The sequence below is a fragment of the Nycticebus coucang genome, chromosome 6 (assembly GCF_027406575.1).
Source record: "Nycticebus coucang isolate mNycCou1 chromosome 6, mNycCou1.pri, whole genome shotgun sequence".
Taxonomy (NCBI): Eukaryota; Metazoa; Chordata; class Mammalia; order Primates; family Lorisidae; genus Nycticebus; species Nycticebus coucang.
In genome coordinates, this window is record NC_069785.1 from 123,565,639 (window position 1) to 123,695,422 (window position 129,784).

General features: G+C 48.8%; 9 protein-coding genes across 24 annotated transcripts; 5 read left to right on the top strand and 4 right to left on the bottom strand.

Annotated features, from left to right (window-relative positions):
* Positions 1-1,473: 1,473 nt before the first annotated feature.
* Positions 1,474-8,444, bottom strand: SLC37A4 (solute carrier family 37 member 4). Of its 6 annotated transcripts, none has more exons than XM_053595239.1 (10): positions 8,386-8,444; positions 6,818-7,161; positions 5,799-6,031; positions 4,944-5,187; positions 4,287-4,445; positions 3,952-4,037; positions 3,337-3,450; positions 2,778-2,843; positions 2,308-2,446; positions 1,474-2,176 (listed from the first exon to the last, which is right to left on the bottom strand). In XM_053595239.1, the coding sequence occupies exons 2-10, from the start codon at positions 6,963-6,965 to the stop codon at positions 2,010-2,012; spliced, it is 1,356 nt and encodes a 451-aa protein (XP_053451214.1). In that variant the 5' UTR covers positions 6,966-7,161; positions 8,386-8,444; the 3' UTR covers positions 1,474-2,009. The 6 variants fall into 6 exon arrangements, with proteins under 6 accessions (XP_053451214.1, XP_053451216.1, XP_053451215.1 ...); XM_053595241.1 differs by lacking the exon at positions 8,386-8,444 and adding an exon at positions 7,816-8,332; XM_053595240.1 differs by lacking the exon at positions 8,386-8,444 and adding an exon at positions 7,754-8,332.
* An 8,107-nt stretch (positions 8,445-16,551) lies between these two features.
* On the bottom strand, positions 16,552-31,181 carry HYOU1 (hypoxia up-regulated 1). Of its 5 annotated transcripts, none has more exons than XM_053595209.1 (26): positions 31,085-31,181; positions 30,009-30,106; positions 29,582-29,675; positions 29,319-29,397; positions 29,018-29,172; positions 28,829-28,905; positions 28,206-28,387; positions 27,845-27,960; positions 25,547-25,739; positions 25,208-25,342; positions 25,004-25,086; positions 24,750-24,882; positions 24,407-24,594; positions 23,990-24,128; positions 22,503-22,563; positions 22,293-22,372; positions 21,702-21,884; positions 21,095-21,267; positions 20,866-20,953; positions 20,622-20,744; positions 20,353-20,486; positions 20,143-20,227; positions 19,276-19,510; positions 19,133-19,183; positions 18,177-18,227; positions 16,552-18,052 (listed from the first exon to the last, which is right to left on the bottom strand). In XM_053595209.1, the coding sequence occupies exons 1-26, from the start codon at positions 31,135-31,137 to the stop codon at positions 17,979-17,981; spliced, it is 3,063 nt and encodes a 1,020-aa protein (XP_053451184.1). In that variant the 5' UTR covers positions 31,138-31,181; the 3' UTR covers positions 16,552-17,978. The 5 variants fall into 5 exon arrangements, with proteins under 5 accessions (XP_053451184.1, XP_053451183.1, XP_053451185.1 ...); XM_053595208.1 differs by having other exon boundaries at positions 31,004-31,139; XM_053595210.1 differs by having other exon boundaries at positions 30,949-31,087.
* Positions 31,182-38,221: 7,040 nt separating this feature from the next.
* On the top strand, positions 38,222-51,408 carry VPS11 (VPS11 core subunit of CORVET and HOPS complexes). Its single transcript, XM_053595214.1, has 16 exons — positions 38,222-38,483; positions 39,333-39,481; positions 39,579-39,714; positions 40,644-40,807; positions 41,937-42,184; positions 43,029-43,230; positions 43,711-43,862; positions 46,004-46,190; positions 47,507-47,653; positions 47,775-47,963; positions 48,067-48,228; positions 48,461-48,600; positions 48,694-48,896; positions 49,051-49,222; positions 50,356-50,578; positions 50,900-51,408. Exons 1-16 carry the CDS (start codon positions 38,297-38,299, stop codon positions 51,062-51,064), a joined length of 2,826 nt encoding a protein of 941 aa, XP_053451189.1. The 5' UTR covers positions 38,222-38,296; the 3' UTR covers positions 51,065-51,408.
* A 2,981-nt stretch (positions 51,409-54,389) lies between these two features.
* On the top strand, positions 54,390-62,447 carry HMBS (hydroxymethylbilane synthase). Of its 3 annotated transcripts, XM_053595249.1 has the most exons (15): positions 54,390-54,587; positions 56,571-56,676; positions 57,331-57,384; positions 57,714-57,786; positions 58,149-58,198; positions 58,284-58,339; positions 58,710-58,787; positions 58,980-59,057; positions 59,176-59,251; positions 60,323-60,436; positions 61,020-61,058; positions 61,300-61,419; positions 61,670-61,723; positions 61,823-61,909; positions 62,006-62,447. In XM_053595249.1, exons 3-15 carry the CDS (start codon positions 57,349-57,351, stop codon positions 62,177-62,179), a joined length of 1,035 nt encoding a protein of 344 aa, XP_053451224.1. In that variant the 5' UTR covers positions 54,390-54,587; positions 56,571-56,676; positions 57,331-57,348; the 3' UTR covers positions 62,180-62,447. The 3 variants fall into 3 exon arrangements, with proteins under 3 accessions (XP_053451224.1, XP_053451222.1, XP_053451223.1); XM_053595247.1 differs by lacking the exon at positions 56,571-56,676 and having other exon boundaries at positions 54,391-54,587; XM_053595248.1 differs by lacking the exons at positions 54,390-54,587; positions 56,571-56,676 and adding an exon at positions 56,716-56,923.
* A 284-nt stretch (positions 62,448-62,731) lies between these two features.
* Positions 62,732-65,203, top strand: LOC128588442 (uncharacterized). Its single transcript, XM_053595259.1, has 2 exons — positions 62,732-63,552; positions 65,048-65,203. Exons 1-2 carry the CDS (start codon positions 63,227-63,229, stop codon positions 65,160-65,162), a joined length of 441 nt encoding a protein of 146 aa, XP_053451234.1. The 5' UTR covers positions 62,732-63,226; the 3' UTR covers positions 65,163-65,203.
* On the bottom strand, positions 63,621-64,354 carry LOC128588443 (histone H2AX). Its single transcript, XM_053595260.1, has one exon. The coding sequence runs from the start codon at positions 64,171-64,173 to the stop codon at positions 63,742-63,744; it is 432 nt and encodes a 143-aa protein (XP_053451235.1). The 5' UTR covers positions 64,174-64,354; the 3' UTR covers positions 63,621-63,741.
* A 134-nt stretch (positions 65,204-65,337) lies between the features above and the next one.
* Positions 65,338-71,338, bottom strand: DPAGT1 (dolichyl-phosphate N-acetylglucosaminephosphotransferase 1). Its single transcript, XM_053595246.1, has 9 exons — positions 70,765-71,338; positions 70,302-70,422; positions 69,920-70,133; positions 69,537-69,683; positions 67,228-67,312; positions 66,673-66,861; positions 66,272-66,359; positions 65,955-66,110; positions 65,338-65,871 (listed from the first exon to the last, which is right to left on the bottom strand). The coding sequence occupies exons 1-9, from the start codon at positions 70,923-70,925 to the stop codon at positions 65,806-65,808; spliced, it is 1,227 nt and encodes a 408-aa protein (XP_053451221.1). The 5' UTR covers positions 70,926-71,338; the 3' UTR covers positions 65,338-65,805.
* Positions 71,339-76,767: 5,429 nt separating this feature from the next.
* C2CD2L (C2CD2 like) lies at positions 76,768-87,047 on the top strand. 2 transcript variants are annotated; one of them, XM_053595222.1, is made up of 14 exons: positions 76,768-77,901; positions 79,837-79,932; positions 80,443-80,562; positions 80,728-80,838; positions 80,932-81,048; positions 81,142-81,253; positions 81,401-81,509; positions 82,193-82,257; positions 82,349-82,476; positions 82,568-82,742; positions 83,461-83,562; positions 83,699-83,835; positions 83,923-84,208; positions 85,987-87,047. In XM_053595222.1, the coding sequence occupies exons 1-14, from the start codon at positions 77,548-77,550 to the stop codon at positions 86,196-86,198; spliced, it is 2,124 nt and encodes a 707-aa protein (XP_053451197.1). In that variant the 5' UTR covers positions 76,768-77,547; the 3' UTR covers positions 86,199-87,047. The 2 variants fall into 2 exon arrangements, with proteins under 2 accessions (XP_053451197.1, XP_053451198.1); XM_053595223.1 differs by having other exon boundaries at positions 76,771-77,901; positions 83,702-83,835.
* A 6,299-nt stretch (positions 87,048-93,346) lies between these two features.
* On the top strand, positions 93,347-106,776 carry HINFP (histone H4 transcription factor). 4 transcript variants are annotated; one of them, XM_053595233.1, is made up of 11 exons: positions 93,347-93,364; positions 93,540-93,604; positions 99,750-99,940; positions 103,103-103,332; positions 103,589-103,700; positions 103,883-104,035; positions 104,550-104,627; positions 104,716-104,836; positions 104,921-105,059; positions 105,152-105,276; positions 105,816-106,776. In XM_053595233.1, exons 3-11 carry the CDS (start codon positions 99,760-99,762, stop codon positions 106,231-106,233), a joined length of 1,557 nt encoding a protein of 518 aa, XP_053451208.1. In that variant the 5' UTR covers positions 93,347-93,364; positions 93,540-93,604; positions 99,750-99,759; the 3' UTR covers positions 106,234-106,776. The 4 variants fall into 4 exon arrangements, with proteins under 4 accessions (XP_053451208.1, XP_053451209.1, XP_053451211.1 ...); XM_053595234.1 differs by lacking the exons at positions 93,347-93,364; positions 99,750-99,940 and having other exon boundaries at positions 93,533-93,604; XM_053595236.1 differs by lacking the exons at positions 93,347-93,364; positions 93,540-93,604; positions 99,750-99,940; positions 103,103-103,332; positions 103,589-103,700 and adding an exon at positions 104,297-104,351 and having other exon boundaries at positions 103,950-104,035.
* The last annotated feature ends 23,008 nt before the right edge of the window (positions 106,777-129,784 follow it).

Genomic DNA, 129,784 nt, shown 5'->3' on the forward strand with positions numbered 1-129,784 from the left:
TTGGGAGGCAGAGGAGTTTGAGGTGCTATGAGCTAGGCTGATGCCTTAGCACTCTAGCCTGGGCAACAGAGTGAGACTCTGTCTCAAAAAAAAAAAAAAAGAATAAAATGAACATAAAGCCCAGGATTTCAAGGTGGCAGTAAGCCACTGATTGGTCACTGTATTCCAGCTCAGGCAATAGAGTGAGACCCTGTCTCAAAAATAAATAAATGAGGCTTAGCGCCTGTAGCTCAGTGGTTAGGGCGCCAGCCATATAAACCAAGGCTGGCAGGTTCAAATTGGGCCCAAGCCTGCTAAACAACAGTGACAACTGCAACAAAAAAATAGCCGGTCGTTGTGGTGGGTGCCTGTAATCCCAGCTACTTGGGAGGTGGAGGCAAGAGAATCGCTTAAGCCCAAGAGCTGGAGGTTGGTGTGAGCTGTAATGCGACAGCACTCTACTGAGGGCAACATAGTGAGACTCTGTGTCAAAATAAATAAATAAATAAATGAGGCTGGGCACAGTGGCTCACACATGGTCCTAGCACTCTGGGAGGCTGAGGTGGGTGGATGCCTGAGCTCACAGGTTTGAGACCAGCCCGAGCAAGAGCGAGACCCCATCTCTAAAAAGCTGGGTGTTTAGCCGGGCGTTGTGGCGGGCGCCTGTAGTCCCAGCTACTCGGGAGGCTGAGGCAAGAGAATCACTTAAGCCCAGGAGTTGGAGGTTGCTGTGAGCTGTGTGAGGCCACAGCACTCTACCGAGGGCCATAAAGTGAGACTCTGTCTCTACAAAAAAAAAAAAAAAAAAAAAAGCTGGGTGTTGTGGTGGGCTCTGTAGTCCCAGCTACTTGGGAAGCTGAGGCAAGAGAATCACTTGAGCCCAGAGTTTGAGTTTGCTGTGAGCTATGATGCTACAGCTCTCTACTGAGGGCAACAAAGTAAGACTCTGTCTCCAAATAAATAAATAAACATAAGACTTTGAATCACGAGCTTTGGATCTAGTCCCAGAATTGCTGCTGATTTTCTGGGATCTGGCGGGTAGTGTGATGATGATGATGATGAACATGTATTTATCAAGCGTTTTACTCCTTCATCTCACTTAATCTTTACCCTAACTTCACGGGGTGCATTCTGTTACAGAAAAGATTTAGAAAGGTGCAAACTCTGTATTTCAAAGTCTTCAAGCTAGTTAGTGATAACCTAAGTTTGAACCCAGGCTTTCTGACTGAATATTCATTGAACCACTGTTATACTGTCTCCCTAATCAAGTTATTTAACCTCCCCAAACCCAGTAGCTTCATCTATAAAAAGATTGAACTATACAGTGTTCAGTTGAAGGGAGAGGAGGCATGAACTTCAAGCAGTCTTCCCATTCTAGGAAAATGAAGTCTCTCCCTTTGGGGTAGAAAAGGCAGTACTGACAGTATTTCCCAAAACATCTGCCTCTGGCTAAGAGCACCCCTTTTGAAAAAATGGATCACTGACAGTGTTTAATATCAAATCTAGTTTTAATCTTCTATAACAAATGGTTTTACCCTCCCACCCATACCCCCCAACTGTGTCCAGGGTTTTAGTGAGAGTAATGTCCTCTTCTCTTTCCCTGGGGTCTGAGGTATTGGCAATAGCAATTGTCCATTGTTGAGAGGACATGGGGCAAAGCAGAAGTCACAGGCCATTAGTGCCTTGCAGCTGCAGGGACAGCCTCAGGTGGGTCTGGAGTAGGATGGGCTTAAGACAGGGCCCAGGTATGGAAGAAGGGTACAGGAGGCTCTCTGCAGAAGTGCCCTATTTGTCTAAAGGCAGGAAATAGGAGCTAACAGAGGCCAAGTACAAAAGTTATCTTTTAAATAGAGCATAGGATGGGGAGCAGGGACCTCATTAGCCACTGGTAACTTCCAGTACCACCTGGGCAAGGAAAAAGGTATAGAAACCGAAAGTCAAAGATTCAGTGCTAGCCGAGCAGTCCCTCCTTCCTCCTACAATGTGCAGGGGAAGGCCACAGGTGGGATGGTACTCCAGAACCTCGCTTTTCACTCAGCCTTCTTGGCTACCCGGCCCATCTTGGTACGGATGTTTCGCAGGAGGAAGAAGGCAGCTGTGCTTGCCGCACAAATCACTTCAGCCACCCAGAAGGCTGTGCTCCAACTGTAATGCTTGGCAATGGTGCTGAAGGGCAGCCCAGCCAGAAAACCGCCCACTGCAAGGGAGCAGGGGAAAAGCTTGAGCCATTTCGAGGCTAGAGCCAGTGGTGCTTGCTCTAGCCTCTAGCTGGCCTATGTGCCAGGCACAAGTGGGAGAGAGGGAGAGATTCTAGAACGTATCACTTACCGTTGGCCATAAGTCCCACAATGGCATGGGAGGTACCACACAAGTTGGGAGGGGCACTCTCATTGGCTATGACTCCAAACAAGGCAATGGGACCGTAAGAGGAGAAACCAAACACAGCTCCCAGCACCAGGATCCAGAGCTGCAAGAGCAGGGTGAGCAGCATTCAGTCAGAAAGCCTACCCTCTGCCTGCCCACCCCTGCTTGGTCCCCAGGAAAAAACAATAGCAGTAAAAGAACAGTAAGTAGCCTTCCTCACCCACCTCCCCACTAGAACTGACAGCACAGGGCTAGAGTGGTAGATTCCAACTGAGCCAACCCAGGACCTAGATGGGCAGGGGAAGGAGGCACAGAAGTCATCTGAGGTAGTGCTGTTCTTGGAATTCATGCAAGCTAGACCGGCTAGGAGTGAGGCAGGGGGGTAGGACAAAGGCGAGACAGACCAGGTGAAGACACAGATATCTTTAAGGCACCTCACACTCTGTAAAGCCAGTGAGCTCAGCGAGAGGGTGAAGAGCTGGAGTCCAAAAACCAACATCCTAGAGGAGCACAGGGCAGAGAAGAAAACCAGGCCCAGAGTGGAGGAGGAGAACCAGAAAGCAGAGGAAAGGAACTTCAGTACAATTAACTGAAAAGGGAAATCTCTGAGAGAAAGGCCAGCCATGGTGGCTCAGGCCTGTAATCCTAACACTCTGGCAGGCCAAGGTGGACGGATCACTTGAGCTCAAGAGTTCGAGACCAGCCTAAGCAAGAGCAAGACCCCCTCTCTGAAAATAGCCAGGTGTTGTGGTGGGCGCCTGTAGTCCCATCTCCTTGGGAGGCTATGGCCCAAAAGTTTGAGGTTGCTGTGAGCTATGATGCCACGGCACTCTACCGAGGGCGACAAAATGAGGCTCTATCTAAAAAAAAAACCAAAATCCCAGAGAGACAAAGGACTGGCCCAACCTGGAGCCAAGGAGAGGAAGACTGGGTCAGTGGCCCTTGTTTTTCTCTCCTTGTACTCTGCTTGAGGGACAGGCCCTCCTTAATTACCTTCGGAGAGTCACTGGTCACTGTTACTCTGAAGAGGTACATGGATACTGTCATGCCAGCCATCATGAACAGCAACAGGCCATGTCGAGGGTTCCCGTAGATGGACAGCCCTGCCTATGGATACAGTGCCAGCAATGTCAGGCCCTCAGAGCAGAGAACCCCCACTCCTGGACTCTGACACAGCAGGGCCTCTGCTGACAGGTCTTTGGCAACCCCACCACAGTTCTTGGCCCTGGGCACTTCTGGGAGGCCCTGGGAGCTGCCCATTCTGTTTGAGGGCAAACTCCACAACATCCCTTCCTCCACCCCAATTGGGGCAGGCTTAGGACACGTGCTAGGGAGCTGCCTCTAGACTGTGCCCAACCCCAGTTTTCTTTTCCTAAGGCTACGGAGAAGGCTATAGCTAGGCTGCAAGGAATTGTGGCTCTCCTTGACATCAGTAGAAACTTCCGAAGAGCTTTACCTACAAATCCCCTGGAAAATTAAAAGTAGCTTGGAACCACCATCTGCCAACCTGCCGGTGCCCCAGGACTCCTAGCTCTCCAATGCTTGTCCCAGCCATGCTGGGAAGATTCAAAAGGAGCCTTCCCCTTCCTGACCCTTCTGCCCACTCACCTTTGCCATGGCCCGGTCTGACAGGTAGCCAGCTGCAATGCTGCCTACAAGGCCCCCAACCTCCAGGGCACTCATGTAGGAGCTACCTACAGTGGGAAGAGGGAAAGGAAGGATGGAAGGGTGGGATTGTCCTACAGTGGCTTAAACCCAGAGAGGTACAGGGTCCCCAAGGGTGACTGGCCATAGCTACCTGAGTACTGTCTGGCCTCAGGGAAGAATAAAGAGTTTAAAGGAAAGCAGCCTTTACCCCTAAAGGGATAAAGCCTGACTTTCTCATCCCCTGTACTGGTTCCTTCCTGCTCCTTATGCCCACCCCATCTCAACACTCATCTTACCCACAAGGGCTGACTGTCCTTTCTCCTGGATAAGGAAGAACTGGCCCCAGTCAGTACAGCAGGTCTTAACTCCAAACACTACAAGGTAGCCAGTGGAGAGCACCCACAGGTAGGGTGAAAGCAGCAGCTCCTGTAGGGTGCTCTCCTCCTTTGCAGAACCTGGAGATAGGAAGAGGCCAGGCCTCAGGCTCTGCCATTGCTCCCTTGCTCCCACCTGAGCCCCCACCATTCATTAACCAGCCACAGGGGCAGAGTCCATCAGCACAACCAGGATCTGCGTGAAGGGTATCCCCTCACCCCACTGCTCCCTTATACTCCACTCTCCTGCAAGCCTCAATGAATGAAAGAGAAACGGAGACCAAGGTGGATGGAGGAAGGCACCCAAGCACTATGTAAGCCGAGGATGCTATCCAGGACAAGGGAGTCTGTGCTGTGTTGGGAGGTATAACATGGGTCACAGCACTTGCCCTACCACTTGTCTGGTACCTAACTGCCTTTTGGGATGGAGTTTTGTATACTGCCCACCCTCCCTTCCCACTCCTTCCCCTGCATCCACTGGCTAGTACAGGACTAGGCATACAGCTAATTCTCAACAAAAATCTGCCCAACAAATGACAAATGAAGGTGCCCCAGTGGTTGGCTTAGGTGGGAGCTCACCCTTCTTGCCCTTGGAGGGGGTGGGGTCCAGATTACGGAGTCCAACATCAGCAGGTTCATTGTGGATGAGCAGGAGACAGAGGAAGGAGACAACCACGCACAGTGCCCCAGACAGGGCCAGTGTGCTGCGCCAGCTGTAGCTCTGGGCGAGGATGGTGGCCAGGATAGGGCCCAGCCCTCCAGCTAGGTTCATGCTGGTTGACAGGATGGCCCACCAAGTGCCAAACTGAGATGGCTCAAACCACTGTGGGGTGAGGGGGGACAAAGTAGGTGCCTAGCCTAGAGCCCATGTCATGCTGAGGGTGGGGATCAGGTGCGGCAGATCCAGAAGCTCATGTTACAGCGATGAGAGAAGAGGACACGTCTACTTGGCAGGGCAGTCCCCCGATCTGCCACCTGATCCCCGCCCCTCAGGTTCCTAAAATATCTTGACAAGCAATCGGAGCTGACCGGAACTCCTGAAGAACCTGCTGCGGGTTGGGGTGGCAGTGGTATTAAGAAGCGGTGCTCCGGCTTGGCGCTTGTAGCTCAGTGGCTAGGGCGCCAGCCACATACACCAGAGCTGGCAGGTTCGAATCCAGCCCAGGCCTGTCAAACAACGACAACTACAACAAAAAAATAGCCGAGCATTGTGGTGGGTACCTATAGTCCCAGTTACTTGGGAGGCTGAGGCAAGAGAATGGCTTAAACCCAAGAGTTTGAGGTTGCTGTGAGCTGTGACGTGACAGCACTCTACCAAGGGCAACATAGTGAAACTCTGTCTCTAAAAAATAAAAAAAGAAGCGGTGTTCCCCCATGCTCTTTAAGCATTCTCTAGTCTATGCCAATCCAAACAGACTCTTTGAAAGTACTCACCTTTCGCAGGACCTTCCCACATGGGGGCCAGCCCAGCCCCTGGGCCAGTCCATTAAGGAACCAGAGAGCAGCAAAGACAGGCACTGTGGTACTCCAGGAAAAGACGATATTGACTAGGCCAACCATAAGCAGCCCAGAAGAGAAGAGCCAGCGAGCACTCATCTGGTCAGACAGCACCCCACTCACAAACTTGCTGATAGCGTAGGCTGCGGACTGGCTGCTGGTGATGAGCCCTGCAGGGGAAGGGAGCAAGGAACAGAATACCTGGAGATGAGGGGCCAGGACAGAAGCACCGGAGGGGTAGAGGAGGGCCTGGGGTCAGATGTGTGGGGGTGCCTAGCAGCGAGAGTCAGGTTCCTTCCCAGAAGAACAAGAGCCTGCACTGCAATCCTGATACTCATTCATAGGGCCTCACTATGCCTGCTACCTCTCCTGCCTCCCAGGCTGAGCCCTGACTTCTCAGATGCAACTGTTGGGACAGAAGGAAACAGAACATGGCAGCTCCCCTCTCTGGATTTGTGTATGCCTGACTTCCCACCTCACCCTAGATGCCAGTCCAAGACCTCTAACTGTTCTATTGCTCCACCTCTGAATGTGGGGCAAAGGGCTCAGGATTGGAGTCAGGAACCTTGTCTCTCCTAAAGGATAGGATGCCAAGAGACATGAAGTCACTGTGCCACCTTCCCAGTTCCCAGTAGTCACAATGTCAGTAGCCAGCACTCACCCTGCAACTCACACAGGTGAGACACCCATACTCAGAACCCACCCAAACACACTCAGATTAAACATACACACACGTTAGATAAGCAGCCTTCCTTAACTTTCACCTGTACACACCCATGCACATGCACCTCAGAGCCTTTTCACCCTGCACATGCAGACTGGCTGGCCTCCAGCCTCTGCTGTGCACTTACGCCACACACAGTACACACCTGTGCACAACACATTGCCATAAACACCCAATGTGTCTTCCCGGTTTTGTGTTCCTTGATCCACCACCCTTTCCTTCCACAGCTCACCCAAATCATCCTTGTCCAGCGGGATCTCTTCCACCAACGATGGCATGACGAAGGAGAAAGTCTTGCGGTTGAAGTAGTACAGGCTGTAGCCCCCAAACATGGCTGAGAAGATCACAGTACGATAATAGCCATAGCCTTGGCCTGCCATTGTTGAAAACAGCAGGCCCTCGGAGCCAGAACACAGAGTCTCTAACCACAGCTCTTGCTTGCAGCACTCACAGTGTCCAGATCTGCTGAGTTAAGTTTTTCTCTGTTCCCTCCTCCACCCAGCCTCCCAGGCTCCCTTTATAGCCACCTTCTGGACAATCATTAAGCCTGGGGCCACTCCTTGGGAACCCAGTGTCCTGAGGGAGACAAGAAAACAGCAGATTACTGAGAACCAAACTGTGGGGAGTGGAGGGGGTCCTAGAGGGAGGCTCTTGCCTGTGAGCTAGGCCAGCACCTTGTGTCCCCAGGATTTCTGCCTTTCTTTCCTCTTACATGTCCGCCCCTGTGAAAACTAGCTGTGATTAAAGCGTCAACCTAATTACTTTTGTCTGCGTGACCCCAGGGGAGGCAGGGGTGGGATGAATAGAGCTGGAGCTGCCCTCTAGCCCTGCTCACTCGGTCACCAAATCTTCTCATTCATTCATTCAAGGTTTATTAAGGGCTCCTGGTTCTAGGCACCGCATGTGGTACTCTGTTAGTTTCTGTGTACACACACACACACAAATCAGACACATAACCCAACCACTCCACTTCCAAGCCTTCTGGAGCTGACCTCACTCCTGTAACTCCCAATGCTCAGCACACAATGGATGTAACTGTTTCCTATAGTGGCAGAATTGTAAGCAAGGGGGAACCTCCCCTCTTTGGGTCTCACTGTCACACAAAAAGCCCCACTAAGGGCTGAGGTCCCATTAGGATCACACAGAGCTGCCTCTAGGTCCCATTTACCCTGCGACGTCACTCTGGGCTTCCATCTGGCTAGCAGGGGGCTGCAAGGTCTGGTGTCCAACCTGGGGGTGGTTAGCAAGGGCCGCGCCCAGAGCGACTGAGTCTGTGAGCAGGAAGGTGCCCAGGCGGGCTTCGGACTGCAGCGCCCGAATCGTCCTGCTTCCCAGGGCCCGGGCAGTATGCCCCCGGCTTTTCTGCTCAATTGGGAAAACAACTGGAGCAGAAGGCGTAGGCGCTAGTGGAGCGGGCGACCGCACGCTTGCAGGGTAGGACTGGGCGGCGGGAGGGGGAGGAGAAGCGGCGGGCTTGGGCTCTTGGCACCTGCCCGGTCCCGGTGTCCTCAAGCTACCCAGGACACTCGACGCTGAGGCTGGGAACCACGGGGGCCAGGGCTGCAAGAGCTGGAGATGCAAGAGACCACAGGAGTAGCGCAATATAAAGGATCCTGGTGGCATGTGCTGGTCGCTGCCCCTCGGTGGCCCCCAGACCCAGGAATTCCCCCCTGCAGCTTCAGGAAACGGTTCCAGGTTGTATCCGAAGTCGGGGTTCACGGACAACGGAGCCCCAAGACCTGAGACTTCCCCTCCAGCCCCGCCCTAGGTTAAGCCCCTCCCCCGCATACCTCCCCATACCTGAAGTGAACCGGGAGCCCGACTAGGACGGGGCGGGGTGGGCCAACGAGCGCTGCGCATGCGCGAGGGTGGGGGCGGGGTCTCCGCCTGCGGTTTAGCGCGCGGGCTGATGGAGTTTCCTCCCATCGCCGAGAATATAATCTTAAATCCTGCGGCTCGCCCTGCTCCTTGGATGGGGACAGCGCCCTTTAGGGGCCGGACATGGTATGTCTACTTCTTACCTGATCACATTCAACAGACTAATTTTTAGTGACTTCTACTACCAAACACGCGCGAAATACTGACATCTTAATTGTTCCCATGTTACAGTCGGGAAAAAGTCTTCTAAGAGAACACAGTATTTTCTGTAAGAGATTAATGCAAATTTTCATTTTGCTTTTAATTTCATGAGAGTGTAGCTTTGGACTGCCGTTTGGGATGAAACAGCAGATTGTCAAGGTGCAGATGATTTTTTTTCATGGCGCAAACACATCGTAAATGAGAACCTAAGTGTCCCCTTGGTACCAGGGAGAACTGGGGCCAGTCATCCAAGATTTTATCTTCTTGTGGGAGAAGGGGGAAAACTGAGATTTACTAAGGATGTTATGAGTTGGATCACCCAAGCACCATGTAAGCTTAGTATGCTATCCATGACAGAGGAGTCTATGCTCCCCTGTCTGTGCTCCACAGGGGAGTCTAGATTCTAGACTCTAGGCTGGTGCTTTACGGGTATTTGTTATCCAACCCCCATCAACTACTCTTTGTTGTGTAGAGGAAATAGCTACTAAATAAACTAATGGCTGAATTTCATCAGAGCCAGTTTAAAGATGGGAAACTGAGGCTCATAAAAGGGAGGTCACTTGCCTGAGATGCCTCAGCTGTTACCTGGTGGGGCTAGAATTCAATTTAGAGCCCCTCTCCCAGGTAGCACCACATGGCACATCCCCATTCAGTTTGGGGGTTAATTCATGTTCTTCCATGAACTGAGGCTTTGAAAATTCAAGGTATCTCCTTTTTCTAAGAATTTGGGTTTGGGGCGGCGCCTATGGCTCAAAGGGGTAGGGCACCAGCCCCATATGCTGGAGGTGGCGTGTTCAAACCCAGCCCCTGCCAAAAACTGCAAAAAAAAAAAAAAAAAAATGGGCTTTGGCCAGGCCCAGTGGTTCATGCCTGTTATCCTAGCACTCTGGGAGGCCCAGGTGGTGGATCGCCTGAGCTCACACGAGTTCAAGACCAGCCTAAGCCAGACTGAGACCTCCATCTCTAGAAATAACCGGGAATTGTGGTGGGCACCTGTAGTCCCAGCTACTCAGGAGGCTGAGGCCAAGAGAATCGTTGAGCCCAAGAGTGGGAGGTTGCTGTGAGCTGTGACACCTGGACACTCTACCAAGGGCAACAAAGCGAGATTCTGTCTCAAAAAAAAACAAAACAAGGGCAGTGCCTGTGGCTAAATGGGTAGGGCGTTGGCCCCATATACGGGAGGTGGTGGGTTCAAACCCAGCCCCGGCCAAAAAATTCCAAAAAAAAAAAAAAAAAAATAGCCAGGTGTTGTGGCAGGTGCCTGTAGTCCCAGCTACTCGGGAGGCTGAGGCAAGAGAATCGCCTAAGCCCAGGAGTTGGAGATTGCTGTGAGCTGTGACACTCTACTGAGGGTTAACAAAACAGAACGAAACAGGAAAGGAGGTGGTGTGGGAACTTTCCTCTTTGTGGAGTAAAGCCTTCAAGATCATCAAAGATTAGGGAGGCAGTCTGGCAGGAGGTGTGTATCAGATGGGGACTACCCCACCAAAAAAAGAAATTAATGCAGTCCTCAGTATGCACAATTTGAAAATTTAAGTGTGGTCAGACTATAGGGAGGACAGAGATAAAACAAGATAGCCGGAGTGGGTTTAATGAACAGGACCAGAGTAAACCTCAGATTCTAATCCTAGACCAACTACATTCTAACAGTGTGATTTTGAGTAATCTCTAATGAACTCTAATATCTTACCAACCTCAAAGTTCTCTGGTAGGACTCAACAGGTGATTTACATAAGAGCTCAGAAAATTTAGATAAGAATGCCAGGGGAGGCTCAGCGCCTGTGGCTCAAGCGGCTAAGGCGCCAGCCATATGCAACTGAGCTGGTGGGTTTGAATCCAGCCCAGACCTGCCAAACAACAATGACTGCAACCAAAAAAAAAAAAAAAAAAAAAATAGGGGCAGCGCCTGTGGCGCAAAGGAGTAGGGCGCTGGCCCCATGTGCTGGAGGTGACGGGTTCAGGCCCAGCCCTGGCCAAAAACTGCAAAAAAAAAAAAAAAAAAATAGCCAGGCATTGTGGCGGCCGCCTGTAGTCCCACCTCTTGGGAGGCGGAGGCAGAAGACTCACTTGAGCCCAGGAGTTGGAGCTTGCTGTGAGCTGTGATGCAACAGCACTCTACCCAGGGTGACAGCTTGAGGCTCTGTCTCAGAAAAAAAAAAAAAAAGAACCCCAGGGGAGAATGGCTGGAGGAATTGTAAATGTTCCAAAATTGATAGCAAAGATATTTTACACTAGGGAAGGTGGTCAGGGGAGGGAGGAGGTGGAGATGACATAAAACGCGACCACAGTGTAGCTAAACTTTAATTAATTCAACAGGTATCTACTGAGCTGGAGTCCAATGTGTACCAGGCACTGTGCTTTCAGCAAGGTGCATCGGAGAACCAGGAAATCGAGTTTCTTCAAAAGCAAATGGGGACAGAGTACCCACTTTACGTAATATGAAAGTAGGGAGGCTTGGCGCCTGTGGCCCAAGTGGCTAAGGCGCCAGCCACATACACCTGAGCTGGCGGGTTCAAATCCAGCCTGGGCCTGCCAAACAACAATGACGGCTGCAACCAAAAAATAGCCGGTGTCGTGGTGGGCGCCTATAGTCCCAGCTACTTGGGAGGTGGAGGCAGGACAATTGCTTGAGCCCAGGAGTTGGAGGTTGCTGTGAGCTGTGATGCTCCAGCACTCTACCCAGGGCAACAACTTGAGGCTCTGCCTCAAAAAAAAAAAAAAAGAAGGAAGGAAAGAAAAAGAAAGTAGGGAACCATTAAGTCTTCCCCCTACTTTTATTTGTAAGGTTTAATATATAGGGCGGCGCCTGTGGCTCAGTGAGCAGGGTGCTGGCCCCATATACCGATGGTGGCGGGTTCAAACCCAGCCCCGGCCAAACTGCAACAAAAAAATAGCTGGGCATTGTGGCGGGTGCCTGTAGTCCCAGCTACTCGGGAGGCTGAGGCAGGAGAATCGCCTAAGCCTAGGAGTTGGAGGTTTCTGTGAGCTGTGTGACGCCACGGCACTCTACTGAGGGCAATAAAGTGAAACTCTGTCTCTACAAAAAAAAAAAAAGGTTTAATATATAATAAAGTACAAGAATTTCTTTTTTTTTTTTTGGCCAGGGCTAGGTTTGAACCTGCCACCTCCAGCATATGGGACCAGCACCCTACTCCTTGAGCCACAGGCGCCACCCAAGAAGTACATGAATTTCTTTTTCTTTGAGGCAGAATCTCACTGTGTTGTCCCCATAGAGTTCCATGACTTCATAGCTTGCAGCAACCTCAGGCGATTCTCTTACCTCAGCCTCCCAAGTAGCTGGGATTACAGGCACTTGCCACAACGCCTGGCTTTTTTTTGTGTGTGTGGAGACTGAGTCTTACTTTATAGCCCTCAGTAGAGTGCGTGGCATCACACAGCTCACAGCAAACTCCAGTTCCTGAGCTTAGGCGATTCTCTTGCCTCAGCCTCCCGAGTAGCTGGGACTACAGGCGCCCACCACAACACCCAACTATTTTTTTGTTGCAGTGCCAGGGCCGGGTTTGAACCCGCCACCCTTGGTATATGGGGCCAGCACCCTACTCACTGAGACACAGGGGCCCCCCTCGCCTGGCTATTTTTTTGGTCGCAGCCATCATTGTTGTTTGGCAGGCCCTGGCTGGATTCGAGCCTTAGCCACTTGAGCCACAGGCAGCGAGCCAGGAAACTTTTTCTTTTTTTTTTTTTTTAATTTTTCAGTTTTTGGCCAGGGCTGGGTTTGAACCCGTCACCTCCGGAATATGGGGCCAGCGCCCTACTCCTTTGAGCCACAGGCACCACCCCAGGAAACTATTTTTTAAGGTGCTTTTGTTTTTCTATTTCATTTATCTCCATTCTAATTCTAATTTGCTTCTTTCTGTTACATTTGGATTTAGTTTGCATTTCTTTTTCTAGTTCCTTAATGTATATTTTATTGGTTTCTTTCTTTCTTTTTATTTTGAGATAGTGTCTCACTCTGTTGCCCTGGGTAGAGTGCTATAGAGTCATAGCTCACAAAAACCTCAAACTATTGGGTTCAAGCAATCCTCTTGCCTCAGCCTCCCAAGTTATTGGGACTAAAGATCTTGCCACAATGCTTTGCTGATTTTTTTTCTATTTTTAGTAGAGAGGGGGTCTAACTCTTGCTGAAGTGGATCTTGAACTCCTGACCTCAACTAATCCACCTGCCTTGGCTTTCCACAGTGCTGAGATTACAGGTGTGAACCACCATTTCTAGCTGATTTGTTTTTAAATGTAGGCATTTAGTGCTATAAATTGCCTTGTGAGTACTGCTTTCACTGAATCCCTTAAGTTTTCATGTGGTGTGTGATTAAAAGTCACTTTTTAAAAGAGCAGATTTAGGGGCGGTGCCTGTGGCTCAGTCGGTAAGGCGCCGGCCCCATATACCGAGGGTGACGGGTTCAAACCCGGCCCCGGCCAAACTGCAACCAAAAAATAGCCTGGCGTTGTGGCGGGTGCCTGTAGTCCCAGCTACTCGGGAGGCTGAGGCAAGAGAATCGCTTAAGCCCAGGAGTTGGAGGTTGCTGTGAGCTGTGTGAGGCCACGGCACTCTACCGAGGGCCATAAAGTGAGGCTCTGTCTCTACAAAAAAAAAAAAAAAAAAGAGCAGATTTAGGCACGTTGCTCTTAGCACAGTGGTTATGGCACCAGCCACGTGCATCGAGGCTGTCAGGTTCGAGCCAGGCCCCAGCCTTCTAAACAATGACAACTGCAACAAAAAAATAGCCAGGTGTTGTGGTGGGCGCCTGTAGTCCCAGCTACTTGGGAGGCTGAGGCAAGAGAATTGCTTAAGCCCAAGAGTCTGAGGTTGCTGTGAGCTGTGACACTACAGCACTCTATTGAGGGTGACATAGACCCTGTCAAAAAAAAAAAAGGTGGCACCTGTAGCTCAATCGGCAAGGGCACTGGCCACATACACTTAGGGTGGTGGGTTTGAACCCGGCAACAATGACAACTACAATGAAAAAAAAAAAATAGCCAGGCGTTGTGGTGGGCACCTGTAGTCCCAGCTAATTGGGTGTATGAAGCAAGAGAATCGCTTAAGCCCAAGAGTTTGAGGTTGCTGTGAGCTGTGAAACCATGGCATTCTACCCAGGGCGACAGCTTCAGACTCTTGTCTCAAAAAAAAAAAAAAAGGCAGTTTTAGAGGCCAGGCACAATGGCTCACACTTGTAATCCTAGCACTTTGGGAGGCTAAAGTGGGAGGATTACTTGAGCTTAGGAATTTGAGACCAGCCTGAGCAAGAGCTAGACCCCGACTCTTCTAAACATAGAAAACCTAGCCAGGAATCCTGGTGGGCACCTGTAGTCCCAGCTACTTGGGAGACTGAGGCAAGAGGATCTCTTGAACCCAACAGTTTGAGTTTGTTTTGTCCTTTGATGACACCATAGTACTCTACCCAGGGCAACAGAGTGAGACTCGCTCTCAAAATTAAAAAAAAAAAGCAAGCATGGTGGTGCCCGTGGCTCAGTGGGTAGGGCACCAGACACATACACCCAAGCTGGTGGGTTTGAACCCAGTCTGGACAACAATGACAACTGCAGCAAAGAAACAGTCAGGTGCTGTGGTGGGCGCCTGTGGTCCCAGCTACTTGGGATGGTGAGGCTAGAGAATTGCTTATTTAAAAAAAAAAAGCAGTTTTAGGATCATAGCAAATTGGGTGGAAAGTACATAGTTCCCATAAACTCCCTGCCTCCACACACCCACAGTTTTCCCCACTATCAACATTCAGCACAGAGTGGGATATTTGTTACAATTGTGAAGCTACATTGACACATCCCATAGAGGTAGGGAACTTGCTGGCCTCAAGGTCACATGTGGCCCTGCAGATTCCAGAGTGCAGCCCATTGGCTGAATCCAAATATCACAAAACAAATCCTTTTTTTTTTTTTGAGACAGAGTCTCACTATTTACCCTCTGTAGAGTGCTGTAGTGTCACAGCTCATAGCAACCTCAAACTCTTTGGCTTCAGTGATTCTTTTTTTTTTTTTTTTTTTGCAGTTTTTGGCCAGGGCGGGGGCCAGGTTTGAACCCACCTCCTGTATATGGGACTGGCGCCTTACTCCTTTGAGCCACAGGCACCGCCCTTAAGTGATTCTCTTGCCTCAGCCTCCCTGCAGCTGAGATTGCAAGTGTATGCCACAACGCCTGGCTATTTTTTTGTTGCAGTTGGCCCTGGCTGGGTTTGAACCCACCAGCCTCAGTGTATGTGGCTGGTGCCGAGCCAGAACAAATCCTTTTAATAGCATTTGCATTAATAGCTGGGCGGGCGTTGTGGCAGGTACCTGTAGTCCCAGGCACTTGGGAGGCTGAGGTAAGAGAATCGCTTAAGCCCAAGAGTTTGAGGTTGCTGTGAGCTGTCATACCACAGCACTGTATAATAGAGGGTAACATAGTGAGACTGTCTCATAAAAAGAAAATAAAAATTGCTTTCAATCAAAAGACCACGCTCAAGGATCCAGAGGGCCACATATGGCCCCCCAAGGCTGCAGGTTCCATGCCCCTGTGTAGTGGCAGGGTTCAGTCTTGGTGTTGTACATTCTGAGTTTTGACAAATGTATAATAAAGTATGTACCCACTTGGCGGTGCCTGTGGCTCAAAGGAGTAGGGCACTGGCCCCATATGCCGGAGGTGGCAGGTTCAAACCCAGCCCCGGCCAAAAAAAACTGCAAAAAAAAAAAAATGTACCACTATTATGGTATCATACAGAACTCTGGATGATAATGAATTATTAGTTCATTGATTGTAACAAATGTACCACTCTAAGGGAGGCTGAGTATGTGGGGGCAGGAGGCAGATGAGAACTTTTTGTACTTCCTGCTTGATTTTGTGAAATCTAAAACCACTCTAAAAACTTACTTCCACGTTCAAAAAAAATTTTTTTTGAGACAGATTCTCACTCTGCTGCCCAGGCTAGAGTGCCATGGCCTCAGCCCACAGCAGCCTAAACTCTTGGTCTCAAGCAATCCTCCTGCTTCAGCCTCTTGGGTAGCTGGGACTACAGGTGCCTATCATGCTGCCTAGTTAATTTAGAAGTCTCTACTAAAAAAAAAAAGGAGAAATATTAGCCAGGCATTGTGGCTTGGCATTTGAGCACAGGAGTTTGAGGTTGCTGAGCTGAGGCCATGGCACTCTAGCTGAGGTGAGAGAGTGAGACTGTCTTCGAATGAAAAAGTTACCTGAAAACACCTGACATGTAGGGCTCCAAATAATGTTAAGAGAAAAATAAAACCAGATATTGTTTCCATGAAAAAAAATTACATTTACAAATCTCAACTAAATATTAAGTCTTATGGCTGACATAGTATGGGTAATTATATTATTCAAACTTCTGTCTTCCAAATGTTTTTTCAATTACTATTTACCAAATTGTCTTTACTAAATACTATTTTCTGAACATTACTTCGGTTCAGAGATAAACACACTTATTATGTTTTTTTAGAGACAGTCTCACTTTGTCGCCCTTGGTTGAGTATGGCATCACAGCTCACAGCAACCTCCAGCTCTTGGGCTTAGGCGATTCTCTTGCCTCAGCCTCCCGAGTAGGTGGGACTACAGGCGTCCGCCACAGTGCCCAGGTATTTTGTTGTTGCAATTTGGCTGGGGCCGGGTTCGAACCCACTACCCTCAGTATATGGGGCTGGTGCCCTACTCACTGAGCCAGAGGAGCCACCTGAGATAAACACATTAAAAAAAAAAAATCATAGTACATGTCCAGGTGTGGTGGCTCATGTCTGTAATCCCAGCACTTTGGTAGGCTGAGGTGGGAGGATTGGTGCTTGAGGCCAGGAGTTTCAGACCAGCCTTCATGCCATAATGAAACTTAATCTCTAAAATTAAAAAAAAAAAAAAAATCACAGCACACAAACTGTAGAAAAGAATATTTTATTGAAACAGTTTCTCAATTAACAATGGAGCAAAGTACAATTTGACTCAAACCTGTCCAACCAGCTTCAACTGCTAAAGAAAGAACTCAAAAACATACAAGGGGAGAGAAGGGGTAGGACTCTTAAGTCCCATCTCTGCCAATGTGGCAAAACAAAAGAAAAAAAAGGGGGGAGGGAAAAAATGAGAAAATGATTGACACAACTAGGTTAGGTTTGCTCTTTTCCCCAAGCTGGGGCAGTAGCCCTAGCTCCTGCTACAGACGGAATACTGGCGGACGGGCCTCCTAGACCTCAGCATGGTGAGGAGGGCCCCTCCAAACCTAGCAGAGCAATGGAAGGCCAGTCCTGACCTTCCTTCACCCATACAGCTTGCCTCAAAGAGGTGGCAATTTTACATTCACACCATGTGGTCTTCCCCCAGGGTCTTGGGATAGGGGCTCACAGTAGAAAGCACATTTTGGTCAGCCCGGGTTGAGGGAGGGTGAGAAAGGATCTGTCTGGAAGGGCAGGACAGCAGGAGAGAGAAGGGAGCAGGTAGTTACGAGTACCTGGGCTGCCAGGCTGCTGGGAAGATACAGATTCAGATACAGATGCCGCAGGTTGCTGGCATCCCACACCAACTATTCTCCATGCCCCAACAGCCCGCAGATGGGAGAGCCAGGGCTTTCACGCATGGCACTCAGAGGCAGGCAGTAGATTCCCTTCTCTTTGTCCCAACCTATTCTGGCCACTAGGGTCATCCACACAGGCAGGAACACATTTAGACTTACTTCAGTCAGTCCAGATGAAGAGCTTTGGGCAAGAGGCAGAGAACTGTTCAACTTACACCAGGAGGTCAAGGAAACCCATGGGAAAAGCAGCCAGATGGGGGTGGGTGTGCTCAGGGAAAGAGAAGACCAGGGAGGGAGAAAAGAGCATAGATAGGCACTCAGAAACCAAACTAGTAACCAAGGCCCCGCAGACACTGGCACGAATGGGATGTTGCTCTAGTGGTGGAAGAGGAAAGGAGGGAAGAAGAACGACCAGAGAAGACTGGGAACTTCTTCAACATCCTTCCCACCACCAGGTCTCTGTCAACCACTAACAGCCATTCTCTCACCTACCCACAGGCAAAGAATTAAGACATAATAGTGATTTTTCCCAAATTTAGGGCCTAGATGGGTAGGGAACCAGGGGGCAGGACGGGGAAGAGAACAATTTCCGTTTTTAAACCACAGAGCTACTGCAGAAGGAACCAGTTAGCTGTCTCTTCCTTCCCCTTCCCCACACCTCCAATCACAGGTGAGAGAAAAGGAACTTGAGCTCCCCCTACCAGGGCAGGACCAACCCCTCCCCCCACACTTGATGTTTAATAAATAGAGGTGGTGGGAGAAGGGGGTGGAGATAAATGGGGAAATGGGAGGTGGGGGTTATAGTTCATCATTCTTCAAAGGCCTCTTCTGTCCTGTGGGTCCTGTTGGCTGTTCCTTCTGTTCAGATTCTCCTGGGAGGTGGGGAGAGCAAAGGAATTAACAGCAGGTGAAGCACAGGGTACTGGCTTCAGTTCTTTGCAGAAATTCTCCTCAGCCCCACCAGGCTTCCCAGCATTCCCCCAGCCCCATCCTCACCTGCTCCAGGACCTCCTAACTCCAGAGGCTCACTGTCTACTGGTTCAGACCCTGCTTTGGAGAAGGAATGGGTTAGTCTTTGCAGAAGGGAGGGTTTGGCCAACTTTTTCTATAAAGAGCCAGGTAGTAAATATTGTATAATGTAGGTCATATTTGGTTTCTTTGCCTATTCTTTTGTGTGTGAAGCAGGCCTGGGCCAGGGTTTGAACCCTGCTACCCACCCTTGGTACACAGAGCCAGAGCTCTAAACACGGAACTACTGGCGCCCAGCCTTTTTTTTTTTTGAGAGTCTAACTCTGTTACCCTGAGCAGAATGCCATGGCATCATCATAGCTCCTAGCAACCCCAAACTCTTGTCTTGCCTCAGTTATTTTTCTATTTTTAGTAGAGATGGGGTCTCGCTCTTGCTCAGGCTGGTCTCAAACTCCTGAGGTCAAGCAATTCACCTGCCTCAGCCTCCCAGAGTGCTAAGATTACAGGCTTGAGCCTCCCCCAACCCCCCTTGTTTCTTTTCTTTTTAAAACAACTCTTTAAATAAGTAAAGCCTGCTGGGTGTGGTGGCTCTCACCTGTACTCCTAGCACTCTGAGAGGTTAAGGTGGGTGGACTGCTTGAGCCCACAAGTTCCAGACCAGCCCGAGAGTCAGACCCCATCTCTACTAAAAATGAAAAACTGAGGCAAGAGGATGGCTTAAGCCCAAGCGACAGACTGATGTTGCTGTGAGCTATGACACTACAGCACTCTACCAAGGGCAACAAAGTGAGACTCTGCCTGTATAAAAAATATATATATATATATGTATGTATGTATATATATGTATATATATATATATATATAAATAAAAATGAAAAGCCCATTCTCAGCTCATGGGCTGTCCAGAAACAGGCTGTGCCTGACATTTTGCCTACCCTGGGCTAATACGATACACATGTTCCCCACTAGTTTGCCCAACTCACGAGTCTCTGCTTTCTCAGGTTCTGAAAGGGGCTTTGCATCTTCAGTCTGGCCTGGAAGGAAACCAGGAGTAAGATGTAGCACAGGAGGAAAGGAGGCCTTTTCCCTGCCCAGCACAGCCTGTAACTAGGCATTCAGCCCTTACCTGCAGGAGGGATGACCTTCTCCCCCTGGTCACTGGCATTGACAGGAGGCTCTGGCCTAGTCCCATTCTTGTCCTTGGGCCTTGGCCGGGGCTTAGCAAACTTGGCCTTATTGAGCAGATACTGCACCTCGCGGTCCAGGGCCATCATCTTGGCTTCTATGTCTTTTGAGAGCAACACGGGCTTCTCTGTGGCGGGAAGCTTGGCCTGCTCAGCCACAGTTGCATTCTTCCAGGCCTGTGGATGAGACCAGGACAGGCTCAGAGCTAGCCGTGAAGAGAAGAGAGCAGATGTCTCTGGCCCAGAGGGAATCGCACCCCCAACCAGCTTCAGGCTCTTCCCTCAGACTGCAAATCTCTCCACCACTACTGGCCTCAGTCCCAGGGGGTGGGCAGAATCCTTAGATGGCCTTCAAGGCTCTCCAAACTGCACGTTTCTGGCCTACATCCTACCGCTCCAGAGTAACTACAGCTGAACGAACCTTTGAAGATTATTCCTTTCTTGCTTCTCAACTTCTGAGCTGTGGCTCTTAAGAAGTCTCTAACACATTTTCAAAGTTTTGGCTTCACATGAAGAATCAGTCTAACCTAACCAAACCCTGGCCCATCTTCTGAGCCCAGCTCAAATCCCAGCACCTCAAAGCAGCCTTCTCTTTCCACACAAGGAGGGGCTCTGTTGCTTCTCCAGTCCAGTGACTCTTATGGCTATGGGCCTCGTTTGGGACAAATCAAATTTGTGGGCTGAAATGCAAACATCTTCTGCCTTTCCAACTAGGTGCCATGCTAGACACAGCCCTTTGACCCTCCCACATGGCCTAGGATGGCACAGGGCGCCAGCTACATATCCAGGCAAGTATCTACAGTGATTACCCAGGTCTCATTGATGACTTTCTCCAGGGTTGTCATCTCTACCTCAGTGAAGATCTGGTCCATTTCTGGGATGAGTCGGGCCCCCCTAGAACCCAGAAGACAATCAGCCCTAGATGAAGGGACCTGGGGTGCAGAGAATAGGAAGCTGACAGGAATGGGAGTCAGTGGCCTTCACAGGACTGAATAAAGAAGGTCACAAGCGCCACTCACTTGAGGAACATGCTGGAATGGTTGAGGAGATTATCAAGGGCAGACAGCCGTTCAGGCCACTTCTTGCGCTCTTCCACCCGAAAAAATAGCCCTTGGCATAGCTTCCTTAGCTCAGTCAGCTTCTCCTTCAACATCTGGTGGATGTGGGTGGGATGGGAGAGAGGGGTTGAATGGATGACAGAGCCTATGAGCTTGTGTCCCAGCTCTCTTTGCTCCCTTTCCCTGGGAGAGCTTTCATCCCACCCACCATGTCCCAGGAGGCTCCTCACCGCTGTGGTGGACCCAAAACCCTCGTCCTCCAGCCAGGTGGACGCAGCACTGAGTTTCCCAGAGATCTCCTCACGCTGCCCTTCGGTGGACACTTCCTGGTACTCAGGCTGGTATAGCTTGTCCTAGGGAGGGACACATGAACAAAAGCATGCATGCAGCAAGACCAAGGGCAAGGCTTGCAGAGCCAGATGCCCCAAAACACAAGCCCAAGGGGCTGAGGGTGCTGCCTGCCAGCCTACTGACCTGGGTCTCAAAGATGAATGCTTCCAAGCTGTTGGCAGCTTTCTCCCGTTCCTGCTTCTCCAGGTCTCGGAGTGTCAAGTCCTGAAGCCTGTGGGACAAGGAGGGGCAGGGAAAAGGGAGGGCAGGTTAGAACTCTGACCCCAAGTCAGACAGCTCTCTCCCTCCCAAGAGAATCATCCCAACCCTGCCCAGCACACCCGTGTGTGCAGAAAAGCTGGGGGGTCCTTACTTCTGCACTGAATGAGCCAGCTCATCCTTTGGCAAGTCAGGCAGGTCCAAAACAACCAGCTCCACTCCGATCTCCTCTACCATTCTCTGCTTCCTGGCAGGCTTCTGCTTCTTTTCTTCCTCTGGGGCTTGAGGGATGCCCTCAGGCCCTGCCTCCCCCTTCTCACTTGGCTTCTGGGTGGGAAGAGTCAGTAATGTCAGGAAAAGCCTCAGACCTTCTACATTCTCCATTGGGCAAGAAAGAAAGTAGGCTTCCTGGGCCGGATGCGGTGGCTCATGGCTGTAATCCTAGTACTCTGGGAGGCTGAGGAAGGCGGACTGCTTGAGGTCCTAAGATCCAGAGCCTGAGCTAGAGGAGACCCCGCCTCTAAAAATAGCCGGGTATTGTGGTGGGTGTCTGTAATCCCAGCTACTCCAGAGGCAGAGGCAAGAGAATCGCTTGAGCCCAAGGATCTAAGGTTGCTGTGAGCTATGATGCCATGGCACTCTACCAGGGTCCACAAAGTGAGACTCTGTCTCAAAAAAAAAAAAAAAAAATCCAAAAATAGGTAGGCCTCCACTTCCTTAGCCTCTGGGTCTATACCAGCCTTACTCTACCCACGGCTCACCTGGGCCTCTGCCTTGAACGCATTTTCTTCTTCTGAAACCTTTTCTCCCTCAGGGGCTGTGTCCCCCTTAGGCTCAGGCGGTGGGGGCTGAGAGGTGTCCTCCACTGGGGCCTCGCCTTCCTCCTTGAGCTCCACTTGCTCCCCAGGCTCATCCTTGCTCCCCTCTGCAGGGCTCTCCTCCTCCTGCAAAGTAATCACAGGCACCCTGCACACAGCAATCACGAGCAGAGCCCACAGGTCAGGCCTGGCCTCAGCAACGTCCGATCCCTAAGGTTCTTGCTTTGAATTTGAAGGTGCACTTCTCAGGACACAATTTGGGGGCAGATAGGTGACAACCGTATAGAAGCGATCAGTGGGCTATTTGGACTATAATGGTTTAGTTGGACAAAGAGAGAGCACATGGAGCTGGAGGGAAATAGGCCTTGGGAATTCTGGTATAGGGAACTGTTCAGAGCCCAGTATCTGAGGAGTATACAGTTAACCTCATCATGGACCAAGAGGTGGGGAGGCCCACCCCCACTGCCCACCCAGGTGCCACTGTCTGCCACCACACTCCCTCCTCCATGCTCCCTGGCTCTGTCCTGAGCTCACCTGGACAGTATCAGTACCGTTCTCTTTGGCATCTGGTGAGGTACCACCTCCAAATAGGCTGGAAATGGTGTTGCCAAGTTCTAGGGGGGAAGATAACCCAAAGACTCAAAAGTGGACCACAGCAGTGACTCTACTTCCCATGATGCCCTGTCCACCTGCCCAAACTGCACACGAGTGTATTCTCTCTCACACACGAATGCACACTCTTACTGGTCAGGGTCGATTCTTCTTCTGGGTTGTCTTCCACCAGTGTCTCAAATACAGACTCCACCTGAAAACAGGTTCAAATTATTATTACTATTATTATTATTATTATTTTTTTTTTTTTTGAGATAGTCTCACTTTGTTACCCTTGATAACAGTGCCAGGGCGTCCTACCTCACAGCAACCTCAAACTCCTGGGTTTAAGTGATTCTCTTGCTTCAGCCTCCCAAGTAGCTCGGACTACAGGCGCCTGCCACAATGCCTGGCTATTTTTAAAGACGGGGGTCTTGCTCTGGCTCAGGCTGCTCTCGAATCTGTGAGCCCAGGCAATCTACCTGCCTCAGCCTCCCAAGTGCTGGGATTATAGGTGTAAGCCACCATGCCTGGCCTCGAAACAGGTTCAAATTAAAGAACACACACACTAGGCCACCTTTTCTCCACAAACACCCTTACTGAAGTGGGTGTGTGCCCCAGGACTTGCAGCTGTGCAGGCCTGGCCTCATCTGACTCATGTAAAGACTCGGGGACTCACCTATCACTTTGACTATAACCCCTCTGAGGACAGATCATAGCTTGCTCTTTCCCCCTCAGAGCTCCTCACTTCTCCACCCATTAACAGTATGAACTGTCATTTCCCCTACTATGTTCTAAAGATACTAATCCCCAGACCTGCTCTTCAAAAATGAGTTCCTCAATCATCCCACAGTTCTTGCTAAGAAATTTACAATGTCCATAAGCACTAATAGTCTATTAGGTAGCCCACACCAGGTGATTGCTTAGCTGTGTTTAGAACCAAGATTTGTCTGATTCTCAAACTATGATGAGGTCTTTTTTTTTTTTTTTTTGAGACAGAGTTTCATTTTGTTGCCATCAGTGGAGTGCCCTGCTGTCATAGCTCACAGAAATCTCAAACTCTTGGGCTCATGTAATCCTCTTGCCTTAGCCTCCCAAGTAGCTGGGACTACTGGCACCCCCTACAACATCCAACTACTTTTAGAAACAGGGTCTCATGGTTGCTCAGGCTGTTCTTGAACTCTCCAGCTCAAGTGATCCACCCACCTCGGCCTCCAAGAATGGTAGGATTACAGGTATGAACCTTCGCACCTGGCCTGGTGATCTTGTCTTAATATCACATGGAACTTGTTTTGGAAAAGACTGGCAGGGCCGGCTTGGCACCTGTAGCTCAAGCAGCTAAGGTGCCAGCCACATACACCAGAGCTGGCAGGTCAAATCCAGCCTGGGCCTGCCAAACAACAATGACGACTACAACCAAATAATAGCCAGGCATTGTGGCGGGCACCTGTAGTCCCAGCTACTAGGGAGGCTGAGGCAAGAGAATCGCTTAAGCCCAAGAGTTGGAGGTTGCTGTGAGCTGTGACACCACGGCACTCCACCCAGGGCGATAGCTTGAGGCTCTGTCTCAAAAAAAAAAAAAAAAAAGACTGGCAGAGCCTGGGCCTTTGGCTGCACCCAGGGTCTCCTTTTGCTCTCACCCTGTCTAGACTGAGTACACCACTCTCATCCAGATTGAAGTGAGCCTTGATGCCCTTGGACTCGTAGTCAGGATACTTCTTGAAGCTCTCAGCCACACCTTTTAGCTTCACTGTGGTCAGATTTTGGGAGCCAAATACCCTGGTTGGGGAGGAAAGAGGAGTTCGAGGAGACCCACCTCCAATTCTAGACTACACAGACTCCTAGCACAAGATGTCAGGGCCCTCCTCCAGGACATACTCAGGAGGATAGACACATTCTCCAGAGAAGCTACTTACAACCTAACCCTAACCCCACTGCCTGCTTCCCCTGTTGCAGCCCTTTGACCCCCACTTCCTCCCTCACCCTCAATCCTCAAGTCATCTGCAGCCATACTACCTCCTCCCTGGAGCTCCCACCCTATCTCCCTTGCCCCTCACCGAAGCTCCTCTGGCCCCAGGAAGCCCAGGTCACCATAGTTGATGTGGAAGTTGAAATCATGGCTATAGCGGTTAAAGGTTATGACTTTGCGTTGAGGGTAGGGTCCCATCCGAGAGAAGAGGACACGTTTATTGTGCTTCAGGCTACGAACCCCAGGCTCTTCCTCTACTTCCCTGGTGAACTCCACCTACACAGCAGGCAGAGAGAAGGCAAACAGGTTCTCAGGTGGGGGATGGGCAAGGTGGGGGGAATCCTCTAGCAAAAGATCAAGGGCAGCAGGAGGAAAGATCCTAGTTGGAAAGGCAAAGGGAGCCTGTTGCCTGATCAGTCAGGCTTACTCACCAGGATGGGGTAGACCACTGCATCTCGGACTACAAATGGCTTCACCTTGAAGGCTTTGCTCAGTGCAGCTGCCTGGTACACAGCTCCCATGGCAGCCGCTTCATCTGCATTGATGTTCTTCCCTAGCTCCTCCCTAGGAAAGTTCTAAGCTTCAGCACTGTCGACCCTAGAGCACTCAGCCTGGACTCCCCCCCTCAGCCCTGTAGCCCCATCCCAGGCAGAACTAGATCCAATGCCCCTGCCCCCACACTCACTTGCCCACGGACTTCAGCAGCACCTCCTGAACTTTGGGGACTCGAGTGGCCCCACCCACCAGGATCACCTGCTCGATCTCATCCTGCCAGGAGGGGAAGAATGAGGGCTGGGACAGCATGAAGTTAACCTCCTCCTCAGGACTGACTCTTCCTTGATGTCCCATGTGTCTCCTTCCCATTTCCCACCTGTCCCTGCCCCCTCACCAAATTCATCCCGGCACTCTGCAGAGCCTGCTGTACAGGCCCAGGCACCCGCTCGAACAAGTCTGCACACAGCTCCTCAAATTCCACTCGAGTCACTTTTGCCTTGAAGTCCACATCGTCCATCAGGCCCTCGATCTGCAGAAGGATGAGGAGTGTCAGGGAGTTCTTGCCCAGGTCCTGCTCTCTGGGTGGGCAGGACAGAAACGAAAGGAATAGGACTTTGGAAGGATGGCAGAGGGATAAGAATGGGACAGGCCATGCCAGGCACAAGCAGCCAGGGTCCTCCACCCTCTAGATGAGACAAGATTGCCCTCAAAACAGACACATGTAAGTAGGCACCTGTGCCATGTGGTCGGCATTGGCACTCAGGACCGTTTTGAGCCGATTAGCCTCACGTAGCAGCTTGGCCATGGCACGTGGGTTCTCTCGCACATCCTTTGTCCTCTGGCCCTTTCGCTGCTCGTTGAAAAGTCCAGCCAGGTGCTCACGCAGTCGGAGCTCCATCTCCAGGCCCCCAAGGGTACGGTCAAACCTGTTCAGAAAAGGAAGAAGAAAAAAGTGTGAGGAACACACAGGTTCCCAACATCTGCACAGGAGCCTGACTCTATCCCCTATGGCACTGTCACCATTTGGGGGGACCTTGTTTACCCTAATGCCCTAAGTGTGGACATACACTACATCCTCAACTCACCACAGCACAGCTAACACCTCACAGTGATAGTTACACACCCAATCTTTCCACAGTATTTACTGAGCATCAATCATGTGCTTATCTTTGGGAACATAAATGTGGCAGGAAGAATGGGGGAGAGATAGGGTCCCTGCTACCAAAAATGTGAACTTAGAGCCATCCGTGTAATACAGGTGAGGCTGACAATGCCAGCAGAATATGTGCCTGGGAGACATGAGCTATTGTGGACATCCAGGGAAGCCTCCCTGAAAAAGTGATGCTTGAATTGAAACTTGAAGGATGAGCTGGAATGAACTAAGTGGACACAAAAAAATGTTCTAGACAGTTGGAATAACATTTGTAAAGACTCTGAGATGGGAGAGAGTATAGCAAGTTCCAAAGGAAGCCAAGTTATCACTTGGCAGAGGCTCAAAGCAAGAGGGCTCAGGCTTAGAGGCAAGAGTTAGGGCCGAGATAGCACAGAGATTCAAAGTGACTGAAGGGGCCAAGCATGGTGTCTCATGCCTGTAATCCTAGCACTCTGAGAGGCTGAGGTGGGTGGATTGTTGCTTGAGCTCACAAGTGTGAGACCAGCCTGAGCAAAAGTGAGAACCCCTCCCCCTCCACACTAAAAATAGGAAAAAAAGGGTCGGTGTCTATAGCACAGTGGTTACAGTGACAGCCACATATATCAAGGCTAGCAGGTTCAAGCCTGGCCCCAGCCAGCTAAGCAACAATGACAACTGCAACAGAAAAATAGCTGGGCATTGGCGGTGGCACCTGTGGCTCAGTGAGTAGGGACCGGCCCCATATACCAAGGGTGGTAGATTTGAACCCGGCCCCGGCCAAATTGCAACAAAAAAAATAGCCGGGCTTTGTGGCGGGCGCCTGTAATCCCAGCTACTTGGGAAGCTGAGGCAAGAGAATCGCCTAAGCCCAAGAGCTAGAGGTTACTGTGAGCTGTGACGCTAAGGAACTATACCAAGGGCAACAAAATGAGACTCTGTCTCTAAAAACAAAAAAAATAGCCGGGCGTTGTGGCGGGCACCTGAAGTCCCAGCTACTTGGGAGACTGAGGCAAGAAAATCGCTTAAGCCCAAGAGTTTGAGGTTGCTATGAGCTGTGACACCACAGCACTCTACCTAGGGTGACACAGTGAGACTCCGTATCAAAAAAAAAAAAAAAAAAAAACTGAGGCAAGAGAGGATTTCTTGAGCTGAAGAGTTGGAGGTTGCTATGAGCTATGATGCCTATCCAGGGCAACAACTTGAGACTGTCTGGGAAAAAAAAAAAAAGGAACCCTCTAGCGACAACTGAAAAACTGAAAGCAGATGTCACCAGAAACAAGGAGATCTCTCTTTTTTTTTTTTTTGTTTTGCCTTAGCCTCTCAAGTAGCTGGGACTACAGATGTCTGCCACAACACCTGGCTATTTTTTTGTTATTGTTGTCATTGTTGTTTTAGCAGGCCCTGGCCAGGTTCGAAACCACCAGCCCCAGTGCACGTGGCTGGCGCCTTAACCACTGAGCTATAGGTGCCAAGCCAAGGAGATCTGTTTTAATTCTGCAGGTAAGAGGTGACTGTAGCTTGGACTAGGGTAGTAATGGTGAAGACAAGATGTGAAAAGATCGGTTCAAGAAATAAGACAACAGTGATAAGTTATTTAAGTGAACTGCAAACAAGAGACCAAAAATTAAAAAAAAAGATTGAATCTGACACCCCACATTATGACCTGCAGCCTTGTAGATTTCTTTAAGTTCAGGAAGTTCCTGGCCTTTCAGTCTTCCCAAACTGTCCTCTTCTCTCCAGCTTTCCCTTACTCTTTGGGAGTGGTCCCCCACCATGACTGATGCTTTATCCAGGACAGCATTCACGCAGAGAGCAGGAAAGTGAAGCACTTGCTCCTCCAAGAAGAAATCCCGGACCCACGGGTCTTGACAGAAAGCCCTCCCCCCAGTACCTGCTTACCCTACTCCCCGGATCTGCAGTTGTGGCTGCACTCCAGCTTCCTTAGTCTTTACAGTTTGGTAGGTCACGATGGTGCACACAGTGCTGCCTGAGCCCATGTCATAGAACATGATATTCTGCAGAAGAGATATTAAAGAAGTGTCATAGGAACTTTATCAAACTCCAGGGCTTGTGCCTGCCTCCAAGGGGCTGCCTGACTTTCCATGTAAAGCTGAAGAACTTCCACAGGGGCTGAGGAGGCTGGTGCTACATTTTTTTTCAAGGGCCAGCCATCATGCAAACTAGATGCAAAATGGGCCAAGTGGCCTGCATCCTCAGACTCAGCCTCCTTATACGTCTTCAGGTGACTTTCCCGGCTCACCTGTGCAGTGGTATTGATATCTTTCCGGCGGAAGACACCATAGCTGAGAGCGGTGGCAGTGTTATCATTGATGAGCTGCAGCACTTTGAGACCAGCCATGTGAGCAGCCTGCAGTACAGCTCGGCGCTCGGCCTGGTTAAAGAAGGCTGGCACAGTGATCACTGCGTCCTTGATGGGCTGCTCTACAGAGGACAACAGAATAAGGCTCCACCAGTTCCATATTGTAGATGAGGCTTCCCAACCTTGACACTACTCACATTTGGGGGGAGACAATTGTATGGGTAGGGGTGTGTGTGTGTGTGTGTGTGGGGGTGTTTTGTTGTTTTTTGCTCTGTCTCCAGGCTCGAGTGCAGTGGTGTCATCATAGTTCACTGCAACCTCAAACTCTCGGGCTTGAATAATCCTCCTTGAAGCAGGTAATCCTTATCCTGTGCACTGTAGAACGTATAGCAGCATCCTGGCCTCTACCCACTAGGCATCAGTAACATCTTCCCAGTTGTAACAACCTAATATGTCTTCAGACATAGCTGGATGTTCCCTGAGAGGCAAAATTGCTTCTTTCTGAGTATCACTGCCTTAGATCTGGGGGAGGCTGGCCACCACTGGCCAACTTGGCCACTCACCTGCAAAATCTTCAGCCAAGGAACGAGAGTAATTAAGAACCATGCCTAGCACCTCCTCCGGTGAGAACTGCAGCTGCCTGAGGGGAGAGAGGGGAGGTGGAGGCAAGGAAAGCCAAGCGTTAACGTAGAACAGGGCAGTGAAGAGCACAGCAGGGCTGCTGAGCCCACCTTCCCCAACAAAACACTCACGGGCTAATCTGGAAGCGCACGGTCTGCCTCTCTGGGTCAAAGTTTAGCTCATGCTCTGGGAATCGGGCTTGATAAAGGGCCACATGGGGGTTATCTGCCTGTTTCCCCAAGAGGTGCTGGAAGTAACGTAGGGTGCCCTTTGGATTCTTGATGGCCTAAGAGGTAAAAGCGCTGAGTATTAGGCTGCCAAGCCCACCATCACCTGTATCTTACATCACAGAGCTTGATAAAGAAACAAACTCCAGGGTTTACCAACCCCTCTCCTCTGCCCACCACTCTGGGAAGGAAGCTGTTAGCTCACCATGCTTGCTGCACTGTCTCCAAAGAATCTTTCATTTTCTTTCAGGGTCACAGTCACTGGAGTTTTCCTCCGGGATTCCCTAAGGAAAAAAGACATTGGGCCCAGACTGGCCTGTAGCAGAATGTGGACTAAGAAGCCTCGAGATACACACACACTCTGTGTTACTCAGACACCAAAGTGTGTTGTGGGTCTATGAAGAGCACATACCCAACTGGAACCCAGACTCCCTAATTCCCCACCCTTGACACTGCAGCCACTCTCACTTGTTCAAGACAATTTCCATGGGGACTCCTGGCTTGACAATGGCCACCTTCATGGATTCACTGCCCAGGTCCACAGACATCACTGCCAGCGTGTCTGGAAAGAAAATAGGTTTATCGGGGTGACGCCTATGGCTCAAGGAGTAGGGCGCCGGTCCCATATGCTGGAGGTGGCAGGTTCAAACCCAGCCCCGGCCAAAAAAACCACAAAAAAAAGAAAATAGGTTTATCTATTAGCCTCCTTCTCCTACCTTCCTGAGCCCTTCTAATCAAAGCATAACACTTCCCAGGGAGAAACTAAGAACGAAGAAAAGAAAAAACCTAGCTCCAGCAATTCAAGAGACTTCTGAGCAGGGAGGAGCCTCAGCTCCTTTCCGCCAAGTATCACTTGCTCATGTATTCTTTTCGATCCTTCCTCTGGGATACTTACCACTCAGGACCAATAGGTCTGCCAAGAGCACAGCTATTATGGCCCAACAGGCTAGCCTCCTCGGCCTCTGCCTCTTGACTGTGGCTGCCATTGTGCCCCTGGGGGAGGAGGAAAAAAAAAATCACTTGTAAGTGGATGGTGGCTGCCCTTAGTGAAGGAGATAGAACTACATCACTGAACAGAGAAGGTGTAAGATTCATACCTAGCCCATCCTCAGGCAAAGCAGAGCAGCCTACATCTCCTCCCCTCCCTCCTGATGAGTACCAAGCACTCTCTAATCATTCCCAGAAGTGCCCACACAAAGGCCCAAGTAAAACAGCATGGGTCCTCAGCTGTACCACATCCCTAAACAGAGATGATATTAGGACAAGGGGAGGAGACCAGAGCCTTTCGGCCACTACACTGGCAGTTAAGTGGCACACCGTGGCACTAAGCCTGTCCTCAAACACCTGGGATGCCGCCAGAGATCCCCGCCCAGGGTTCGACTACTCCCCACACCTGGAGCTTCCCCGCTGGTGGGCAAAACCAGGCTGGACTTGGACGGGAACTGATAGGTGATGACGCTGTGGGTGGTTGGGACAGAAAGGCCTATCTCCTCCTCCGCATCCCTGAAGGTAGTCCCGCCCACTCCCCGTCCCTAGCCCACTCCCCGGCCTGGCTGTCCACACAGACGCTGTACCCGGAGCAGCGAGGTTCTACGCTGGGAGGGTATCGGATACCCAGTGTTCACCTAAGCCTCGCCTGACGACGACGGCGGCGGCTCCCACTCCCGGAAACGGATCCCAGGCCACCCCTAGGGCGTGCGGGGCCCACGGCGCCGGGCCAAGCGCCCCGGCGTCCGTGCGGCCCTTACTCCCGCTCCCGACCCGCCCCCGGAACCACCACGCCGCCTCCGCTAGGAGGGGTGGCCGGTCCCCATCTCCATCCCCACCGCCGCTACCTCTCGTCTCCGCTCCTGTGGCCCCAGCTCGGAGACAAACGCGGCGCGGACGTACCCACGAGGCCAGCAGCGCGCCCCACGACTTGCGCCCTTCACTATTCCCCTCGGTTTGCAAACTGTTTCATTAGCTACCAACCTCTCGGCAGCGTCTCGCGCACCAAGCCGGCCCCGGACGCGGCGCGCGCTCATTGGAGCCTCCGCCGCGGGGGCCTGCGCCGCGCGCCCGGCCCCGCCCCCACCGCCCGGCGCGTGCTCCCATTGGGCCACGTTTAGGACCTGCCCCCTCCTCCTGCTCTGACTCTGCCCTGGGGGCGGCCGGGAGGCCCGTCCACCAGTTGGGGGAAAACTGCCGGCTCTGACCCGGCATTGGCCCACGTCACAGGGCCGGCGCGTTCCGCTCCCTCCTCCCCCAGCGTCCGCTCCGGCGCGTCCGCCAGACTTCTTCCGGTCTAGGTGCTGAACGCTTAGCTGCCCGGGGTCCGGAGTGACGCTCGCCTGGAGCAAGTGGGGCGCACGGTCTGTCCAGCGATCGGACTGCTTCTTCCGGTTACCTGGCGAGCCCTAGTGAGGAACAGGAATGATGGGTTATCCCCTCCACCGCACGCGGAAGAGGCACTTGCTGGCTGGTTCATACTGAAGTGGCCTAGGCTTTGGATAGACGTCAGAGAATGACTCCGCTTCAGGCTTAGTCTGCCCCCAAACGTCCTCCGTTTCATTGAGGAAACTTAAGCCACAAAAAAATGTTCGTCGATGGGTCAGAGATAACCAATGTTTCAGTGACGGAATTTGGCTTGGACTGCTTACTCTAAGCCCCTTTGGTATGAGAAAGAATATTCCAAGCGAGTAATGCTACACACGAAAGATACTTTTATTGGTGAGGCTACACGTAAGTGGTTGAGCATACGTGCACAAGCTCCTGGTTCTGCTCCATTAAATCGTGTATGCCTTCCCTTCTCTAACTGCTTCTATCATAGAGTTAAAGCACCTCACTCCCTGTTACCTTACAGCTCCTGGAAGTGTGCGCCGTCCTTGGAGAACACATTTTTCTTAAATGTGAATGGGACACTCTCTCTTCTGGAAGTAACTGCTGTTATCAAAGTGCTGTGTAACCTTACAGGCCTTTTTTCTCTTCACACATATGTTTTTCTAGAAAGTTGTAGCTTTCATGCAGAGGCCAGAGGATCACTTGAGGCCAGCTATGATTGTGCCACTGCACTCGTACCCCAGGCTTTCCCTGTGTTGCCCACAGGGTCTCACAGTAAGACCCAGTCTCTTAATAAAAATAAGAGAGGGAGGGGAAGAAAGAAACAAAAGAAAGAAAAAGAAACACGTAGCTCTTATATTTTAAAACCATACAATGTTATACAAATATGGCTTGCAATTTGTTATTTTTAAAATCAATAATAAATTATGGAGCGTTTTCCATTGTCAGCATGACTTATCTCCTTGTTTACTGCTGTAGAACATTTCAAACCCTGGGGTTTGTTTAGCCATAATGGTGGACATACAAGTTTTCAGTTCAATTCTAAAGAGGAAGATTTTGTTTCTCAGTAATTGACTCTATTGTACTTTTGGCCAACTTATCCAGTAGATTCTTCTCATCCGTTTCAAGATGCATTTTGACATTTATTGGACTGGTATGATATGCAAGTACTGTGCTTATTAGATGATGAGAATCTGGAGTGGGGGGTATGAGCTTGTCCTTACCCTCACAATCTGTGGGGAAACAAATATGTCCGTGGTTTTATTCACTTATTATAAACATATTAGGTGACTAAGATAGTCTCCCCTGCTCCTAAGAGAGCCCCCAACTCCAGTGAACCCCTGGTGGGAGCAGGGTTTATTACAGCCACAGTCCTCAGCCTAGGCATCTGTGCCCCTGGGAGGTGCAGCAGGTGCAAGTTCTCTGGGGAGTCACCTGTTTTGCTCTTTGACAACAGAGAATAGTATTTCACAAGAACGAGTTGTAGAACAATGGGAAATTTTTTAAGTAAAACACTGATTTAGCTCGAGCTAGGCCGGTGAATTCACTAGTTCTCATCCAGAATTACTTGTTAATATTTCAGGATTACATCCCCTTCCCAAGGACAGTGCAGAAACCCAATGGAAGAAAGTTGCTATGTTACAGGCCATATGCCAAACTGACATATTTAAATTAACACATTGGCAAAGGCATATGTGTACATTATAAGTGGTGCAAATTACATTATGGGCTGAGGGTAGTGTTGATCAGCCTTCATCCTGGGCCAGCAGAAGTTTTAAAAATTGCCACCTAGCAACCCCATTCTTTGGTTTATATTTAATAAATACATTTATATATGTTTGCCAAGAGACCGTGGATAACAGCTTCATTCATAGCAGCCACAAATTAAAAATTACCCAAATTCTACCAATGGTTGGATGGATAAATGAATCATAGTAGATTCACACAATGGAATTCTACACAGCAATGAGAACAAATGGTCTATTATTACCTGAGACAATGTAAATGAATTCCACAAACATAATATTGAGTGACAGAAGTCAGAGTACATACTGTATGATTTCATTACATCAGATTTAAATGCATGAACCTGTGAGCTCAGGCAAACCACCCGCCTCAACCTCCCAACTGCTGGAATTACAGCCATGAAACACCTTGCTGGGCTCAAATTCTTGCATTCTTTTTTTTTAGAGACAGAGTCTCATTTTGTCGCCCTCCGTAGGGTGCTGTGACGTCACAGCTCACAGCAACCTCCGACTCCTGGGCTTAGGCGATTCTATTGCCTCAGCTTCCCGAGTAGCTGGGACTACAGGCACCGGCCACAGTGCCCGGCTATTTTTTTTTTTTTGTGGTTTTTGGCCGGGGCTGGGTTTGAACCCGCCACCTCCAGCATATGGGACCGGCGCCCTACTCCTTGAGCCACAGGCACTGCCCATGCCCAGCTATTTTTTGTTGCTGTTCTGTCGGGGCCGGGTTTAAACACGTCACCCTTGGTATATGGGGCCGGCGCCTAACCCACTGAGCCACAGGCGCCACCCTTGCGTTCTTGATTCTCACAACCTCTTTAATCTCAAACTAAAGATTTGTATTGTTTCTTTTTCTTTAGTTCCTAAATAACTCAAGTTCTCAGTATGCAGAACTGTAAGGGAATTTTGTACACATCATCGTTTTTGTGTAGTTTATCTGCTTATATTCCTCAATACACTGAAGTTCCTGGATTCAGCTGAGTATAACTAAAAGACAAACTATGGTGTATGTTCTGATAAATGTAACCAAGCTTCACACTCCCACAAACGATCTAATTAGAGGTTAGGGGACTGAAGAACTCATTGTTTCCAAAGAGCTTTGAAGTTTTTGCCTAGAGAGGTTTACTTTAGCCTCTTTGAGACTGTTTCTCATCTGGGATAATGATACCTCTTCTGAAGATGGTTGCTATGAAGATTCCACGAAAAGTGAAAGCACCTTGTTAGGTATAATTTGCTACATGATGTTAAGGGCTAGTTACTATCAGCACTTTTCATGTCCCTAGGGTGGTGGTCAAAGACCATGTCTTGTTCATTTCTATTTGGGGCACGTGATACAATTCCAGGACCAGGGAGTGCTCAATATATAGTTGTTAAAAGGAAGGGGGACTGGGGGTGGTGGCTCACACCTGTAATCTCAGCACTTGGGAGGCCGAGGCGGGTGGATTGCCTGAGCTCACAGGTTCAAGACCAGCCTGAGCCAGAGCAAGACCCAGTCTCTAACAAAAAATAGCCGGGCATTGTGGGAGTGCCTGTAGACCCAGCTACTTGGGAGGCTGAGGCAAGAGAATCACTTAAGCCCAAGGAGTTTGAGGTTGCTGTGAGCTATCACAACACAGCACTCTACCAAGGGTGACAAAGTGAGACTCTGTCTCAAAAAAATAAATTAATTAATTAATTTAAATTAAATAAAAAGGAGGAAAGGAAGTGAGGTAGGAAGTCCAAAGAGTCTCAGTTGGTTGCCCTGACAACCCAATCTCTGCCTTTGCATCCCTCATCAGTAAGAAGACTCACTGGGAACAGGTAAAACCAGATTCAGACATCAGAGGAAGACGCAGAGCCTCTGCCATTCCACTCAAGAGAAGCACCCAACAAAATGCATTCTATCTGCTCTTTGCATCTCTGCTTTAACATTGCTTCTTTCTACATACTTTTTTTGAGACAGAGTCTTAAGCTGTCGCCCAGGTTAGAGTGCCATGGTGACACAGCTCACAGCAACCTCAAACTCTTGGGCTTAAGCAATTCTCTTGCCTCAGCCTCCCAAGTAGCTGGGACTACAGGCACCTGCCACAACACCCGGCTATTTTTTGGTTGTACTTGTCATTGTTGTTTGGCAGGCTAGGCTGGATTCAAACCTACCAGCTCTGCTGTACGTGGCTGGCGCCCTAGCCGCTGAGCTACAGGCGCCAAGCCTCTTTTTTACATACATTTATCATGGTCTTTTTTTTTTTTTTTAGAGACAGTCTTGTTTTGCCACCTGGGCTTGAGTACAGTGGTATCAGCCTAGCTCACACCAACCTCAAACCCCTGGGTCCAAGAGATTCTCCTGCCTTGGCTTCCGGAGTAGCTGGGGCTACAGGTGCCCATCACAATGCCTGGCTAATTTTTCTTTCTTTCTTTTTTTTGTTTTTTGGAGACAGTCTCACTTTGTCACCCTCGGTAGAGTGCCATAGTGTCACAGCTCACAGCAACCTCCAAATCTTGGACTTAGGCAATCCTCTTGCCCCAGCCTCCCAAATAGCTGGGACTGCAGGTGCCCACCACAATGCCTGGCTATTCTTTGTTGCAGTTTGGCCAGGGCTGGGTTCGAACCCACCACCCTCAGTATATGGGGCTGGTGCCCTACCCACTGAGCCACAGGCACCACCCAATTTTTCTATTTTTAGTAGAGACAGGGTCTAGTTCTTGCTGAGGATGGTCTTGAAATCCTGACCTCAAGCAATCCTCCTGTCTCGGCTTCCTTAAGTGCTAGGATTACAGGCATGAACCACCACACCCAGCCCATTCATCATAGTCTTAACAACTGACATGGTAACATATTATCTAAAAATTCTGATGCATATTATGGAATATGCTCAGTAGGGGAAAGTGAGTTCAATCTACTCCCTATTTGTGCTTCTGTCCATAAGCTGGAATCTTGAAGCACTTTCTTTTTTTTTTTTTGTAGAGACAGAGTCTCAATTTGTCACCCTCGGTAGAGTACTGTGGCATCACAGCTCACAGCAACCTCCAGCTCTTTGGGCTTAGGCGATTCTCATGCCTCAGCCTCCTGGGTTTTTTTTTTTTTTCTTTTTTTTCTTTGATATAGTCTCACTTTGTCGCCCTCGGTAGAGTGCCACGGTGTCATAGCGCACAGCAACCTCAAACTCTTGGGCTTAAACGATTCTCTTGCTTCAGCTTCTCAAGTAGCTGGGACTATAGGCGCCAGCCACAATGCCCAGCTAATTTTTTATTTTATTTTATTTATTTTGAGACAAAGCCTCAAGCTGTAGCCCTGGCTAGAGTGCCATGGCATCACAGCTCACAGCAACCTCCAACTCCTGGGCTTAAACAATCTCTTGCCTAAGCCTCCCAAGTAGCTGGGACCACAGGCATCCAGCTATTTTTTGGTTGTAGTTGTCATTGTTGTTTGGCAGGCCCAGGCTGGATTCGAACCCGCCAGCTCTGGTATATGTGGCTGGCACCTTAGCCCCTTGAGCTATAGGTGCCAAGCCCTGGCTAATTTTTTAGAGATAGTCTCATTCTTGGTCAGTCTGGTCTCAAACCTGTGAGCTCAGGCAATCCACCCACCTCGGCCTCCCAGAGTGCTAGGATTAAAAGTGTAAGCCACCACCCAGCCCTGGCCAAAAGAAAAAAAAAAAAAAAAAAAGAAATGGCAAAAAAAAAAAAAAAAAAAAGTGTAAGCCACCGCCTCTGGTCTTTTGAAACACTTCCAATACCTGTGTAACAAAGAGGGGAAAAAAATGAGCTGGAAGTCATAAAATATATGCATGGTGGTGGCTAGACTGTCATTTATCTCTTCAGACAAATGGATGCTACCTACCCTGTAAACCAGATTGAGGAGACAAGCAGATAAAAGGACAGTCATCCACATTCATTCCTGCACCCAAATGTGGGGCATCTCCTAGGCTTTTCTAGGTCCAGTTCATGGTCAACAGATGCCTGCTCTTAGAGAACTCAGGCTGGTGGGAACAGTCAAGTATTCTAAAATAAAAAAGTTAGGGAAGTGTGCAAAAATAGACTTCACCATTACTACATGGTCACTTTTGTATATTATCTATGTCAAGATGATTCTATGTCACTACTCCATGTAGTTCCCTGTGGCACACAAATAGTATTCCTACAGTCGTCCACAGGACAGCTCCCACTTACACACAAAGCTGGTTTAACCAGAGCTGGGAGTGGATAATGGGCATATAGTATTTAGGACACTTGCCACTCGTTTTTTTTTTTTTTTTTTTGTAGAGACAGAGTCTCACTTTATGGACCTCGGTAGAGTGCCGTGGCCTCACACAGCTCACAGCAACCTCCAACTCCTGGGCTTAAGCGATTCTCTTGCCTCAGCCTCCCGAGTAGCTGGGACTACAGGCGCCCGCCACAACGCCCAGCTATTTTTTGGTTGCAGTTTGGCCGGGGCCGGGTTTACCCGCCACCCTCGGTATATGGGGCCGGCGCCTTACCGACTGAGCCACAGGCGCCGCCCGACACTTGCCACTTGTTAAATCGGCTTTCAAAACTGCCACTTCCAGCTGTTTGCTGTGTTCTGCTTCTGTCTCATACCTAACACTATGAAAGGAGAAGACGGTCCAGGGTCTTAAGAAACATGTTTTGAATGTGTATTATTTACCACAAACTCTTACAAAGGGACACAAAAACAAATGATTAATGACTCACAATCTGCGTCTGGTGGCAGACATAAACTTCTAATTTATTTTTCCTTTCTTATAGCTAAAAAACTTGTTTCACATACACCGTTTCATTTATGCTCCCAAACAGTCCTGTGAGAACAAAATATAACTCACTTAGGCACAGAGGGTTGTGATTCACAATGCGCGTGACATCTCTTTATCTCTTATTGTCTGCACATTTCATAGACTAGGAACCTGATGCTCTAACAGGTGACGGTTTCAGCTCTTAAGCACTTAAGCCAGCGCAGTTACCGTAAAATCTGGCAAATTCGCACATTTAGTTGTTAAGGTAACAGCGTCTCTCCCAGCAGGGAGCAGCGGTCAACCCAGAAGCCAAAGCGCCTGTACACGCATGCTCCCGGACGCTGCCCGTCACGTGATCCTCCGACTCAGCTCACGTGACTACGCTCCCGGAGGCGGGGCCTTCGGCCAAGATGGCGGCCTACCTGCAGTGGCGGCGCTTCGTTTTCTTCGACAAGGAGCTGGTGAAGGAGCCGCTGGGCAATGATGGGGCTGCTCCTAGCGGCGCACCTGTTCCTGGATCCGCTGCTTCCAAGTTTCTTTGCCTCCCTCCTGGCATTACCGTCTGCGACTCGGGCCGAGGGAGCCTGGTCTTTGGAGATATCCTTGTTCTGGAGCTGTCTCTACCTTCCTTGGACCACTGAAGAGATCTAGCTAGAATGAAATCTGTTCATCCGAGGATTTCGTGTATGCGCCATTTTCCTTTTACTTTAGATGTTCAGAGCTTTTCTGTGGTCTGAGGGAAGAAAGAAGGAAGTTCGTTCTCTAACGTCAACAAAGCAATCCTGGGCAAGTCATTTAACTCCTTTGGGCTTGAATTTTCTTATTTGTAAAAGGGATGTAAGTGCCAATTTAACAAGCGTATTTGTATAAAAAATTGAACGCAAGTTGAGTTAAAAGGTGAGTTAAAAGGACAAATGTGTAAGATGTCATTATCTCCCCTGCCTGGTGTTATGGCCGAGGAGGTGAATGTAACCTGGAGTTTGATGCTTTTCATGTTGCTAAACTCTGACCAGACCATTTTCACTTTTTTTTTTTTTGGAGACAGAGCCTGAGGCTGTCTCCCTGGGTACAGTGCTGTTGCATCACAGCTCACAGTAACTTCCAAATCCTGGACTTAAGCGATTCTCTTGCCTCAGCCTCCCAAGTAGCTGGGACTACAGGCGCCCGCCACAACACACGGCTATTTTTTGGTTGTAGTTGTGGTTGTTTGGCAGGCCTGGGCTGGGTTCAAACCTGCCAGCTCTGGTGTATGTGGCTGGCGCCTTAGCTGCTTGAGCTACAGGCACCCAGCCACTTTAGCTCTTTTTAACATAGTGAGTCCCACGAGGTGATGTGTGAAAATTTTTTGGATATTTTAAAGAGCAATATTTACATAATTGTTAACTAGGTTTTAGTCTAAAAATAAGTATCTCTCCTCGGAAAAGAGGCTCCTTGACAACCCTGTACATATGGAAGGCCAGATCTGGTTTTTGCCACGCTCCCTACAGCTTACAGGCTTCCAGGCCTACAAACTCCGTGTGACCCACCTGTACCAACTGAAGCAACACAATATTTTGGCATCTGTTGGTGAAGATGAAGAAGGCATCAACCCCCTGGTGAGTCCCAGAAAGGAAACAGGGTAGATCCAAAGCCTGGGAATGATTTTTTTGTTGGAGGGTAACTAGCATTCATGCTTCTGAGCTTTGTCCATAGGTAAAGATCTGGAACCTGGAGAAGAGAGATGGTGGCAATCCACTCTGCACTCGAATTTTCCCTGCTATCCCAGGGACAGAGCCAACTGTTGTGTCTTGTTTGACTGTTCATGAAAATCTCAACTTTATGGCCATTGGTAAGCAAAATGAAGTTAAAACTAACACTCCTAGATTCTTTACAAATAGTTTTCTTTCTTTCTTTCTTTTTGAGGTAGAGTCTCACTCTGTCACCCTGGGTAGAGTGCAGTGGCATCATGGTAGCTTACTGCACTGGTCCAACTCTTGGGCTCAAGGGCTCCTCCTGACTTGGCCTCATGTAGCTGGGACTACATGCATATGCCACAATGTCTGGCTAATGTTTTTATTTGTGGAGATGGGGTCTTACTTTTCCTCAGGCAGGTCTTAAACTCCTGAATTCAAGCAATCCTGCCTCAGCCTCCCTGAGAGCTAAGATTACACACGTGAGCTACTGTCCTGGCCAGAATTTTTTCAGAGGTGCCTCTGCAGCTCATCATCATTGTTTCCAGGAGACCACCGAAGCTCCTTGAGATATTAAAGTTTGGCAGGGGAAGGCATTTAATTTTGTTGTTTGAAAATGAGTCAATGAGTCATTGGGTTCGGCGCCTGTGTCTCAAATGGCTAAGGCACCAGCCACATGCACCTGAGCTGGCGGGTTCGAATCCAACCTGGGCCCTGCCAAACAACAATGATGGCTGCAACCAAAAATAGCCGAGCATTGTGGCGGGCACCTATAGTCCCAGCTGCTTGGGAGGTGGAGGCAGGAGAATCACTTGAGCCCAGGAGTTGGAGGTTGCTGTGAGCTGTGATGATGCCACGGCACTCTACCCAGGGCGACAGCTTGAGGTTCTGTCTCACAAAAAAAAGGAAAAAAAAAAGAAAGAAAAGAAAATGAGTCATTGAATACCGATATTCAGGTTACCTATCAGAGGAACTGAATGTGAGGAGAAAGATTATTGCTTCTGAGTGCCTCAAGTGATCTTTTTTCTCCTCCTAACCTTCTGATGTTTTCGGCCTCACTGCAGTGCTATTTCTTGTTCTCTTACAGGTTTCACAGACGGCAGTGTTACACTGAACAAAGGAGACATCACCCGGGACCGGCATAGTAAGACCCAGATTTTGCACAAGGGCAATTACCCTGTTACTGGACTCGCCTTTCGCCAAGCAGGAAAGACCACTCACTTGTTTGTTGTAACAACAGAGAATGTCCAGGTATGAACAGGCCCCCACTTTTAGGGACAGGTAGGAAGGGTTTCTTTGTTGCTTAGGAGGCTAGGGTACAGAATGGACAGGAGAGGTAGAATTCTTAAAATATTCATCAGATAGCTTAAATCATTTGCCCAGCTTAATATTTTTTTTTTTTTTTTGTAGAGACAGAGTCTCACTTTATGGCCCTCGGTAGAGGGCCGTGGCCTCACACAGCTCACAGCAACCTCCAACTCCTGGGCTTAAGCGATTCTCTTGCCTCAGCCTCCCGAGTAGCTGGGACTACAGGCACCCGCCACAACGCCCGGCTATTTTTTGGTTGCAGTTCGGCCGGGGCCGGGTTTGAACCCATCACCCTCAGTATATGGGGCTGGCGCCTTACCAACTGAGCCACAGGCGCCACCTGCCCAGCTTAATATTTTATTTTTTTTACTTAGGAGACTAGGAAACGTTAGACTTAGGAAGAGAACTTTGGGCTTGTAGTAAAAGTACGTAAATTTTTTTTTCCAAACTGTTTCTGTGACATTGGACAAGTTCTTTTACCTTTCTGGTTCTTGTTATTCCTAATTTATGTAACAGCTTAATCTCTTAGGAAATAGTCTTTTCATAAAATGGTACAAGAGGGTCAGGTGTGGTGGCTCATGCCTGTAATCTTAGCACTCTGGGATGCCAAGGCGGGTGGATTGCCTGAGCTCAGGGGTTGGGAACCAGCCTGAGCCTGAGCGAGACCCCGTCTCTAAAGATAGCTGGGCGTTGTGGCAGGTGCTTGTAGTCCCAGCTACTTGGGAGGTTGAGGCAAGAGAATTGCTTGAGCTTTGCTGTGAATTATGATGCCACGGCACTCTACCAAGGGCAACAAAGTGAGACTGTCTTCAATAAATAAATAGAATGGTAAAAGATTATTGTACGTCTTTTACTTGCACAATGTTAGTAGTAGTAGTGATACAAAGAAGGAAAATGTGGTCTATGCTTACATATTTAATAGATGGCTAGGAGTTAATGAAGAAGCCAAAGGAAGTCTTAGAATGCTAAGAGGGAAAATAGAGCCTCAACATGGAGATGGGATTACCCTTGTGAAACCTTAGGTGCTACCTCCTCAATGGGAGCCTCTTAACTCCTTTCTTACTTCTGGCAGTCCTATATAGTTTCTGGAAAGGACTACCCTCGTGTGGAGTTGGACACCCATGGTTGTGGCCTGCGCTGCTCAGCCCTAAGCGACCCTTCTCAGGACCTGCAGTTCATTGTGGCCGGAGATGAGTGTGTCTACTTGTACCAGCCTGATGAACGTGGGCCCTGCTTCGCCTTTGAGGGCCATAAGCTTATTGCCCACTGGTTTAGAGGCTACCTTGTCATTGTCTCCCGTGACCGGAAAGTTTCTCCCAAGTAAGGACTGTGGGGAGAAGGGAAAGGGAGAGGACTGGACTTGTTTCCAGAATTAACCTGCATTTAAAATCCTGATTCCTGCATTTTGATAGTCTCCTACTTTGGTTTTTTCTTTCTTTTTCTTTTGCAGTTTTTGGCCAGGGCTAGGTTTGAACCCGCCACCTCTGGCACATGGGGCCGGCGCCCTACCCCTTTGAGCCATCCTACTTTGGTTTTATGTAGAATATGTTTACACCTAGACTCAGTTAATGGTTTTACTGAGGAAAAAAATGTGTTATTGCTTCAGATGTTTGCTAAGTAGCCCTACTATACTAGAATGTGCCATTTGTACTTGGTATTGGTTTTTACTCTCCAGTCAAAATAAGTTGGGCAGAGGAACAAGGGATTGAGTAGTGGAGAAATTGGGACGTGCTGGGAATTGTAGGACATAGTTTTTTGTTTTTGTTTTTTTGAGAGCCACTTGAAAGGGGGCGAAGGTAGGGTCTTCTGCATGATGAATGTACTTTCTTTAAATGTTGGTCTGTTTTCATTTTCATTTGGTTCTAATGGCTTTGACATACCAGGTGTTGGATTAGTATTTGTTACATGAATGCAATGTACTTGATTTTCTAATCTTGACTGGATTAATTACTGGACCCTAAAGGCTAAGAGCAGGTCAATATGTTCTCTTTCTGCAACTGATAGCACAATGCTGCATGTTGTGGGATGAGCTGCCAGAGGGGCCAACAAAGCAATTTGTGCTGGGTGGAATGGCAGCGCCAAAGTTGCCATGGGAAAGGAAATAAAAAGAAGCTGAGACAGAGATGGTAGAAATATCTAGTGCTTTTTCTTCTTTCTTACACAGGTCAGAGTTTACCGGCAGGAACTCACAGAGCTCCGACAAGCAGATTCTCCACATCTATGACCTGTGCAACAAGTTCATAGCCTATAGTGCCACCTTTGAGGACATAGTGGATGTGCTTGCTGAGTGGGGCTCCCTGTACGTGCTGACGCGGGATGGGCGGGTCCACGCACTGCAGGAGAAGGATACACAGACCAAATTGGAGGCAAGGCCACCACATTCTCAGAGATGGCCACAGGCACCTAGAAGCAGCTGCAGGAATGGGTTCCCCAAGTCACCTTGGCTGGAGTGTTTCCTTCCCTATGGGTTACAGCCTTTTTCTACTTCCTTAGGGTAGAATTACTAGGTAAATGACCTGGGATGAGGCTTTAGAGCAGTGGTTTTCAACCTGTGGGTCGTGACCCACAGGAACTGTATTAAAGGGTTGCAGCAATAGGAAGGTTGAGAACCACTGCTTTAGAGGGAAGTAATGGCTGGGAGCTGTAGCCCACTCTCAGGGTTCACTTTGCTTGCAGTGAACCTTAGGAGATGTGGTAGTGTTGGTATCTGGGAGGTCTTCTTCCATCTAGGATTTAGGCAGACAGGAATTCCAGGACCATCTGGCTTGGGTTTTATGGGCACATTTTGGGAAGGTTTTATTCTCAGGACTGCTTCTACCAATTTTCTGATCCCTCTCCCTTTCTAGATGTTGTTTAAGAAGAACCTATTTGAGATGGCAATTAACTTGGCCAAGAGTCAACATCTGGACAGTGATGGGCTGGCCCAGATCTTCATGCAGTATGGAGACCATCTGTACAGCAAGGGCAACCATGATGGGGCTGTCCAGCAGTATATTCGGTCAGTCTGGAGGCACTTTGGTTTATAGCTCTGAATGCAGAGACCAGTAGCCCGATAGCTAAAACTCATGCTTAGGGAAGGGGCTTGAACTCTTACCAAGAACTGTTCTTTTTTCCTGCAGAAACTGTGATGCTTCAAATAAGAGGACAAGATATTTTTTTGGAAAGTGAATTTTAGGGTCAAATATTACATGACCAGAATGTGATTGAGCTGATGATTATCTCTTACTTTATTGACAGCTTTTTTTTTTTTTTTTTTTGAGACAGAGTCTCACTATGTCACCCTCAGTAGAGTGCTGTGGCGTTACAGCTGACAGCAACCTCTTGGGCTTAAGCGATTCTCTTGCCTTAGCCTCTCAAGTAGCTGGGACTACAAGTGCCGACCACAACACCTGGCTATTTTTTTTTTGGGGGGGGTTGTAGTTGTTGTTTGGCAGGCCTGGGCTGGATTCAAACCTGCCAGCTCCAATGTATGTGGCTGGCACCCTAGCCACTGAGCTATAGGTGCCGAACCAATTATCTCTTATTTTAAACTTAGCTTAGGCTTTGTTAATAGTCATTTCGGCCTGGTTCTTTAAAAGGAAACATAATCATCTTTTGCTTCCATATTTCCATCCCTTAGTAATAATTCCTAGAATTTTCTGCCCTAGTAACAGGTTTTAGAAACCTGTCTAACCCTTTTCCCAGACTCTTTAGAATTCCTGTTTTCAGGGCGGCACCTGTGGCTCAAGGAGTAGGGCGCCGGTCCCATATGCCGGAGGTGGTGGGTTCAAACCCAGCCCCAGCCAAAAAAAAAAAAAGAATTCCTGTTTTCAGCTAAGTTTAAGAACAGTGCTTTGGGGCGGTGCCTGTGGCTCAGTGAGTAGGGCGCCAGCCGCATATGCCGAGGGTGGTGGGTTCAAACCCAGCCCCGGCCAAACTGCAACCAAAAAATAGCCGGGCGTTGTGGCGGGCGCCTGTAGTCCCAGCTGCTCGGGAGGCTGGGGCAAGAGAATCGCGTAAGCCCAAGAGTTAAGAGGTTGCTGTGAGCCGTGTGACGCCACGGCACTCTACCCGAGGGCGGTACAGTGAGACTCTGTCTCTACAAAAAAAAAAAAAAAAAAAGAACAGTGCTTTGGCAGTATGATGGCTAGCTCATGCCTGTAATTCTAGCACTGTGGGAGGAAGATCCCTTGAGCTCAGGAATTCAAGATCAGCTTGAACAAGAGCAAGACTCCATCTCTACTAGAATTAGAAAAATTAGCCCAGCATTGTGGGCACTGTAGTCCCAACTACTCGGACGACTAAAGCAGAAGAACTTACTTGAGCCCAGGAGTTTGAGGCTGCCATGAGCTATGATGATGCCACTGCACTCTACCCAGAGTGACAGAGTGAGACTGTCTCAAAAAAAAAGAATCAGTACCTCTAGAGCAGTGGTTCTCAAGCTTCCTAATGCCGTGACCCTTTGATATAGTTCCTCATGTTGTGGTGACCCCTAACCATAAAATTGTTTTCATAATGAAATAACGAGGAACTGTATCAAAGGGTCGTGACATTAGGAAGGTTGAGAACCACTGCTCTAGAGCTTTGCCACTTAGTGTGATCCTAGTAGCACTGATATTACCTAGGCCTTTTGTTAGAAATTCAGAATCTTAGGAGTAGGGCACCAGTCCCATATGCCAGAGGTGGTGGGTTCAAACCCAGCCCTGGCCAAATACCACAAAAAAAAAAAAAAAAAAGAAAGAGAAATGCAGAATCTTGGGTGGCACCTGTGGCTCAGTGGGTAGGGTGCCGGCCCCATATACCAAGGGTGGCAGGTTCAAACCTAGCCCCGGCCAAACTGCAACAGAAAAATAGCTGGGCATTGTGGCGGATGCCTGTAGTCAGGGACTACAGCTACTTGGGAGGCTGAGGCAAGAGAATCGCCTAAGCCCAGGAGTTGGAGTTTGCTATGAGTTGTATAACGCCATGGCACTTTACCAAGGGCGATAGAGTGAGACTCTGTCTCTACAAAAAAAAAAAAAAAAGAAATGCAGAATCTCAGGCTTCACTCCTGACCCACTGAACCAGAATTTGCATTTTAACGAGATCTGCAAGTGATTCCTTTGCACATGAGTTTGAGAAGTACACTGCTTCAGAGGTCTGTTGCTCATGTCTTCCTAGGACAATTGGAAAGTTGGAGCCATCCTATGTGATCCGCAAGTTTTTGGATGCCCAGCGTATCCACAACCTGACTGCTTACCTGCAGACCCTGCACCGGCAGTCCCTGGCCAATGCTGACCATACCACCCTTCTACTCAACTGCTATACCAAGCTCAAGGATAGCTCAAAGCTGGAGGAATTCATCAAGGTGCAGGGTGGTAGTGGTGGGATTCCTGGAAGCCCCACTGAGCATGAGACTAGAGTCTGCCCTTCTTTAGCAAGACACAAGGAGAGGAAAGGCCTGATCTTTGAGGACCAGCACTTTATTTTCTGTAAATGGGGAAAATTAATACCTGTTCCTATTAGTTTTCTGTCATTTCCCCTCTTGTTTTGTGATGCTGGAACTTTCTTTTTTTTTAAGCTGTTCTAGATTGTTTTTCTTTCTTTTTTTTTTTTTTATTGTTGGGGATTCATTGAGGGTACAATAAGCCAGGTTACACTGATTGCAATTGTTAGGTAAAGTCCCTTTTGCAATCATGTCTTGCCCGCATAAAGTGTGACACACACCAAGGCCACACCCCCCTCCCTCCGTCCCTCTTTCTGCTTTTCCTCCCCCCCCATAACCTTAATTGTCATTAATTGTCCTCATATCAAAATTGACTACATAGGATTCATGCTTCTCCATTCTTGTGATGCTTTACTAAGAATAATGTCTTCCACTTCCATCCAGGTTAATACGAAGGATGTGAAGTCTCCATTTTTTTTAATAGCTGAATAGTATTTCATGGTATACATATACCACAGCTTGTTAATCCATTCCTGGGTTGGTGGGCATTTAGTCTGTTTCCACATTTTGGCGATTGTAAATTGAGCTGCAATAAACAGTCTAGTACAAGTGTCCTTATGATAAAAGGATTTTTTTCCTTCTGGGTAGATGCCCAGTAATGGGATTGCAGGATCAAATGGGAGGTCTAGCTTGAGTGCGATGCTGGAACTTTCTATGGTGTCTAAGCCCAGGAAAGTGTTATTGGAGAAGCTCTGTGTCCCCCAGAGGAGGGAGTCTTTCTGATGGTGAAGGCAGAGGAAGACTTCTGACTTTTATTTTAATTAATTTATTATTATTATTTTTTTGAGACAGCCTCAAGCTGTCGCCCTGGGTAGAGTGCTGTGGCATCACATCTCACGGCAATCTCCCACTCTTGGGCTTAAGTGATTCTTTTGCCTCAGCCTCCCAAGTAGCTGGGACTACAGGCGCCTGCCACAACGCCCAGCTATTTTTTGGTTGTACTTGTCATTGTTGTTTGGCAGGCCCAGGCTGGATTTGAACCTGCCAGCTCCGGTGTATGTGGCTGGCAACGTAGCCGCTTGAGCTACAGGCACTGAGCCAAGACCTCTGACTTTTAGTCAGAAACTCTGAGAGGGAGGCTAGTGTAATATTTTGAAAGTAGGGACTTTATCATCTCAAGGTGATGAGGAATCTGTCTTAACACGAGATGCCCATTTTCTCTCTATTCTCCTTGACAGACAAAGAGTGAGAGTGAAGTGCACTTTGATGTGGAGACAGCCATCAAGGTCCTCCGGCAGGCTGGCTACTACTCCCATGCCCTCTATCTGGCTGAGAATCATGCACATCACGAGTGGTACTTGAAGATCCAGCTAGAGGACATTAAGGTAGGTCAGACTCTTGAGTCAGGCTGAGGTCTGTTCTTTTTGAGGATATCCTTAGAATGATGAAAGTGCTTCCTGGTTGTTGAGGCAGGAGCGTGCACTTCTCTGCCCTTTACCTCCACAGAACTATCAGGAAGCCCTTCAGTACATCGGCAAGCTGCCTTTTGAGCAGGCAGAGAGCAACATGAAGCGCTATGGCAAGATCCTCATGCACCACATACCGGAGCAGACAACACAGCTGCTGAAGGGACTTTGTACTGACTACAGGCCCAGCCTTGAAGGCCGAGGCGATAGGGAAGCTCCAGCCTGCCGGGTGAGGCCTCAGGAAGAAGGGCTTTGGACAGCAGGGATCCAAAAGGGCCTCCTAGAGACAGACCCACTCACTCGGCCTCCCCTCTCCTCTCTTGTCATCCTAGGCCAACTCTGAGGAGTTCATCCCTATTTTCGCCAACAACCCGCGAGAGCTGAAAGCCTTCTTAGAACACATGAGTGAAGTGCAGCCAGACTCAGCCCAGGGCATCTATGACACTCTTCTGGAGCTGCGACTGCAGAACTGGGCCCATGAGGAGGACCCACAGGTGAGGTGTGGCCAGAACTCAGCAGGTGTTGGAGAAAAAACAGTTCTTGCTGCCTCCAGTCTTCCGTCTTTGTTGCTGCTTTGGGTTGCATTCCCAACACCATAACACCTTCCTTCTGATGCTCAGTGATGCTCAGTGCAAAGGAAATTAGACGGAGGGGAAGAGCTGTGGTCCTAAGAGACCTTGTGATTTTTCCCTTCTGTCCAGCAGCTCTACCCTTCTTCTTCCTTAGGTTAAAGAGAAGCTTCATGCAGAGGCCATCTCCCTGCTGAAGAGTGGCCGCTTCTGTGACGTCTTTGACAAGGCCCTGGTTCTGTGCCAGATGCATGACTTCCAGGATGGGGTCCTTTACCTCTATGAGCAGGGGAAGCTGTAAGAGTTTGAGGAATTTCAGGAGGGAGAGGGGAAGGACCCAGGTAATATTCCAGGGAGAGCCACTGAGGTGTGCCCTTGTTCTGGCCCCAGCTTCCAGCAGATCCTGCACTACCACATGCAGCATGAGCAGTACCGACAGGTGATTGCAGTGTGCGAGCGCCACGGGGAGCAGGACCCCTCTCTGTGGGAACAAGCCCTCAGCTACTTTGCCCGCAAGGAGGAAGACTGTAAGGAGTATGTGGCAGCTGTCCTCAAGCATATCGAGAACAAAAATCTCATGCCACCACTTCTAGGTACTTGGGAGGACAGGCTGGGTGGGACTGGTGAATGGGGTAAGGAGTGTGTTAACAAGCTGCTGACAATTGGGTTGTGTAGCAACAGCCCTGTAACTCTAGCCAGAGGATTCTGCCATGGTTCATTGTCTTTTCTCTTCGACCCTAATCTCAGTGGTACAGACCCTGGCCCACAACTCTACAGCCACCCTGTCCGTCATCAGGGACTACCTGGTCCAAAAATTGCAGAAACAGAGTCAGCAGATTGCACAGGATGAGCTGCGGGTGCGGCGGTACCGAGAGGAGACCACCCGCATCCGCCAGGAGATCCAAGAGCTCAAGGCGAGGTACCCAGTGTCTGGATAGGTGGAGGGGTCCAGGGCATAGCTTGTTCTTCCCAGGGTGTTACTAAATAATTTTCAGAGGATGATATAGAGTGTATTTGAGCATTTTCATTCTTCAAGACCTGTTAATATTCCAATGGAGAAATTCCAAAGAATCATTCCTTGCATCATCATTTATTGGGCTGTGGGAGATACTGTTTTGTAGCAGGTATTTCTCTTTCTTTGTATGCCTGTATTTTACCCTTTTTTTGGAGACAGAGTCTCACTCTATTGCCCAGCCTAGAGTGCTGTGGCATCAGCCTAGCTCACAGTCACCCTCAAACTCATGAGCTCAAGCAATTTTCTTGCCTCAGCCTCCCAGAATGCTAGGATTATAGGCATGAGCCACAAAACCTAGCCTAGTTTACCTTTTCTAAACACAAATCTATGTTGTGGATGGAAACTATTCTGAAATGTAGAAGGTGGAAAATTTAGAATTATTTATAGTCGACATTAGTTCTGACTTTTTTTTTTTTTTCTGGCAGGATCAACCAAGTATAATCCTGACTCTTTAGTCTTATATTCCCTTAACCTTATAAAATATGTAGTAGAGAACCATTTCTTCATTCCACAAATATTTACTCAGCTCCTATTATGTCCTGAATACTTCTGAACAATACCAGCAAAAAACTCCTGCCTTCATGGAGCTTACATTGTAGGAGAGACAGACGATAATCATGTTAAACTGGCAAATTATTATAGTGTGTTAGTAATAAGTTCCGAGGAGAAAATTGAGGAAGGCGAATGGGGTAAGGAGTGTGTTAACAATGTAAGATAAAGTGGCCAGGGAAGGCTTCACTGAAACGATCACATCTGAGTACAGACCTGAAAGAGAGTTCAGTGGCAATTGTGAAAATTGAAAGAGAGAGAAAACTATCCTCTTGGGTCAGGTGGACTTGCTGGGAGGATGCTGAGACCCACTGTAGGGCCAGGGCTGTTGTCTTCATTTGATTCCCTTTAGGTGTTAAGACCAGGGCAGGGCCTGTGTGGTCTTGACAAGACTTCTGCCCATCCACTCCAGCTGCCTTCTCTCCCCACTTGGCTCGTGGCTTTACTCTCACTCCTCCCTATTCATTTCTGATCTCTCTTGCCTATAGTCCAAAGATTTTTCAGAAGACCAAGTGCAGCATCTGTAACAGTGCCTTGGAGTTGCCCTCTGTCCATTTCCTGTGTGGCCATTCTTTCCACCAACACTGCTTTGAGAGTTACTCAGAAAGTGATGCTGACTGCCCTACCTGCCTCCCTGAAAACCGGAAGGTCATGGATATGATCCGGGCCCAGGAACAGAAAAGAGATCTCCATGATCAGTTCCAGCACCAGGTGGGTATGAGTGGGCTGGATGTGGCAGGGGACTCCCACCAGTGTCACACAGTCACTGGAGCACTGGAGGGTTTGTTTGCTCCTCCTTATTTAAGAAAAAAGCACTTCATAGCCGGGCGTTGTGGCGGGCGCCTCTGTATTCCCAGCTTCTCGGGAGGCTGAGGCAAGAGAATCGCTTAAGCCCAGGAGTTGGAGGTTGCTGTGAGCTGTGTGAGGCCACGGCACTCTACCGAGGGCCATAAAGTGAGACTCTATCTCTACAAAAAAAAAAAAGCACTTCATTTCTGATTTTTACTCTTTTTTTCTCCTCTTCCCCTGCAGCTCAAGTGCTCCAATGACAGCTTCTCTGTGATTGCTGACTACTTTGGCCGAGGTGTGTTCAACAAATTGACTCTGCTGACCGACCCTCCCACAGCCAGACTGACCTCCAGCCTGGAGGCTGGGATGCAGCAGGACCTTCTCATGCACTCTAGGAGGGGCACTTAAGCAACTTGCTGAAAGGGATGTGTGATAGTAGAGCGTGGTGGGACAGACATGGCAGGACTGAGGTGGGCTGATGGACGAAGACAGACAGACACGTCCAGGGCTCCAGTCTCTTCTGATGCCACAGCCCTCAGGACTAAAGGGGACTTGGCTTTTCCTGCCTCCTCCTTTAGCCAGCCTGCCATTCCTGCTGTTGTCTAACAGTGTAGATCATTTCAGATCATTGGGGGAGGGCACCTCAGCAACCTTGGAGTGTGTACAATAGCTGCTTTATCTTCTATCCAAGAGCACCAGGCTGTGCTTGGATCTTTGCTCTCAGAGTCTATAAATAAAAAAATATAATAATTTGGTAGTTGAAGGATTTTTCCTGGGGACTTCCCCTGGTGATTCTTTTTTTTTTTTTTTTTGTAGAGACAGAGTCTCACTTTATGGCCCTCGGTAGAGTGCCATGGCCTTGCACAGCTCACAGCAACCTCCAGTTCCTGGGCTTAAGCGATTCTCTTGCCTCAGCCTCCCAAGTAGCTGGGACTACAGGCGCCTGCCACAACGCCTGGCTATTTTTTGGTTGCAGTTTGGCCGGGGCCGGGTTTGAACCCGCCACCCTCCATATATGGGGCCGGCGCCTTACTGACTGAGCCACAGGCGCGGCCCCCCCCCCCCCCCCCCCCGTGATTCTTTTTTTTTTTGTAGAGACAGAGTGTTACTTTATGCCCTTTGGGTAGAGTGCCATGGCATCACACAGCTCACAGCAACCTCCAACTCCTGGGCTTAAGCGATTCTCTTGCCTCAGCCTCCTGAGTAGCTGGGACTACAGGCGCCCACCGCAATGCCCAGCTATTCTTTGGTTGCAGTTCAGCCGGGCCCGGTTTGAACCTGCCACCTTCGGTATATGGGGCCGGCGCCTTACCGACTGAGCCACAGGCTCTGCCCTCCCCTGGTGATTCTTAAGTGTCTTTAATATATTTCCTTCCTTCTGCTCTTTTTTTTTGTAGAGACAGAGTCTCACTTTATGGCCCTCAGTAGAGTGCTGTGGCGTCACACAGCTCACAGCAACCTCCAACTCCTGGGCTCAAGCGATTCTCTTGCCTCAGCCTCCCGAGTAGCTGGGACTACAGGTGCCCACCACAACGCCCAGCTATTCTTTGGTTGCAGTTCAGCCGGGGCTGGGTTTGAACCCGCCACCCTTGGTATATGGGGCCGGCGCCCCACCGACTGAGCCAGAGGCACCGCCCTCCTTCTGCTCTCTTAAAGTTCCATTTTCTCCCACAGTGTTTCCTGATGATCATGTTGTCTTGACCTTATTCCAGGAATGGGTGGGGCCTGTAGTATCTAGTTTGGTTCAATTTACTGAAGAGCCTCTGCAAAAGACCTACTGACTGAGTTCCAAGAGCAGTTTGGAGTGAGGCACCCAAACGACTTTTGCTCTTTAGTCTTGGTGGTCTCTATGGCTGTGTTATAGGTGAAAAATATTCAAGCAGGAGGCAGATTCAGGTAGGGAGTCTTGTGCTTCACCTGCCTTCATAATAGGTTGGTGTCTTGATGTCCTCAGTACCAGATATTAATAATAAACAGGATAAAAAGTCCTTAATTGAAAGACTTTTGTTGTTGTTGCAGTTGTCTTTTTTTAGCTGGCTGGGGCAGGGTTTGAACCCACCAGCCTCAGTATACGGTGTATGTGGCCAGCGCCCTACCTACTGAACTACCGGCACTGCTCAAATTGAAAGTTGTTTTTTTTGGTGGTGGTTGTTGTTGAGACAGGGTCCCACCCTATGTCCGAGCAGAGTGCAGTGGGTGTGGTAGCTCACCGCAACCTCAGACTCAGGCTGCGGACACCCTGCTGCCTCAGCCTCCAGAAGCCGCTGGGATTACAGGCGCTGTCCGCTGCGCCCGGCTAGATTTTTCCATTTTTTTCATGAGTCAGGGTCTCACTGTCACTCAGGCGAGTTACGAACTCCTGAGCTTAAGCAATTCTCCCTCCTCAGCCTCCCACAGTGCTGGGATTATAGGCGTGAGCCACCGTGCCCGGCCAGAGTCTTATTTTATCACCCTTGGAAGAGTGCTGTGGCATCACACAGCTGACAGCAACCTCCAACTCCTGGGCTTAGGCGATTCTCTTGCCTCAGCCTCGGGAGTAGCTGGGACTACAGGCACCCGCCACAATTCCTGGCTATTTTTTTGTTGCAGTTTGGCTGGGGCCGGGTTTGAACCTGCAACCCTCAGTATATATGGGGCCGGCGCCCTACCCGCAGAGCCACAGGCACTGCCCCAAATTGAAAGTTTTTATTGAAACATTTTCCCCTCTTTGAAGTTGTCAGCTAAAGTTTATGTTGCTGGCTGTCTCTACGTAATTTGGTTTAGAATACTGGAAGTAATACAGATGTGTTAGTACTCAGGTACTACTTAGATGTGGTAGGTAGTACTGAGAAGAGGCAGTATTGCAGCTTCTATGAGTAGACTTTAGATCAGCTGACCTGAGTCTGAATCCTAGTTGTGCTGTTTGACTTAAGACAACTCTTACCTTCTAAACTGAACCTCAGTTTCTTCATCTGTACATCAGGGATTATAACACCTACTTTATATAGGTATTAAATTAGGAAAACCTAAGGAGCCAATTAGTGTCCAGTTCTTGGTTAGTACATGAATGCTTAATTCATGTTATTAACAATATTGGTGGGAAAAGCATTTTCCCTAACAAGCCCTTTTCCTGCTAGCATTAATAATGTGGTGGTGCTCCCACTCCCCAGTTACTTGCCTTTAGGCACTATGTTCAATATCCCTGAACCAGTTTTCTCATCATAGAAATGCTTCCTACTTCAAAGTTTAGCAAAGCTAAACTTGAAGAGAGCAAAAGAGCGACATAAGCTTATGCAGCGGGTTAGGGAGATGAAGCTGTAGAATTCTGCATGAGGAGCAGAATTCTGCATTGAGGAGCTTTCTGGAGCAGCTGCCTTATTTGAAGATGATTAGTCAAGCTGAGTGACATGGTAGTTTGCTCAAAGATTCCTTCTAACTTGGCGTTTTGGGGTTAATATATACTTCTTTTCCTCTTGGGCATTGCTAACTTCAGCTTAATTGTCCCTTTTAGTGTAGGTGGCTATTAGGATAGTACAGCAGAGAAAGTTTACTTTGTGGGTATATCTAGGAAGCATATCTTAGCCAGTATTAGTAATTCCTGGCTCAGAAAGAGGTGGCAGGCCTGGATCTTAAACCAGGATGCCTGTGGGACAAAAAAGGAACCTACCCTTGGGATGAGCCCTGGGAAGGAGGTGCATTAGCAGGTCAGCTTGGTCCCAATCGTTCTAATTCCGGCCCAGAGGGAGGCACCTCCCCTCGGAGGGAGGGCTCCGGAAGTGACGCGCACCTTTCGCGGTCTGGAGGATCATAGTATCAGCTCTGGTTGCACGTGTTCCCTGATACCTACCGGCTGGAGCCCCTGCTTCCCAGGGCCCCGGGCGACCTCAGTGACACCCAAGCCTACTTCCCAAGCGGAGCCATGTCTGGTAACAGCAGCGCGGCTGCAACGGCGGTGAGTCCTGCGCCGGTGACCAGCACGCTTCGGGCTTCTGGATGAGCCGTGCAGTGATTGGCCCCCGGGTTGCCATCGTCCGTTGTCTATTGGTCGGAACGGCTATCAGCCATTTTTTTCTTTTTGGTCTAAATATTTTTTAAAGGGCCGGTAGCTTGGTTGCCCTTAGGAAGGAAAGGGGAAATGAGTGAACTGTGGAAGCTGGGTTAAGAGCAGAGGGATCGTCACCAAAGGAACCCCCATCCCTGCGGATATCTGGGTGGGATTTCCGCCAGAGCTGGCAAGCACGGCTTTAGCTTTAGTAACCCAGCCTGGGAAAGTTCCTCTGTGTAGACGGAATCCTTGCACAAGAGACGTTGCTGCAGCAACCTTGGGAAGACTGTCTACTTCTGCTAGAGATCCCAAGTTACTGAACTGCTCACAAACATCTTAGAAGAGCGCCTTGTCTCTTTTTCTGTTATAGTGGTCACCCAACCACAGCCTATTAAAAGTCCCCAGCTGAGACACACTATGGAATCTCTCCTGGGGGAGGAGGAGGTTTCCTGTTCCTAGCCTGCCTGCTGAGCTCTGGGCTTGTGCACTGGCAAACTACAGAGCAGCGGAGGCCACTTGCCAGACTGAGATAAGAAAGAGATGGCCCAGCTGCTTATCTATCTCCCCTGTCTAGCATGCTGGTGAAGAACAGGATTCTTTTCATTCTCCGACATTCCAGAACACTGGACTAGAAGTAGGAAGATCTGGATTCTTTTCATTCTAGGACATTCCAAAGTACTGGACTAGAAATAGGAAGATCTGGATTCTAGCTCCTACTCTGCCCATTGTTAGCTGTGTGATCCTGGACAAATCATTTCACCCCTTCAGAGCCAGCCTTTGCTTGTGTAGCACCGTCTCAGAGGTGCCTGCTCTGCCCACTTGATAGGATTGTTGTGAAGACAACAGTATGCAAAAGCAGTAGCTCTAACATAGAAATGCTCAATAAATATTTATTTATTTATTTATTTATTTTGAGACAGAGCCTCAAGCTGTTGCCTGGGTAGAGTGCTGTGGCTTCACAGCTCACAGCAACCTCCAACTCCTGGGCTCAAGCGATTTTCCTTCCTCTGCCTCCCAAGTAACTGGGACTACAGGCGCCTGCCACAACACCCAGCTATTTTTTGGTTGCAGCCGTCATTGTTGTTTGGCAGGCCTGTCCGTGCTGAATTCGAACCTGCCAGCTCAGGTGTATGTGACTGGTTGCCTTAGCTGCTTGAGCCACAGGCACCAAGCCAATAAATATTTATTTTTAAATGGAACGATTTGACTTGAGTACACTGTGCAGATTCAATGAATGTAAGGGATTGCTTGAACCTAGCAGTTCTAGAACCTTAGATTCCCTTCTATGGACCAGAATTTTAGTGGCCATATTTATAATAGTATTACAAGGCACGCCTAATTTGCAAAGCATCTCCCAGGGTTAATTTGTTAGAGGAGTGATCACATGGAGTAGATTAGAGCCTAAGAACAGTAAGCTGTCACCTCCCCCAGCAAAAGAGGCCCCATATGTCTGGCTGCAAAAGAGCTCCACCAGATGAAGATCCAAGAACAGGGAAGGTTGGCAGCATCTGTAGTGTCTGATGAGAAAGAAATGGGACCTCTGAAGAAAACCCAGTTCTGCCCACTTGGCACTGAACACCTTTGTCCAAGGCAACCTGGCAGGAGTAAGAGGTGTGTCCCTTTGAGTTCATGGCCTGGGCTCTGCCATCCCAATATCTCCTTGTCCGTAAAACCAGAGACAGCCTTCTAGGTGAGGGGACATTAGGCAGCTCAGCCTCATAGTCTTATAGAACATCTGAGGCAGAAGAAACTTGAACCCAAATATTTTTCATTTTATAGATTAACTAATAGGTCCTGATGGCATGATGTGCCCAAGGTCACCCAGCCAAGAGCCCGAGCAAGATTGAACATCAGATCTGTTTATCCCTGCCCTTTATCTGTGTGTTCCAGCCAGATTCAGCAACCTTTACTATGGCATCTGGGTGGCACTGAAGTTTTCTCAAGTACCTCATCTGTTGTGGATAATGGACCTGTCCTCCAATGTGACTCAGCAAAAGTATGCTATGTGGCCCCAGATTCCCTGCCAGCTACAGGTCTCACCCTTTCTGTGGCCAGACTGATAGGCCTTATCTCTTTACCTCCCTGGCTGTGTGCGGCATTCCTACTGAGAACTGCCTTGGCGAGAGTGGGCTTCAGGGCTCAGTGTCCTAGTTACTATAGCAGCAGCAAGAGCAGGTCCCACTATTGCTTCCCTCTAGTCTGCTTCTCTGGATTCCCGAGGAGGGTGGAAGGTCCTGAGGAAGGTAAAGAGGCCTGTCTTGGAATATTTTTCCCCTCAGAGGCTCAGCTGGCCACAGGCCAAGGGCTGAAGTTCTTGGACGAGGTGTTAAGGACACTAGGTACTGACCCAGCGCAGTAGCTCACCCTTGTAATCCTAGCACTTTTAGAGGCCAAGCCAGGAGGATCCCTTGGGCTCAGAAGTTCAAGACCAGGCTGAGCAAGAGTGAGACTGTGTCTCTACCAAAAATCGAAAAATCAGGTGGTTGTATGGTGGGCACCAGGTACTCAGGAGGTTGAGGCAGGAGGATTGCTTTGAACCCAGGAGTGAGGTTGCTGTGAGTGAGGCTGATGCTACTGCACTTTGTCTCAAAAAAAGAAGAAAGCAAACACAGGCACAGAGGGGACTGTGACCTGGGGACTTTTTCTACAGGAAGAAAACAGCCCAAAGATGAGAGTGATTCGTGTGGGTACCCGCAAAAGCCAGGTAAGTGCAGGTACTGGAATCAAGGCCATTTGTCAGAAGAGTTTTGGTACTTACAGTACCACAAACTGGGGAGTCCTAAGGGTTAGTTCCCAGCATGAAGAAAATGAGGTGGCTGGGTGTTAAGTTCCGTGGAGAATGGCAGATTTGGCTCTGTGGAGAGATGGTTCCCTAGGCTGGGAATGTTTGATGTTGGAGTACAGAAATCTCGCAGGCTCTTCAAATTCCCTAGTGGGAATTCCAATCCCTTCAGGATCTCCTTGACCTATGAGAGTCTGAGCTTGGGGCAGTGGCCAGGGAAGGGCAGGACTAACCCAAATCTCTGCCCCCAGCTGGCTCGCATACAGACGGACAATGTGGTGGCAACGCTGAAAGCCTTATACCCTGGCCTACAGTTTGAAATCAGTGAGTTTTTTCGAAAGGAATGGAAGGCAGTGGGAAACCCAATACCCCCAGAGGGGAGGACACTACATTTCTGGCTTTGCCTATAACCAGGCCTGTCTCGCTGCCTCTGGGAAGTTCTCTTGGCTGCTCCTGGTTCTGAGGGCTCTTTTCTCCTCTGCGCACCTCTAGTTCTGACCACCTGGGGTAGCATGGCATTTAAGGTCTTGTGCTTTGGGTCTTTTTATGATTGTGTCAGGTCTGCTAGATTGTGCATACCCAGAGGGCAGGAACTGGGGCTTATGTATTTTAGCATAGTGCTGGGCTCAGTACGGCCTCAATAAATGCTGACCAATGAGCACCTGATACATTCTCTCTCTCCTCAGTTGCTATGTCCACCACAGGGGACAAGATTCTTGATACTGCGCTCTCTAAGGTAACAACATCTTTCCCCTAGTCCTTGTCCACCTTCATCTTTCCTTCCCCCAAAAGATTCACCTAGGCTCTTTGCTGCCCGGTAGATTGGAGAGAAGAGCCTGTTTACCAAGGAGCTGGAACATGCCCTGGAGAGGAACGAGTAAGTGAACACAGGAGAGTATAGCACCTTCCGGGCCTCGCACTGGAACCTCAACATGTGCAAGACCTGATGTCAGCTAGGCTGCTGGGCTTAAACCCTTGGGTAGGCTCAGGGGGGCTTGTAAGTGGGTTTTTTCAGAATTTAGAAAAGGAGGGTGTCCTGGTTCTAAGCTGCCTGGACTGTAAGACTTGGGAAGAGGGGCAAAGGGGAGAGTGGGAGGAAAGCAGGTCCCGGGGTCCTGAGGTCTTGGGAAGCCTGATCTCTGAATTGCCTTAGGCTCTACCACTGAAATAGAGGCCGGGGTGGGTGGAGAAGGGGTCACGGCCTGCTGTTTGTAAATTTTCTCCTTGCCTTCCTCTTCTGTCTCTAGAGTAGACCTTGTTGTCCACTCCCTGAAGGACCTGCCCACTGTGCTTCCTCCTGGCTTCACCATTGGAGCCATCTGCAAGTAAGAGGGCCTGGGCGGGGGTAGGCATCATATGAACCTTTGCTTTTTCCTTTGGGACTTGGCCCTCTACCTTGAGGGCTGTGTCCCCTGCCCTGAGGACTGTTGAGCCTGGCAGAAAACTCAGTTGGCTATGGGGAGAGAATGGAGGTGATCTGAACTGAAATCTCCCCCTGACTTCCTTCCTTCCTCCAGGCGGGAAAACCCCTGTGATGCTGTTGTCTTTCACCCAAAATTTGTTGGGAAGACGCTAGAAACCTTGCCAGAGAGGAGGTGAGTGGAGCCTGGATAGGTACCTTGGTGGGGTGTGCACCAAAGGTGGGGGCATGTGGGCAGGAGGAGAGGAACAGTGGCTGCCTAGTGTTAAATCTCATTTTAATCCTCTGGCCAGCGTGGTGGGAACGAGCTCCCTAAGGAGAGCGGCTCAGCTGCAGAGAAAGTTCCCACATCTGGAGTTCAGAAGTATTGTATCCTTTCAGAAAAGGGAGCAGGCTGCAACCAAGGAGGAAGACGAGGTCTAGATGGCTCTGGGAGTCCTGAGAGTGGACAGGGTTTCCAGAGCAAGTGGTCCACGGGGTCAGTAGGCTGTCTGTCCTTCCACCCACCCATTCATAATCCTTAAATGTTTTCTTTTTTCTTTTTTTTTTTTGAGATAGAGTCTCACTATGTTGCCCTCTGTCGAATGTTGCCATCACAGCTCACAGCAACCTCAAACTCTTGGGCTTAAGCAATTCTCTTGCCTCAGCCTCCCAAATAGCTGGGACTACAGGTGCCTGCCACAACGCCTGGCTTTTTTTTGTTGCAGTTGTCATTGTTGTTTAGCTGGCCTGGGCTGGGTTCAAACCCGCCAGCCTTGGTATATGTGGCTGGCACTGTAACCACTGTCCTACTGGCTCCGAGCCCCTTTAATGTTTTCTTAGATCCAGGCAAATGCTTGGTACTGGGAATAGTGGTAAGCAAGGTGAATACTGTCCCTGCCTGTATGGAGTTTACATTTTAGTTAGGGAGACAGAGAGATGACTGCGAATATTGAATCATACTGAACAGTGACTGCTCCTGAGGGGTAGAGAGTGCTTCTATTTTTATTTATAGGCTACTATATTGTTTTGATTTTTACAGTGAATATGTAGTACATTTCATAAAACTGATTTTAAAAATAGTATGTGCTGAGTGCTCCAATGAATGAAGAAGGAAATTGTCGGGAAGCTTCTAGCTGGAACATCTAAATACAGACTTGGGGGTCAGGGAAGGTTTCTCAGAGGTTTTATAGACTTGGGCAAGTTATTTAACCCCTCAGTGTCCTTTTTCTATTCTTTGAAATGGGGATAATAATAATACCCACCTCGTGGAGTTGGGAAAATGAAATGAGTTGACATATGGAAAGCACTTTTAGAAGTGTCTGGCATGTAGTAAGTATGATGTAAGTGTTAGCTATTATCATTAAGCTGAAAACTGGAAGATGAGTAAAATTCAGCCAAATAGAGAGGGAACAGCATGATACTCCAGATTGCCCAGTACTCCTTAGCACTTCTTCACAGCGGGGAAACCTGAACACCAGACTTCGGAAGCTGGACGAGCTGCAGGAGTTCAGTGCCATCATCCTGGCAGTAGCTGGCCTGCAGCGCATGGGCTGGCACAACCGTCTGGGGCAGGTAGGGGCTGCCCTTTCTCCTTCTCCAATAAATTTGCATCTCCTTCCTGCCTGTATAGTTGATGCTTGATTTAAGATGGTTAGATTTAGGATTTTTCAACTTTTTGATGACATGAAAGTGGTACTCATTCAGTAGAAACCATGCTTTGAGATTCGGTTTTTTCACTTTCAGTACAGTATTCAATAAATTACGAGAGATATTCAACCTTTTATTATAAAATAGGCTTTGTGTTAGATGATTTTACTGAACTGTAGGCTAATGTGTTCTTAGCACATTTAAGGTAGGCTAGGCTAAGCTGTGATGTTCACAGTAGGTTAGGTGCGTTAAAGGCACTTTCAACTTGTGATGTTTTCAGCTTAGGAAGGGCTTATCAGAATGTTAACCCATTGTAAGTGTAGGAGCGTCTGTAGTCTCTTCTTGACCACTCCACCTCTGACAACACAAGCTGGGAAGATTGGAAATCAGAGGTCAGATTCCTATTGGTGCCTACCCAGGCTTTCTAGATGATAGGGAAGCCCCATCTCACCTCCAGGTGCTTTTAGGCATCGCTATCTCCACCCTTCTGCCTGTTCTTCCTCCACAGATCCTGCATCCTGAGGAATGCATGTACGCTGTGGGCCAGGTATGCTTGACCGGAGTAGCCACATATTGATGTACCCCCTTCCCTTTGCTCTCAACCAAGAAGCTGGTTTCATGGCCTTCTATACCTGCTTCCCCCAGAATAACATTCTCAGCAAGGGGAAGGCCTTGGGATGCTACTGGTCCAAAAGGCCCTGAGGAACCAGTGAAGGGGTCGTTCCCATTCTAGCTCCATTGGTTGGAGAAAAATCAGGCCTAATGTCCTAGGCTGTTTTTTCCATTAGGGGGCCCTGGGTGTGGAAGTCCGAGCCAAAGACCAGGACATCTTGGATCTGGTGGGTGTATTGCATGATCCTGAGACTCTACTTCGCTGCATTGCTGAAAGGGCCTTCCTGAGGCACCTGGTAGGACCGGTTCTCCACCTGTGAAGGGCCGGGGACTTGGGAAGCTGGGAAAGGTAGTTGGGAAGATTTCTCATCTGTGCTTTATGTCTAGTGATAAATCATTCTTGTTGGATATTGTATATGTAGAGAACCCAGGTCTAAGCCCCCAGCCATCTGTTCAGTTTTGTCCTCAGAGGTCTGTATATCTCTGAGGGCTGTGGTCAGTGTGCTGTTAAGGACCCTTGAAGCCAACAGGAACTTCTCATTGCAGGAAGGGGGCTGCAGTGTGCCAGTAGCTGTGCATACAGATATAAAGGATGGGCAGGTAAATAGGAAAATGGGTGGCAGGGCAGGGACTGTGGCATTTCTCCCTGTGCATCCCAGGTTTCTATTGATATGCTGAAGCCACTGTTTTCTTCTCTAGCTGTACCTGACTGGAGGAGTCTGGAGTCTAGATGGCTCAGATAGCATGCAAGAAACTATGCAGGCTACCATCCATGTCCCTGCTCAGGTACCAAGACTGGAGGGACATGATGGGGTCATAAATGAGAGCTGTAGTCTTCACTTTCATTCTCACCAAATCCCACCTCCTCTTCCTCCTGTACAGCATGTAGATGGCCCTGAGGATGATCCACAGCTGGTAGGCATCACTGCCCGGAACATTCCACGAGGAGCCCAGCTGGCTGCTCAGAACCTGGGCATCAGCCTGGCCAGCTTGTTGCTGAGCAAAGGAGCCAAGAACATCCTGGATGTTGCACGTCAACTTAATGATGCCCACTAACTGGTCTTAGTGCACAGGTGCCTGGATCACCCATCCTGTGCCTTATATCTTGGCTCTCAAGTGCCCCATTTTCAGTGCTAACTGGGGAGTGATTACTCCAGGAGAGTGAACTGTAGGGTCCAAGACTTCCAGGGACTTGCTTCATGTTAGGGCCTTAGTGACTGCCTTACCTCCTGAGAAAGTGGAGGCTTCAACTCTTTCAGAGAAAAAGTCCAAACCACAGCCTTTGACTGTAACCAACTCTACTAATAAATTAGTCTTAAAGGTAGTTTTTGACTCTTTTTCTTTTTTTTTGGAAAAGGAGGCATGGGGCTGTGGGGGGGAAGACCAAACACAAAACATTTTAATCTTTATGTCCAAAGTTCTCCTGAAACATCCTGTTTCTACCTCAATAGTTTCACTTCAAATTGTCTCCCAGGAACACTAAGAATGAGAACTATAATCTTAAAATGCCATGCCTATTCAAAACAGTCCCGCTCTGTCAACAAAACATACAAAATCATCAGCCCTAGAACCCTTGGAAAATGAAAACAGAAAGACGGTTCATTTTTTTAAAAACAATCCTTTAATAAAATTAGTCCATCTAAAACGCCCCAATACCTAAGGTTCTAGTCTTGGATGAGTTAGCTGCAAAATTCCAGTTCAGAAGCCAACGCAGGCTCAGTCCAGACAGGGATTAACCAATTTGTGCTGGTATCTTAGGCGCTTGGATTGTTAAATTGCGTCGCTGGAAGGGCAATGGGGCGGAGTAGGTAGGCCCCACAGGCCTGGCTGCCAGTCTGTCTCAGCGAAAGCACAACTCCTGTCCACACGGTCAGCTTGAAGCCGGCCTCCAGGTCTTTGCCCTCCCCACACGTCTTCCTAGGAGGCAGTCCTCTGGAGGGAGGGCGTGTATGTACCAAGTGTCTGGTCCCGGCCACACCGAACAGGCCTATGGATGAAGATGGAGGGAGATCGGACGTGGAGGACCTGGGACTTGGCAGCAAAGGGGGCAGCAAACCAAAATAAGCGATCCGTGTCTTTCCCAAAGCCTGGAAATAACAAGTCATGTCTGAAAAATCCCGGGCTAAGCACCAAGCTGGAGAAATAGCAGACGGCTGGGCTGCAGATGCTGAGGGACTCACCTTCAGGGTCGCCAGCTTCTCACCCTTGGCTGCCCCTTCGGCGCAACCTCAGAGCAGAACGCCGAGTCTTCCAGAAGGTGCGGCGGCCTTCCCGGGGCCCATCTGCGAGTCCGAGCGCCGGGCGGCGGAGTCACTACTGCCGAGGCGGTCAAGTGCTGAGGCCCTGGCCACCCCTGGGAAGGCGCCCGAGAGACCTGGAGGCCTTCCTCCAAGGAGATGGGACAGGCCCGAGCGCCGGAGGCCGACGCGGTAAGCCGTGCGGGCGCAGGGCGGGGGGCCGGGCGGCGGCAGCGCGCAAAGGGAGGGAAGTCGGGCGGCGCGGTCCGCCCGTCCCGCGGCCCGACGTGGCTCAGCTCTTTCCGTGAGGGCGGTGGTGGCCCTTAAAAGGGCCTTTGTGGTGGCATGGGGAGGGCTGGGCGGCCGCGGCGCGGGTGCCCCTCAGTACTCCTGAGAGGCCTGGGTGGTCTTCTTGCCGCCGGCGGGAGTCTTCGGCCCCACGGTGGCGCTGGTCTTCTTGGGCAGCAGCACGGCCTGGATGTTGGGCAGGACACCTCCCTGGGCGATTGTCACGCCGCCCAGTAGCTTGTTGAGCTCCTCGTCGTTGCGGATGGCTAGCTGGAGATGGCGGGGGATGATTCGTGTCTTCTTGTTGTCGCGGGCCGCGTTGCCGGCCAGCTCCAGGATCTCGGCGGTGAGATATTCCAGCACCGCCGCCAAGTACACCGGAGCGCCGGCGCCGACTCGCTCGGCGTAGTGGCCCTTCCGCAGAAGCCGGTGCACGCGGCCCACGGGGAACTGGAGACCAGCGCGCGATGAGCGCGACTTGGCTTTAGCACGGGCCTTGCCGCCGGTTTTGCCGCGGCCCGACATATTGCGCGAGGTAGACCGGTGAAAAGCAACGCCTCACAGAGGCCTGAAAACACAGGCCCGCCGCAGTCTAACTGCTGCCGCGCGCGCCGCGAGGCCTGCCTTATAAGCCCCTAGGCACACCTCCGCGGCCTCCTGATTGGGTCTTTTCTCTAAAACCCGCCTCCGGTTGGCTGCCGTTAACCCTTCCATGTCGCACCTCGGCTTTGGGAGCGCGCCCTCCGATTGGTCGAATTTGAAAACCTTTCGCCCGGGGAAAAACGCGAGCAGAAGTGGCTGCAAGCGAACAGCCAACTGTCCCCGGTGTAGCCAATCCTTGTAAAGCGCGCGAGATTTAAACGCTACAGCCGGCGGTCAGAACCGGAAGATAAAAGGAATGGAGTCTGAAGCCACCTAGAGAGCCTCTGGGAAATCTGTGTCGGCCTAGGGTTTTTTTTTTGTTTGTTTTGGCTGGGGCCGGGCTCAAACCCACCACTCCCAGTATATGGGGCCGGCACCCTACTCCTTGAGCCACAGGCGCCGCCCTTGGCCTAGGATTTTTTTTTTTTTTTTTTGAGACAGAGCCTCAAGCTGTCGGCCTGGGTAGAGTGCTGTGGCATCACAGCTCACAGCTCACAGCAACTTCCAACTCCTGGGCTCAAGCGATTCTCCTGCCTCTACCTCCGCAGTAGCTGGGACTACAGGCGCCCGCCACAACTCCCAGCTATTTTTTCGTTGCAGCAGTCATTGTTGTTTGGTGGGCCTAGGCTGGATTTGAACCCTCCAGCTCAGGTGTATGTGGGCGCCTTAGCCACTTGAGCCACAGGGGCCGAGCCTTGGCCTAGGATTTTTAAAAGAAATGGGTCAATACTACAGTTATCTCTGCTTCCCTTTCCAGGTCTGGTCACTCCCCAGCCCCTACTCTTATCCGGCAAAAGGGGAAAAGAAGAGAAATGAGATCCCATGCCCGAGAACAGGATAACTCCAGTCTTAATGGCCGTCAAACCACCTGAAGTATCACAATTTTAATATTTATTCAACATTCTGTCCGGCCTCAATTCTGTTAACTTCTTGCTAGAAGGGACCTGGTAGGGCAGAGAGATAGACATCCTCTTAGAGGAGGTACCCTCACCAACTTCCCAATCTATGCTAAAATGCCCATATAAGAAATATACCTACAGCACCATCAATAAGAAAAAGACAACACTTTATTGTCACCATTGAGAGCACCTGGCCCCCTAGTCTGTTCTTACTAATCAAAACCCTTAATTTATAGTCAAAAGTCAAGTGACCTTGAAGCCTGTGTCCCTAGCGCCAGGTTCTATCCCAAGGCCCAGCATCTCCTTAAGAATCAGGACTATGAAATTTTGAGTTGTGGATAACTACATAAAAGCTGCTGCATCCCACCTTGTGAGGCTTCAAAAAATGGGACAGAGAGGGAGAAAGTGGCAAGTTGGAGAAAGCCATAGGCAAAGTTCAATCAGTAGTTATTAGTGGGCAAGAAAGGCCCAGAATGTCAATAATCATGGCGGAAGGAAAATGCTGAGAACAAAATCAGGGGGCATATGAAGGGCAGGAAAGTCCTGGGTCAGAAGACAGTCTTGGTGCCGACAGAGGAATCCTAGAGACTGAAGTAAAGGACAATGATCAGGAGACTCAGACATCATAGAAGAGTCGGACAAGCTGGTATCGAATGGAGAAGGTGATGACACTGCCCAGGATCTGCAAGGAAAAATGGAATAGAGTAAGAATCATGAAAAAAAAAAAAAGGAGACAAGGAGGTATAAACCCTATCCCCAACCTACCTGCAGCAGCAGAAGGAGCAATGTGAGGTTTTTCTCATGTATGGGTCCAAACACTTTAAGTAGCAAGTTGATGAGGGTCATGTTGTTACACTCAGTGAATTCACCGTCCTCACTCTCACTCTGGCGTACTGTCACTAGCCTGAGGCTCTCTGCTACCTGGAGGTGCCAGAGGTGAAGAGAACTTCAGTTAATACCTATGGGAATGGGGATGTGCTTAATGCTTCCAAGAATCCCTCGCATATGACACAGGCTTAGGTTCCCCATGCCCCAAGTTCAAGATGGTAACCTAGGGCCTTACCTCCTTGTTACCCTGTTACCTTTAGAATAAAGGTGCCCAAAAAAGAGAGGCTCTTGGTCTTGAACTTGGAATAGCTCATCTCCAGTTTGCCTGTCTTGATATTGAGTCTGTGGGGAGGAAGACAGCTGTATGTGACTGGGCCACTACTCCAAGAACTCTCCTCTCTGTGGTTAACTGGATGAGTCCTGGAGTCAATCTGAGATCTATTTCTGGCTCCTCTGCTTACTAATGTGTGGTCAGAATTGCTGTGAACATCAAATGAGATTATGTAAATAAATGTTCTTAATAAGTTTAAAGGGCCATCCAGATGGAAATAGGGCTTCTTGGCCTATTCCTTTTACACAGCAAATACAGGCTGGCTTTAGATGTCCCAAGAGAAAAGGCTATAATGATGTCCCTTTCAAGCCCCAAAGCAGCTACCTGGGCACACGGTGGCGAGGGCAGGGGATGATATGCAGGAGCTGAGGCAGTGAGTAGAGGAAGTTGAACACCTGGGGCATGAAGAAGAGTAGCATGGTCTTGCTGAAGTGTCCCAAGATGCCCACCACGGCAAAGGTCATGCCAGCAAAGTAACAGAAGGTATCTCCCACAAACACCCGTGATGGGTACCTGTGTGGGGGAGAGGAGCTGAGCTAGTGGCAAGAGGCCTTACCAATCTTTTCTCTCATATCACACTCTGAGCATTTGCCTAGCCCTGATCCTAGTTATCCTAGTTCTGACTCAAAGGAGACTCCAGCTGCCCTAATAACTATACAGAATCCCAGGCCCTGAATTCACCTATTTTAGGGGGACCCCATAGCACTTATCCCCAACTACTGGTGGGTAGAGAGCAAGTTCAGAATATTACCAACTGAAGACCCAGGAAACAATACAGGTATGCACAGGTTCAGCCTTTCCACCAGGAAGAGGGTTATGATCAGGACCATTGTTGCATGTGTTCAGATAGTTTTCCCCCTTACCCACAGGCCTACTTACCAGTTATGGTAGAGCAATCCCAAAGTGGTGAAAAAAAAGGGTATCATGAAGTACAAGGAAAAGACATGATCATCTCGATAATCACCTTTGGAAGCAGGGGGGGAAAAAAAGGGCACAGTTAACACCCACACACCCACTTCCCTGCAGATCTTGGTCTTAGTCTTTTTTTTTTTTTTGTAGAGACAGTCTCACTTTATCGCCCTTGGTAAAGTGCTGTGCCATCACAGCTCACAGCAACCTCCAGCTCCTGGGCTTAGGTGATTCTCTTGCCTCAGCCTCCCCAGTAGCTGGGACTACAGGCTCCTGCCACAACGCCCGGATATTTTTTGTTGCAGTTTGGCAGGGGCTGGGTTTGAACCCACCACCCTCGGTATATGGGGTCAGCGCCCTACTCACTGAGCCACAGGTGCTGCCCCCTTTTTGTTTTTTTTCTTCGGACAGTCTCACTTTGTCACCCTCAGTAGAGTGCTGTGGCGTCACAGCTCGCAACCTCAAATTCTTGGGCTCAAGAAATCCTCTTGCCTCAGCCTCCCAAATAGCTGGGACTACAGGCATCCAGCACAATGCCTGGCTATTTTTAGAGACAAGGTCTCGCTCTAGTTCAGACTGGTTTCAAAACTTGTGAGCTCAGATGATCCACCTGCCTCGGCCTCCCAGAGTGCTAGGATTACAGGCGTGAGTCACGGCACCTGGCCTCTTGGTCTTGGTCTTATTTTCGTCTTCTTTAAGTTCTGTCCTCAGCTGTATTGTCTACCTCGCCCAAGTCACTTTTAAGAACTCAGTACCTCTTTTGTGTCACAAAGCCTTCATGAAAGAAGTTTACTGTCTTAAATGTGGTTTAGACCATTCTGACCTAGGTTTGAATACCAGCTTTACTCCCTAGCTGTGTGATCTTTTTTTTTTTTTTTGGTTTTTTTGGCCGGGGCTGGGTTTGAACCTGCCACCTCCGGCATATGGGACCGGCGCCCTACTCCTTGAGCCACAGGTGCCACCCAGCTGTGTGATCTTGATCCTGATGCATATAACTTCTTTAAGCTGCAGTTTTGTCATTAGTAAGATAGGGTTGATGATAAGACCTGCCACATAAAGCCATTGCAAGATTGAAATAAAATAATGTTCAAAAAGTGCTCAGCTTTAGTAAGCACTTGTTCATGTCCATAGCCAAAGACCACCAGAAACACATCTATAGTCAAAGTTAGGTTTACTGACTTGTGACAAGGGAGACTTCAGAAACAAAACACCATGAGACTTTAGAAGCAAAACACGCAGAATGTTTTAGGAAGGGGATATTAGGAAGGGCTCATTGTAGAATTTCTTTTGCTCTGGACTGGGTGCTATCAGAAAGTAGGAGACTGAGCACCTTGACTTTCATCTAAGTAGGAGTAACTACTTAAGGATGTTATTGGAAAGAAGCAGAAGCCCCTCACATTAACTGGGAGAGGAGATCTTGATCATTTTGTAGGTTGCCCAGCGTTCTTGGGTTTTGTCTGTGTTGACATGATTATGGAGAGTCTTGTTTTATCATTGGTCACTCTGTGTTGTCTAATATTAGGGTTCTATGAAATTGCTATGTTCAGTACGAACAGATCATGGCCTACCTGTTAGTGCCAATCCAGCTATAAATGACACGTCTGCTTTTTTCTTTCTTTCTTTCTTTTGAGATGTGATTTTGGTCTGTCACCCTGCCTGAAGTACAGTGGCATGATTATAGCTCATCGCAGCCTCAAACTCCTGGGCTCAAGCAATCTTCCCACCTCAGCCTTCTGAATAACTAGGATTCGGGTGCCAAGTCACCACACCTGGCTTTGTGGCTATTTTTATTTCTCACTTTTATTTTATTTTTTATTTTTCTTGAGACAGAGCCTCAAGCTATCGCCCTGGGTAGAGTGCCACAGCGTTACAGCTCACAGCAACCTCAAACTCCTGGGTTTAAGGGATTCTCTTGCCTCAGCCTCCCGAGTAGCTGGGACTACAGGAGCCCGCCACAACGCCTGGCTATATTTTGGTTGTAGTTGACATTGTTTGGCAGGCCTGGGCCGGATTCGAACCCACCAGCTCAGGTGTATGTGGCTGGTGCCTTAGCCGCTTGAGCTACAGGTGCCACCCATCTCATTTTTAATATAAATCTTCATTGTTACTTGAAAGGTAAATATTTCTCTACATGTATAAATATGTATGCATAACAATATGTAGTTTTCTATAATTACTTACATATGGCTTTTTCCCCTGTATTTCCCAAAGTCATATATCACCCACATATCTCTGTTAACACTCACATTCTCTCTCTCCCCATCCTCAATCCCACCTACCTTCCAGCTCCACCAGGTTGAAGACAATGATGGAAGCAGAAATGACAAGTGACTGGCCAGCCTCTAGGCCATTAATTCCTGCTAAGATATTGATGGCATTGGTACAGAACACTGCCAGCAGCCCCATGTAGACATAGTACAGGATTCCTGGGGGGAGACAAAGTAGGAAAAGAAGTTGTGCCACTTAGGGAAGGAGGAGTTAAGAATTTGAGAAAAGTGGGAAGGAGAGAGGACAGGATCAAGGGTCACCAGAAGACACAGGGACAGAACAGGGACACTTGGAAGAGATGTGGAACACCAGGAAGGGTACTGTGTTGGATATCATGGGGGTAAGGGTGCCTGGAAATTCGTGTCATGCAGGCAGTAGTGGCAGGGCTACTTACCCAAGTCCAGATGCAAGCCAAGAATTGGACGGAAGGGCTTGGGTACCACAATGGTTGTATTGCCAAAGTTGGTGAAATAGACCATGAGAAGAGGTAGCGAGGCAGCTGTGGGCAGCAGCAGCTTATGGCGCCAGCGTAGGTTCAGTACATCATCCGCAAAGCCCAGGAAAATCATGCAGCAGATGGCAAGGAGGGCACCTATCAGGGCCACAAACTGGGGGAGGCTCGGGCAGGTCATAACTCAAGCCTCCCATTCCACCTTTCAAGAATTCCTGTCTTTTCAGACCATTCCTCAGCCCTTCCTCCCAAGCCCAAATAATCCCAACTCTCAGGTACCCACTGAGAGTGCCCCAGCCACAGGCAACCACCCCTATTCACTTACTTCATGGTGAGGGAATGCTTTACACTGCTCCTTCACAAAGCAGTTCAGGAAGGGGAAAGGAATGAAGCAGAAGAGGATGATAAGGAAAACAGCACCGCTGATCACTCCCTGGGACTCTGGGCTGTGGCCCAGCAACAGGGTCGGGGTGGGGGGAGAAAAGGGGTGTGGTCACTCACTAGCATAGGCATTACAATAACCCAAAAGACTCATTCCCAGTTTTTACTATTGGGTGGGAGGGGTGGTGGAAGGAGGAAAGCACCACTGCTAGAGTCTCTGATACACTCAAGGGTCCTCCAACCATTCCTTCCCTAGTGCTAACCAGTTCTGCCCATCACCTCTCAGAGTCCAGGGCTGCCTCGGTTAGCTCTGGGTCTCCATGCATTGTCAAGCACCCCTGTCCCCGCCCCTGCCCTGCCCACTCCTTCCCTTGTCTCCCACCCGGGACTCGCGTGCCTCTGCTCACATCTGTTGCCGGCTGGATTTGTTGAGGTCCTGACCACAGAGGCGCGCGGCGATGAAGTGGCCACGGAAGGCTGGGATGAGGGTGAGTGTGGCCACAAAGCCCAGGAGAGAGCCGACCAAATTCACTAGCAGCGGTATAGGCAACTCCGGTAAGGCCCACATAGTGACCAGTCAGCGGCCCGGCTCCGCTACCTCTTCAGCTAACAAGCTGGACGGCAGTCTTTAGGTCTCCGCGATAAGGACTGGCCTCTCGCCACACCAGCCTAAGCAAAACTCAACAGCTCTAACTTGAGCCGCGCTCGTAACTTCCAAGAGCCTCTGTAAAGCAACCCCAGCTCTACTCTGCTGCACCTGCCCAGCCCTGTTTCTGCCCGGATCTTTTTTCGTAGAGGAACTATTGCTGCGGAAGGCGGCGGTCGCCATTTTTAATATGGGCATAAGAGTGGGACAGAAGTGTTATTTTAAATTTCATCTTTTGTTCTAGAATAGAGTTATCAAGAGAATATTCGCAAAGCAATTAGAGAAAGGCAAACAAGAGCAGGTATCTTTATGATATGATATTAAAAACGTACAACCCAGAGCGGACATACCCTTTGCCCAGTTCCAAGATGAGCGCCTCTTTGTACCACGTGTCGGACACCGCTGCCTCTAGGGTTCCACGTCGGTTTAGCCCCGTCCGCCTCCACAGGTCACATTTAAAGGGCCCTTACCCGCGCTTAATCTGGGATGCAATCGGAACTAGGAACACAGTTTCTGGAAGCCAGGGGGAGGGCAAAGAAGGGACGTGGGTGTGGAGCTGCACCTGCTCCTTGTAGGAAACGTGTTGCCCACGTACTTGGAAGCCCAGGTAAACACAACTGGGTTCCCGGAAATGCAGCTTCAATTTGGAAGGATGATATCAATTCTAAAGCGCAGACTCTTGAAAAGCACCTTCCGTTCTGTTTTCTTGTCCTTGATCCAGGTAATTTTTTCTCAACATTCCACCCACCTTCTGTCTTCACGGTAGCAGTCTGTTGCTCGGCAACTGGCATGGCTTTTGCTGAAGTGCCCTCAGGCCCTGGATTTAAATCGGGACTTCCATTTGGTCCTGGATTACTACATTCTGCCAAGTTTCCAAAACAAGGAGATACAGGCTGAGGCGTTGGACGGAACTAGGGAGGCAGGAGAACCAGACCCACACCTGGCTTCCAGTGAGGCCGAGGAACTCCCACTCAGATTTTTTTCCTCCAGGTCACCATGTCTTTTGCTTGGTTCTGTTCGCCTTCAGTTAACAGTTCACCTCACCGACATCTTTATTCTCTTCCATTCCACACTCCTCCCCCCACCCACAGGCTCTTAGGTTTCCATTCCTCAGAGAGGAAATCACCACCAGGGAGTTAAGAAGATCTGACTAGCTTGGCATTTTGTCCATTTTTCTGAATATGGCATGTTCCAGGAGTCAAGAGTAAGGTTAACGCTTTATTTATTTATTTATTTATTTTTTGAGCGTCTCACTTTATTGCCCTTGTGGCATCACAGCTCACAGTAACCTCAAACTCTTGGGCTTAAGCGATTCTCTCGCCTCAGCCTCCGAGGAGCTGGAACTACAGGCGCCGGCCAAGCCACAACGCCCGCTCTTTTAGAGACGAGGTCTCCGGGTCTCGCTCTAGCTCAGGCTGGTCTCTAACTCCTGAGCTCAGGGGATCCCCCACTCCCCACCCCCGGCTCCCAGAGTGCTGGGATTACAGGTGTGAGCCACCGCGCCGGCTTTTATGTTTTTTTTTTTTTTTTTTGAGACAGTCTTTCGCTGTTCCCCAGGCTACAATGTCCTGACCTCAGCCTAGCTCACACCAAACTCAAACTCCTGGGCTCAAGCAATCCTCCTGGCTTAGTTTGGGACTACAGGCACCCGCCACCACAACTGGCGAATTTTCTGTTTTCAGTAGAGATGGGGTCATGCTTTGCTCAGCGAACTTGTGAGTTCTAGCCTCCCAGAGTGCTAGGATTACAGGCGTGAGGCACTGCCCAGCCAGATTGACACTTTTCAAGCCAAAGATAGTCTCTTTTTATCTCTCAAGACCAGGTGTGGCTGGGCGCTTTAGTTGACGCCTGTAATCCCAGCACTTGGGAGGCCAAGGCGGATGGATTGCCTGAGCTCACTGGTTCAAGATCAGCCTGAGCCAGAGTGAGACACCCACCTCCCCCACCTCTAAAAATAGCTGGGCGTTGTGGCCGGCACCCAGCTACTTGGGAGGCGGATGCAAAAGAATTGCTTAAGCCCAGGGGTTTGAGGTTGCTGTGAGCTATGGTAGCACGTACTCAAGGGTGACAAAGTGAGACTCTGTCTCAAAAAAAAAAAAAAAAAAGGGCGGTGCCTGTGGCTCAAAGGAGTAGGGCGCCAGCCCCATATACAGGAGGTGGTGGGTTCAAACCCAGCCCCAGCCAAAAACTGCAAAAAAAAAAAACAAAAAAAAAAAACCCAGGTGTGAAATGTTCTTTCTACTTGAAGATGGCTCTTATTAACAACAAACAGCCCTGCAGATATGTATAAAATACTAAATATATATACATGCATGCATACATAATCTCTGTAATTTACTTGACAGTATTCTACCAAATTTTAGTACTTATTATCCCACTGGTATTGTTTTTTGTGTGTGCCCACATATGCCTCTCCTAGACTGGAAATTCCCTGGAGACAAGTGTTTTCTGTTCCACAGCATGTCCCATGGGGCTAAGAACACACAGATATCGGTGCATAAAACAGCATGACATATAATGAGTTTGAGTCTAAAAGAGGTACTGAGGGCAAAAGGTGCAGATGGAGGGGGCAGTTAGTTCTGACCAGGGAAAGTGAGACAGTCTTGAGGAAGAGTAGTATCTCAAAAGATTTTAGTGGGTGGTAAGGGCTGAAGGACCTTTCAGATAGGGAGAGTGAGATGCCAGAAGCAGGTGGAAAGGAGGAGCTTGTGGGATCCCCATAGCAGGAAGCCTTCAGTTATCTTGTTATCTTCAGTTATCAGGAACATGCTGAGACTCTCTGGAGGTCTGGGAGAAGATCTGTATCTACGATTTCCTTTTTTAAATTGTTATTATTATTTATTGTTGTTGTTGTTGTTACAGTTTGGCCAGGGCTGAGTTTGAACCCACCACCCTTGGCATATGGGGCCGGCACCTACCCAGTGATCCACAGGCGCCGCCCTATTTCCTTTTTTATTAGGAGGCCAATCCTAATGACTCTTCCTTCCCAGCCTGGCACTGGGAAGCTTTGTCTCTTTCTTCTCCAGAGATCATTAGCCCTTCCCACCACTACCCTCCTGCCCTCACGGGAGTAGGAGACATGATCAAAGACAGGACACTAGGGAGTTGTCATCCACATATACATGATACCATCAGAAAATGGGTACTAGGATACTTGTCATATAATCTGAATATTTTGTTCCCATGATGGTAAATGCCCAGTTGATGATCAGACTTACCACAGAGAGAAACAAACACATGACTGTTGACCTTGAAATTTTATGCCTTTCCTGGTAAAAGTTCAAAGCATTTGCCTGAACACTGAAGCAGGCCCTAGAATTCACAAACCAGCTGTCAATGGCTCTGAACTGAGATGCACAACTTCTCTCAGTTAGCCCTGGGTGCCTCCCAATAAGCCAGGCCAATCTACTATTATGTCTGATCACCAAAGCCTATCCCCAAAATGTTTCACACTGCCTAAAAAGACCATTGGACATCTCTGTATAGTGTGGGACTATGACACTTAGAGTGCACTATCTGTGGCTCTGCCCAGGCAGCCGAGTCACCCTTTTTCTTTTCTTTCAACCTCTCCCCTTTCAGTCTAGCAAAAGTTGTTAGCTGAAAGAAGGTCCCAGGTTTTCACATCCCTTTGGAATGACATGGATGATTTTTCTTTTCTGGGTTTTTTTTTTTTTTTTGAGACAGTTTCACTATATCACCCTCCGTAGAGTGCCATGGTGTCTCAGCTCACAGCAACCTCCAACTCTTGGGCTTAAGCGATTCTCTTGCCTTAGCCTCCCAAGTAGCTGGGACTACAGGCACCCGCCACAACACCCAGCTATTTTTTTGTTGCAGTTGTCACTGTTTTTTAGCTGGTTCAGGCTGGGTTTGAACCCGCCACCCTCCGTGCATGTGGCTGGCTCTGTAACCACTGTGCTACAGGCGCTGAGCCAGACATGAATGATTTTTCAAAAGATGGAAACAATATAGAAATTCTTAGTGTACATTTTGAATATTTTCTGCTAGAGTTCTTAAAATTATCAAGAATTTACTGATCCCTACTATGTGCATAGGAGACTCTTAGGTACTGTGAGGAACACAAAGTGATATAACTGCATTGATTGCTCCCAGTGAATCTACTTCAGCATATTTAAAACAACTTATTTGAATATGAGAAGAGAGATTAGTAAGACAAGTACTTTTTTTTTTTCTGTAGAGACAGAGTCTCACTTTATGGCCCTTGGTAGAGTGCCGTGGCCTCACACAGCTCACAGCAACCTCCAACTCTTGGGCTTAAGCGATGCTCTTGCCTCAGCCTCCCGAGTAGCTGGGACTACAGGCGCCCGCCACAACGCCCGGCTATTTTTTTTTGTAGAGACAGAGTCTCACTTTATGGCCCTCGGTAGAGTGCCATGGCCTCACACAGCTCACAGCAGCCTCCAACTCCTGGGCTTAAGCGATTCTCTTGCCTCAGCCTCCCGAGTAGCTGGGACCACAGGCGCCCGCCACAACGCCCGGCTATTTTTTGGTTGCAATTTGGCCGGGGCTGGGTATGAACCCGCCACCCTCGGTATATGGGGCCGGCGCCCTACCGACTGAGCCACAGGCGCCGCCCACGCCCGGCTATTTTTTGGTTGCAGTTTGGCCGGGGCCGGGTTTGAAACCGCCACCCTCGGTATATGGGGCCGGCACCTTACCGACTGAGCCATAGGCGCCGCCCAACAAGTACTTATTTTTTTTTAGAAACAGAGTCTCACTTTATCAACCTCAGTAGAGTGCTTTAGCATCACAGCTTACAGCAACCTCCAACTCTTGGGCTTAGGTGATTCTCTTGGCTCAGCCTCCTGAATAGCTGGGACCACAGGTGCCCGCCACAACACACGGCTATTTTTTGTTACAGTTTGGCTGGGACCGGGTTCGAACCTGCCACCCTCGGTATATGGGGCTGGCGCCCTAGTCACTGAGCCACAGGTGCCGTCCAGTAAAACAAGTACTAACCAGGCCCAGCCCTGCTTAGCTTCCAGCTTCCCATGAGATTGATGAGACTGGCACATTCAGGGTGGTATGGTCCTACACTCTAAGGCAGCTTCCTGATGAATGGAAAAAGCATACATATAAACAACCAGCTAGACCCTAAAGCAGTAAGAAGTAAGTGCTAGAGGTTTAAGTAACAGGTGAAAGACTGGGCAGACTGACAAGGGAGACTCATGTAAAACTGAATTGTGAAGCAGTATCTGGCAGTATAAGACCAAGAGGACCAAGTGCTCAGTGGAGTTGAAGGAGAGGTCTTGCAGGAAATGGGCATTCCTTTGAATACCTTGGTAGGTATTTCCTTCCCTTATTTCCAAGAAGCCATGAAGAGCCCCAGTCCTATGGAGACTGAATCCACTACCTAAACCTAGGAAAAGGAGTGGATCTTGAAGCCAGAGGTTGGGCAGCATACCTACATTTCTTGAGAGCTTGCTGGGCTATCACATATTTGGAGGACAGGGTCCTCTGGACAAATCTATTGATAATCCAGTGCTACCCTGCCAGCTCCCTTCCCATTACCACCACCTCTTCACGTGCTCCATAGGCAGAAGCTGTTACTATGGAAATATATCATTTTAAAAAACAGATCCAGCCCTGACCTGGAATTATCTTCAGAACAAACCGACACTAGCAAGGAGGTTAATGGGCATTTTCCTAGGTCTTAGCTCCAAGAGGAAAGGGAGTGATGGAGGGAATTCAATATTCCTGTCCTATTCTCATCCTCCACTAGCTTCAGGTTCTGTTTTCTCTGTCATCTGAGCCTCTGCCACTCTGTCTGGGAAGGATGTTCTAGGCCTACCTTGGCCAGGGAATGGAATCTGGAAGTTATTGAGCCTGTGGGTGTTGGGAGAAGGGGCGGTGATTTCCACGGGGTCACCTCCTTCTTAACCCCACAGGCGTCCAACCTGCAGAATCTAAGAAGCCTAGGGGAAAGCCGAGGCAGCATCTAAGATAAGTGAAGTTGCTTTTGCTGAGAGCTGAGGTGAGCGGCAGCAGCCCCAGTCCAGGATGAGGCGGAGTAGTCAAAGGTCCCGCCTATTTTCAACCCCGGAACCTCCCACGCTTGCTCCAGCAAAGAAGCCGGGTGCTGGCCCAGCCCCGCCCGGCGCGGGTGCAGCGCCTTTAAGGGCGGGTGGGGGCGGGGCGCCGGCGGTGTTGTCAGTGTCAGCTCTGCGCACGCAGCCCTACCGGAGCCGGTGCCCGCCTGCGGGCCCTTGCATCCCTGCAGGCCAGTCGCCGGCGCCTTGGGAGGAGCCGGGCACTGGCCGGAAACTAACTAGATTCGAACTGCTAATCAAGAGAGGAAGGACCCCGACCGCGGAGACACAGACCCCGGCGTTGAGACCCTAAAGGACCTCCTCTCCCGCTTCTGTGACACCCGTTAGTCCGGGGTACTTAGCCCCAGAGAGCCCCCGAACCCGTGCGCCCACAGCCCCGGGGGAGCCCGCCCCCGCCCCGCGGCCCGCCTGGGCCATGCTCCCCCGGGGCAGCGGCTGAGCTGGAGCCGGGACCAGGACCGGAACCCGCGCGGAGCATGGATCCCGGCTGGTGGCAGCTGGACGTGGGCTGGGCGGCCCTGCTCATCCTCTTCGCCGCCTCGCTGCTCACGGTGTTCGTCTGGCTGCTGCAGTATGCCCGAGGCTTGTGGCTGGCGCGAGCCCGCGGGAACCAGGGCCTGGGACCCGCCTTAGCCGCGGAGCCCGCGGGTTCCCTTCGGGAACTGGGCGTGTGGCGCTCGCTGCTGCGGCTGCGGGCAACTCGGGCCGGCGCCCCTGAGGAGCCAGGCGTCCGGGGCCTCCTGGCGTCGCTCTTCGCTTTCAAGTCTTTCCGGGAGAACTGGCAGCGGGCTTGGGTGCGAGCGCTGAACGAGCAGGCCTGCAGGGACGGGGTGAGTTGGGTGGTCTCTTCAGCCTTTCCTTCCAGGGGAGGGACTGCTCATGCTAGGAGGACCGGATGGGGGTGGGGATCCCCACGGCTTCTCTTCTTTTCCGGGATCAGAGAAAAGGTTGCAGTTGAGGTTGGGGGTTGTAGAAATCCAGTTATGTCCCCAAACCTCTGTTTTTGTGGGCAAGGTACTCTGGCTCCAAACGGCATGCACAAGTTGTTGTTCTCATAGCAACGCTAATCCCTGTGCTTAAGGGCACTTCCGCCTAGCCTGGGCGCTGGTGTGGGGTGAAGAGGAAGACAGGTGCACCTGCAGAAGGAATTTGCCTGGTTCTTATGCCACCACACCCATTTAACATTTCATACCCCAAATCCCTGGTATGGCCAGGCAAATTCTTAAGAAACTTGAATTACCTCCCTACCTGTCATTAACAGCTACAGTAAAACACATCTTCTCCATGCTGCCTGGCAGTGTATTTGTGGACAGGGAAGTGTTCAGGTGAAGATCAGATTGTCAATGTCTTTCCTAGGAGATGAGCTTGGAGCTGCCCCTTGAGGGTCAGTCACAAAGCAGCCCAGCCTACTTCCTCTCATTGCATCTGGCCTCCCAGGAAGTGGGGCAGGAAGCGTGGTCATGGGACCCAGGTAGAGGAGGAGATAAAGGTCTCTCTCTTCTCGGCCTCCCTCCTATCCTGGCCCAGCAGTCTCTTGTGCTCTTGTGGCCCTCACAATCCATCAGCTCCTTGTTCAGAGGATTCTCTGTTTCTAGCTACTATGAATTCAGAGACTTTACCCTGCTAGTTCGTCAGATGTCTGCAAACAGAAGTGGCCACAAGAAATTGCTGTTTCCTTTGCCCAGCTGGCCAGCGAAAGCCAGATGGCATGTGTCAGTTTATACCTTGAACCCACTCCTCCATCCAACTCTTCCTGCACCTTGTCCCTGGGTCAGATGCAACTACCCAGGACAGCTGACTCAGCTGGATATTGGCCTTCCTTGTAGGAGGAGGGGAGATGGAGGTTCCAGGCATCCATTTTACCATCTTCTTTGACCTAGCCTTTGAATGAGACAGTTGCCAGAGCAGAGAAATTGGCTTCTCCTGGTTTGCCAGGCAAATGAGCCCTGTGGATTTGTTTCTTCTGTCTCAAGACCCAGGGAAGTGTTCCTAGCTCAGTCTGTGCCCCCTCCTCAATTCTTTTTCCCATCCTGTTCCCCAAATGAGGCTGCAGTAGGTTGTTTCCACTACTGTGGAAGAATTAGGAAGCAGCTCCCAAGATCTAAGCTAAGCAGCTTTCTGCTCCCTAATACCATTCTGCTGTCTGCCTTGAGGAATTAGCAAGGCCCCTGGACTCTCGAGCTCTTTCAGCTTGTGTCTCTTCTTAGTCCCTCTGGTAAAGTTCCCCCAAGGCCATGCTGAGCTAGTCTTCATCTCCAAGAGTATGGATACTCTTGAGCCTCCACATACAATTTATTTGGAAGAAGGCTTAGCCTCATTTCTCCATCACTTACCTTGCAATAAGTGGACCATTGCCTTTACCTTTAGCTCAGCCCTTTCTCTCTGCCAAGCTATTATGTGTAGGTGGCAACGAACACCTTAACTTTTTTCTGTGTGTGCCTTGCTTAAGTCTAGGGTTGGGGAGAAGGGAAAGGGGGGAGAAGACGAAAGAGACTCTAGGTATTCCAGGAGGAATCCAGGGTCTTCAGTCCAAGGTGATCTAGTCTTTGAGGTAGACTAGTCCTCAGTTCTCAGTGACTCCTGGCAGCAGTAGGCCCCTGGAGAGACAGGATTTGAGGGGAACACCTCCTATTCTAAAGCCCTGAGCCAAGGAGGGCCAGTAGCCAGCCTGCAGCTGAGGCTTCTGCAGTGCCAGGGCCCAGCCAACAACTGATCAGGCCAGCCCTGTGGGGAGACCTGATCCTGTGCCCATATTACTTCTTCAGAGCTCCATCCAAATCGCCTTTGAGGAGGTGCCCCAACTTCCACCCAGAGCCAGCATTGGTCACGTGACCTGCGTAGACCAGTCAGAACGCACCATGGTAAGGGTCTGTGGGCACTGCCCTCTTTGGGGCATGAGGGGGGCTGACCCCACGAGTTAGTTCCTTTTGAAACATAGCTTTGCTCTGTCGCCCCTGGATCAAATGCAGTGGTATCATTGTTGCTCACTGTAACCTCAAACTCCTCGGCTCAAGCATTTCTCCTGCCTCAGCTTCCCAGAGTACTAGAATTAAAGGCATGAGCCACCACATCAGCCTTGTGTGGGGCTTCTTAACTTGGAGTTTGTGAATGCCTTAGGGAATCTAAAGATTGGCTTCCAGAGGTCTGAGAATCACACTGAAAGTATGTGCAAAATGTTGTACATTTGTATATCTACATTTTTCTGGGGAGAGAAAAGACTTTTATGATTCTTTTAGGGATTTATAACCCCCAAAAGGTGAAGTCTCAAGGAAAACCAAAGTGCAAAGGTGGGGGGGGTGTCTGCTGAACCGTTATAGAGCAACACAAACTAGTGTCCTTCCTCTGCACCTGCCCCTGTGCCCCTGTCTCAGGTGCTGCATTGCCAGCTCTCTGCTGAGGAGGTTCGGTTCCCAGTCTCTGTGACCCAGCAGTCCCCCGCTGCTGTCTCCATGGAGACATACCACGTCACTCTGACACTGCCACCAACACAGGTAGAAGGGGAGGTGGGAAACTGAGTTGGGCAGGGGGTGGTTCAATTGGCTTTTTCCATTTGGTTCTTCTTTGGGAAGAATTCAGGAAGGGATGGTCCTGGTGGGGGGTTGAGAGTCACTGAAGAGTGGGGCAATCCAACACAGCTTCTTTGTCCTTGTTTGCAGTTGGAAGTCAACCTGGAGGAAATCCCTGGTGAGGGGCTGCTGGTATCCTGGGCCTTCACTGATCGCCCAGATCTTAGCCTGACAGTGCTTCCCAAGTTGCAGACCAGGGAGGTAAGGAACAGAACTGCAGAGAAGAGGCAGAGCAGGGAGAGGAGGCAGAGCTGGGAGCTCCACCTCTTTGCTGTCCTCTTCTCCTCCCTGCAGAGAGATGAGGAACAAGTTGAGCTCTCTACAATTGAGGAACTGATCAAAGATGCCATAGTCAGCACCCAGCCAGCTATGATGGTCAACCTCAGGGCTTGCTCTGCCCCGGGAGGCCTGGTGAGTAGGCACCCAGAGAAGAAGATTGGCATGCAGTCTGTCCCAGGGTACTGTGTCAGCATTCTTGTCCTGTTTATATCCTTCTGCTCTTAGGTACCCAGTGAGAAGCCACATTTGATGCCCCAGGCCCAGCCAGTCATCCCCAGACCTACCCGGTTATTCCTGCGGCAGCTTCGAGCATCTCACCTGGGAAGTGAGCTGGAAGGTGAGAGCTAGAGGCAGCTGCGAACAGTCAAGGCTTTGGTTGCAGACATTCCCTGCCCCTCTGCCAAGCATTCAGCCTGTCTATTTGTCAGTGGCTTCCCATTCTCATCTTTGATCTGAGCATCTTCTGACTTCTGGTTCCTCACAGGCACTGAGGAACTGTGCTGTGTAGCTGAACTCGACAACCCCATGCAACAGAAGTGGACTAAGCCCACGAGGGCTGGTCCCGAGGTGGAGTGGACGGAAGACCTGGTGCTGTAAGGAGTGACCCCACCCTCACCCCTGCTCCATGGGCAGACTGAGAAACGCTTCCAGCACATCCCTGGCATGAATCAGCTATGTTTCCAGTAGCCCTTGGTGTGAGCCCCTATTGTATGCCAGGCCCTAGCCTACATCTTGGGAATACAAACATGACCGAGATATAGCCCCTACCCCAGGTTAGTCTCAGACTTGAGGCTGAGATAGATGTACACAAAGAAGATGGTACAACTGCTCCAGTGGAGGTTTATGTAAGGTGCCATGGGAGTGCTCAGATGGGGGAGATTAATTCCCTTGGGGCAATAAGGATCAGAGTAGGCTTCGTGGAGGAGGTAGTATTTAAACTGCACCTTAGAGCAACAGTAGGGTTTCAGTAGAGTTTGAAAGCATTCTCAGCAGAGAGAACAACATGAGCAAATGAAAGAGGCTTGTGCAGACTGAGACTGGCAGGACAGGTGGAGCAGGGACAGGGAGGATTTGAATGCCCAGCTGAGGAATGCAGTCTCCACTCAAGCCCTGTCCTGTTCTCTTAGGAAGAGAGTATTTGGATGGCAGGATAATCTGATTGGAGCATGTGTACCATCTTATTTATATACATCTTTCTCTTTCTGGCCTGTGATTGACTCAAGAGTGGGTTCAGTTTGCTAATCTCCCTTTCCACCCCATCTGCTCTTCTCCACAGGGATCTGGGCCCCCAGAGCCGGGAACTGACTCTCAAAGTACTGAGGGGCAGCAGCTGTGGAGATAGTGAGTGTGAGGCAGGAAGGGAGGACCTCTGGGTGGGTGCTGAGCAGGGCCTGGTCATGGGCCCAGGTCACAGTGCCACCCCTTTCCCCAGCTGAACTCCTGGGCCAGGCCACACTGCCTGTGGGGTCTCCCTCCAGACCACTGTCTCGAAGACAGGTGTGCCCACTCGCTCCAGGGCCAGGGAAAGCTCTGGCACCAGCAGCCACCATGGCAGTGGAGGTGAGAAGCTGACCCCTGCGGGGACATGGGAGGACACAGGGGATGGACAGTCTCTGAGGCCTTGCCTCTTTGCTCTCTCATCACTGGGCAGCTGCAGTATGAGGAAGGCTCCCCCCGGAACCTGGGCACTCCCACCCCCTCTACTCCACGCCCCAGCATCACACCTACCAAGAAGATCGAGCTGGACCGGACTATCATGCCCGATGGCACCATTGTCACCACAGTCACCACCGTCCAGTCCCGGCCTCGTATAGATGGCAAATTAGGTAAAGGGGAGAAGCCTGTGATCCCAGCTCTAGCCAGGGCCCCTGACTACAGACCCATGGCAAGACAAGGAAAGGGGACGGAAAGTCCTAATTCCACCTCACCCTGTTTTTGCACATTCCATTCCAGTCCTCCCACATCTTTCTCCCTAATCATTGTATCTCTCACACTTCCCCTTACTTCCTGCCATGTCCCCAGCTAGTCCTCTCACCCTTCAATCTGGGATCTACCTGCCTCTCACTCACCCAGGACTCATGTACTTTCACCTGCCCAAGTCCCTCTCTGTCTTTTCACAGGTCTGCTTCCTTCCCTGTCTCCAGCCTCAACCGGTTAATTGTCTCTCCCTCTACCCTCAAGTCTCCAGCACCCTGTGGGGTCCTCCAACAAACCTAGAGGCTTCTGTGGCATTTCTCCCACACTCAGTGGCCCTCTATCACACTTCCTTCATCTCTGGGGGCCCCATGGAATTGCCTCTACCTCCAGGGTGTCCCCTCCTCCTCTGCACACTTTCCATACTTCCATGGCACCTCCCAACACTCCCATTGGCTCCAGTGGTGTCTTTTCATTCCCATGGCATCTTCTTAATCATCCTTGTGATTAATCACCTCTTAATCATCTTTGCCCTTTCAGTTACCCAAGTCTGCATCTTGATAAAGATAGTAGGGGTGGGAGCCACTAAAAAAGCACCTCCCAGCTCACTGACCCTCCCCCACCCACCAGACTCCCCCTCCCGCTCCCCGTCCAAGGTGGAGGTGACCGAGAAGACAACAACTGTGCTGAGTGAGAGCAGTGGCCCCAGCAATACCTCCCACAGCAGCAGCCGTGAGTGGGGAATGGGGACGTGTGAGTGTGAGCTGGCCCTGGTGCACCAGAGTCAAAATCCACTTTGGGCGGGCAGGGTAGGATGAGTTCAAATCCAAGAGGGAGGCAGGGAGAGGTCAGGTTATCCATCCTCCAGCAGGGGAAAGCCAGCTTTCCAACGGCTTGGACCCTGTAGCAGAGACAGCGATTCGCCAGCTGACTGAGCCCAGCGGGCGGGCAGCCAAGAAGACACCCACCAAGCGCAGCACTCTCATCATCTCTGGCGTTTCCAAGGTAACGGGGCTCTGGAGAGAGGAGCTGGGATAGGGAGAAAGCCCTAATGGGTCACTTCTGCCCATTAAAACTTGTCCCTCCTGCCAGGTGCCCATTGCTCAGGACGAGTTGGCACTATCCCTGGGCTATGCGGCATCCCTGGAAGCCTCCGTGCAGGATGACACAGGGACCAGAGGAGGTCCTGCTTCACCTCCCTCAGACCCACCAGCCATGTCCCCCGGACCCCTAGATGCCCTCTCCAGTCCCACAAGTGTCCAGGAAGCAGATGAGACAACACGTTCCGACATTTCTGAGAGACCATCCGTCGATGACATTGAGTCGGAAACAGGGTCCACTGGTGCCCTGGAGACCCGCAGCCTCAAGGATCACAAAGGTGGGATATGTTGGCAGGATGCCTCCCACCTTTTTTATACCCAGGCCCTATCGGACACTTAGGGACATGTGACCCTTGAGTCAACTTGCTTTCTCCTTACTCCTCGAAGAGATCTCCAGAGTTCTTAGCCTGTTTCAACCAAGCTAGAGTAGCGAAAGGAACTTTGTGCCTTGATTTCTGGTCTGGAACTGGCAAGCTTTGGTGATAGGAAGGGATGCAAATGGTTTCCCTTTTCCTCTATTTTCTTTCTTCCTGAGTCTTCCTCCCTCTTTTTTTTTTTTTTTTTGCAGTTTTGGCCAAAGCTGGGTTTGAACCCGCCATCCCTGGTATATGGGGCTGACGCCCTACACCTTGAGCCACAGGCTCCACCCTTTTTTTTTTTTTTTGAGACAGAGGCTCACTTTGTTGCCCTTGGTGGAGGGCCATGGCATCACAGCTCACCACAGCAACCTCCAGCTTTTGGGCTTAGGCAATTCTCTTGCTTCAGCCTCCCAAGTAGCTGGGACTATGGGCACCCACAACAACACCCGGCTATTTTTGCAGTTTGGCTGGGGCTGGGTTCAAACCTGCCACCCTCGGTATATGGGGCTGGCGCCCTACCCACTGAGTCCCAGGCACTGCCTGTTTTTTTTTGTTTTTTTTTTTTTTTTGAAACAGAGTCTCATTCTATTGCCTGGACTAGAGTACAGTGGCATCATCATAGGTCACAGCAACCTCAAACTCCTGAGTTCAAGCAATCTTCATGCCTTAGCCTCCTGAGTATCTGGGACTACAGGAAAATGCCACCATGCCTGGCTCAAACTTCTTCCCTTTCTGTCCTTATCCTCTTCCCTATAAGAAATCTTACTGCAGGCCAACCCGCTGACATGGCATAGGCTGTGACAGCTGTGGTATTCTAACTTAAAAGGATGAGGGTATTGCCCCCCACAACATCTTCATCCCTCTACTAATGAGTTGATCAACCAGTCTATGATATGAGCCCACATCACTTTTTGGGATAATGAGATTCCTATGTCCAAGACCTGCTGGGTAAGTACGTTCCTCATTATACTGGTTCTGAATTTACCTTTTGAAGATTCCAAACACACTGCTTCCTGCTCACAATACGGAATTCAATAAACAAGCCTGTCAGGGGCAGTGCCTGTGGTTCAGTGGGTAGGGCGCTGGCCCCATATACTGAGGGTGGCAGGTTCAGACCCCAGCCCAGCCAGCTAAAACAGCAGTGGTAACTGCAACAAAAAATAGCTGGGTGTTATGGTGAGCGCCTGTAGTCCCAGCTTTTCCAGAGGCTGAGGCAAGAGAATCGCTTAAGCCCAAGAGTTGGAGGTTGCTGTGAGCTGTGACGCCACAGCACTCTACCAAGGGCGACATAGTGAGAGTCTGTCTCAGAAAAAATAAAAAAATAAGTCTGTCAGCCCACTTTTCCCTTCATGATGTGTAGGCTTTTGGGGACATCCTATGCTTAGCCTTTCTTTGTCTTCCCATAGGAAAGAGGCCCAATGCCAGCCTGTCCTCACAGAGTAGCTGGCCCCATGACATTCCTTTTTTTGGCAGTCAGGGTGTACACAGAATGCCATTTGTGTGTACTACGATTTTTTCCTCGGGAAGGATAAAAAGCACATGTTTGTTTCTACTTCCTTTCCTGAGGAAGTCTGGCTTCTGGGCCAAGGGACTGAGTCTGTTGTCCATCTTCCATTCCTCTATGATGGGTCGTTTCTCTGCCCACTACCCCACCCTTTGCCCCTCTCTCTGCCTCAGCTTCCCCTCTTCCCCTGCAGTGAGTTTCCTGCGCAGTGGCACTAAGCTCATCTTCCGCCGGAGGCCTCGACAGAAGGAAGCTGGTCTGAGCCAATCACACGATGACCTCTCCAACACAACGGCCACACCCAGTGTCCGAAAGAAGGCCGGCAGCTTTTCTCGCCGCCTTATCAAGCGCTTTTCCTTCAAATCCAAACCGAAGGCCAATGGCAACCCTAGCCCCCAGCTCTGAGGGCCCTCCTTACCTCCCGAGCTAGGAGAGGGCAAGAGTTCTGTCAGTCCATTCCCCACATCCCCTTCCATACCCCTTCCTGGATTCTCAGTGTGTGGGCCAGGAAAGCCCACTGGGTTCCAGGAAGCCCTGTCCACCCTGGGCCATGGGGCTGACTGGAAGGGTACTTGCAACGGGAAGCATGTGAGGTGGGCACCTGTTGCAGAGGACATGGAAGAGGGAGTTGGTGGCTGGCAGTAAGAGAAGGGCTCTGTCCTGGCACGTGTGGCATTCCTCAGCGTTTGCCTCTTGCTGACACTGGCCCCTGAGGGGAGTCCCAGGGTGCTCAGCTCCTCAGCTGATCCTCTCTCCCTTATTTATTCTCTTTTCTATTTATATATGTGGTCTAGGACCCTCAGTGAACAGACGATAGAGGGCATCTCTCCCAGGTGACCCTTCTTTTCCATCCCACACCTCCCTCAGGTCTCCACTCAGACCAGCACCAGTGTCTGCCTCTGAGGACATTGCAGCTCATAGAAAGCGGGGCTGGTGCCCAGGATGGGGGGCAGGTACTCCCCACCTCCCTGCCTGTGCTTCTGCTCCTCACCCCTCCCTCCTCTTTTATTACCGTTTTTTGTACTTGATGCCTTCTCTGTGAGCAGTGGCTCTGCTGGAAGGAGGGAGCCGGAAGCCTGGTGGGAAGCCTTCCCCAGAGAGATGGCTTTACTGGCTTTATATAAAGGCTGTGTGATGATGGAGCGAGAGCAAGGCTGCACCTCTGTATGTTGGGAGATGATGATGATGATGATGTCCATTGCTGTGTGATGGCTTGGAATTTAATTTATTAAATTAAAGTCAAATTGGAGTTTATAAACTGAACAACTGGTTATCCTTTACAAGGCAAATTGATGGTGTGGAGGACAGTGAGTCTGCTAAGGTTCCTAAAGAAGAGACATGTAGAGAGAGGCTGGGAGAGATGAGGGTCTCTGAATGATTAAGTTATACCAGAAACTTCAATCGACTAGTACAGGCATCTTTATTCCCCTTTCCGAAACAGGCTGCTCCTTCCAGGATATAATTAGAGTTCAGAGCATGGACTTTGAAACTAGGCTCCCTGCCTGGGTTTGAGTTTTGGCTCCACTAATTACCTGTGTGACCTTGGGCAATTAAATAACCTCTGAGTGCCTCAGTTTTCTCATTTGTAAAATGGGAACTGTGCTACCTTTAGCTGTCATTTGGTTGTGGGTGAGAAATAAGTGAGTAAAGTTCTTATAACTCTACAATGTTGTCAGTGCTGAAGAACTTAACTATTGCCTCAGAAGAGAGGAAGGGGAGGCTGTACGCAGTGGCTCACGCCTGAAACCTAGCACTCTGGGAGGCCCAGGTGTATGGATTGCCTAAGCTCAGGAGTTCAAAATAGTCAGGTGTAGTGGTGGGATACTGTAGATACTCCAGAGACTGAGGCAAGAGGATCATTTGAGCCCAAGAGTTTGAGGCTGCTGTGAGATCCAATGCCATAGCACTCTACCCAGGGTGACAGAGTGAGACTCTGTCTCTAAATAAATAAATAAACAAACAGGAAGGGGGAAATCTTAAGACTGTTTCATCATAATAAAATGTTTTTCATTCCTAAATGTGAGCACGTTTCAGGGAGTTACACACACCAGCAAACTCTGTGTCCCCGGTTCCTGTCCTCTGGGACCTTGCTTACATACAGGGCTTGGACCAGGTGAGCTGCAGCAAGATGTCAGACAGAGCACAGGACAAAAAAGCAGGAAGACTGAGTTAGCCACAAACACACCAAATGACCTTGAGCAGGCTACTTCTCTTTTCTGGACCTCAACTTCCTCATCTCTAAAATAAAGGTGACCTGGATAAAGGTCACTTCTAGCCTTAACATTCTATGACTTAGCTACATCACAGTGGGGTTAGGGCACATCTTTGGGTAGAAAGCACGTGGAAATTGTTATTATTTTCCATGCTCCTATCCATCCCAGTTATAGAATATGTAATTTTTTATATTATTATTTCAATAGATTTAGGGGGAATAAGTTTTTTTGTTATATGGATGAATTGTACAATTCTGAAGTCAAGGCTTATCATGTATCTGTCACCAGAACAGTGTATATTTTACCTGATAATTTTTTTTTTTTTGTAGAGACAGAGTTTCACTTTATAGCCCTTGGTAGAGTGCCATGGCATCACACAGCTCACAGCAACCTCCAACTCCTGGGCTTAGGCGATTCTCCTGCCTCAGCCTCCCGAGTAGCTGGGACTACAGGCGCCCGCCACAACGCCCAGCTATTTTTTTGTTGCAGTTTGGCCGGGGCTGGGTTTGAACCCGCCACCCTCGGTATATGGGGCTGGCGCCCTGCTCACTGAGCCACAGGCGCCGCCCATACCTGATAATTTTTTATCCTTCCCCCTCCTCCTCGCCTTCCTTCTTAGTTTGCAATGTCCCTTATGCCATTTTCTGGCTATATACAGTATACCCATCATTTAGCTCCCACTTATAAGTGAGAACATATGGTATTTGTTTTTCTATTCCTGAAATGCTTTACTTGGGATAGTGGTCTTCAGGTTCAACATGCTGAAAAAGACATTTCGTTTCTTTTTATGGCTGAGTAGTACTCCATGGTATATATGTTTATATGTGTTCTTTACTAATCAGTTAATGGGCACTTAGGTTAATTCTGAATATGAAGTATTTAGAAAGAATGAAAACATTAAGATATTTTTCAAGCTGTGTCTCCTAAGAAATGCAACTCCTGGGCAGCGCCTGTGGCTCAGTTGGTAAGGCACCGGCCCCATATACTGAGGGTGGCGGGTTCAAACCCGGCCCTGGCCAAACTGCAACCAAAAAAAAAAAAATAGCTGGGCGTTGTGGTGGGTGCCTGTAGTCCCAGCTACTTGGGAGGCTGAGGCAAGAGAATCGCTTAAGCCCAGGAGTTGGAGGTTGCTGTGAGCTGTGTGAGGCCACGGCACTCTACCGAGGGCCATAAAGTGAGACTCTGTCTCTACAAAAAAAAAAAAAAAAGAAATGCAACTCTTAGTGGCTCACAGAGAAGTGGTTTGTTATTTTTTTGCCAATAGGACAAAACAGCCAAACACACTAAGCTTATAATTTCATCGGAAATTTTTTGATGGGAGAGCAGGTATTCAGATTCCTGCTATACCTTGGGATCGTGTAGAATGTACTGAGCTGCCCAGAGTTCAGTGGAATCACATGTTTTAAACTGAAGAAAAGCCTAATCAGGTTTCAAAAATAAGGATTTTTTAATGAATGAAAAAATACAATACAATTTTATCAATCCATTTCACATTTTCAGAAAAGAGCCACAGCTTTTTTTTTTTTTTTGTAGAGACAGAGTCTCACTTTATGGCCCTCGGTAGAGTGCCGTGGCCTCACACAGCTCACAGCAACCTCCAACTCCTGGCTTAAGCGATTCTCTTGCCTCAGCCTCCCGAGTAGCTGGGACTACAGGCGCCCGCCACAAAGCCCGGCTATTTTTTGGTTGCAGTTTGGCCGGGGCCGGGTTTGAACCCGCCACCCTCGGTATATGGGGCCGGCGCCTTACGGACTGAGCCACAGGCGCCGCCCAGAGCCACAGCTTTTAATAAGCATGAGTTACGCTTTAAATTTTTGTGGCAGCTTTTGAAGAACAGATCTCAAGATATTTTTGAATTATCCAGCCAAAATTGTAGCTTATTTTCAAGAGAAGCAGATTGAGATAGAAGTAAACTATGCTAGACAGTGTGACGCTGCCTTAAATTTTGGAAACATACTGTGGCTCTCAGAGCAATTCTAAAATTTCTGCTCTGTAACCTATGTTTCAGTTTACACAGTTCTGTGAATGAACTTTTTCTTCACGAAATTGCTAGAATAAAGCTAAGTGTCATTTTCAGTGATGTAAATCTGAATGAGATTGGCATTTCATAAAATACTATGATAGCTATGTACTCTTACATGATTAAAGTTGGTAAAATACATTTTGTTACTTTTGAATTTTATTTACTTATTTATTTAGACAGTCATTCTGTTGCCCTTGGGAGAGTTCTGTGGTGTCACAGCTCACAGCAACCTCAAATTCTTGGTTTCAAGCGATCCTCTTACCTCAGTTTTCCATTTTTAGTAGAGATGAGGTCTTGCTCTTGCTCAGGTTGGTCTTGAACTCGTGAGATCAAGCAATTCACCCACCTTGGCCTCCCAGAGTGCTAGGATTACAGGCATAAGCCGCTGCGTCTAGCCCTAAATTATTTTTTATTTATCTATTTTTTTTTTTTTTTTGTAGGGACAGAGTCTCACTTTATCGCCCTTGGTAGAGTGTCGTGGCATCACAGCTCACAGCAACCTCCAGCTCCTGGACTTAGGTGATTCTCTTGCCTCAGCCTCCCCAGCAGCTAGGACTACAGGTGCCCGCCACAACACCCAGCTATTTTTTGTTGCAGTTTGGCTGGGGCTGGGTCTGAACCCGCCACCCTCGGCATATGGGGTCAGCGCCCCATTCACTGAGCCACAGGTGCTGCCCTTTCTATTTTTTTAGAGACAGAGTCTCACTGTTGCCCTTGGTAGAGTGCCATGGAATCACAGCTCACAGCAACCTCCAGCTCTTGGGCTTAGGCCATTCTCTTGCCTCAGCCTCTTGAGTACCTGGGACTATAGGTGCCTGCCACAACACCTGGCTATTTTTTTTGTTGCAGTTTGGCCAGGGCTGGGTTCAAACCCACCACCCTTGGTATATGGGGCCAGCAACCCACCCACTGAGCCACAGGCTCCCCCCACCTTGAATTATTTTTAAAACCCTATTTTAAAATAGGGACCAAGGTATAATTCACTGTTGTTAGAAACAAAATTCATGTACAAATATGTTATTACTTTTAGTGGCATCTTTAAATGCATTTTATTTATATTGAACATTCTCTACACTTGGTCTTAGCCCAAAGCCTGAGCAACAATTTTTAAATGTGTTTTCTAATTATACAAATTATATAGATTTGATTTTAGGTTAGAAAAATACAGAAAACTATAATAATGCAATAAAATATTAATCCTAACTAACTTTATTTATTTATTTTTGTAGAGACAGAGTCTCACTTTATGGCTCTCGGAGAGTGCCATGGCATCACACAGCTCACAGCAACCTCCAACTCCTGGGCTTAAGCAATTCACTTGCCTCAGCCTCCCAAATAGCTGGGACTACAGGCGCCCACCACAACGCCCAGCTATTTTTTGGTTGCAGTTCAGCCGGGGCGGGTTTGAACCCGCCACCCTCGGTATATGGGGCCGGCGCCGCCCCTAACTAACTTTATTAAGGCACATAATTTATTTAACAAATATGCCTTGAGGCTAGGCATCGTGGCTTATGCCTGTAATCCTAGCGCCCTGGAAGGTGAAGTGTGAGGACCCCTTGAGCTGAGGAGTTCAAGACCATCCTGAGCAAGAGTGACACCTGGTCTCTACTAAAAAAATAGAAAATTGTTTTTTACTTTTGGGAGCCTGAAGTTCCAGCTACTCCAAAGGCTTGACCCCAGGAGTTCCATGTTGCCGTGAGCTGGGCTGACACCATGGCACTCTAGTCCCTGGTGGCAGAGTGAGAGTAGGTCTTCAAAAAACAAACAAAAGACAAAAATATTTTGTCTTGAACTATTTCTTAGTTTTAGACACTGGCCTAAGTGATGAGATAATAAAGGTAAAGAATATAAATACAATCTCTGTCCGACAAATACAATGTGATAGAGCTGTATTGGGAAATTTCAGGAAAGGGATATCTAGGAAGACTTAGAAAAAGAAGTACCTAAACTAAGACTGTAAGAACCAGTAGGAATCAGTCAAGTAAATGTGAGAAGAGAAAGAGAAGGTTATTCCAGGTGAAGCAAAACAAGTTCAAGGCTTGAGAGGTAAAAGGCAGTTAAGTGTGGTAGAAACGCTGAAAGAGATTTGGGGCTGGAAAACAGGATTAATCAGGTTGAGAATGACTCAAAGCACAGTTGAAGGACGAAGAGAGGGCCCAGATACGGAAGGGTCTAGAAAGCCTCAGTGCGGTTTTAGGGCTTTATCCTAAGGGCAACAAAAATCCTTTGAGTTGTTTAAAGCTGGTGGCCAGGCGTGGTGGGGTGAATTGCCCTGAGCTCACAGGTTCGAGACCAGCCTGAGCAGGAGCAGGAGCAAGACACCCCCGCACCTCGTCTCTAAGAATAGCCGGGCGTTGTGTTGGGCGCCTCTAGTACCAGCTATTCGGGAGGCTGAGGATCGTTTGAGCCCAAGAGTTTGGGGTTGCTGTGGGGTATGACGCCACAACACTCTACCGAGAGGGACAAAGGGAGACTCTGTCTTTAAAAAAGAAAAGAAAAAGGCAGAGTGGTGATTTTATCAGATCTTTTTGTAAAGATCACTGTGAGCGCTCTGCGGAGGATGCTTTGGAAGGAAGCAAGAGCAGACACAGAAGGACCCGTCAGAATATTGCGAAAATCTCCGCTGGACGTCATTAATGGGTAGGGTGGGAGCGGCAAAGTTAAAGCAAACGGGATGAATCTGAGATGAAGGATTTAAGGAGGAAATTGGCAAAGGAATGGACGTTACGGCGGAGAGAGGAATCAATGATGACTGTCAGGTTCCGGACCTGAACTAGCAGCCGGATGACAGCATCGTTCACTGAGCCTGGGAACACCGCAAGCAGATATGTGGGGGGAAGAAAAGCTGACACAGGAATGCCAATATTTAAGAGATAAGAAAACTAAGAGGTGACTCCACCCCCACCCCTAGGGGCCCAGCGCCGCGAGCAGCGACCCGCCCACGCAGCTTACGCAAGGACAGCTGGCGGGAGACCCCAACAGGCACCGGCCCGGTCCCTGCGCATGCCCTCTGGATCCCGCGCGCCGAGCCTGCGCAGTTGGGGGAATTCTGGCCCCAGAGCTCCGAGCAGGATCTAGAATCCCGCCGCGCCGACCGCAGCTACCTTTTTCTGCATCCGGTAGCCCCTCACTCCCGCCCAGGACGCTAGAGCTCCACCCACCGTTCCCGCCTCTTCCGTGTTTTGGTGCGCACGGGTTCCGCCAGACGCAGATGTGATTGGCTGTCAGTCCGATGTGAAGGCGGCGATTGGCTATCGGTGGCCGTCACTCAAGCGCCCTCCGCGGAGATGGACCGAAGTGGGAGGAGAGCTAGAGAGACACCGAGCCGGAGGAAGGTAAGGTGGGGGTCCCGTGCGCTGCAGAGTAGGCGTCGTGGGTACACCCTGCGGGGGCTGCAAAAGGCCAGGCTCTTCTCTAGCCACCTCGGCGAGGTTTCCTCTTAAGCTCGGACACGCTGGTCTGCCTTGCCCTGGTCCCCTCAGCCTGACTCTTAACTCTCTTGTTTTCTAGGGGTTCGCTCCCGTCGAGACTCGGTCGCCGCCACGCTAGGGGAAGGGATACCGGAAAGCGCTCGGGTGAGAAGCAAGGGAGTTTTGCCTCACGGGAATGACTCCTTCATTCTGAATTCTGCCTATCCTTCGGGGCTTGGCCGGGTTCCACCGCATTTCTCTGTAGTGATGTTCCCTCATCCGGAACTTTGTTTTGGTCATTGCCTTCACTGGTGAGAGTCTTATCTTTTTGGCCAGATTGTGAGTCCTTGGGAATATAGTCCTATTTAAAATAGGAAATTTATTTTAAATTTCACTCAGGGTTCATTCAGTGTTTTGCGCTATGATAATACTTTTTTTTTTTTGGTGACAGAGTCTGAAGCTGTCACCCTGGGTAGAGTGCTGTGGCGTCACAGCTCACAGCACCCTCAAACTCTTGGACTTAAGCGATTCTTTTGCCTCAGCCTCCCAAGTAGCTGGGACTACAGGCGCCCGCCACAACACCCGGCTATTTTGTGGTTGCAGTTGTCATTGTTGTTCAGCTGTCTGGGCCGGGTTGAACCCTTGGTGCATGTGGCTAGGGCTGTAACCCCTATGCTACGGGCGCCGAGCCTTTTTTTTTTTTTTTTATACACTCTCTTAAATATTTGCCAATTGCTTCTTGTCACGATTCCTGATGAAAACAAGTGTTAGGAATCCTTTGGGCTGTCATTTTGTTGACCTTCTTGCAGAAGTTGTGCTTAGATCATCTCGGCTTTAGAAGCAATGATACGAATGGCTAACATTATTTGAGTTCTAGTTAAGCATTTTAGTAGCTGTTATCTAGTTTAGTTGTCAAATCAATTCACTGAGACAGGTATAATCATTCCCATTGTAAGTGGAAAGCAGGTCTAAGTAGCTTGCCTAAAGTCACATAGCTAGTAAATGGAGCTTTGTAATCAGATGTGTTGAATCCAGCACCCCTCCCTATGATAGTATCCTATTTTACATTTAACAAAACAGATTCAGAGAAGGTAAGCGATTTGTCCAAAATAAGTAATAAGTTATAGATTTATTTAAACATTGTAAGAGCCCCTAGTAAGTGTGTACCGGCCTTGGGAATAGGAATAACCAGGACACAGGCCAGCCTTTTTAGGAGCTTACAGCTTAATTGTAGGAAATGGACAAAATACTACTTGATAAAACATGTATTTGGTGTCTGTGTGGAGGAGGGAATCAAGACAGGAGGTGAAAGATAGGCAAATGTAGGAGGAAAATGGAGCCAGAATCCCTGGCCTTAAGTTGTCTTTCTGGGTGCAGTGGCTGACACTTGTAATCCCAGCACTTTAGGAAGCTGAAGACAAGGATTGCTTTAGGCCAGGAGTTTGAGACCAGCCTGGGTAACAAAGTAAGACTCTGTCTCTACAAAAAAATTTTGAAAATTTGACTGGGTACAGGTGGCACATGCCTGTAAGTCTTAACCTCCTGGGGAGTCTGAGGCAGGAAGACTGCTTGAGCCCAGGAAAGTTGTTTTCATCACTTCCTAGCTTTGTGACCTTGGATGAATAACCTGTCTAGGCCCATTTTCTCTTCCATCAAGTGGGATAATAATAGTACCTACCCCAATACAGTTCTTGAATCAATGAGTTTGGTCAAGCGCCCTCCACACTATACTAGTTGCTTCAATTGTATTCCTTGCCTGCATATGTCACAGTCTTATCTCTTTGGCCAAATTGTGAGTTCTTAGGAGTTTAGGACCTGGGATTCACTTTTCTTGAGTATCATTCAGAGTTTATTCACTGTCATGTTTTACAAATATATCCTCTTAGTGTTAAGAGGAAGAATGATGACTGTATATAATAGTTACTCTGTCCCACATCTCATGGAAGAAATAAGGAGGGCATAGGAAGAGAAAATCAAGAAAACTGGCAGGAAAAAAAAAAGACTGGAGGACAGGGAAAGACGGAGTCAGAGAGCTTTGTCTTCTTGATCAGAAGTCAGCCTGTAGTCTCACTGTTCTTACTCACCAGTGTAATAGCAGGTACATGCTTAGACTACTAGTGCTGAGTACAGTGTAGTGACACAGTTGGATAAATGAGACTAGAATATATAAAATGATCATAGGCAGCATAAAAATAGGGTTGAGGTTTTATGGTGTCAATTGTGTCAGCCACAGAACCCAGAAATAAGAGTAATCACTGAGGGGTGGGTAGTTCAGGAAGGCTTCCTGGAATGTGATTATCTCTTGATATTTCTTGAGTATCTATTCAAAGCTCTATAATGGCTCTGGGAATGAGAAATAAGTGATGGTCCCTGCCCTGAGAAACTCCTGGTCTATAGGAAACAGTTCATTACTTTAGAACAGGCATCCTCAAACTTTTCAGACAGGGGGCCAATTCACTGTCCCTCAGACTGTTGGAGGGCTGGACTATAAAAAAAAAAAACTATGAACAAATTCCTATGCACACTGCACATATCTTATTCTGAAGTAAAAAAACAAAACAGGAACAAATACATTCACAACACCTCATGTGACCCGCGGGCCGCAGTTTGAGGACCCCTGCTTTAGAATCTGACTGTAGTGAAGATGTGTACAGAATGCCAATGAGTAGGAGGTGAGATATTCCTGTTGTACCTGGATGAATTGGGAAAGGAGTCACCAAGGAGAGGACATGTAGGGTTCTTTTTTTTTTTTTTTGACACGAGTCTCACTCTGGTGCCCTGAATAGAGTGCCATGATGTCATAGCTTATAGCAACCTCAAGCTCTTGGGCCCAAGCGATCCTCTTGCTTCAGTTTTTCTATTTTTAGTAGAGCCAGGGTCTTGCTTATGCTCTAGCTGGTCCCAAACTCCTGAGCTCAAGAAATCCACTGTCCTCAGCCTCCCACAGTGCTAGAATTATAGGTGTAAGCCACCATGCCTGGCCCACATGTAGGCTTGAAGGGCGAGTAGAAGTTGGATAGGCAGAGTTTTAGGAGAATGTAGTGCATTCTTACTGAATTAGAGGAAGGGGGGCATAAATAGACAGGCCAAGAAGCCAAAAGAACATGATCTTTGGAGTGGAATAAGGGCACTCTTACACCAAATAAAGTGAAGCTTGGAGAGGGCTCACCACAAGGCTGACACATCGAAGCTCCTCAATACATGTTGGTTTCCTTACTAAGACCCTGGAGAGGTAAGCTGAGGCCAATTTGAGAAGTGCCTTGCATTACATACTGTAGGACTCAGGGGTGTCAACCTGTGACCCATGGGCCACAAGCTGATTATTTGAGGACTGTTTTGCTTATCTGTGGTATCATGTTGAAAAAAGCATGTACAGACCTGTTTGGGTATTTTTCTTTTTGTTTTTGCTTATCAGCCTAGAGTTTGTATATTTAAAAATGTGTGGCCTAAGGTAACTTTTTTTTTTTTTGTTTGAGACAGAGCCTTAAGCTGTTGCCCTGGGTAGAGTGCTGTGGCATCACAGCTTACAGCAACCTCCAACTCCTGGGCTTAAGCGATTCTTTTGCCTCAGCCTTGTAAGTAGCTAGGACTACAGGCACCTGCCACAATGCCTGGCTATTTTTTTTTTTTTTTTTTTGGTTGCAGCCATCATTGTTGTTTGGCGGGCCTGAGCTGGATTCAAACCCTCCAACTCAGGTGTATGTGGCTGGCACCTTAGCCACTTGAGCCACAGGCACCGAGCCAGGGTAACTCTTACTCATCAGTTTACAGCAAAGAAGATAGGTTGGACATCCCTGCTAGTGGTAGAAAGAAGAGGTTTAGGATTTAGGTTTGTTTTAGGAAGGCTTTTCTTTTCTAACCCTGGCTTCATAACAGCAATCAATATTTTCTCCTAATAAGGATTTACTGTTAATCTATGAGCAACACTGCAACTCTACATACACCCCAGAGTGTCAAGGGTAACCAGATTCTTTGAGGAGGAGAAATGGCTATATGGGCTTAGTAGGTATAGTAGATTCAGAAGCCTGTATTGGAGCCATGAAGTACTTTGTTTTTTGTATTTTCTCTTTTTTTGGTTGTAGTATTCAGTAAAGGCTTTTTCAGAGTTCCTACCTGTCTCTGGTAGTCCAGAGGGACCAAAAGGGTCTACCATGATGGCAAGAATCATTGAGAAAGCCCAAGGAGAAGGTGACACTCAGGACAGAGTCAAGGCCTCTTGGTATATTCTCTACTCCCAGAACTTCTGCTTATAGGCTGACAGTCATCCTGTTACTGATACGTGTTTTGTTCTAATGAGGAAAACTATTAATCGTTACTCAAAGTATGCTCCTGGAACTGCCTGCATCAGAATGGGGGTGCTCAGATAAAAGGGCAGATTTCTAAGATTGCTAGGCTTAACCCCTGCGTGTTTGTGGGTTTTTTTGAGACAGAGTCTCACTATGTCACCCTTGCTAGAGTGCTGTGGCATCACAGCTCACAGCAACCTCAAATTCTTGGGCTTAAGCAATTCTCTTGCTTCAGCCTCCCCTGTAGCTGGTACTACAGGCGCTCACCACAACACCCCTTGCATGTTTTTTTAAAGAATTCTAACTTTAATCACTGAATTACAGTTTTTACAAATAATTAGTTCAGGTAACTAAGGTTTTGAGGAGTAAATAGTTCTTGTACATGAAGGAATAGTACACGCTCCATTTTTCTGTAAATATATTGGAACTGCTGCCTGCTTGAATCCAGACTTTTAGGGGAAGGCCTTGAAAACTGCATTTGTGTGCATATGAAAAATTGAGAAACTTTAGTTCTGTGTTCCTCTTTCTTCAGCAAATATCTAGTACTCCATATACCTAACACCCGAGGTGCTATATACAGACAGATAGCTTCTTATGTTCAAATGGGATGTGTATTTAAAAGAAGGTATTAGGGGCATGATGGAGTATAAGCCATTGGGTAAGTTAAGCAGAGACAGGTATGGCACTTTGAAAGTCTGGCAGGGGACTTGTGACATGATGCAGTGAGAAGTTAGGAGCTTCTGGGGTCGTACGTAGACTGTATCAAGTAGAAAGAGTATAGGCTTTGGAATCAGACCAACTTGACCTAGTAGTGTGTGGCCTTGGACAAATCAGTTAATCTCTCAAGCCTCAGGTCCTTATTTATTTTTATTTTTATTTTTTTTTAGGTAGGGTCTTGCTTTCTTGCCCAGGCTGGAATACAGTGGTGTGATCATAGTTCACTGCAGCCTTCAAGGCCTGGACCTAAGAGATCTTCCTGCCTAAGCCTCGTAAAAAGCTGGGACTATTGATACACACTACCACACCCAGCTAATTAATACACTTTCTTTTGTAGAGATCGTGTCTCACTGTTTTGCCTAGGCTGGTCTTGAATTCACGGCCTCAATTATCATTATTTCCTCTTTTGCCTCCAAGAGTGTTGGATTATAGGCATGAGCCACTGCAACCTACCAAACAGCTCCTTATATGTTATAAATGAAGTTAAAAATAGTACCTACCTCATAGGATGGTGTTGGAAATTAAATAACAATACAAATAATGCGCTATGTGGTTCTTGACATAGTGAATACATAGTGAATATGAAGTTAAAAACAAAAAATTTTGTTATCCCAATTTTGCAGATGAGAATGTTCAGAACTTAAGGACAGATAGTAGATAGCAGAGTGTGGATTTGAACTGTGGTCCCTCTCCCAGAACCTGAGCATTGTTCTGCCTCCCATAAGAATAATTTATTACTTCTTTTTTTTTTTTTTTTTTTTATTTGTAGAGACAGAGTCTCACTTTATGGCCCTCGGTAGAGTGCCATGGCCTCACACAGCTCACAGCAACCTCCAACTCCTGGGCTTAAGCGATTCTCTTGCCTCAGCCTCCCAAGTAGCTGGGACTACAGGCGCCCACCACAATGCCCGGCTATTTTTTGGTTGCAGTTTGGCCGGGGCCGGGTTTGAACCCGCCTCCCTCGGTATATGGGGCCGGTGCCCCACCGACTGAGCCACAGGCGCCGCCCAATTTATTACTTCTTAATGGGTTGCTCTGAAGCTTCTTGAGAAAATGTCTCTTAAAGTATTTAGCTTAGTGCCTGGCACACACTCAGTAATGTTAGATTTTGTTCTTCTTTCCCAAGAATACCAGACAGCTTCCAGGGAGTTGAGAAACTTCTCTTCCCTTACTGAAAAAACATGGTATTTCTCATGGGTTACTAGAAAAACACCTGCTGGTTGTAGGCAAGCTGCCTGCCCAGCTGTTTGCCCCCAACAGAACTGGGTGCAGTCCTTGCATTTGTGGATTTCTTCCTCTTCCTCTAGGGTGGAGGCCATGCCACCTCCTGGGAAAGTTCCCCGGAAGGAGAATCTGTGGCTACAGTGTGAGTGGGGGTCCTGCTCCTTTGTGTGCTCAGCCATGGAGGAGTTCTTCAAGCACGTCACTCAGCACCTGCAGCAGCACCTGCATGGCTCTGGGGAGGAGGAGGATGAGGAGGAAGAAGATGACCCACTTGGTAAGGGAATGGGACAAAGAAAGGGGGAAAGAGCTCAAGAGAAGGTAGAAAATCCAACTTTCCTTTCCCCAGAGGGAGAAGATAGCCTGAAAGAATGGTGGTTTGTTTCCTTAATTGTGCTTCCTTTGTTTATAAAAGCATTATAAACTCATTTATAGAAAACTTAGTCGGTAAAGATATAAGGAATAAGTCTGTCATCCCACTATCAGGAGGCAATTGCTGACAGTGCTTTAGTGAACATTCTTTCTGATATCTCTGTTTATGTGTGTATGTATGTTAAATGTAGATGAAAAGCTGTAACAACCTTTATTTTCTTTTTAACACTTGTAGTATTTTCATTTTTTTCCCCCATAATCACAGGTTAGGAATACAGTTTATATCACAACCCTTTACACAAAAGTTAAGAAAATACTCAAAATCAGGGCGGCGCCTGTGGCTCAGTGAGTAGGGCGCCAGCCCCATATACCGAGGGTGGCGGGTTCAAACCCAGCCCTGGCCAAACTGCAACAAAAAATAGCCGGGTGTCGTGGCGGGCACCTGTAGTCCCAGCTACTCGGGAGGCTGAGGCAAGAGAATCACATAAGCCCAAGAGCTGGAGGTTTCTGTGAGCCGAGTGATGCCACGGCACTCTACCAAGGGCAGTAAAGTGAGACTCTGTCTCTACAAAAGAAAAAAGAAGACTCAGTCTCTACAAAAGAAAAAAGAAAATACTCAAAACAATGCGTATGTTTATTAAATTATCTCTGAAATGTTCTATCTTATTCTCTCGTATTAAAAAAAAAAAAAGTGGGGCGGCACCAGTGGCTCAGTGGGTAGGGCACCAGCCCCATATACCAAGGGTGGCGGGTTCGAACCTGCCCCGGCCAAACTGCAGCAAAAAATAGCCGGGCGTTGTGGCGGGCGCCTATAATCCCAGCTACTCGGGAGGCTGAGGCAAGAGAAAAGCCCACGAGTTGGAGGCTGCTGTGAGGTATGACGCCACAGCACTCTACCGAGGGCGATAAAGTGAGACTGTCTCAGAACAACAACAATAACAAAAAGTGTGGTTTGCTGTACACTAAATTGATTTTACTACCCATTAATGGGTCATAGCACACTTTGAAAAAAACTCCAGAAAATATGGAGGCAGCTTTTCTTACCTTACCCCACATTCTGTTCTAAGTCTAGTGACTATGCACTATAACTGAGCGTTTCAGAAGTATCTATACAAAACAGGTGTATTTATACAAAATATAAAATTGAAAATACCTCCTTTCAAAACAAATTTCGACAAGGCATTGAAAATTTGGTGCTTAGGCAAGGCATCATGTCTATAATCCCAGCACTTGGGAGGCCGAGGTGGTTGGATTCCCTGAATTCACAGGTTGGAGACAAGCCTGAGCCAGAATGTCTCTAAAAATAGCTGGGCATTGTGGCAGGTGCTCGTAGTCCCAGCTACTTGGGAGGCTGAGGCAAGAGAATCACTTAAGCCCAGGAGTTTGAGGTTGCTGTGAACTATGATGCCATGACACTCTACTGAGGGTGACAAAGTGAGACTATCTCAAAAAAAAAAAAAAAAAAAAAGAAAATTTGGTGCTTAGATGCTAGAATGCTAGAGAGGTAGGAAATGGATTGGAATAGTTGATTTGTTGGGGCCGTTTTGGAAAAGGCAGATTTTTTTTTTTTTTAAATTGAGACAGAGTCTAACTCTGTTGCCCTGGGTAGAGTGCCATAGTGTCATCATAGCTCACAGCAACCTCTAAATTTCTAGGCTCAAGTGATCCTCTTGTCTCAGCCTCCCAAGTAGCTGGGAATATAGGCTTCTGCCATAATTCCCAGCTAACTTTTCTGTTTTTAGTAGAGATGGACTGTCACTCTTGCTCAGGCTGGTCTCAAACTCCTGAGCTTAAGCAGTCCACCTGCCTTGGCCTCCCAGAGTGCTAGGATTACTGGCATGAGCCACAACACTGGGCTGAGAAGCCAGTTCTTGAGCAGAACAAGAGGAGGAGGACTGGCTCGGCGCCTGTGGATCAAGCGGCTAAGGAGCCAGCTACATACATCTGAGGTGGCAGGTTCGAATCCAGCCTGGCCCACCAAACAACAATGATGGCTGCAACCAAAAAACAGCTGGGTGTTGTGGCGGGCGCCTGCAGTCCCAGCTACTTGGGAGGCGGAGGCAGGAAAATCGCTTGAGCCCAGGAGTTGGAGGTTGCTGTGAGCAGTGATGCCACGGTACTCTACCCAGGGTGATGGCTTGAAGCTCTTGTCTCAAAAAAAAAAAAAAGGAGGAGGAGTAGGACTGAAGGCTTCATGGAGAGTAGTGGAAGGTGTCCAAGGTTGGGAGGCAGCATCTTCCTCAGTAACTAGCAGAAACTCTGAGCCAGAGGTCATGTGTGCCAAACACATCTGCTGTTTCTGAGTTTATGGCATAGGCCTTACACACACTGTGACCTCTTCCTAGAGCTAGACTGTACTTCTTCGCCTATTTATAGATAGATAGATGTCCTTCAGATCTCAACACAGGGACACTTCCCAGTACCATCCCCCTACTCTATCTATATCAAATTACCTCTATTTAATACAGTTTAATAACACCATGTTACGGGCAGCGCCTGTGGCTCAGTTGGTGAGGCGCCAGCCCCATATACCAAGGGTGGCGGGTTCAAACCTGGCCCCGGCCAAACTGCAACCAAAAAAATAGCCGGGCGTTGTGGCGGGCGCCTGTAGTCCCAGCTACTTCGGAGGCTGAGGCAAGAGAATCGCTTAAGCCCATGAGTTGGAGGTTGCTGTGAGCTGTGTGAGGCCACGGCACTCTACCGAGGGCCATAAAGTGAGACTCTGTCTCTACAAAAAAAAAGAAAAAGAAAATAATACCATGTTACCCCCCTTCATGACACTTATTACTGGTCACAGTTTTGTATGTATAAATGTGATTATTTGATTAATGTTCTTTCTCCTTGACTGAAAGCTATATGAGGGAAAGAATGGGACTCTTTTTACCTGTCATTTCCCCTGTACTGATAGGCAGTTGATGGTCATTAAACCTTGGTGTCTGCTGAATGAACTCTTGGTAATTTGATTGAAGTTCAGCCGGCCTCCTCACTCTCTGCTAAGTGCTACAGGTAGAAGGAGATCTGAATCTTGGGAAGTATCAGAATTTTCCTTCTAAACCCCTTTCTGCAGAGGAAGAATTCTCTTGCTTGTGGCAGGAATGTGGCTTTTGTTCTCTGGACAATTCTGCTGACCTCATCCGCCATGTCTACTTCCACTGCTACCACACCAAGCTGAAGCAATGGGGACTGCAAGCCTTGCAAAGCCAGGCTGACCTCAGCCCCTGCATCCTGGACTTCCAGAGCCGGAACGTCATCCCTGACATCCCTGACCACTTCCTATGTCTGTGGGAGCACTGTGAGGTCAGCAGACAGTGTCAATAATCGGTGGGGGAAGGAAGCTGGGATCTTAACTCAAGATGCCTTGACCCTTTCAGGAATGCCTTATATGTCCAAGATTCCTGCTAGTGTCTCTCCATTTCCACGTAGCTCCTTTCCTCAAACTTTCCCATCCCCACCCGGTTAATTTGGGAGAGAACCAAAAAGTCCCTTTTGGACATTTAGGGGTAAGAGTCCCTGTACCCATCCTTAGTCCTCACCCCAAGTTGCCCTGGCACAGAGTACCTTCGACAATCCCGAGTGGTTTTATCGGCACGTGGAAGCACACAGCCTGTGCTGTGAATACCAAGCAGTCGGCAAAGACAACCATGTGGTGCTGTGTGGCTGGAAAGGTAGGGCTGCTCCTTAACTTCTGGGCTCTAGAAGAAACCCTGGGATTCCTAATGGGATGATGCAGCCAGAGTTGGGGCCAGTCCTGTAGAACAAAGTTGGCTGCTGGTTAGAAAAGACCTGGGGATACTACTAGCACCTAAGGGGTTTTGTGGCTGGAGCCTGACAAGGCCATCCTTCCCAGGCTGTACCTGTACCTTCAAGGACCGCTGTAAGCTTCGAGAGCACCTCCGTAGCCACACCCAGGAGAAGGTGGTGGCCTGCCCCACCTGTGGGGGCATGTTTGCCAACAACACCAAGTTCTTAGATCACATCCGTCGTCAGACCTCATTGGATCGTAAGCAGTCAGAGGAGGGGTGGGTGGGTGCAGGCTGCCCTGCTTGGAGTGGGGTTGGGGGCATGTTTCCAGGAGAGGTGGCCACTGAAGAGAACCGCAACTTAGCTCCCTCATTTTGGGCTTAGGGACCTCCCATAGTCTCTTTGCCAATTCAGATTCGTAGACATTGTTATTTAGTACTTAACTGTGTGCCATATCAGTTATCTCAGGGAATCCTCACAACAGCCCCATGAGGTAGGCTTCTTATCCCCCTTTTTACAGATGAGGAAACTGAGGCTCAGAGAGGTTAAATCACTTACCTGAGATCACACAGCTAGTAAGTGGTGAAGCCGGGACTCTAACTCAGGTTCTCGACTCCAAGTCCCATGCTCTTTCCATGATACTGTGTCCATCCGTAGCTCCCTAAGCTCCCTTTTCTCCTTGGGTGGTTCCCTTCTGCCTGGGTTGGTCCTCCCTCTTCTCTGCCTCTCTACCATCCCCCACGGCCCTCCTTTCTTCTGCCTGCCAACCCCAGAGCAGCGCTTCCAGTGTTCTCACTGTTCCAAGAGATTTGCCACAGAGCGGCTCTTACGGGATCACATGCGCAATCATGGTGAGTGGCTTGCTGTCCCCAGATCCCCTGCCTGCCCTCCAGGTTCCCACCAACTCCTCAAATCACAGCCTCCTCTCTATTCCTCTAGTGAATCACTATAAGTGCCCTCTGTGTGACATGACCTGCCCGCTGCCTTCCTCCCTCCGCAATCACATGCGCTTTCGCCACAGTGAGGACCGGCCCTTTAAATGTGACTGTTGTGACTACAGGTAAGGGGAACCAGGGGCCAGAAAACAGAGCTCGTCTTCTAGCGTCCCCCATGCCCTCCAACACATCCTGACCTCTCCTGGCAGCTGCAAGAATCTGATCGACCTCCAGAAACACCTAGATACCCACAGCAAGGAGCCAGCCTACAGGTGTGATTTTGAGAACTGCAGCTTCAGTGCCCGATCCCTGTGCTCTATCAAGTCCCATTACCGCAAAGTGCATGAAGTGAGTGGGGCTGGTGGTGGGAAGGGCGAGCAGAAGTTTGGGGGAACCTGGGGTGAAGAGCTAGCCTTACTTCTCCCTCCCTTCCTTATCAGGGAGACTCAGAGCCAAGGTACAAATGTCATGTGTGTGACAAGTGTTTCACCCGGGGCAACAACCTCACTGTGCACCTTCGCAAGAAACACCAGTTCAAGTGGCCCTCAGGGCACCCCCGTTTTCGGTATGTCTCTCAGACCTCTCCTCCATATTAACTCAAAAATTTTTCTATACCTTTTTGATGCGTTTTAAAAACGTCTAATTTGTTGGTGCTTTGATGTCCATTTAGACTTGAGGAACCCTGAGAATAGTGGCAAAGAATTAGCAAAGCTTATTCTGATTTTTGAATCCAAGGTACAATGCCAAACCCAATAAATGGTGCCAAAGGTCTTGCAGCCAGAGCTAGAACTAGAGTGTACGGGGTCCTGATCCTTAGCTCCATGGACTTCCCATAAATCATTTGACACTCTTGCCTCCAACACAATCAGTCTGTCCACCACCCCATCCCCTGTTGGGTTTCTGCATGAAATTTTTCATTTGGAGTTATGATTCTCTCTTGCCTTTTCTAATATTCCAATAAAGACCTTTTTGTCTTCATCTCCCATCACTTAGAGTCCCAGAACATCTTCTATCCCTGTCTTTGTCTCTTCCCTTGCCTGTCTTCAGGCTGTGTCTGCATCACCCTTCCTTTGTTTGCTCCCCTTTATGCTCCTGCCTCACCAGGTACAAGGAGCATGAAGACGGCTACATGCGGCTTCAGCTGGTTCGCTATGAGAGTGTAGAGCTGACACAGCAACTGCTGCGGCAGCCACAAGAGGGATCTGGCCTGGGAGCCTCACTGAATGAGAGCAGCCTGCAGGGCATCATTCTAGAAACAGTGCCAGGAGAGCCAGGATCTAAAGAAGAGGCAGAAGAAGAGGGTGGAAGCAGTGAGAGGACAGCCCTCTCTTCCTCTCAGGACAACTCCAGCCCTGTCATCCATGTTGTGAATCAGACCAATGCCCAAGGCCAACAAGAGATTGTCTACTATGTGCTGTCTGAAGCCCCAGGAGAGCCCCCTGGAGCCCCTGAGCCACCCTCAGAGAGCATCATAGAAAAGCTTCAAGGAATAGTTGAGGAGCCAGAGGTCCAGACGGCATGAAGGCCAAGGAGCCAGACCATTCCTATCCTAGGCCCCCAGAGTTTGAGCCAGGCAGGTGGCAGTGTCCCTAGTGGGCAGCCTTTGCCAGTGGATGCCTTTAGGAATGGTGTTGAGAGCAGCATGGTCCAGTCTGACCTGGGCTCACATCACTCTGCAGACTCTGTGGGCTTCCTTTTTCTGCCAGACTCTGTTTTGTGGGGAGCCTGAGGAGTCTGGATTCTTTGGGGGCATCCTGGGTGTGTGATCTTCTTAAGGGGCCTCTTATCAGGCTTAACCATAACCCCCAACACAGGCTGGATGGTGATTAAATCCTTAGTCAACTCACATGCATTCCTGTTCCAGGGGTCCTTAGGCCCAGGGCTGGTGTACAAGGGTCCTTTCCTCATCACCAGCCAAGGCACTGAGAAGCAAGTAGCCATTTTCCTCTTGAGGTTTCCTCCTACAAACCCAAGGACTTTTCACGGTTATCCTCAGGGATGAATTCAAGTTACTGAGTGTGTATAGCAGGTGTTTTTGTTAATAAAAGAAATGCTTGGGCTGTTACTCATTTATTCCTTATGTTTGGTGGCAGTTAACTAGGTAACAAGGAAATACAGCTGCTCAGAAGAGGAGCTGTGCCCCTTTTAGTTACTGAGGTAGTTTTTTTGTTTTGTTTTTCGAGACAGAGTCTTACTTTGTTGTCCTTAGTAGAGCGCTGTAGCCATAGCACCACAGCTCACAGCAACCTCAAACTGCTGGGCTTAAGTGATTCTCTGGCCTCAGCCTCCCGAGTAGCTGGGACTACAGGCTTCTGCCACAGTGCCCGGCTATTTTATTTATTTATTTATTGGCCTGGCTATTTTTAAGAGATGAGGTCTCACTCTGGTTCAGACTGATCTCAAACCTGTGAACTCAGGTTTGGCCTCAGCCTCCCAAGTACTAGGGTCACAGGTGTGAGCCATTGCACCTGGTCCTGGGGCAGTTTTTATTTTTATTGTTTTGTTGTTGCATTTTGGTCAGGGCTGGGTTTGAACCCACCACCCTCAGTATGTGGGGCTGGCACCCTACTCACTGAGCCACAGTTCTTGTTTATTACTGCTCTGTTCTCCCCTCCTGGCTTTGGTGAGACTTCTCTTTTCTCAGAGAATCTGCTATCTCCATGGAGGTCCTTGTCTTTTGGGCATCAGTGGGCAGTAGCAGTACTCTAGAATGGACAAGAATGGGCTCATGTGGAAGATAGAGTAGCTGACCATGGCCACTCCCTGAAGTCCTGATTGAGGATGTCCCAGAGAAAGTCAAGCATTCAAGGGGTCCAGGAACCAAGATAGCAAATTTTGTCTTTCCCTGGGGAAAGTATTTTTCATTAGATTCTCAAAGAAGTTGATCACACCCACCTCCAATAACCATTCTTTAGGCAGTTTCAGCTTCTTACCACCCTGTGCCTGTTCTTAGTTTCTGCCATTCTGGAGAGGTCAAAGAAATATTCTCAGAGCTCTTGGACAGGAAGCTCCCCCAGTTGATTTCTGGGCCCTTTTGAAAGGACCTGATGTAATTTTTTTTTTTTTTTGAGGCAGAGCCTCAAGCTGTCTCCCTGGGTAGAGTGCTGTGGCATCACAGCTCATAGCAACCTCCAACTCCTGGGCTCAAGCGATTCTCTTGCCTCTGCCTCCCAAGTAGCTGGGACTGCAGGCACCCACCACAACACCCAGCTATTTTTTGAGGCCGTTTGGTGGGCCCAGGCTGGATTGGAACCCACCTTAGCTGCTGAAGTCACAGGCACCGAGCCCTGATGTAATTCTTAATACAAGAACAGTGTGCACCTATGTGGAAAGAATAAGGAGAGAAAAATACTTCATTAATTCAGTCATTTACAAAGTTTCTAATACAGTCCAGGCATAGATACTAAGGACATAAAAATGAATAAAAATCTTGTTCATGGAGTAACTTGGGGTGCACAAGTAAGGAAAGACTAGTTAAGCTGAGGGACAGAAGCTTATGGGGTACATTTAGAAGGCTCCAAATAGGAGTAGACAGGGATTAGGAAAGCCTTCATCCAGGAAAAGACTTTCCTAGCCAAGACCAGAGGAAGACTTTAAAGGTTTACTCTGAAAAGATTGTGGTGCCTCATTTTTCATATATAATTTAGAATGAAAATACTAAAGGATAAAGCCTATTTAAGGAAGTTCAACTTGATTGCTTTGATACTTAAAACACAGTGTCTACATAACTCCAAATTCTGTTTCTGATTGTTCCATTTTTTTTTTTTTTTTGAAAGCGTATTTTTTAGAACACCTGTTTTGCTGGTATTCTAAGCCCTGGGCTGCCCTTTGAGTAATCCAGTGGTGCTGACTTCATCTATTTCGTCAGGAGAGTGCTTTCAGAATCAGGCCAGCATCCTATGGAAAGGGCCTTCCCCACCAGTCATTAGTCATGTCCATACCAAATCCCATTGCTATCTGGGTAATAGAGCAGAAGAGATTCTACTACCGTGTGATTCCAGTTACCTAGAAGGAAGGATGCCTTGGGATCCTGGGCTCAGTATGCATGCGTTAGAAAACACTGGACTGGGAACGAGTGGTCACTGTGGAGGAGTCGGCAGCCAGAGGCCTGTGGAAGGAGGCTAATGGCTGCTGATGGATGAGGTAGATGGTTGAAGAGAAGTGGGTGCCAGTACTGATTTGGATTCATCAGGAGTCAGCCCTGGTCCCAGCACCATGATGTCTGAAGATTTAGAGACACCCTGTCTTACTCTTCCTAAAGGAGGCAGGAGTAGGAGAGAAGGCAGCAGGCCCAGGACTTGAAAACAGATACTTTTCTCTTTCTTGGGTAAGTCCACAATCTCGGAGAAGGGCACAGAAGAACTGAGTGGATATAAAAGAGAAATCAGGCCAGGTGTGTTGGCTTATACCTGTAATCCCAAGCACTTTGGGAGGCTGAGGTGGGAGGATTGCTAGAGACCAGGTCTTGTTATACTGACCAACCTGAGCATCATAACAAGACCTCATCTCTGAAAGTAAATTAAAAAAAAAAAAAATGTAGCCAGGAGGGTTGCTTGCACCCAGGAGTTTGAGGTTTGTGAACTAGGGTGATGCCACCGCACTCTAGACTGGGGTAAGATTGAGACTCTGTTTCAAAAAATAAAAATTAGGGCAGCGCCCATAGCTCAGCACTAGGGCCCTGGTCACATACACCAAGGCTGGTGGGTTTGAACCTAGCCGGGGCCTGCTAAACCACAATGGCAATAACAATAACAACGAAATAGCCAGGTGTTGTGGCAGGCACCTGTAGTCCCAGCTACTTGGGAAGCTGAGGCAAGAGAATCACGTAAGCCCAAGAGTTTTAGGTTACTGTGAGCTGTGACGCTCACAGCACTCTATCAGGGCAACAGCTCGAGACTTTAAAAAAAAAATAATAGGGGCGGTGCCTGTGGCTCAAGGGGTAGGGCGCCGGCCCCATATACCAGAGGTGGCATGTTCAAACTTGGCCCTGGCCAAAAACTGCAAATAAATAAACAAATAAAATAAAGAAACTAAAAAAAAAAAATAATAATAGGCTGGGTGCCTGTTCTCAGTGGTTAGGGCGCTGGCCACATACACTGGGGCTGGTGGGTTCGAACCCAGCCTGGGCCTGCTAAACAATGAAAACAACAACAACAACAAAAAGAATAGACGTGGGGCGGTGCCTGTGGCTCAGTTGGTAGGGCGCCGGCCCCATATACCGAGGGTGGCGGGTTCAAGCCCCGCCCCGGCCAAACTGCAACCAAAAAATAGCTGGGCATTGTGGCGGGCGCCTGTAGTCCCAGCTACTCGGGAGGCTGAGGCAAGAGAATCACTTAAGCCCAGGAGTTGGAGGTTGCTGTGAGCCGTGTGAGGCCATGGCACTCTACCGAGGGCCATAAAGTGAGACTCTGTCTCTACAAAAAAAAAAAGAATAGACGTGTGGCGGGTGCCTATAGTCTTAGCGACTTGGGAAGCTGAGGCAAGAGAATCACTTAAGCCCAAGAGTTTGAGGTTGCTGTGAGCTGTGATGCCATAGCACTTTACCAAGGGTGACATAGTGAGACTCTGTCTCAAAAATAAATAAATAAAAATTAACCAGGCATTGGCGGCACCTGTGGCTCAAGGAGTGGGGCGCCAGTCCCATATGCCGGAGATGGCAGGTTCAAACCCAGCCCCAGCCAAGAAAAAAAAAATTAACCAGGCATGGTGGTTCACATCTGTCGTCCTAGATACTCAGGAGGGTAGGATGGGAGGATTGCTTGGGCTAAGGAGTTTGAGGCTGCACTGAGTTATGATCATGCCACTGCATTCTAACCTGAGTGACAGAACAAGATCCTGTCTGTAAAAAATTTAGACATAAAAGAATAAAAATTCTAGAAGAGAGTATGGGGAAAACGCTTGACAAATTGGTTTGGAAAAAGATTTTATGAAGACCTCTTTGGCAATTGCAGGAGCACCGAAAATAAATAAATGGGAGATGATTAAGCTAAAAGGCTTCTGCACAGCCAAGGGTACCACAAATAAAGCAAACAGACAGGCTTTGGAATGGGAGAAGATATTTGCATACTATGACTCTGACAAGGGCTCATAACTAGAACCTTATTGAGAACTCAATAAGAAAAGAGCAAACAACCCCATTTATAAGTGGGCAAGAGACATGAGTAGAAACTTCTCTGAAGATGACAGATGAATGGCCAACATACACACGAAAAATTCTCATCATCCCTAAGGAGAATCAGAGAATGCAAATGAAAACCACTCCGATAATCACCCAACCCCAGTGAGATTAGTACATATCACAAAGTCCAAAATCTTTGATTCTTAAAACACAATGTTTAGGGCGGCGCCTGTGGCTCAGCGAGTAGGGCGCCAGCCCCATATGCCGAGGGTGGCGGGTTCAAACCCAGCCCCGGCCAAACTGCAACCAAAAAATAGCCGGGCGTTGTGGCGGGCACCTGTAGTCCCAGCTGCTCGGGAGGCTGAGGCAAGAGAATCGCGTAAGCCCAAGAGTTAGAGGTTGCTGTGAGCGGTGTGACGCCACGGCACTCTACCCGAGGGCGGTACAGTGAGACTCTGTCTCTACAAAAAAAAAAAAAAAAAACACAATGTTTATATAATAACTCCAGTGTTTCCCAGTGGTAAACACTTTTGCCCTGCTGGTGGGATTGCAAACTAATACAACCTCTATGGAAAGAAGTATGGAGAATTCTTTAAGAATCAAAGGTCAGGGCGGCGCCTGTGGCTCAGTCGGTAGGGCGCCAGCCCCATATACCGAGGGTGGCGGGTTCGAACCCGGCCCCGGCCAAACTGCAACCAAAAAATAGCCGGGCGTTGTGGCATGCGCCTGTGGTCCCAGCTGCTCGGGAGGCTGAGGCAGGAGAATCGCTTAAGCCCAGGAGTTGGAGGTTGCTGTGAGCTGTGTGAGGCCATGGCACTCTGCCGAGGGCCATGGAGTGAGACTCTGTCTCTACAAAAAAAAAAAAAAAGAATCAAAGGTCAATGGCTTGGCTCCCAAAGCTTAGTGGTTGGGGCGCCGGCCACATACACCAGAGTTGGCAGGTTCGAACCCAGCCCAGGCCTGCTAAAAAACATTGACAACTACAACAAAAAAATAGTCGAGCATTGTGGTGGGCGCTTGTAGTCCCAGCGACTTGGGAGGCTGAGGCAAGAGAATCGCTTAAGCCCAAGAGTTTGAGGTTGCTGTGAGCTATGATGCCACAGCATTTTACCAGGTGACATAGTGAGACTCTGTCTCAAAAAATAATAATAAATAAAGGTCAACTTTCTATTTGATCTCACCATCATGTTAGTAGCTATCTACCCACGATAACAAAAATCATTTTATCACAAGAGCATCTGCACCAGAATGTTTATTGGAGCTCAGTTCACAGTTGCCAAGACATGGAAGCAACCCGAGTGCCCATCTATCCATGAATGGATTAATAAACTATGGTCTAGTATACCGTGGAGTACTATTCAGTTGTAAGAAAAGATGGAGACTTTACATCTTTACCTGCATAAACTTTTTTTAGAGACAGAGTCTCACTTTATCGCCCTCAGTAGAGTGCCATAGTGTCATAGCTCATAGCAACCTCCAACTCCTGGGCTTAGGCGATTCTCTTGCCTCAGTCTCCTGAGTAGCTGGGACTACAGGCGCCCTCCACAACACCTGGCTATTTTTTGTTGCAGTTTGGCCGGGGCCGGGTTGAACCCGCCACCCTCGGTATATTGGGGTGGTGCCTGAGTCACAGGCACCGCCCTACCTGGATAAACTTAAAACACATTTTTCTGGGTGGCTCCTGTGGCTCAGTGAGTAGGGCGCCGGCCCCATATGCCGAGGGTGGCGGGTTCAAACCCAGCCCCTGCCAAACTGCAACAACAACAAAAAAATAGCCGGGTGTTGTGGCGGGCGCCTGTAGTCCCAGCTGCTTGGGAGGCTGAGGCAAGAGACTCGCGTAAGCCCAAGAATTAGAGGTTGCTGTGAGCCGTGTGACGCCACGGCACTCTACCCGAGGGCGGTACAGTGAGACTCTGTCTCTACAAAAAAAAAAAACAAAAACACATTTTTCTGGGTGGCGCCTGTGGCTCAGTGAGTAGGGTGCTGGCCCCATGTGCTGAGGGTGGCGGGTTCAAACCCAGCCCCAGCTGAACTGCACCCAAAAAATAGCCAGGCATTGTGGCAGGCGCCTGTTGTCCCAGCTGCTCGGGAAGCGCAAAAGCCCAAGAGCTGGAGGTTGCTGTGAGTCTTGTGAAGCCACGGCACTCTACTGAGGGCGGTAAAGTGAGACTCTGTCTCTACAAAAAGCAAACAAAAAAAACCCCCACATTTTTCTTAGTAAAGTATCTCAGGAATGGAAAAAGAAATACCCAGTATACTCAATACTAAAGTGAAACATATATATATATTTTTTCTTTTTTGAGACAGTCTCACTATGTCACCTTTGCTAGAGTGCTATGGCATCACAGCTCACAGCAACCTCAAACTCTTGAGCTTAAGCGATTCTCTTGCCTCAGACTCCCAAGTAGCTGGGACTACAGGTGCCCACCACAACGCCTGGCTATTTTTTGTGTTGTTACAGTTGTCATTGCTGTTTACCAGGCGCCAGCCATGCTCAAACCCACCAGGCTTGGTGTATGTGGCTGGCGTCCTACTCCCTGAACTATGGCACTCTACCGAGGGTGACATAGTGAGACTCTGTCTCAAAATAAAATAAAATAAAATAAATATATATATATATATATATATATAAACAACTACATGCCCACATAAAAGAAAAAACACAAATATAGTCTATAAGAGGGAGAAGAGGGGATGAAGAGGGAAGGGGAGAATGGGGAGGGCAATTGGTGGGATTTCACCTAAGAAGTACCATGAGAGGATGTTCAGCATGCCCCCCCTGGGCGAAGGGCTCAACTACAACTTGAACTTTACCTTTACCTAAACATCTGTATCCTCATACTAATTTGTAATAAAAAATTAATAAAACAAAAGAAAAAATGTGTCAACTAAAAAGGAAAAAAATACGATTGTCCAAGGTGAGAGAAGAGAAAAATGAATGGTCATGGGGAATAAAAGCATTTCTGTAAAATTATGACTTAGCGAATATGGGCACACAATGAATATTAAACAAATTTTGCTCAAGATCAGGAATCAACTGAGGAATATATTCACTTCATGTGTACATGTACAGTAGCACAGAGAATTAATGTAGGGGAAACTGACAGCTGATCTTTATTTTATATATTTATTTATTTTTGAGACAGAATCTCACTTTGTCACCCTCAGTATAGTGCTGTGGTGTCATAGGTCACAGCAACCTCAAACTCCTTGAGCTCGAATGATAATCTGGGACTACATGTGCCCACCACAACTGCTGAGCATACATCTTGAATTTCTGTAGCTGTAAGATTTTCTTTTCTTTCTTTCTTTCTTTTTTTTTTTTTTAGAGACAGAGTCTCACTTTTTTTTTTTTTTAATTCATTTCTTTTTTTGTGTGCAGTTTTGTCCCGGGCCAGCCTTGAACCCGCCACTCTCAGTACATGAGGCTGGCTCCCTACTCCTTGAGTCACAGGCACCACCCCCAGAGTCTCACTTTATTTATTTATTTATTTATTTTTGAGACAGAGCCTCAAGCTGTTGCCCTGGGTAGAGTGCTTTGGCATCACAGCTCACAGCAACCTCAAATTCTTGGGATTAAGTGATTTTCCTGCCCCAACACCCCAAGTAGCTGGGACTACAGGTGTCTGCCACAATGCCCGGCTATTTTTTTGTTGTAGTTCTCATTGTTGTTTAGCAGGCTCAGGCCAGGTTCGAACCCACCAGCCCAGTGTATGTGGCTGGCACCCTAACCACTGAGCTATGAGTACCAAGCCAGAAAGACGGCATTTTAAAATGGAGCTATTCAGATCTGGAGTATTTCCACAGGGAAGTAGGCTGCTAAGTTGGGGCTGGTCATTAGAGTAGAAAAGACCAAGGGAAATAGGCATTTCGAACACAGACTAGCAGTGGGCTTTTCACTTGTCTGATGGTAGGCCCTTGTGGTATTCTGAAATATAGTCAGCCCTTACTATCTGTGAGTTCTGTCTCCATGGATTCGACCAAACTTGGACCAAAAATATTCAGGAAAAAAATGGTGGTTTCATCTCTACTAAACATGTACAGATTCTTTTTTTTTTTTGAGACAGAGCCTCAAGCTGTCGCCCTGGGTAGAGTGCTGTGGCATCACAGCTCATAGTAACCCCCAACTCCTGGGCTCAAGCAATTCTCCTGCCTCTGTCTTCCAAGTAGCTAGGACCCCAGGTGCCTACCACAATGGCTATTTTTTGGTTGCAGCCATCATTGTCGTTTGGCAGGCCAGGGCTGGATTCGAACCCACCAGCTCAGGTGTATGTGGCTGGCGCCTTAGCCACTTGAGCCACAGGCGCCGAGCCGATTCTTTCTTTTATTTTTTTTAATTATTATTCCCTAAACAATGCAGTGTAAGAACTATTTACATAGCTTTTTTGTTTTTTGAGACAGAGTCTCAAGCTGTCGCCCAGGTGTCACATCTCACAGCAACCTCAAACTCTTAAGCTTAAGCAATTCTCTTGCCTCAGTCTCCCAAGTACCTGGAGCTACAGGTGCCTGCCACAACACCTGGCTATTTGTTTGTTTGTTTGTTTCCATTGTCATTGTTGTTTTAGCTGGCCCAGGCCAGGTTTGAACCAGCCTCCTTGTATGTGGCTGGTGCCCTACCCACTGAGCTACAGGTGCCACCCGACACAGCATTTTTTTTTTTTTGGCCGGGGCTAGGTTTGAACCCGCCACCTCCGGCATATGGGACCGGCGCCCTACTCCTTGAGCCACAGGTGCCGCCGCGACATAGCATTTTTTATCATATTAGGTATTATAAATAATCTAGAAATGATTACAGTATATAGGAGGCTGCGTAGAGATTATATGCACATACTATGCCATCTTACACAAAGGACTTGAGCATCTGTGGATTTTGGTATCTGAGGAGGGTCCTGGTGCTGCCAGACCAAGGAATCCATCTGCCTGTCACCCAAGCCAATCAACAGAGAGGAGGATGAGAAATCATCAGATTCACTTTTATTTACGGAAAAGCCAACAATTCTGTAGAACAGTGAGGATATCTCCTCAAAGAACTGTTCTGTCAGCTCGGCGCCTGTAGCTCAGTGGCTAGGGTGCCAGCAACACACACCGGAGCTGGCGGGTTCGAACCCAGCCTGGGTCTGCCAAACAACAATGACAGCTACAACCAAAATTAGCGGAGCGTTGTGGCGGGAGCCTGTAGTCCCAGCTATCTGGGAGGCTGAGGCAAGAGAATCGCTTAAGACCAAGAGTTGGAGGTTGCTGTGAGCTGTGACGCCACAGCACTCTACTAAGGGCAACATAGTGAGACTCTGTCTCAAAAAAAAAGGAACTGTTCTGCCCTCCTCTTTCCATTTGTTACTTTTTATTCTCACAGTAAAAGTAAACATCAGCAATGTTATTGCTCATCCCTGTACAAGTTGAACAGATTGCTGCTCATAGGTTACAAAGTTACACAATATCTTCCTATCCTAAAGTGGTTGTATCTTCAAAGCATTTTTATTCTTTTTTTTTTTTCTTGAGACAGAGTCTCACTTGAATGCCCTTGGTCTTGAAGACCCTCCAACTCTTGGGCTTAAGTGATTCTCTTCCCTCAGCCTCCCAAGTAGCTGGGACTACAGGCGCCTGCCACAACGCCCGGCTATTTTTCTGTTATAGTTGTTATTGTTGCTTTAGCAGGCCCGGGCTGGGTTTGAACCTGACAACCTCAGTGTATGTTGCTGGCACCGTAACCACTGTGCAATGAGCCATCAAGCAAGGTCTTGAAAAAAGCAGCCTGATCAGTATTTCACCTGGGCAGTTCCTCCTGGAGGACACACCCTAATGTCTTGCCTGGGGGCAAAGACTGCCAGGACCTCATTCCTTTGCTAATTTTAAAATTATTTTCTATTTACAAACCCCTGGCCAATTGCCATATGTTCCAAACATACATCTCCACAGAAACCCTGCCCATAGGATAAGAAAAGCTGTATATAACCCCCTAGAGAGAAGGCACAAATGAGCTGCCCTCTTAGGCCCTTCCTCCGCTGCCAGATGTCCTATTCCCCCTCTTTCCCTTATCTAATTCTTTATCTTTCAATAAACTCTGTCCTTTTGCTTATCTGTGTGGTCTGCACTTTCATTCTTTGAACCTGGGGTTCAAGAACCCACAGAGAAATTCTAGCTACATATTTCCAGGATTCAAGATCTTCTGTGGTAAGTGATTGGACCCCTGCTTGACTGTATCCTTTTCTTCTATAGCCATGGAGACAAAAACATTAGGTCCTTATTGGCCAGTAAATGTGAATATTGTGGTTGCCAATCTACAAAACGGGTGACAGGCTTTTGGGGAAAAGACCTTTGAATTCTCTTCAGTTGCCACAAAGGGTACAGCCCCAGCCAGGGTTGTGGTGCCCTAAAAGGGTGCAAAGGAATGTTTGGAGGTTCCTGAACCCATTCTGTTGCCACTATTTTCTAGAAGCATTAGTCAGAGGTCCTGGGGTTTCCTGTAATGAATGTGACCCCACAGCACTGAGGAGACTTCTGGCAAAACTCCTCTGAGCCCACACTCCCATGCACTTTTGGCCCCTGTCTCCTGGGTTCTCAGCTTCTTGCTGCTTATCTCTATGGACAGGTGATAAGATCACTCCTCCCCTCTGGGAAAGGGACCTGACTTGGTCTCTAAGCTGTGTTTTCCTTGTGGTTTATGTGCATGTTTCGCTTAGTAGTGACTAAGTGAGTTCATGTGGATAAGGGCCTGCTTCGTGTGTTAGGTTAAGCTGACTTTTTCTGGTGTTTCTCAGCTTCTTTGTGCTTGAGGCAATGAAGAAGACCATTCCCTCTAAAGTTTATCTTGGCTTTTCTGTGCATTTGGAAAAGAGTTGGCTTACAATTGGCTTTTCTGTGCATTTGCAAAAAAGGCTGAACTGTTTTGCTGTTAGAGATGTAAGAGATCAAGACTCTTGGCTCCTAAGAGAAGAGGCATTTTAGGGCTCAGTGCCCATAGCTCGGTGGTTAGGGCACCGGCCACATGCACCGGGGCTGGTGGGTTTGAACTTGGCCCAGGCCTGCTAACCAACAATAACAACAACAACAACAACAACAACAACAACAGGTGTTGTGACAGGCACCTGGGAGACTGAGGCAAGAGAATCGCTTAAGCCCAAAAGTTTGAGGTTGCTGTGAGCTGTGACTCTATGGCACTCTACCAAGGGTTACATAGTGAAAACTCTGTACCCCCCAAAAAATAAAGAAGAGGCATGGCATTTTACTCCACCCTAGAAGGCATCCATGAGTGACCAGGAGCCAGTGCGACAGTAGTCTGAGGTGACTCCCTGAAGCAAGAGTGGTTCCACAGGGAACAGTACCCCACAAATTAATTACAAATAGGTCATTCAGGAAAGGCATATAAGAGCTGATCCCTCTGCATTTTGAGCCCTCCTGGAGGTCTAAGACCATGGAGAGAGAAACTGAGACAGGAAATAGGGTGGAACTGTTTCGGTGGATGACACCCCAGAAGCTATACATACCCACAGTGCAACACGCTGTGGATCCATGCGTGTAAAACCATAGATTAGGCTCAGCGCCTGTAGCTCAGCGGCTAGGGCACCAGCCACATACACCAGAGCTGATGCGTTCGAATCCAGCCCGGGCCCAACCAAAAAATAGTCGGGCATTGTGGCAGGTGCCTGTGGTCCCAGCTACTTGGGAGGCTGAGGCAAGAGAATCGCTTGAGCCCAGGAGTTGGAGGTTGCTGTGAGCTGTGACACCATGGCACTCTACCCAGGGTGACAGCTTGAGGCTCTGTCTCAAAAAAAAAAATGCATCATATGGGATCAGCGTCCACAGCACAGTAGTTATAGCGTCAGCCACATACACTGACACTGGCGGGTTCAAACCCAGCCTGGGCCAGCTAAACAACAATGACAACGGCAATAAAAAATAGCTGGGCATTGTGGCAGGTGCCTATAGTCCCAGCTACTTGGGAGGCTGAGGCAAGAGAATCGATTAAGCCCAAGAGTTTGAAGTTGCTATGAGCTGTAACGCCACAGTACTCTACCCAGGGTGACAGCTTGAGACTCTGTCTCAAAAAAAAAAAGAAAGAAAGAAAAAGAAAAATGTTTCTTTCCATTTGTGTCCTGTAACTAGGAATTTGGGGGGAAAGCCTGTGATAATTATCAATTGAAGCTCAAAGGTTACGTATGCCTAGGGGCAAAGGCTCAACTTGACCACATTCAAGTACTATCCAGGATGGGGCCTCTGGGGCTCATCCCCACTTTAAAAAAAAAATTTTTTTTTGAGACACAATCTCATTTTGTTGCCCTCGGTAGAGTGCTGTGGTGTCACAGCTCACAGCAACCTCAAACTCTTGGGTTTAAGTGATTCCTTTGCCTTAGGCTTCCAAGCAGCTGGGACCATGGGCACCCTCTACAACACCAGGCTAGATGAGGGTCACCCTCTGGCTCATGCTGGTCTTGAACTCATGAGCTCAGGCAATCCACCCATCTTGGCCCCCAGAGTGCTAGGATTATAGGCGTGAGCCACCTCATCTGGCCTCTCATCCCCACTTTATTTTTTTATTTTTTGAGACAGAGCCTCAAGCTGTCACCCTGGGTAGAGGGCTGTGGCACGTAGCTGTGTGCTCCCACGTAGCTGACTACAGGCATCTGCCACAATGCCCAGCTATTTTTTGGTTGCAGCCATCATTGATGTTTGGCGGGCCCGGGCTGGATTCGAACCTGCTGGATCACGTGTATGTGGCTGGCGCCTTAGCCACTTGAGCCACAGGCACCGAGCCTCATCCCCACTTTAATCAACAGGCATATAGACAGTGCAGGTGCAGAATGGGGCAGACATTTCTTCAGGAGGGACCAACTCAGGTTTAGAGCAACGGTTCTCTGATTCCCGATAATCGTCCCTGCTGCCAGCTGTAATAAGCACGGAAGTGCCTGGAGGTCACTGGAATAACCAGTTCTGACAGCAGTGCAATGAGACTGGGGAAGCATGGATAAAAATCTCATTCTCTGTAACTCCAACAAGGACTCAGTTTCCAATAAGATTTAGTGACAGTTAGCATTGGTCATAGAGCTGCTAAGTCCCCCCAAACCTGCTCTTTCCAACTGTGGCTAGTGGAAAAGAGGAACCTAGTGGGGGGGGGGGAGAAACTGCTACGTTGGTAAGCATGAATAAATCTGGGCAAGTGACACCCCGTGAGGTGGTCATGCACCTCTGTAGGCTGTTCTAGTTCATAGGGTGATGCCCCTGTGGTTGGAATGAGTGGGGCAGGCAGGGGATGCCCTCGTGGTTGGAGTGTGTGGGCAGGCAGCCCACGGGGTAATGCCTGTGGCTGGAGCCAGTGGGCAGAGGGAAGATGACAAGACACCAGTTGTCTAACTCTTCTTTTTTTTTTTTTTGTAGAGACAGAGTGTCACTTTATGCCCTTCGGGTAGAGTGCCATGGCATCACACAGCTCACAGCAACTTCCAACTCCTGGGCTTAAGCGATTCTCTTGCCTCAGCCTCCCGAGTAGCTGGGACGACAGGAGCCCGCCACCATGCCCAGCTATTTTTTGGTTGCAGTTCAGCCGGGGCCGGGTTTGAACCCGCCACCCTCGGTATGTGGGGCCGGCGCCTTACCGACTGAGCCACAGGCGCCGCCCCTGTCTAACTCTTCTTAGACATGTTTTCTAGCCTCATCAAAACAGCTACTTGGGGGCAGTGCCTGTGGCTCAGTGAGTAGGGCCCCGGCCCCATATGCCGAGGGTGGCGGGTTCAAACCCAGCCCCTGCCAAACTGCAACAAAAAATAGCCAGGCGTTGAGGCAGGCGCCTGTAGTCCCAGCTACTTGGGAGGCTGAGGCAAGAGAATCACGTTAAGCCCAAGAGCTGGAGGTTGCTGTGAGTTGTGTGTCGCCAAGGCACTCTACTGAGGGCAGTAAAGTGAAACTCTGTCTCTACAAAAAAAAACAAAACAAAACCAAAACAGCTACTTGGGAGGCTGAGGCAAGAGAATTGCTTGAGCCCAAGAGTTCGAGGTTGCTGTGAGCTGGGATGCCATGACACTCTACTAAGGGTGACATAGTGAGACTCTGTCTCAAAAAACAAAACAAAACCAGTTACACCTGGAGAAGGTTGCATAGTTCTCAGGTTGCTCCACCTCCTATGTCAACTGGAGTAATAGCTTGCTCGGTAACACAAGACAACTACCATATCTTATGGCAATACACATACTACAATTTCTTTTTTTCTTTTTTGTAGAGACAGAGTCTCACTGTACCGCCCTTGGGTAGAGTGCCGTGGCGTCACACGGCTCACAGCAACCTCTAACTCTTGGGCTGAAGCCATTCTCTTGCCTCAGCTTTCCAAGCAGCTGGGACTACAAGCGCCCACCACAACGCCCGGCTATTTTTTGTTGTTGTTGCAGTTTGGCTGGGGCTGGGTTTGAACCCGCCACCCTCGGCATATGGGGCCGGCGCCCTACTCACTGAGCCACAGGCGCTGCCCCCACATACTAAAATTTCTAAGGGATGGTTTTTGCTATGTGGGCAACAGGCTTTTTCTTTTTCTTTTTTTTTGTGGTTTTTGGCCGGGGCTGGGTTTGAACCCGCCACCTCCGGCATATGGGACCGGCGCCCTACTCCTTGAGCCACAGGCGCCACCCAACAGGCTTTTTCTTATGTTCCAACCAAAGCCACTGGAGGACCCTGTTCTCTAGGGAGATTAGTACCTTTCTTGCCTAGGGCATGGGACCCCAATAACACAGGAACTGGAAGGATATTTTAATCCTTCGGAAGACTGCTGGAGTGATGTTCACCTATTCAGCCTGGCTGAATATGTTTTCTTGTCTTTATTTGTGATACCAGGTGACTGAATTAAATGGTGAGATGGGTTGACCAGCTCATGCCATGGTAAAGGCCTTGAACATCACCTCACAAGTGATTAGTGCCCTAAACATAGAACTCAGACAAATCTAGGAAGCTTAGAAAACTGAGCAACTGTTGATTGTTTACTTTTACAGCAAGTACAAAATATACTTCATGATATCACCCAAAGAGAAGGCTTTTTCAGTTTTGATCTTAGTCCATTATTTTCTTGATGATCTAATTTAGGTTGTTTAAGAGATTTACTCATTGGTGTAGGAAGTGTTCTTACCTTAGGACTGTTTGTATGTTGTTGCAGCCAATGTACCCTGCATTTTATGTCCCTTTGTCCTATGTGCTGTAACTGTTGTTGTCACAGCACATAGAGGACATTATACAGTACGCTATGCCTCCTAGGTGTAATGAGATTAACTACTCCGGACCATGAGCTATCCAGACTCCATTTTCCACGGTCCCCTGGATCGTCCTCCTCTGAGGAACCCCAGCTGCTCCCTTTGTCATTGTCCATTTTCAGCAGGAAGCAGTTTAGAGTAGTCAGTGCCCTTTTTCCCCAGCAAGAGTTATACCTTCTATTCAGAGAGGGAAGATTGATACAGGGTTGCCCAATTCGAGGCTGGACAAGGGCTGCCATTTTCCAAGCCTGGGTGAGCTCAGAAGTTAGTCTCATCACAGACATCCATTTCTAGGCACAAATGGGCCTTTCCAGGCCACACTTTCTGAGCTCAGGGCAAGGTCATGAACAACTGCCCTGATCAGTATCTTATCTGGCCAGTTCCTCCTGGAGTAGGGAGCACACACCCTAATGCCTCACCTGGGGCAAAGACTTCAAGGACCTCATTCCTTTTTTTTAGACAGAGACTTACTATGTCACCCTCAGTAGAATGCCGTGGCGTCACAGCTCACAGCAACCTCAAACTCTTGGGCTTCAATGATTCTCTTGCCTCAGCCTCCCAGTAGCCGGGACTACAGGTGCCGGCCACATTGCCTGGCTATTTTTTTGTTGCAGTTGTCATTGTTATTTAGCTGATCTGGGCCGGGTTCGAACCTGCTAGCCTGTGTGTATGTGGCCGGTGCCCTACCCACTGAGTTACAGGCGCCACCAAGGACCTCATTCCTTTCCTCTCTTTAAGATTATTTTCTACCTACAGGCCCATGACCAATTGTCACATGCTCTAGACATACCTCCACAAAACCCCTGTCCACAAGATGGGAAAAGCAGAGAAGAAGTCCAAAATGGGCTGCCCATTTGGGCCCTTCCTCCATCATCAGAGGTTCTGGGTTCTGTTCCCCCTCCTTCCCTTATCTATTTCTTTATCTTTCAATAAACTCTGTCCTTTTGCTTATTTGTGTGGTCCGTGGTTTTATTCTTTAAATCTGGAGATCAAGGAACTACAAAGGAATTTCGGCTATAATGACACTACAGAGCAGGAAAGAGAGGGTTAGATACATAGTGCACTTTTTTTTTTTTTTAAGACAGAGTCTCAAACTATTGCCTTGAGTAGAGTCCCATGGCATCATAGCTCACAGCAACCTTCACCTCTTGGGCTCAAGCAATTTTCTTGCCTCAGTTTTTCTATTTTTAGTAGAGATGGGATCTTGTTTTAACTCATGAGCTCAAGTGATCCTCCCGCCTTGGCCTCCCAGAGTGCTACAATTACAGGCATGAGCCATCGCGACTGGTCCCAGATTATATTACACTTTTTTTTTTTTTTTTTTGCAGTTTTGGCAAAGGCTGGGTTTGAACCCACCACCTCCAGCATATGGGGCTGGCCCCCTACTCCTTTGAGCAATAGGCGCCACCCGATAAATATTACACTTTTAAAATACATGTCTGTGGGCGATGCCTGTGGCTCAGTGAGTAGGGCGCCGGCCCCATATGCTGAGGGTGGCAGGTTCAAACCCAGCCCCGGCCAAACTGCAACAAAAAAATAGCCAGGTGTTGTGGCGGGCGCCTGTAGTCCCAGCTGCTCGGGAGGCTGAGGCAAAAGAATCGCGTAAGCCCAAGAGCTGGAGGTCACTGTGAGCCGTGTGATGCCACGGCACTCTACCCGAGGGCAGTAAAGTGAGACTCTGTCTCTACAAAAAAAAAAAATACATGTCTGAATTGGTTGATTTTGTTTAGGTATAGTCTTCTAACTTTAAAAATATGAAGATTTTTTTCAAAGCCTCAGCAAGGACTTTGCCTAGTCTCTGAGAGATCAGAAAAGGAATTGGCAGGTACTTCCATGACCCTACTCTGGTAGCTATGTCCTGCCTTCTGGGACCCACAGGAGAGATGTTGGGCTTTGCTGCTACATACCCGCAGGAGCCATGAAGGCCTGTGGGTGGAGAGGGCTCCATCAGTCTCTTCTTTATCTACACTCCTTCCTGATCCTTGGTGTATCTCTTCAAGTGGCCAGCAGGGGGGCCTTTCATTGGCAAACACAGTTTTTGTTTTTGTTTGTTTTGAGACAAGAGTCTTCTGTTGCCCTGAGTAGAGTGCCCTGGAGGAATCATAGGTCACAACTTTAAACTCCTGGGCTCAAGCCTCTCCCTGCCTCAGCATCCTGAGTAGCTGCGACTATAGGTGCTCCCCCCAACACCAGCTAATTTCTCTCCCTTTTTTTTTTTTTGCAATTTTTGGCCAGAGCCGGGTTTGTACCCACCACCTCCAGTATACGGGGCCAGCACCCTACTCCTTTGAGCCACAGGTGCTGCCCCTAGTTTCTCTATTTTTACTAAAGACAGGGTCTCACTCTTGCTCAGGCCTATCTTAAACTCCTGAGCTCAAGTGATCTACCTGCCTCAGCCTCCCAGAGTGCTGGGATTATAGGCGTTAGCCACCACACCCAGTCACACTTTTTTAAAAGTTGTTTTTAGGGTGGTGCCTGTGGCTCAGTCGGTAAGGCGCCGGCCCCATATACCGAGGGTGGCGGGTTCAAACCCAGCCCCAGCCAAACTGCAACCCAAAAAATAACCGGGTGTTGTGGCGGGTGCCTGTAGTCCCAGCTACTCGGGAGGCTGAGGCAAGAGAATCGCTTAAGCCCAGGAGTTGGAGGTTGCTGTGAGCTGTGTGAGGCCACAGCACTCTACCGACATAAAGTGAGACTCTGTCTCTACAAAAAAAAAAAAGTTGTTAATTAATTAATTTACTTTTTTTTGCAGTTTTTGGCCAGGGTGGGGCTGGTGCCCTACTCCTTTGAGCCACAGGCACCATGCTATTTACTTATTTTTTGAGGCAGAGTCTCACTATGTCACCCTTGGTAGAGTGCCATGGCATCACAGGTCATAGCAACTTCAAACTCTTGGGCTTAAGCGATTCTCTTGCCTCAGCCTCCCAAGTAGCTGGAACTACAGGCACCCGCAGCAATACCTAGCTATTTTTTGTTGCAGTTGTCATTGCTATTTAGTTGGCCCAGGCCAGGTTTGAACCCACCACCCTCAGTGTATGTGCCTGGCGCCATAACCACTGTGCTACGGGCGCCAAACCTAAAGTGGTTTTTAAGATTTAATTAATTAATTTGAGACAGAGTCTTACTCTATTGCTCTGAGTAGAATGGTATGGCATCATAGCTCACAGCAACCTCAAATTCCTAGGCTCAAGTGATTCTTCCAAGTAGCTAGGACTATAGGTGTCTTACACAACAACTGGCTAGTTTTTCTATTTTTAGTAGAAACAGGGTCTTGCTCTTGCTGAGACTGGTCTTGAACTCCTGAGCTCAAGCTATCTACTACCCACCTCAAGAATGCTAGGATTACAGGAGTGAGCCACCATGCCCAGCCAGCAAACACACTTTAAAATCATACTATCCAGAAATGAGAGACTGTCACATGGGCAAGGGAGGTATGGTGGACAAGGGACCTGGAATGGCAGGAGCAGAACTTTATAACTTTCAGTTATAAAGTCCCCAGTTGAATTCCTATTCAGCTCCCATAGACCCTGCTAGCTCTCTCTCTCTCTCTCTTTTTTTTTTTTTTTTTGAGACAGAGTCTCACTGTATCACCCTCTGTAGAGTGCTGTAGCATTATAGCTCACAGCAAACTCCAACTCTTGGGCTTAAGTGATTCTCTTGCTTCAGCCTCCCAAGTAGCTGGGACTACAGGTGCCCATCACAACCCCTGGCTATTTTTCTGTTGCAGTTGTCATTGTTGCTTAGCTGGCCTGGGCTGGGTTTGAACCCACCAGCCTCGGTGTACGTGGCTGACTTGGTAACCACTGTGCTACCCGAGCGCCAAGCCTGCCCTCCTTTTTTTTCATAGGCCTGCAAAGCTGCTTACCAACTGCTTCTCCCACAAATCCCTGCCCAGAGCAACCTGTGTCTGTTAGATTAGCGCCTGGCACTAAGCTGAGACAGGAATTTTCTGCTTCTGCCTGTTCTCTTAAACCAATTAGCACCAACCCTTACATGTCTGGGACTAGGGAACCTGCCCTGGATGGAGGCTGTGTCTGGGTAGCAGGGATGAGGGAATCTGGGGTGGGAGTTGGGAGGATCCTAGAGAAAGGGATAATCAATCTCAAGGAATGGGTGGAGGTCTATTTGGGGAATTGGGGGCAGGTCCATCTGCGCATTGAGAGAAAGTCTGTGGTGGGAAACAGGGGTTTGTTCTGGGTAATGTGAGGTCTCGATTAAGGAAAGAAGGTTCTGGGCGGCGCCTGTGGCTCAAGGAGTAGGGCACCGGTCCCATATGCTGGAGGTGGTGGGTTCAAACCCAGCCCCGGCCAAAAAACCAAAAAAAAAAAAAAAGGAAGAAGGAAAGAAGGTTCTTTTGAGCAATGGTTCTCAAAGTGGCCCCTGGCCTAGCAGCATCAGCATCACTTAGGAACTTATTAGATGTTCCAGCGATGTAAATTGTCTGGCTCCACCCCAGCTACTGAATCAGAAACGCTGGGAGTGGAGCCCAGAAATCTGTTTTAACAAGCTCTCCAAATGAATCAAATGCGAGCTAAAGTTTGAGAACCATGTTCTTAAGTTATGAGGTCTATTCTGGGAGTTAGAAGTGTGTGTGTTAGGCTGGTCCAGGTGGCTCACGCCTGTAATCCAGCACCTTGGGAGGCCAAGCCAGGTGGATTGCCTGAGCTCACAGATTTGAGACCAGCCTGAGAAAGTGCAAGACACCATTTCTATTTTTTTTTTTTTTTGAGACAGAGTCTCACGCTATTGTCCTGGGTAGAGTGCTATAGCATCACAGCTTACAGCAACCTCTAACTCTTGGGCTCAAGTGATCCTCTTGCCTCAGTTTTTCTATTAGTAGAGACAGGGGTTTACTTTTGCTTAGGCTGGTCTCAAACTCATGAGCTCAGGCAATCCACCTGCCTTGGCCTTCCAGAGTGCTAGGATTACAGGTGTGAGCCACTGTGCCCGACCAAGAGCTCCCATCCGTAAAAAATAGCCAGACGTTAGCCGGGCGTTGTGGCGGGCGCCTGTAGTCCCAGCTACTGGAGAGGCTGAGGCAAGAGAATTGCCTAAGCCCAAGAGTTGGAGGTTTCTGTGAGTTGTGACGCCATGGCACTCTACCCAGGGTGACCCCTTGAGATTCTGTCTCAAAACAACAACAACAACAAAAAACAGCCAGACATTGTGGTAGGTGCCTGTAGTCCCGGCTACCTAGGAGACTGAGTAAAGAGAATTGCATGAGCCCAAGAGTTGGAGGGTGCTGTAAGCTATGACGCCATAGCACTCTACCAAGGGCGACAAAGTGGGACTCTGTTTCAAAAAAAAAAGAGTGGTGCCTGTGGCTCAAGGAGTAGGGTGCAACCCCATATACCAGAGGTGGCGGGTTCAAACCTGGCCCTGGCCAAAAACTGCAAAAAAAAAAAAAAAAAAAAGTTTGTGCTTAGGAATCAAAGGCTGTCTTGGGGGGAGATGGATCTGCTTTATAAAATGGGAAAGTGGCTCGGTGCCTGTAGCTCAAGCAGCTAAGGCGCCAGCCACATATACCTGAGCTGGGGGGTTCAAATCCAGCCCGGGCCTGCCAAACAACAATGACAACTACAATCAAAAAATAGTCAGGCGGGGTGGTGCCTGTGGCTCAGTGAGTAGGGCGCCGGCCCCATATACCGAGGGTGACAGGTTCAAACCCAGCCCTGGCCGAACTGCAACAACAAAATAGCTGGGCGTTGTGGTGGGCACCTGTAGTCCCAGCTGCTTGGGAGGCTGAGGCAAGAGAATCGCGGAAGCCCAAGAGTTGGAGGTTGCTGTGAGTCCTGTGATGTCATGGCACTCCACCAAGGGTGGTAAAGTGAGACTCTGTCTCTACAAAAAAAAAAAAAAAAATAGCCGGGCGTTGTGGTGGGCACCTGTAATCCCAGCTACTTGGGAGGCTGAGGCAAGAGAATCGCTTAAGCCCAGGAGTTGGAGGTTGCTGTGAGCTGTGGTGCCACAGCATTCTACCCAGGGCAACAGCTTGAGGCTCTGTTTCAAAAAAAAAAAAGGGAAAGTGACAATATTAAAGAATGAAGAAATTTGTTATAGTAGATAAAGCCATGATTTAGAATCACTAAGACCTGGATTTGAGACTTAGTTTCCTTACCTGAAACATGGAAAGACAGTGCTGACTCTATAAATTTGTTGCAAGGACAGGTCAATGTATATATATTGGGTGCATTTTCTGTGTAGAACTTCTAGGAACGTAGGGAAGAAATAGACCTAGCCCTTTATTCAGAGATCAACCAGCTCTCTAGGCTGGGTGCCCAGTACAGAGCAGAAATTCAATAAATAGAGTTTCCCCACCTTTGCTAAGGAAATGGGAGATTCTACTGGGGGAAGGAAATGAGTATGAACCATAGTGTGACCTGGCAAGTAAGGGTGCATGGTCTATTTTTCTTTTCTTTTCTTTTTTTTTTTTTTTGCAGTTTTTGGCCAGGGCTGGGTTTGAACCCACCACCTCCGGCATATGGGGCCAGAGCCCTACTCCTTTTAGCCACAGGCGCCGCCGTATGCATGGTCTATTTTTGAGAATAACAAAACGTCATCTATTACTAAGCAGGTGGACCCTTGAAACTCATAAGAACCTTTGGGAAACAGGCAGTGTTTGTAAGTTCCTCATTGCACAGACGAGGCTCAGAGAAATGGAGAAACTTGCTTAAGAGTACAGAACTAGTAAGATAATGCCAAGGTTATAGTGCAGATCTGATTCCAATCAGGACATGGAAGAAAATTTGCTCACAAAATGGAAACAAGTTGTCCTAGAGAATGAGGGAACCTGTTCCAGGAAAGGGAAAGGCCTTTAGTGAAGCATGGTTGCATGGCAGAGGTTCTAACCCAGGAAATGGAAAGTTCATGTAGGACAGTGGCTCTCAACTTTGCCTGCCCGGTGAGATTACTTGTGGAGCTTCTAAAAACGCCAATTTCTGGGTCCCAGCCCTAGAGATTCAGAATGACTTGGTCTGGAGTGGTACCAGAACACCTTTGATAGCTCCCAGGGCATGGGCTATGAATCCCACAGGGTGGAAAGCTGATAGAAGACTTAGAAATATTGGTCTCAGGGGTGGCACCTGTGGCTCAAAGGAGTAGGGCACAGGCCCCATATGCTGGAGGTGGCAGGTTCAAACCCAGCCCTGGCCAAAAACTGCAAATAAAATAATAATAATAAACTAAAAAAAAAAGAAAGAAAGAAATATTGGTCTCAGAAGATGGGGAATGAGGGGTGATGTGTTCTGGAAAGGGGAGAAAAGCTTCCTGGGAATTGGAAAATTGTGTGCCAGGGATTGGAGTGGGTTGGTGCTGAGAGATAGAGGGTGAAGGACCTGTGTAGGAAATGGAGGGAGAGGATAGTCTCTTTGAGAGAAAGATTCTAAGAGGCCCAATTAGCAGGATGGGTAAAGCCAGGGTCTTTGGGGTTCAATCCCTGCTCTGCTAATAACTGGGCATACCCCTGGGGCATATTACCTAAACTCCCTGTGCCCCGGTTTCCTGATTTCTATGGGGGTTGTAAAACCTGCCTCATAGGGACATTATGAAGATTAAATGAGATAAAGCCTGGTACACAGTAGTCACTCAATATCCGCAACTTTTGGGGGATGGGAAAGTCCACAGTAGTGCCTTGGAAGTTAACCTGGAGAATGGAGGGTCCTTCTGGAGAATAGGACAGTTGGTCCTGAGGAATTGTGGTGATGTGTGAGCAGCGCCTGTGGCTCAAAGGA

Coding starts and splice junctions, on each gene's coding strand:
- C2CD2L (XM_053595222.1), top strand. CDS start 77,548: ATGGATCCCGGCTGGTGGCAGCTGGACGTGGGCTGGGCGGCCCTGCTC. Junction 77,902..79,836: donor AGCAGGCCTGCAGGGACGGG/GTGAGTTGGGTG, acceptor TTACTTCTTCAG/AGCTCCATCCAAATCGCCTT. Junction 79,933..80,442: donor ACCAGTCAGAACGCACCATG/GTAAGGGTCTGT, acceptor CCCCTGTCTCAG/GTGCTGCATTGCCAGCTCTC.
- VPS11 (XM_053595214.1), top strand. CDS start 38,297: ATGGCGGCCTACCTGCAGTGGCGGCGCTTCGTTTTCTTCGACAAGGAG. Junction 40,808..41,936: donor TAACAACAGAGAATGTCCAG/GTATGAACAGGC, acceptor TACTTCTGGCAG/TCCTATATAGTTTCTGGAAA. Junction 42,185..43,028: donor GACCGGAAAGTTTCTCCCAA/GTAAGGACTGTG, acceptor TTTCTTACACAG/GTCAGAGTTTACCGGCAGGA.
- HYOU1 (XM_053595208.1), bottom strand. CDS start 31,137: ATGAGCGCGCGCCGCGTCCGGGGCCGGCTTGGTGCGCGAGACGCTGCC. Junction 29,398..29,581: donor ATGGAAATTGTCTTGAACAA/GTGAGAGTGGCT, acceptor TTTTTTCCTTAG/GGAATCCCGGAGGAAAACTC. Junction 25,343..25,546: donor ATGCCGACCACATGGCACAG/GTGCCTACTTAC, acceptor ATCCTTCTGCAG/ATCGAGGGCCTGATGGACGA.
- LOC128588443 (XM_053595260.1), bottom strand. CDS start 64,173: ATGTCGGGCCGCGGCAAAACCGGCGGCAAGGCCCGTGCTAAAGCCAAG.
- HINFP (XM_053595233.1), top strand. CDS start 99,760: ATGCCACCTCCTGGGAAAGTTCCCCGGAAGGAGAATCTGTGGCTACAG. Junction 99,941..103,102: donor GGAAGAAGATGACCCACTTG/GTAAGGGAATGG, acceptor CCCTTTCTGCAG/AGGAAGAATTCTCTTGCTTG. Junction 103,333..103,588: donor GTCTGTGGGAGCACTGTGAG/GTCAGCAGACAG, acceptor GCCCTGGCACAG/AGTACCTTCGACAATCCCGA.
- HMBS (XM_053595247.1), top strand. CDS start 54,555: ATGTCTGGTAACAGCAGCGCGGCTGCAACGGCG. Junction 57,787..58,148: donor TGGCCTACAGTTTGAAATCA/GTGAGTTTTTTC, acceptor CTCTCTCCTCAG/TTGCTATGTCCACCACAGGG. Junction 59,252..60,322: donor ATCTGGAGTTCAGAAGTATT/GTATCCTTTCAG, acceptor ACTTCTTCACAG/CGGGGAAACCTGAACACCAG.
- SLC37A4 (XM_053595239.1), bottom strand. CDS start 6,965: ATGGCAGGCCAAGGCTATGGCTATTATCGTACTGTGATCTTCTCAGCC. Junction 6,032..6,817: donor GCTGGACAAGGATGATTTGG/GTGAGCTGTGGA, acceptor CTTCCCCTGCAG/GGCTCATCACCAGCAGCCAG. Junction 5,188..5,798: donor GTGGGAAGGTCCTGCGAAAG/GTGAGTACTTTC, acceptor CTCACCCCACAG/TGGTTTGAGCCATCTCAGTT.
- LOC128588442 (XM_053595259.1), top strand. CDS start 63,227: ATGTCTGAAAAATCCCGGGCTAAGCACCAAGCTGGAGAAATAGCAGAC. Junction 63,553..65,047: donor GAGCGCCGGAGGCCGACGCG/GTAAGCCGTGCG, acceptor TTCCCTTTCCAG/GTCTGGTCACTCCCCAGCCC.
- DPAGT1 (XM_053595246.1), bottom strand. CDS start 70,925: ATGTGGGCCTTACCGGAGTTGCCTATACCGCTGCTAGTGAATTTGGTC. Junction 70,423..70,764: donor AAATCCAGCCGGCAACAGAT/GTGAGCAGAGGC, acceptor GCTGGGCCACAG/CCCAGAGTCCCAGGGAGTGA. Junction 69,684..69,919: donor TGGCTTGCATCTGGACTTGG/GTAAGTAGCCCT, acceptor GTCTCCCCCCAG/GAATCCTGTACTATGTCTAC.